Genomic DNA, 121,896 nt, shown 5'->3' with positions numbered 1-121,896 from the left:
TCAGAGTAGCTTTACAGAACATAAACATAGAACAAAAGGTTAATATAACACAAAAAAATCAAGATTATTATTAGAGATAAAAATATTAAATGTGTTTGTGTTTATCACCAGTGAGCAAGTCTGAGGTGACTTAGGCGAAGGAAGAAACCTTGAAGGGAACCAGACTCAAAGGGGAACCTCATCCTCATGTGGGTGACACTGGACTCGAGGGTGTGATTATAAATATACAGTCTGATAGATGTTGTATTGATGAGGAGGTTGTTGTCCTCAAAGACCACATGGAGTTAGCATATCCTCTTTAGTATAGCAGAGTCCAGCTGGAGCTGGAACATCTTTAGATGTCTCAGGATCCTCACACGTTCGCCCTCATCTCAGTGAAGGTCCAGAAATGTGTCGCATCGCTTGGTTCACCATGTCTTTACCGTGCGTCCGAGAACTCCTGCATCCAGCACTAGCGGCTTGTTAACGGAGCAAGACGCACACTGTGCACGAGAGCGACCGCGCGCGCTCCAGAAACGCTCGCCTACGCCTTTGTAATAAAATGGAGACAGCTTACAGAAGTGCAGCATTGTATGAACTCTGTAGTAACAAAAACTGCTAAATAAATATATTCGGCCAAAATATACACTCCGTGTATTTTAAAAACAGCGGTAGACAGATTTTTACGTCACGTCCATATTCCTCAGTGAGTTTGCTTCCGGGTTGTCACGTCAATACGTTACGTATTTACTATTATATCTGATTATTGAAATTATAGTCAAATAAACCGCCGGCCAGAGTAATAATTTTGGTTTGTTTGCTTTATGGCTTGTATTGTTTTGACACTGTATGTATCATAATATAATATTGATGTCCTGTTATATATATATATATATATATATATATATATATATATATATATATATATATATATATATATATATATATATATATACACATACACACATATATGTATATATATATATGTATATATATATACGTATATATATGTGTGTATACACACACACACACACACACACACACACACACACACACACACACAGATATATATATATATATATATATATACATATACACACACACACATATATATACATATATGTGTATATATGTGTGTGTGTGTATATATATATATATATATATATATATATATATATATATATATATATATATATAATATTCATGTGTGTGTGTGTGTGTGTGTGTACATAAACATCATTATTATATTATGAGCACAGCAAACAGGTAACTGGAGCTCAATAAATTGCTAGATAATGACAGAAATATCTAGTTCAACTTTAATATGAATTAGATTAAATTAATTTTAATTGAACAGTTTTTGTTTGTCAGTACAAAGTTCAAGCAAACTGAGCATTTCTGCAGTGCTACAGCTTGGTTTCTTGGACACAGTCTGCACCTTGTCTACACCAGAATGCATGGTATGTTTGTTTCGCTTTCTGAAGCTGGAATAATCTAGATTTGAATCCCTTTCTCTCTGTATTTGATGATGATCTGCACTTGATTTGACTCAGACAGACCACCTCACTCAGTCTGCACCTAAGTGCATCTGTCTTACCTGCTTAAATAATAAATTGCTGTGAAAATTCACCAGGATTCAATTTAAATAGACTACATTCTTAAATAAAACACCTATAGGAAATATTACCCATAGGTTTCCAAATGTCTGTTATCCCAGCACATGCAAGACATTGTAAAATAGTCAGCTCTAATTAAGGGTGTATTTGTGCACCATAATGTTTTCTGTTTTACTTGCACTAACATGCTATATCTAAGCATAAAATTGCAGACTGTATCCCATTTGTTCGACCCCATCCATCACTGGAAAGAAACCACCATAACATACCAACCCACATCCTAAGATGAAACTCACTTACAACAAACCACTTAAATCCAAAGAAATAGTGCCAAGTATACAATAGCCTACATGTAAGGCTATAAATACAAATACACTCTATGCAATTGTGTGTATCCAATTTCGTGGCAGAACTTTATGATTCTCCCACACAGTCAGGTGTCCACAAACTTCTGTATTTATCTTATGTCGCAGATTGAAACTCAAAATCCCTTCTAGCTAAGGCACATAGTTTAAAAATCACAGCAAGCTCCTCATTGTAGCACCAGACACACAGATGCTGTTTGTGATGTTGTTATGGATGATCTGGGTAGATGAAGGCTGGTGTATTTCATTTTGTAATTGTTAGTTATTAAGACCTGGGTATATCACTGTACTGACTAATGCAGCACCAGTACTTTATATACAACACCCCCCCACACCCCCGACCCTGTAAGCCCAGCCCACTTTCCTGGTGACACAAGCCAACGCGAGACTGTCCAATTTCCGCCGACCGAGAGCTTCTTGTTGGATGTACGGTTCTGTGCGGCTTCGGCATGGTACTCGTCAAAGAATAGTGAGTAACACTGATTCACCATTTTAGAGAAACGTACATTATAAACCTTTGATAAAGAGCAGGCGCTGTTTTCTCTTTTATTCCAAGTCTCTGGTTATATAAGAATGAATGCGAGTCGGTGATTGAGGGGGGTGGAGGGGTGGCGATTATTTGTCCTGTGCTAGCTTTAGCATTAGGGTGAGAAATTTAGCCTGTTGGCTAAACCTATCTAAAGCAACGTTAGCATGTATTTCCGTTATATATAACCGTTAGATCAAACCGCGACCACACAATGTCCGGTTTACAAACGATCCCATGTACATCGCGCTCCTATTAGAGTAACGGGAATAAATAACGTTAGCTAGCTTAACCAGCTAACGGGGCGGAAAAGCGGCTTCACACCGGGTACTGGAGCAAGGCGTTGGACTGGCCGGGAAATATTTCCCCCTGTACCCGTATTCCGGGAAATAGTACTAAGATTGGACAATAGTTTATACCCGCAGTCAATCAACACACAAAAACATTTTGTACATTTCGGATTGGCTGCGAGGATAAAATATGAACCAATCTCGATACAGGAGGCGGGATTAATCAGAATGCGGGTAGGAATACAAGCAGTAGTCCATTGTATTAGCTAGTTGACGTCTTAACGAGTGATCTGTTTATTTCTGTTCATCTCTATTTTAGTCAAGTGGTGTTGCCATGCTCGGTAGAAGAGGTAAGTTAAAATTCACAATCACTGCAACAATTTAGCCCATTTTGACTGCATTCATCTAGATAGATAGCTCCATGATGTCTAATGTTTGCATTGTTTACCCCCAGTATCTGATGTACTGTGTAACACCTCTGTCTCAACACATCTTCTCAATAACAACTTGATGAATTTAACATGGGTTTATGATTCATTACATTGTGTCAAGATTGTGAAACCTTGGTCTTTTGGCTCCTGAGAGGCCTCTTTTATGTGCATTCTTGTGCACTTCATATTTAAAGTAGATGTGTGATTCCTTTGCCATTAGTTGCTTGTGTAATCCCCACCAGTACCAGGTTGGCCAGCTGTACTCGGTTGCAGAGGCCAGTAAGAACAACACAGGAGGAGGCGAAGGGATTGAAGTCCTCAGAAATGAACCGTACGAGAAAGAAGGGGAGAAGGGCCAGTACACCCACAAAATCTACCACATACACAGGTACATACATCTTTCTTCAGTATTCCTGCCGAAATCTGGAAACTGTTGTAGTAGTAGAGGAGGCTTAATCTGAGTTCAGGAAAATAATTTCTCACGATAATGTTTACATATGCCTTATAGAATCTGTAAAATGTTTATCATTTAAAAAAAAAAGATCTTTTATATTTGCTTTTTTTTTTATTTAAGCACCGCTATGAGTTAGTTATTTCACATGATGTTCACATATAGATCATAGGACAAAATAATCAAAAGTTTACATGCGCTTTATTCTTCATAATATGTGCTGTTAGGAGGGAAGGGAACTGTTTTTGTGTTGAGTATTGTTCATGAATCACTTGTGTGTCCCGAGCATGTAAACTGCCTAGTGTTCTTCAGTCCTGCACGTTTCTTTGTTTTTCAGCATCTTCATTCTTTTGCATATTTGACTCCTTTCCAACAGAGGCTATATGATTTCAAAATCCATCTTTTTACACTGAGGATGATTGGGGAACTCGTACACAACTATTACGAACTGTGAAATCATTCACTGATGCTCAAGAAGGCAACAATTCAGGTTAAGGGCCAGTGGGGTGTAAATTTTTGAACCAGATGATTGGTGCAAACTATTATTTTGCCTTCTGGGAAACGTAAATATCTTATGTTACTTCTGAAGGGCAGTATTAGATCGAGAACAACTAGAAAAAAATAATAACAATTTACAACCTTTCTGTTCAAAAGACATCCCCTGACTATATATTAACTTGTTGCTTGCTTCGTTGACTTTTTTAGTGTGAAAAGATGGAGTGCAACATCATATAGCCGTTGTTGGGGAAAAAAAAGTCATTTTATTGGAGATGAAAGCAAAAAAATTGCAGGACCTGGAGGATTTTTCTGAAGAACAGTGGGCAGAATCAAGCGTATGTAAACTTTGGAACTGGTTTATTTGTGTGAATTCAGTTATTATTTTGTCTTTTGCACTAAAAGTAAATATGTTATCTGAAAGAGTACCAAATAAAAACAAGATATAAATTATACATTTTGCAGATTCTGCAAGGAATATGGAAACTTGTGTATGCTACAGGGTCTGGGTTCTTTCTTTCTTTCTATTCTTTCTATTCTTACTATTCTTTCTTTCTGTCTTTCTTTCTGTCTTTCTTTCTTTCTATACACTGTATAAATAAAAGTTGCTTTTTTCAGACCGAATAAAGAATGACTGCATTTCTGTGCTTCATTCCAAAAATATTATTTCTTTATTTTGATAATCCATTGCCCTAGCACGCTTACACACTTATCTACATAAAAAAGCAGATCATCATAGCTTCACTGTCCTGCCTTGTAGTTATATCTATGAGATAACTGAAAACTTTGTCCCGGCTGCAAGTATTGCTAACTTTAGCCATCAATATGGATATTGACTTGCCCTCAACATAATGACATTATTTTTTTTTTCTCCTATTGAGACACCATGGGATTATTTACATTGCAGGAAACAGAGAAGAGACTTTAGACTTTAGCTCTTTTTACTGTACTTGAGTGATTTAGGGCAGCAATTGTATAAGATTAAATCATACATCAGGAAAGCATAAAATGTTTTCTACAGGTTTAGGTGGAAAGTGCACAATACCGGGTACACAGACTCAAATTTAAAATGATTTTTTCCCTAAAAATTGACCTGAAGGTGTAAACGGTTCTTTCTTTGTTTTGCAGCAAGGTGCCCACCTTCATTCAGATGGTTGCCCCAGAAGGAGCGCTGGTGTTTCACGAGAAAGCCTGGAACGCCTATCCTTACTGTCGCACCAGTCAGTATTTTACAAACCATGCGTCTTGTTAAAAATATCATGATAGCTCGTTAGCAATTAATCCTATTTCTCCTTTTATTCCTTCTTGTCTCATCTGCTGGCTTACACTGATGCAGTTGTAACAGTGAGTCGTTTTTTATATTCCTGTTTGTTTTTTGTATTGCAACATTACTGTATGAATATTTTGTCGTATAAAGATCTTTTGTTACAGTTTAAGAAAATGAGTGTCTTTTTTTTTTTTTTTTTTGTCGTCTTCTTTTTTCTTCTTTTCCCAGAACGAGTACATGAAAGACGACTTTTTCATTAAGATCGAGACCTGGCACAAACCCGATTTGGGAACAACTGATAATGTAAGCTTAAGATTCAGTGAATGTGTATTGCTGATTACAGATAAAGTTCTTAAAACACATGAGAAATTCCCACTGTATAGTGGGAATAAAATGTTACTGATCCTCCTCTCTCGGTTTCCTCTGTAGCCTCATGGCCTTCCCTCTGAAGAGTGGGAGGAGACTGAAGTAGTGCCCATTGATATTGCCGATCGCTCTCAGGTGGACGATGCGGTAAGTCAGATCAGGAAATCTGAGCTATGAAAGCTTTTTTTTTGCCAGTCAGCGGGTACAAATAAGTAATCGCAGGTTTCGTCTTTATTTCAGTTTCCAGAGGACCTTTAACTAACTTCCTGTGCAGAATTTGTTTATTAAGGGTGCTGAGCATGGCTTTATGAGTGAAACCAGATGTAGTGCAGTCTACTGATTAGACAATAATCACTGATTTGTCAAATGATTTGCTACTCAATAACGATCGAAAAAAGAACACTAAATGACCAAAAACAGATTTTCCACCATTTTCCATTGCACAGAAGGCTTCAGGATTAATGCAGTGACCCTGCCAAAGTTTCTCCCTTCAAATGTCCTTTTAACATTGCTTTAGGAAGCAATATCACAATTTAATCATTCATATTCAATTCAATATCATACCACAGTGAAATGTTTCCCTTTTAATTCATTAACCCACATAAATTCCAAGCAAATCACCTACATTTTTTTGCCACTGAAATTTAAGATAATCACAGCAAGCAAGTCCGGCTGAATCTGTATGTGTTTTGTTTTAACACTGAAAGCTTTCTATTTTCAAAACAGTTTAACAATATGTCATCAAGGTAAAATGAATGCTGTTGAACACAATACTGTTTTTAATGGTATTGCCTGTCTAATTCATGTCCAAAGTTGCAGTCATGTAAGATTCACATTACCAGATATTTAGAAATCAAATCGTTCACCCAAAGCATGCTTTTACATGTGGCTTCACTTGGGTCTGTTGCCAACTTTACTGCAGGCCAAAAAGCTCACTCTTACTCTTGCCAAGTAGTTTGTCCTATGAGCTGGACAAGTGACAGCTCGTCACATATTGTAATGTAAAACAAGCCACATGCCAAGATCCTTTGGCAAATTTTAAATAGTACTTTACTAATTCAGTAGGTAAACGATTTGTAATCACTAGTGAATTAATCACATTCTCCTGAGAATTACGTCCTTGAATGTTAATAGAATGGAAACAGACACGGGGGTTATATCGGGATGTAGTTCTTGATTTGGTTTAGTAACTATATGAAGGAGGTATACAGGTTTTAGAGTACATGTTGAACTGTCTGAGAAATCAGTATTCAATTTCTTTTTATAATTATACTCGTTATGCCAAAGGAAGTCAAAAATAGCTTTTCCCTTCTCCTAATTATTATCTGATATCCAGTCATTAAAGCTAAGGGTTATCTGGATAATACATTTAAACAGATGGCACATTTCTAAGCCATACAATTCTGTTCTGGACTATGTGATGTTAAAATAAAAGTCTACCGCCTTTCTCTGTTCTCATCGCAAGGGAAAACCATCCAAGCTCCATAATTATACATGAAAAAATTTATTTATTGGTTCATTTAAATGTATTTTTCAGGATTACAAGCCAGATGAGGATCCTGCTCTCTTTCACTCTGAGAAGACTGGTAGGGGACCACTGGGACCAGGCTGGAAGGTAAACACACACACAGACACACACACAGACACACACACAGACACACACACAGACACACACACGCACACCCCTACGTCAACACGTACAACTTTTCCAAAGTAAATGCTTTTCTGCTTTAAATTGTTTTTCTGCAGAAAGAGCTTCATAACAGTAACTGTCCCTATATGACTGCATATAAGTTGGTGACTGTACATTTTCGCTGGTGGGGTCTGCAGGGCCGTGTGGAGAACTTCATTCACAAGGTAATAGGTTACGTTATCCATCTTTCAGTTTGGACTTTTGATTGCAAAAGTGTATGAGAAGCACAATGTAAAAACATACATACATAAAATCTACCCTGATTTTGCTCTACCTTGCTCTTTGTCTTCGAGCAGCAGGAAAAGAGGCTCTTTACTAATTTTCACCGGCAGCTGTTCTGCTGGCTGGACCGCTGGGTGGACTTGACCATGGATGACATCCGAAGGATGGAGGAAGAGACACAGAGGGAACTGGACCAGGTAAAACATGGCACCATGTCCCTTTTTATTCTCCTACAAACAGAGGAAATTCCATTTGTGTATGCAGTTTGTAAAGCATCCTAAGAATGATTTGATATATATCAAGAGTAAACCTCCTGGCATTAACAATAGCAAGATACAATTATGCTCCTTCATCTGGAGTCAAACCTTTGAACTCTTCTCTGAAATTGCCTTAAAACTCACCCTAATATTCACCCTAAAACTCTTTAAGGCAGCTTAGTGAGCCTAAACCTGGCACACTTATTGGTGTATACAAATCCCTTGGGTTATAACACAAGTCCAATCACTGGCCTAAATTGTCCAAAAATTGTGTATGAATATATAGCTGATCTATATACAATGTGTATGTCTTCTTTACAGATGCGTAACCAGGGATCGGTGAGAGGAATGAAAGCAGGAGATGACTAGAGTAAGAACAAGCAAGGAATGGATAGAAACCCAGGGCTACTTTTAATTTTACCTCCTTCAGTCCTCACATGGCCGATCACAATCTGCCACTTCACTAAGCCCTTTTGAACAGGAAACTGTCATCTTTTACCCAGGAAGTGTCCGTTACCTTGTGTGAGAGAGTGTGTGCGCGCGTGCGCATGTGCACGTGTTTGTAAAATGTGCGTGTGCATTTGTGCCGGTGCGGTTTGCCTTACATGACCTCATCATTTGCTGCCAAATTCTTTTGGATTTTACTTTAAATGTGTTAATGTCAGAATTTCTTTTTATAATTAAGTATTATAACTGTTCTACGGTTTTTGGCTTATTTTGCAACCATCAGCTTTGTACTGAGCGTGCCGGTGTGGTCCTAAGAGCCAATCAAGTTTTACAACAACAGTTTGGGGGGTGCACTTCACTAAACTTGTATTTCAAACCTGAATAAACAACTAAGTAATTTACTTCTTATTACAATTAAATTTGAGTCTGTCTGACATTTTCAATGAGAAATTAATGTACACTACAAGAAAAGGGCATGTGTAATAAACCCATGCACAAGTCATTGAAACAAAATGTATGCATAATGCTTGTTTTCCTCGTATGAAACTCACAGCACGATGGACAGAGCTTCTGTAAGGGTTTCTCCTTTTTTCTGTTGGATTCCTCTCTGCACTGAAGGCTTGATTCAGAGTGTCCTCGTTGCTGGGTGAGAGGAGCTGTTTGTAGATGAGACTCTTTTTAACCTCAAGAAGCTTTCCCACTTTTGACTGACATGTGGCATGCCGAGCCTCACCTCTTGGCTGAGGCAAATCCTATCTTTTGGAACTGATTTACAATAATGTAACAACAAAATAAAAACCAACGTCATTGACTGTCATTTATCTGCTCTCTGTCTTTGGACATCTCTCTGGTTTTATTTTGAAATGTACAAAAAAAGGTGACAAATTAAAGGAAAAATCGTGGTTTTGTAGAATGCTTTGATGACCATGGAAATGATGTAAATCGTACTTTGTGATTTCCCAGTGCCCAGAAAAAAAGAAAAGAAAAACACCTTTGTGAGATTTTCCCTCATCCTCAACAACTGTGTCACCTTTAATGTGTCACCTATAATCATGTGGTAAGAGAACATTTGCAGAAAAATCATACAAAAACGGTCAAGAGGTACAGTTAATGTCGCATATTGATGTTCCTGGGCTTTGACAGAGAATTGTGCAAAAAAAAAAGGCTTCAGGTCAAGTTCTCATTAAACATCAGTATAAAGCAATAATATGATCTCTGTGACTTTGATCATGGCATGGTTGTTTGTGCAAGATGGGCTGGTTAAGGTGGGCTGAGTATTGAATACTGAGCACTGAGGATCACAAACTGCTGAACTGGGATTTTCACATGCAGCATTGTCTAGAGTTTACACACAATGGTGTGAAAAACAAAAAAAAAACAGTTGAGTGGAAACATCTTGCTGATAGGAGAAGACAGTGTTACATGGCCAGACAGTCTATAGTAACTAAAAAAAAAAACCCTCATCATTGGTGAGCTGAAAAGCATTTCAGTTCAAGATTAGAAAAGGAAATTATCAGGTCTTTTTTTTTCCCAGTCTTCACTTGTCCAGTTTAGGTGAGTCTATATCCAGGATAATTTCAGATTCCTGTTCTTGGCTTAATGTTACACATCTACTTCAAGGTTTTATATTTTGTGTCTTCTGTAATACTTTTCTGCTCACCACGGTTATAAAGAGTGATCATGAGAGGTACTTTAACTTCCTGTCATGTCCGATAAGTCTGATCATTCATTATGATGTGTAAGATTGTTGTGTGACAATCCTACATCAGCAGTTTTTTTTAAATGCTTGAAGCAGCCCATCTGGCACCAACAAGCCACAGTTACAGAGATCACACTTTTTGATGTTTGATGTGATCAGGGCTTTTTATTGTATGTTATAGCATAATTGAACAACTTTCAAAACACCATATTACTGGAACTAGTAGGTTAATTATTAGACTAATACAGAGGAAAAGCAGTGAGCAAAATGTCACTAGATGCTGTTTTGATGCATTTTCCAAGATATTGTTAAATATGGTAACAGATTTAGTTTATTTCAGAATCAAGCAGAGGATAGGACATTAGAAATTATTAGAAATAATCACGTTTAACAATTTGCTTTAATCTGTAGATGATTCATTTCACAAGAACAAGCTCAAGACACATGCACACACTTGCCAGATTTGAGGAACAGATTTGGGGAAATTTCAACAGGGATTTGTGCTCATTATGTTGCCTGAATAAACAAGATTAAAGTTTGTCTTGTTTCATATGACATGCACAGAGCTGGTCTGTGGCAGATGTTTATAATCCAGCCCAATATTCTTGCATGTGTCTGTTGGGTCTCGTGTCCTCTGAGTTGTCCAGCTGTCTGTACTGCAGGGTGTGTTTATAGAGTCCAGTATGGGCTGTTAATCTCCAGATTAGTTTCTTTGAAGGTTACATTCAGTCCTATATGTAACGTTAAATTACAATACACAGACTTTCTAGAATGATATCATTAAGAGAAATTTTCTTATTCCTAGCTGCAGCTCTCCACTGTTAAGTGAGGAACAAAGCATGCATGTTATACAAAAATGGGATGGTGTTATGTTTATCACCTTGCAGATGATTTGATTATAACAGAATGTACCTAGGGCATTTAATATCTTATACCACAGACATAAGCAAAGTGAATTTTTATTATTTAAAGAAGGACATGTAATACTTTAGATCAGTTTATAGATGTTAAGTGTTGTGGAACGTCTATAAAACAAGTTAGTTATAGTTATGTTTAAGTTATAGCAGCTACAAACAGTCATTCCAATGAGCCACTTTTTTCTCAGTTTAATAATCTGGTCATTTTACATATCAACAAGAACTAAGAACTTACTTTATGACTCCTTCTATAAATCCATCCATCCATCCATCCATTTTCTACCGCTTAAAAAACATCTATGCAGTTAAAACTAGATAATTCATCAATGCCTTGCAGAATCAGATTGAGACCTGTTTTGATAAATGTGTCGTGGTGACTTAAGTGAGCTAAGATCTTAATATATTTTATACAATACATATACAACAAAATTTAGTTCGGCAACTTTCAGACAGCAACAAGTACATTCAAACATAATATTCCGGGAAGAAATGTAAATTATGAAGTTAAAAAAGAAGAATTAAACAGAGGACACTAAAATATGTACAAGATTGTGCATAGGTATAATGACATTAATATTGAAATATATATTGCATATAAACTTTTATAGGAACCTTTTATAATCTTCTGCTGTTGTAGATCATCCACCTCAAGGTTTGATGTGTTATAAGATATTATAAGATGCTTTTCTGTTCACTACGGTTGTAAAGAGTGCTTATTCCTGTAGTCTAACTGTCAGCTCTGAAATGTCTGATCTTTCTGCTCTGATCTCTCACACAACAAGGTGCTTCAGCCTGCAGAATCTCTGTACACATGATGTTTTTGTTTTTTTTGCATCATTCTGTGTAAAGTCTAGATCTGATGTGTGGGAAAATCCTACAAGATCAGAGAGTTTCTGAAAGTCACAGAAATCAGTGTGTATATATCACACATTGATTAAAACCATTAGAAACGTATTACACATTTTATAAAGTGACAAATTGAACTGATTGTGTTATACTGTATATTCACAATACTATAGAAACTGAACATAGGCAAAAAGAGCATTTAAATTTCCATTTTTTACAAATCCTCCTTTAGTAGACCATCGAAATCCCACACTACAGTATGTAAATTGTGACCAGGAACAGTTATGTCATCAAAGCTGCCAGTATACAGGATGCATCCTGCTTATATGCAGTCACCGTGGATTAAATCAACCACACATTAAATTACTGGGAATTAATATTGTATTTGGAAGAAGGAATCCTATACATCAATATCTATATTTTGGGGATTAAAGAAAGGAAGTCATGCATCATGGTGCATTATATTCATGATGTGCTTGTTTCTGTGTGATTCATTTCTTTGGGTTTTAATGTTGTTTGTATTTTTACTCTTGTTTTATTTCGGTTTTATTAAATCGCCAGACCTCCAGCTGCAATATAATTATGCAAACTGATTTATAAATTATTCTTTCCTGTATGCATGTTTATTTTTTGGCTTTCTTGCAGAAAAAGAACAAAAATCTTTGTTTATTGTATGCCAAACTTTATTTGCATTAGTTTCCTGTGATTTTAATACATTTTAAATTAGTGTCAGAATTATTTTTGTATGATTATGCTGTCTATTGGGATCATTTTGTTATTCTTACTGGGATTTGGCACGTTGACGTATGTGTAGTTGTTCGTGCAGTATTGCAGCATTTGCAGGAAGGTGTGTAATAAGCATTACCCATTACAGTAGCATTCTGTAAATTTTATTTACACAATCTCTATATGATCCTGTTTAAAATACAACCAGTTGATGTTATGTATTATTGTTACATACATAAATTTTCACACATTTTCAAGGGTGCTAGTAATTCTGGATCCGACCGTATAATTGGTGGTGACCCAATTCTCCAGCATTAGGCCTAAATGCATGTCCATGATGTATGCATGTGGCCTGTACATATGTTCATGTAAGTCAGTTAATCCACTCTGATCCATTCACCTATGCCATGTGCATCATTCATTCATTCATTTTCTACCGCTTTATCCAAACTTCTCGGGTCACGGGGAGCCTGTGCCTATCTCAGGCGTCATCGGGCATCAAGGCAGGATACACCCTGGACGGAGTGCCAACCCATCGCAGGGCACACACTCTCTCATTCACTCACACAATCACACACTACGGACAATTTTTCCAGAGATGCCAATCAACCTACCATGCATGTCTTTGGACCAGGGGAGGAAACCGGAGTACCCGGAGGAAACCCCCGAGGCACGGGGAGAACATGCAAACTCCGCACACACAAGGCGGATGCGGGAATCGAACCCCGACCCTGGCGGTGTGAGGCGAACGTGCTACCCACTAAGCCACCGTGCCCCCACGCCATGTGCATCATAATGAGTGTAAAATGTCACTGATAAACTGGATAATCTGTGTATATGAGTGAAAGTGACCTCAAATGCAGTGACAGATGTGATCATTAACAAAGCATCTTAACTACTTACTCGACTCACTGATGCAGCTGGAGCTGGTAGGAGAAAGGACACAGATATATGTGATTAATACTAAGAAGTCTAGGTATAATTCCGATGCTGGACCATTTTAATTTAAGCAACTGTATTTAGATTAGCACACTTTTCTCCAACGTTCATTAGGTTTCTGTCCCGAAATTAGTTATACTCATTAACTCCCAGCTAGCTGACACTTCATTATCACTCACAAACAAAGGGACGATCATTAATTATCTATGTATTTGGGTGACATGGAGCTGTGAATTTCAAAGACAAGCAACAAAGTAACAGCATTACAAAAGACATTTGAACTTGAATTGAGATTTCTCTTAATTCTTAAGTTTGGGATAGTGTTTCAGAATCAGAATCAGAATCAGTATGTTAACACACAAGGAATTTGGTTCCAGCTGTTTGTAACTCTCAAAAGTACAGACATATGAGTTTAGTAAAGCAATACACCCAAATGTGGCTTGACATTTCCTCATTGCACAATTTTTAGAGTGAGTATCATTTATCACCCCAGTCTGGGAGCGTGACAGCTAAAATTTGTTTCCTTTAAGACATCCATGGCATCTTTTTGAAACTTTTGCTTATTCAGTGCTACAAAGGGAAAGCTGAATGCTCTTGGAGGAGAGCACTAACTACACACTTTAGTACACAAGTTAACAGACACTCATACATTGCTAGTTACACTGTGTCACTTTGACTTAGCAAAGAAATGACATTCTTGCTCCAGCTTGTTATAGATGGTTGTACTGTTTGCATTCAGTCTTGATTTATTTTGTGTAAAGTTGTAAGGGTCAAGGATGCACAGTTACTCGACTTTGGAGAGGCTGTAAGCTGCATTTTTAAGCAGAAAGCATTTAAACAGTCTGATCTAGTAGGGTTACTTGATCTAGCTAGCTAAAGGACATGCATAAGTACATATGATTACACTCCTATATGCTTTTTGAACATACCATACCAGATATAGTCCCTTTGCTGTTATAAGAAGCTTCTCTCTCCTGGGAAGGCTTTCCAGATTTTGGCGTGTGGCTGTCAGGAGGTCAATTGTGCAGTCTGTGTTCTAGTTCCAGATGTTTAGTGGAATTGAGGTCAGGGCTCTGTGTAGTCCACTTGAGTTCTTCTACGTATCTTCCATCTTTGGCAAATTCTGTCTTTATGGAGCTTGCTTTGTGCTCTGCACTATTGTCATGCTGGAACAGATTTGGACCACTTTGTTCCAGTGAACAATTTGTAAGGTTACAGCAAATAAAGACATCCAATACAACTGTATTCTTCCAACTTTGTGGCAAGAGCCACATATGGGTTTGATGGTCAAGAGTAAATAAACAGTTTGGCCATATAGTGTAGCTAAAAAACTGGGAAACTTATATTCATAGTTTAATGTAGTCCAAGTTTACTCTATATAGATTACTATATTCATTCATTCATTCATTCATTCATTCATTCATTCATTCATTCATTCATTCATTCATTTTCTACCACTTATCCGAACTACGGGGGTCACGGGGAGCCTGTGCCTATCTCAGGTGTCTTCGGGCACCAAGGCAGGATACACCCTGGACGGAGTGCCAACCGATCGCAGGGCACACACACACTCTCATTCACTCACACACTTAGATTACTATATAATTTAAAAAAAAAAGCTTTTTAAATGCTTTATTTTTTTGCCTACACCCTGTCTGCTTAATGTCCTGAATAATGTAAATCTCTATCAAATTCTTAGTCTCACCACTGTCCTCAACTACTGTCCCTGTGACTTTACATGCTTTTTGAGACAGAACAGGATTTGTTCAAATTACAGGTTTATCCTAATTCATATAAATACTTCAAGGGTGCACAGCTGTCAGCTACCAATTTAGGTTTATCTACTACAGAAGTAATTCATTCAGTGGAAGGGAGAGGATGCTTAATCGCTCAGAATCGGGACCAATCCTCTAACTTAATATAGAATGTTCTGCTGTATTAGGAGACATTACATTGGAATAAATCTGTGTGAATATGAGGAATGAAAAACAGGCAGGGAGAGAGATGTTTAAAATCTTTAAAGAGTGAAAAGCAAAAGCCAAATACCTCTCGTTTTATAGAATGACTTAATAAACATACAAATTACTGAGTGCTTGGTTGTATTTGTCTTTATTTAAAACTCTACAGTTTAATCCATATAAGATACATGCATATAAAACATACATAATCTATGCAATTGTATATGATTTGATGTATATGACTCAAGGTTCATATAAGTCAACGTTCCTATGTGTAAACTATAACGTTTCTTGAATAATTTCTTGCAGAAACACACAAACGATTTATGAATTAATCCGTTCGGATCCAGCTCGATAAATGAGGCACAAGATGAGTAATGCTGCTTGTTTGTTGTTAGTGTTTGTAGTGTTTTTCTTTGTTTTGTTTAACCTCTTTAAATCCTCTTCACTTTCTTCTATTTTTAATCTCGTGACATCATTCTGACAAATTCTGAAAGGAGAGAGAATGACATGTCATTTAGACAACAGACATTTTTTATCGTATGTTAAATTCTATTTGAGGAAGCAGATTTCTGTCTTTGTGTATAAACGTGAAGTGTAGAAAGCATGTACTGTAGCTACTCTTTAAACCACACAAAACACACACACACACAAACACACACACGTACACACACACAGAATTGATTGGAGACTGTAGCATCTATATGGTCACTGACAATGTGTCTTTGACTATAACAACAAATCTTGAACATTTGTTTCTTTGGCTCGTCACATCTGCTCTTTTTGTATGAGTTCTTAAACATAAATATTTCTATCATCCAAACTTCCTTTCAACATAAAGCATTTAAATGATTAATAATTGAACTATAAACAAGTTTATGTGCGTGTGTTTGTGAGAGAGAGAAAGAGAGAGAGAGAAATTCTTACCTTCAAAGTCCACTGTTCCGTCTCCATTATTGTCGGCCTCTCTCACCACAGCCTCAATCTCTTTAATGTTAGAGTTTTCCCCAAGCAGCTTCTTCATAGCATGCCCCAGCTCATCGATTGTGATGGCACCATCACCGTCCATGTCAAACTACACACACACACACGCACACACACACACACACACACACACACACACACACACACACACACACACACACACACACACACACACACACACACACACACACACACACACACACACACACACACACACACACACACACACACACACACACAAACAATAAAATAGTAAGTGGCAAAGACACAGTGTTAGCATGCTTTCTCAAATGTTTTTTAAATTAAAGCATGAGAAAGTGCTGAATATTCAGGATAGATCTGGATGTAATGTCCTCACCTCTCTGAATGCTTCCTTTAACTCCTTCAGGCCAATCATTCCAGCTGTCTCTGCTAAGAGCTTAGGAGCCATGAGTTCCACAAAATCCTCAAAGTCTACTTGTCCCCCAACTAGCATCAGAGAAAGAGATTGAGATTTGTGTATAAACAAAAGTATTGCTAAATGATTGTCTAATATATAGCATACAGATTAGAATCAACAGAACGTCAGGTATACCTTAATTGATATAAGATAAACAGAGTTAAGGTATATGAAAGGAAATATGCATATAAAAATGAAACTCTGGACTGTTTCTTACGATTCATGTTGATGTTCTGACTGAGTTCAATCAGCTCCATTTCAGTGGGCATGTATCCCATAGTCCGCATCAGATTGCCCAAATCTTTACAGCTGATGAGCCCATCCCTATCCTTATCAAACTCGGTAAAGGCCTGTTGCAATTCTGAATCATACAATCACACACAATTACTTAGGCATTTTTTAAATTTAATCTCTGTCCATCAGGTCTATAGTTTATGTGGAATTATCATAAATAATTATTTGGACATTTTTCATCTGTACTGAGAAGAGAAAAGAAACTGATGAAATTGATTTACAAGTCTAATTGAAGTTTGGGAATTCCAGCAATAAAATTTAAGTGTACTTATGTGTAATGTGTATGTGTAATGTGTAGTAAATAATAATGTGTTATTAACAAAGATTTAACAATCAGCCAATCACGTAGCAACAGCAAATACAGGTCAAGAGCTTCATCCACATGTTCATCAACATGAACGCTGTTTCCTTTAACTATTTATTGCGGCAGCCAGATCAGATTTTACACCTGTCAGCCAATAAAATGCACATAAAGTGGACAGAGATTACAATAAACAATAAATGACTATGTTATTCTAATAAATGAAATGTACCTTCTATCTCTTCAGCTGCAAGTTTCCGTTCCTGTAAAGCAAATCACAGTCATCGTTCAATTTGCTGAGTTTCTATACATAAAACAGGTCAAAACACACACACACACACACACACACACACACACACACACACACACACACACACACACACACACACACACACACACACACACACACACACACACACACACATACACACAGAGAATGAACAGAAATATATCCTGCATATTACCCCCAACAATATCAGTAAACTAAATGAAAGAAAACCATGTAGCCTCAATTTCTAAATGACTTTGAGCCCTTTTGCAGCCACAGATGAAAGAGATATATATAAAAATAGTTTAGAAAATTGTAGAAAGGCAATTATGTTTGCTGGCTGCAGATGAATATTAAAAGAGCAAAATCCTGCAAAATAAAGTAGCTGAATAGAAGCCAGAGGGATATAACAGCAGAAGTTTGCTATAAACACCAGCGCTGGGTGTGATAATAGACAGTGACTTCCAATAGTACAGCTTTATGAACACAGACAGACAGACAGACACACACAAGTACTTTCACACAAATGTTTAGACTCTCAAATGTATACACACACAACCGGTTTGACACCACAAATCATTTAATTACAGAGTAAACAGAGAGATGTGAATATATTTAAACTTACAATGTTCCTCCCTCTGAGAAAGATACAAGCTGGTCCCAGATGTATGCTCTCAGACTCATCCCGGCCCCCACACAGCGAGTGTGTGAACATGTATGCCTGTGTTTCCATATGGATACTGTGGTAGTCTTCAGTAGGATTCTAAATAAAAACTGGTCAATAACCTTGTGCTCAAAGAAACAACAAAAAAATAGAAATGTAATAAAATGTAAAGGAAATCAGTTTGCAATTCATTTAAATGTAAACAATGTCACAAGGTGTTAATTATGAGTGCGTATTATTAGAGAGCTGTGCCAAGCCATGAATTCATGGCACCCAAAAAAATTAAATGTCAATTATTTCAAAAAGAAATGCTAGAAATTTGCATACATATTTACAGTATGAACATTTAGCGATATTAGCTATATTAATTTTTTTTCAAATTCTAAATATGTAAAAAAAAAAAAAACATCAGAATTTTGTTAGAATATTTTTTCTATAAACTTTGTCACTCACCTGAATCTTCACCACCTGCTTATTTCCAGTGAAGAATTCTCTCACTTATTGTCTTTGAAGAGCTTGGTCAAACAACTAAAGATTGCATGTTCATGTCTGTGTGTCCACAACCAGTGAATGATCAACAAGATAAAGAGAGAAAAAAAAGAGTGGAATGGATGAGACATGACAAAGGGAGAGAGCAAAAGAATGTGATTGGACAATAGAAGAGACAGATGGGGCAGGATTCTGTGACAGTGATGGATTTTGACTGATGTAGACCACACATGATACAGTGTGATAGTTCTTGTGGTTAAAAAAAAAATTCTTATGTGATGACACCATACCATAGTGTTTGAGAGGAACCCACACTGATATTCGCTAAGCATCAATTAAATCTCCTGAAACTGTGTATTGCCATCTGATGAGAACAAACAATAACGTACTGGCTATTCTCACCATCAGAAGGTGTGTTGGAAAAAAGTGAAAAACCCTCCATACACACTGCAAAATACAGAAGCACATCATTGGTGCTTTGTGCTATTGAAGCTTTATTTGTGACTGATGGCACTAGAAAGCATTAACCGACAATCTGGTCTCAGATATACAGAGATTTAGACCTTTATCTCATTGTCAAGAATTGAACCCTACAAAGCTACAGCCTGATGTCTTCATGCATAATTGTAAGCATGAACAAGTAAAGGAGATTGAAAATCATGCATAAAGGTTTGATCAGTTTGGTCTACAAAAGTTTATAAAGAACAGGAAGATGTCCAGTGCTAGTGGAAGCTTCACCGGAAATTGAGTGTGTGCACTAATTATTTTGAAACCAGAATAAAAATGGCTACTTTTATAGTTTCAAAAATATTAGTCAATAAATTGAAGCCCATTATATTTCATTTAAAAATTTTACACACAGCATGTAAAATGTTATCATTTTAATTTAATTTTTAATTTCCAAGAGCGGGTGAATAATTCTGGACCTGAATTTGAATACAGAGAAGAAAAAAAAGATTTTTACAGTATATATGCTCAGTATTCTGTAATAAGCCTACAGGCTTCAGAGTTCCCAGCAATCACTTAACGCTGGTCAAAATCAAACACAGGTGTGACATTGCACTTACTACATCCTGAACACATTACTGCAAAGTGCTCAGTTAGCCATCTGATAAATCTCACAGACCAAATGCAGAACAGATCCTCATAGAAACATTTTATTTCAAGCCTTATATTTTCAAAGAAAACAAACAGAAAGAGTGTTAAGGCAGAGAAATTTCACACCTAATTGTCAGTTGATTTAATGAAGACATCCAGTAATGATAATCTGAGAATCATCTAATGTATCAGTTAATCTAATGATCATATCCAACAGGATTTATGACTAAATCCATTTAAGTGGTGCCTGTGTGCTGCACTGACAAATTTTAAGTAGAGTTTGATCAGATCAAGTGGAGCCATGTCCAATAAAACTGAAAAGTTGAATAGAAAAAATGTATATATGCGTTTATAGATTCAAATAGTAGAATGTACAATATGAAAGCATTACAATAGATTTAATCTTTAGTAAGTAAAAGTGTATAAATAGGTCAGTACAAATGAGTCAGTGAATGCATTACTGTATGTAAAAAGAGGTAAACAGGGGAGAAGTACAAAGCACATCAATGAAGCAGTGTGTGTGTGTGTGTGTGTGTGTGTGTGTGTGTGTGTGTGTGTGTGTGTGTGTGTGTGTGTGTGTGTGTGTGTGTGTGTGTGTGTGTGTGATACCCTACAGACAGGTTAGGCCAAAGTCATACTGAGCCAGATTAGCTGGTTTGATTACAGTAAATAGAGAAGAGGATTAACTGATTCCCACACTGTAAATTGAATGATTTAATACTGTTTTAAAATTAATTAAGATTTGTAATCATTGTGTGACCTGATTCAAGTTTCACCCACAGTGAGTTAATACAGACTTATACAGTCTTAGAGCTAGATACATAGTATATCCCCCCTCTAAACTTTTTTCTGAGTAGCAGCTTTATGAAATATACTTTCAAGTGTGATAGACAGCATGCTAGCATTAAAAGCAAAGATTAGTCAGCTTAGCTCATTTTAGCCAACTTGCTATTATAGACTATGATCATTCATGAGTACTACATATAAATCCTCTCAGAAATCCTGTCAGGCTGGCAATTACAGTAAATATGAGCATTTGAACAATATGGCAATTACAGTAAATATGAGCATTCTGTTAGACATCCTGTCAGGTTAGCACATAACAGCCACCTAGCTAGCATTAACAACAAATGTTATGCACATTTTAAAGAAGTAGATAAGAAGGATATAATACAAGATAATGCCCATTATAACTAAGACATTTCAGCTTAGCTAAAGAAATGTTAAACATCTATCTGACACTTATTTACATACTCTAAAACATGGTGGAGTCATTTTATTTTAGCTATTCAGATCGTTAAGCAGTGAATATTACAAACATTTATGAATAAGGTGTAAAATCAGTTTATGCTAACTGGCTAACAAATTATGTGAAAACTGAGCACTTAACAATTGACAGGTACTCTAATTGCGCTAATTTCACATTCTGTGTTTTTAGTTGCCTTAGCATTCAAAAGGACTAGTTAAATAACAAATGTTATTTTGGGATTACATTTTTGGAGAAAACACAGAATGAGCAACAGCGATTGTTCAACTAACTTCAGATTCACTGACAGCCAGAAAAAGTCTTAATGTCACCAATGTCACATATATGAGCCCTATTACTCATGTGACAAAAAGATGAATTGTGTAATTAATTATGCTATATATGTTAACTAATAAGATATTATTTGTAGTATTGTAAACATCTTTTAGCTTTGACAAAAAAATCTTTAATTGAAGAATACACCTTTAGTGGATAACATGTTTGCTCTGCAAGGGTCCAATGTATCACACTGGCTGTACAGTCAAGCTTCACAACACATGCATGCAGTCAGATCAAATACTTTTTTTGCTGTGTGCTTCACAGAATGTGTCTGAAAATAAAACTCATCACGAAAATAAAACTCCATATGATAAAACAAGGTCTTCAGTACAGACATAATTATAATGTACATACAGTACTGACAGAATAGCTTGAATCACAGTATATATCAGAAAAAAGGTCACGATCAAGTTAACAAATCAGGCACAAAATGATACAACAGGAGATTCGAGTTATCAAGACAGGCACAAAGCAAAACAATATATGAAGATATTGAAAACTGGAGCTTGTCCCATGTTCACAGTTTTTGTGAGAGCATTAGATACAGAGCTCTAGAGAGAGGCGTAGTCAGAGAGACATGTGTGCTTGGTCTTAGTGGGAAGACAAACGTTTCTTTTTCAGTACATTTTAGAGAAAATACAATGCATTTACATACAGTCAATGTATTACATAATGGTAAGATACGTCAAATTTGTCTCCATATTTCTTTTTGGTAGATTAGAGAAGAGATCGGCTGAAACTGAATGAGATGCAGTTAGGTTCCATCTCTGCATATTTCAGTACAACTGGTAAACTCAGAGATATGTACTTGATTACTGTTCAGGACTGAAGATGTAGTCCAGAGCCTGTCTTTCTGCTGCGGCAACATTTGGGTGCCACAGGTCCACACTGAAAATCACCCTTGGACCATCTTCAGCACCACCTATATAACACAATAGAATGAAAAACTCCTGCAGTGAGTTGTCCAACAGATCTGATAATGTCTATGTCTATCCATTATAATGACTTACAGTGACATTTTACTGAGGACTAATTAATTCAGGACTTTAATGGGTTTCTTATTTGGTCATCATTTAAACTCTTACCATTATGTGAGATGGTGTGTAGGAAAGAATCGTCCACTAGGAGGCAGTGACCCTCAGACCAGCACTGCGGCTCACCCCCTACCACCAGTTCACATTGTGCAGGAGTCTGGAGACCTGTGGGATTTGTTCATAAATTAAAAATAAAGAATTAAGTAGATAAAATAAAAATAAAAAGATGATGTTACATTTTCTGTAAGGAGATGCCTATTTAAATAAATAATGTTCAATGTCAGTGATTTGTCAGGCAAGTTGTCAGAATAGAGGGCTTTGTTGTTTCTTGGTAACAAAACATGTTCCATATTTACCTTTTATGTTGCAGATGTAATTGTAAATTGATAATAATATTTGATTGATTATTACAGTAGGACAAACACTATAGTATATGAAGAATGAAACTCAGGGCATGCAAGTATATGAAGGTCCTCTGCTTTGTTGACATACTGTATAGTTTCGAAAAAAATAAGAAGCTTTATTTAGGTAACCATTACAGATTTAAGAGCTATGTCAAATATTTTTATATGATATTCTAAAAAGGATTGCCCTTTCATGATTAATACATTAAAAGTTGTGTACTGTAATTGGCCAGATTTAGCACTTACCCAGATGGCACCTGAGGCGTATGTTGGTGGGCCCATAGGTTCCCCCCGTTGAGGCCCCAGGGCCCAATATCCAGAATCCTGCTGAGCCAAGTGAGTTACTGCTGATGAAAGTTCTTAGGGAGTGGAGGGTACGGTACGTACATGGACATGCACGGCAATTACTTGCCACACACTCTCCAGCGTTATAGAGTGGGAACAGTGCCTGACCCTGAGAAGTCAAACATAAACATGATTAACAAATACATGAAAAAAGCAGTGTTTTCACTAACCAAGGGTGAAGCTTTTTTTGTTGTTGAATTTACATGTATGATGAAGCAGGAAAGGAAATATCTCAGTGGTGCAGTGCAGATATTGATTTGAGATAGTGAGTAAGTGAAAGCGAGTGAGTGAGAGCGAACAGGAGAGAGATTATGAGTGAGAAAGAGAGAGTGCTAGAGATGCTACTTAATTAAATATTTAATACATACTTAGTAGATCTCAGAGTGGCTACAAAATCACATTTTTACTAGCTTAGACCTGGAACTTCAGATCTCTGACAATCTCAAAATGAATTTGTTTAAAAACTTTGTGCTGAAGATGACAGTTTATTTTAATGATCACAATTGTTATTCAATTGGTTAAGTCTTTCTTATTTCATTGTTCGAATCCTCCAACCTGGCAACCAGAGTAAGACTTTTTTTTAACATTACATAATTACACTACGTTATACTTTATTCATTATTTTGTTACCTTAGGTCCTTGGTATATCCACCCCAGCTTTGTGTCAATGCCTCTCTGATAGACAGCCTGGAATTCTGCAAGGATTATGGGATAACTGGCCTCTAAGATCTCTATGTCATGGCGATGAGCATCCCGAGGGAAGAAAGGGATGCTTGGAACATCAGGGAGGTAGAAGAGGTGGGGTTTCTGAATGGAGGAGCGATCATTCATTCTAGTCTACAAAGAATAAGATTAAGGCATTTAGTCAAACTTAGAGAAAGAGAGAAAAAAGGGGCTAAGGTACTGTTTAGAAGGTGTTATATGTCAGAAGAAAGAAGAGCCCTGAATTTCTTTATTTGGTCTCCAGTTCTGGAGGAGCAAAGTTTGGGAAAGTTCTGCATTCTGCCTCCTGTACCTGATGTAACTGACATATTTATACACCTCTTATGTTTTACTATCCCTCTAAGTTACTGTTTTCAAAACAGTTTCACCTACTCAAATATTATACATATACAGTGCAGCTAGTATCTACAGATGAACTTTGGGTTCTTAGGTCTAAGTAGTGACTAATAAAAAACAGAGGGTTTTCAGTTCCAAAAACAATTCCAAGAAGAACCTCTTTATTAAGCTAGAGAAGTTACCCGTTCAAAGAACCTTTGCATGTATGTATTTAAAGGAAAAATAATTCCTACCATCAGTTACTCAAACTGCCTGTTTCTTCACCATAATAAATAACAGGTGGCATCAACATTACTTCTTAAACTTCAACTTTTAATTACGACTTGAAACAACATTTAAAACTTTTAAAGTCAAACTTTTATTTGGAACCTACAGTAATATTCTTTTATTAAACTCTGATTCTCCAAAATATTTAAGCCTGACCTCAAACCCAGATCTCACATGCCTGTTCTTCTAAATGTGTCTGACCTGGATGCGCAAGCCCTTGTGGATGCGGCCCATGCCGGCCCAACTGTAACGCTTGGCATACTCCTGCAGGGCTGTATACAACTTCCTGCTTCCTGCTGCTGCTTGAGCTGGAAATGGTGCATGGCTCAACACCGGCATCAGGTAACTCTTTGCTTCTTCTTCTTCCTCGCTCCCCACAGCAATTAAAGGAGAAGATTTGGGGATGGAATGGCCAGAGTCAACAGAAGAGCAGCTGGAGGAGCAAGATATAGCAGAGTGAGTCGAGCCAGATGAGCAGGATGGAGGGTCGGCACCAACACGGTAGCAATACCAGAGAAAGAGCACCAATAGAGTCCACAGAAGGCCACTCAGGGGAGGCCCACCCAGTTCCACACAGGGAGGCAGAGGGAGCAGGTCCAGGGACCACGACATCCTGCCAAGAGGCTGAGACACTAAAAGAAAAAGTGGTGAAGAAGAGATGAATAGAGTGAGATAAGGGCATACACAGAGCACAAGAGTCACACACACACATACACACACACACAGAGAGAGAGGGAGAGAGAGAGAGAGAGAGAGAGAGAGAGAGAGAGAGAGAGAGAGAGAGAGAGAGAGAGAGAGAGAGAGAGAGAGAGTGAGAGAGAGAGAATTAAGAGTGGAACTGGATGGCAAATGAAAACATGGAGGGTGATTTAAAGTGGATAAAGACAGGGTAAAAGAAAGGAGTAATTTGGATGGCAAATGAATCAGCCTTGATTTCTCAATGTGTCTATTATGGAAATTATCCAGTCATTGATTTCCATTACATACAAACATGCCACGGTTCCTTAGGGCTTTGCTCACCTAGTACAAATCATTGTTTGGATCAGGCATGGTAGGCTAGCAGTAAATCAACACTTGTGGAGTCATACATCTTTCTTAACAGATGTTAATCAGGCAAGAAAAAAACTGTACACGCAAGCTCACACTTCCGCATTTGTCTAATTAAAAAGCAGACATGACTTCGTCTTGTGCTTGATCTCCTTGTGCTGTTGCATAATCATGGTTCCTGCAAACGCCTGCGTGTTTGTGTTCACGTTCCTCACACGGGAGTGACTCCTCGACCAGCCAAAGCATCCCAGCTTTTAGTACGAAGCTACATCAAGCTCAATTACGTTCATTCCATCGACGAGCGCATCGAGCTCTACTTGTGTTTTGAATTGCTGCATGTGTTTGGCGCACGCCATGGTGGATCACGGCGTGTTGACTTACCGCGTCCCGGCTGCTGACTCGGTATGTCTTTGCCCCCTCGCTCTTTCCGCCTCCCCCCTTCCGTGTTTTCCCCGCCTGTGTGTGATGCTGCTGCAGCTGCAGCCGCCGAGCGTACAGCGGTACTGTGTTCCGCATTAAAATGACTCCGAAAATCTCCGACGTCGGTAGCCCCCCTCCTCCTTATACGGGAAAACCCGAAGGAGCCTTTTAACTCGAATGAACCGATGTTAACTCACGTCGTGTAATCAAATCCATGCAACGTTCCTGTGCACTTTTACGGAGTGCACTTCTGCGAGCTCAAGTCGCCTTCAAAAGCTGCGGGTGGATTTTCAAAACGATGAATTTCAGCACTTCATCCCTGGACAGGGGCTGGTGATGAACCGCAATATCGCTGTTCCACCACCGGGTGGCGCGATTTATTACAGAAGCAGTAGATTCACATCGACGCATCAAACAACACGGGACTCTTATGGCCGTTCCACCCACCTAAGCGCTGAGCCTTTGGACTTTGGACATTAAGCGTCGATAAAATCGGCAAGGCTAAAGAAAACGATATTTTAATTCGTTATTTGAGGTGTTGGCATCCCCGGGGAGCCTGAAGCCCGTTAAGGGCGCCGGGAGCAAGCAGATTACCTAAAACGCGCAGAGACTCTTCTGGTATTTTTTGGTGAGACGGAGGAGTGCAGACGAAATAGTCGCAGGACGAGATAAAATATAGGAATAATATTTCCCACAAAGACTTAAAAAAAAACAGCAGAGAAACGACGTGAAGGTGAGTAGTCTATGCTGTTTTCTGGTCGTCTTTGTTGACTGCCTTGACTGAATGAGAGTCTAGGTATTTGAGCTTGACAGCAACCCGCATAACGATGCATGATATTGCTTGAAGCAAGCACATAACACATTTTTATTTTAACAGTTGCATTGGCCTTATTTTACTTGAGCCAAGCGCACGTATTGGTGCTGATGCGTTCAGTGCGTCTCGCGTGGCAAAGGAGATGTTTGCAGATAACATGAAGGCCGGGAGGAGGAGGATGTGTTTTAAACGCAAGTGAGAGTGCAGATAAGGAGAAGCCTCATAAATGAAGACAGAGAGATGCGAGGTTTATGCCCGCAGCGTCAGCAACGTCTCTCTCTCTCTCTCTCTCTCTCTCTCTCTCTCTCTCTCTCTCTCTCTCTCTCTCTCTCTCTCTCATTCTACCACACTGAACTCGCGCGTCACACACCGTCAGGCATTTATTTATTTATTTATTTATTTATTTATTTATTTATTTATTTATTTAGGTGTTTCTAGTTCTCTTCTGATTCTTCGTTTTTATATAAGGCCCCGCATCATACCCTCATCCCTCACGGCAGATTGCAAGAAGCAGAGGGTCTTTACGACTGATAGCGAATCGCAGCAAGGAGGTGACATCATTGATGCCAGGATAAGGAAAGGTGGAGGCCGTATGTCATCTGTCCCATATGTCCTCGCCGAGACCCGCGCCGCGCAATGTGTTGCCAGATTGGGCTGCTTTTTTTAATCATTTTTAATGAACAGATCTCTATTTTCTTACTTACACATTTTTTTGCACTCTTTTAACTGGAAAGGAAATCTAATAGCCTGTACAATAATTGCTGCAAATTGAAATTGAAGGAATGCGTGTGTGTGTGTGCGTGTGTGTGTGTATACTTTTGTGTGTATATATATATATATATATATATATGTGTGTGTGTGTGTGTGTGTGTGTGTGTGTGTGTGTGTGTGTGTGTGTGTGTGTATAAAACGGACATAGTTTGATATGGTTTCTTGTATAACTGGCGTAATTTTTAATTTAATTTAAAATTTTTAGAATTTTTATTAATTATCTTAAAATTTTATTTAAGATAAACTCTTTGGACGTATAATACTTCAGTAATCTGGATGAGGGATTTATCAGATTATAAAAACAACTCAAATAATTAGTTTATTATACCGCAGTTAAAAAATACATAAGAGATAAGGCCATACAAAAGATACTGGCCCGCTGTTTGTTCAGTCTTTTGACTGTTTATGTGTAATAATTAAAAAGATTATATAGTATAATATACTATAATATATAATAACTATAATATTCAAGGGGATTGTGACTAGAAATGTGTTCAGTTGATATATGTGTTGCTTTTAGTTTAATTTTTATTGTGGGGCCTATGATTTGATTTAGTAATTTTAGATTTATCTACTTTATCTCTGGCTAATGGTTAATGGTCTGAGCCAGGATCTGATTGTAAACTGTGAGTGGTGGGTTTTTTTGTGAAAATCCTTGTTTGACATTGTACTGGGTGCTACAGTAATAATATATTTTCTATATTAAAATGTTAAACATATCCAGAAAGGGTAGCATATGGAATATATTTAATTGTAATGACATACATTTCCCAAAATGTGTGGTTTCATGGTTACCAAATTCTTAGTATTTTTTATTTTTTTATTTCTTTGCTCTTTACTGCAGCAAGAGAATAGACCTTTCTAACTAAGTCTAGATTCTTGATACATATTTTAGTACTCAGCCATTGCCTCATATTGGTCATCAGAGACTGGGCCATCTTTTTGGATAGTTTGGATAGACCAGACAATATTTACCAAAGGACAAATCCACCTGGGTTATGTTTTGTGATAAAATGTGGTGTTGCATTCTTTGGAGATATTTACCATTGTTTTCTGATATTTTCTTTTAGCTTTCGTTCTCTTGTACTTCATCATGGTGTCCACAGTTCTTGTTGTGACACTGTGTGTCACACTCATGTGCATTCATGTGACTACAGGTAAGATTATTTATATTTTGAATATCCATGTGTATATGTGTGTGCTCAAAAAGTTTAAATAAAAGTGTCTTAGATGTGTTTAGTGAAAATATTTTACATTCAGTCTGAAAAAAATAAAAGGCAATGTTGAATCAGTCACATGTTTTCCAGTGCAATTGTGCATTTTTTGCCCACTTAGGTGCAGCCTTTCTTACTCCTGATTCTGAGGCTCCTCCCACTATGACTTCTGATCCCCGCCCCCTGGGTGAGTTGCTCCATGCTGCGCTGATGAGTAAGAAGTATCTTGGCCAGTCCTCTGGCAACATAGGTGAGACTCCAGCTTATGAAGGGCTTGGAAATTGGCCCAAATAAGACAAACTAGGGTTGAACTACAACCTCATATATTAGTACTATTGAATGTTTTGCATAATGCTTTACAATGTACACATAACTTCCCCAAATGATTTTGAAAATGCTAAATATTCATCATATTATGGAGTATGACTTGAGCAAATAGGGACTATAACAGTAAATCTTTATTATATTATATAAGCAAATAACCCAATCACCTTACTATTTTTTCCCCAAAAAACAACATAGTACAGCTTATAAGTTACATTTGCATATTCAGTACAGCTAAAATTTACATTTGCATTTTAATGTATTCATTTGTCAAGTATGTTGCTCCAGTTTAATAACTGTCCAATCCAAGCAGAATCCAAACCTAGCATAGAACTGAGAAGTTGAAGGCATTTTGTTCAAATACCAAACAAGAGCATTTTGGTAGTTGTGGCACCTGGGCACACAGTCACTAAAGCAATCACTGAATAATGCTGGTCACCTTCCAAATATTGCTTTTTCTGAACATTCAGGCACAACCACTAACCCTACCCAGGCTGTTCCTTCTGTTGAACCTGCGTCTACAGTAATGTCACCAGGTGTTCTCACTACTGCCATGACCTCCTCAACTGCCCCAAAGTCTGGCCAATTAGGAGGGAAGGGTGGTGTAACATCACCACCATTAGAGGAGGAGACCACAACGACTCTGATCACCACCACAACAATAACAACAGTTCACACACCAGGTATTTGTTGTAAAGAATATGGAAATAACTATATATGCATCTGATTTATCTATCTATCTATCTATCTATCTATCTATCTATCTATCTATCTATCTATCTATCTATCTATCTATCTATCTATCTATCTATCTATCTATCGATTGTCATGGCATTAGTTAATTTGAGTGAATAAGTTTTCATTGATTGCTTTTGCACTGCAGATTAAAATGATGCAGCAGGTGTAGAAATGATTTGAGTTTTTTAAATTTAATATCTCTGCATTTTCTAGTGAACTGCAGGACTTGCTGATCAGTACAGTAAGATTCTGGGGCAACTGCCAAAAAGCAGGAAGGAAAAGCATAGTTGCCTTTAAAAATTTCGTCATTATAATTTGCTCCTACACATTTCAGACATAAAAGATCATATTTAGCTCATGCTGATTTCAGTCATTGTAGTGTTGTGGTTATGTTGATTAGGAGCTAAAGGGCAGCTGTGATTTTAGCATTATCATTCGGGCTGTATACTTGCACCAAAAAAATAAACTTTTTATATTTCAAATACACAACTGACACTGCTACAACCCCCCCCATCCCTCACTGCCTCCATCCCTCCCTCTCTTCCTTCCTTCCTTCCTTCCTTCCTTCCTTCCTTCCTTCCTTCCTTCCTTCCTTTCCTTTCTGTTTCTCTCTGTAGTGCAGTGTAATACTAGCCTGACAGGCATGGAGGGTATAGTGGAGTCTCCAGACCAGCTCTCCTCATCAATTCCGTTTTCTCCACTTGAATGCACATATAGCATCACTGTATACCCAGGATATGGGGTAGAAATACAGGTATAATCCTGTTACCTTATCTACCTCTGATTAGATTTGTTGCATGCCCACTGCTCTGATGGCTGATGACAATTCTTTGGCCTTTACAAAGGTGAAATCAGAATAATGCAAATTTAAAAACTTTCATAAGATGTTGGTTAATATTGTCTTCACTGGTGTCTCAGGTGAAGAAGGTGAACTTGTCTAAGGAGGAGTCTCTGACAATTCTGGGACTGGATGGCTCAGTACCTGAACTTTTAGCCAACGAGACAATGATCAGTGAAGGTCAGGTGATACGCAGTACAACAAATCAGGTGCAGATTCACTACCGAAGCCTGAAGCAGACCAACCATGGCATTTTCACCCTTCACTACCAAGGTAGCTTTTTTAAAAGTGGATTCAATTTCTCGTTATGTACTATATATTAATTATGACTAATATGACTGGTGATTGACTTTCTGTTTTGTTTATTTATTTACATTCAGCATTCCTCCTCTCCTGCCCATTCCCTCTGTCTCCTGAGGGGGGCATAGTCACTGTGACTGACATTCACCCTGGAGGTCAGGCTCACTTCCACTGTGACCCCAGCTTTCAGGTCAGGGGTCATGAAGTTGCCACCTGTCTGAACGCCACCCGACCCCACTGGAGCACTCCTGAGCCTCAGTGTATGGGTGAGGAGACAAATTTTTTATAAAATTTATAAATAACAATTTTTTTCTTTTCAATTGTTTTTAAAGATGCGGTTAGTGAGTTTAACACACATATCTACTGTGGCCTGTAAATTCAAAAGCACCCTCATGCACCAGCATTTAGGCTTCCATGTGTTTTGGAGGCATGCCTTTGAGCAGTGCACTTAACTCAGGGACTATATGTACAGTAAATATCCATGAATTTCAAAACCACTTGCTGAAGCTAACTTTTGCCAAAATCACTGGATATACCTTTAAATTTCTCCATTTTATGTTGTTTTCTTTTACTCTTAACCTAGCATATTTGTGTCTTTTTGTGTATTGTGTAAAGCCGTGTCTTGTGGCGGTTGGATCAGAAACGCTACAGTGGGACGGATCCTCTCTCCCACCGTTCCCTCCAGCAGTAACCTCAGCAGTAGCAACTTGAGCTGCCATTGGTTGCTTGAGGCCAAGGAGGGTCACCGACTACACCTTCATTTTGAAAGGATGGCTTTGGATGAAGACAATGATAAGTAAGTCATAAATATGCTCTACTGCAATATGGTAATGAGACTGTTTGAAAGGTACACTGTGAAGAGAAAAAAATATGCAAGTACATTTTGTTCCACAGGGTACAAACGCCTGCCCTTACCATTAAGCATGTCACTGTAAAATGAGAGGAATAAGGATAGACTACACTGACTTTACCAAGCAATAAAAAGCAAACAAAAATATCTTTGAGTTTACCATCCTAGCATAAATGGACAGTTACACCATAACAAGCAAACAATATAAAAACACTCAGAGAATAGAACAGATCAATAAATCAACAAATCCTATTTAGGGTATATTCCCAGATTCACCAGAATAAAGTGATTACTAAAGATGAATGAATGAAAATCTCAGAAATTAATTCCTAATCGTTTAAAAGGGTTAGTTTTATTATATATATTCTAGATATTTACAATAACATAAAATATATTCATACGAAGGCAGAATTCTGTTATTCTTATGTATTGTTTCCAGGTCTGAGCTTTTGTTCATGATGTTGGGTTTGACTTGCACAGGTACTGTATATAAAAATAGCTAGGATGGAATTTTCTTTATGTAGTGTAAAATGTACTTAATATTTTTGTATTATTAATATTAATGTTATTAGTATTTATCATAATACAAGTTACAATATAAGACAATGTTAGTAATTCGATAAAATAAATGGTTCAGGAAAAAACATAGTTTTACTAGGATTTCTGAAATGTATACATATATTACTTTATAAATACTACAGTATACCACATAGCAATGTTTAATGCCCTTGAAATTAAAAAAAAAGGATTGTGTGGGGAATATTCTTGTATGACATTTGGTTTTTTGCTGGTTTTGCCATGGAGACCTGGCAGCCGTGTTCTTATCAGAAATTCAACAATATTTGCAGATTCTGTTGGTTTAGAAAATGTATAATTATCCTGCTTATTAATCTTGATACACCTTGTGTATAAAACCTTGAAACACTTTCACAGTAACACCTTCCTGATCTGTACCTGTCGATGTACCTGTTTGTCTTTCAGATTGATTGTCCGCAGTGGGAATAATTCCAACACTCCACTTCTTTTTGACTCGGATCTAGATGATGTTCCGGAGCGTGGGATAGTGAGCGAAGGATCATCTTTGTATCTGGAGCTAACAGCTGACTCTTCCTCCATCCCTCTGCTGATGGCACTTCGCTATGAGGGTGAGAAATAGATACAAATAGAGAGGGAGGGAGAGAGAGACCATGTCATGACAAATTTATAAAAAGAACTGTCATTCTCACCTCTCATAAACACATTTCATGTTTCCCTAAAGCACCATGAACAGTTTTTTCTTAGGTTAATGGTCCTAAAGTCAGGTAGTCAAAGGCATTTATTTATGTGCATTCAAAGATTTTGTTTTCTCTGTTTAATCTTTCTATCTATTGCTCTTGGACCTCTGCAGCGTTTGATGGCGAACACTGTTATGAACCCTATGTTCCTCATGGGAATTTTAGCAGCAGTGACATCACCTTCCCTCTTGGAACTACTGTAACCTTCTCCTGCTCTCCTGGATTTGTCATGGAGCAAGGATCGGGGGTTATGGAGTGTGTCGACTCAAGTGACCCCCACTGGAATGAGAGTGAGCCTGTGTGCAAAGGTATAACCTCACAACTCATAAACAATTTATTTACATAATCACATCTCAAAGATAAATTGATGATTTGACAGAGCAGATAACATTTATTAAGGAAACATGGACATCTCATATATTATACATTTGAACAAAGATACCTGTTAAACTTCAACCTCACTGTGGACCAAATTTAAGAAAATACTTGCAAAGAACTAAAAGAATGTTTAAAAGAAAAAAAAGTAAAAAAAAAAAAGGTTTTTAATTCGATTTCTAGGGTGTTGCTGTGGTATTTTAGGTGGTTGTTAGGGTTTTGCCAAATGCTTGTTATTGTTCCAGGGGATTGTAGAGATAAATAGAAACAGTTTTACAATTTTATATTTTGTATTCTGTTTGTTTCTATACGTCTGAGACAATGTCCCTTGTTAAAAGCGCTTTACAAATAAATGGATTTTAATTTATTTGAATTGTTGGGGAATGGCTAATGTGTCGCTATGGTATTCCAGGTAGTTGCTACAGTATGTTAAAAAAATGAAATTTAAAAAAATGTGCTTTGAAAAAGTTGTGTAAATATGTAATATACACATTACATAATTACACACTTTTTTAAAGCACTTTTTTTTATTCCATTGCACATCCTGTTTCCTTTCTGATTTTCATACTTTCACATATCTCTGTATTCTATATTTAGCTCTATGTGGCGGGGAGCTAACAGATGCGACAGGAACCGTGCTGTCTCCCGATTGGCCACAGAGCTACTCAAAGGGGCAGGACTGTGTGTGGCAGATTCACGTCAGCGAGGACAAGAGGATTGAACTGGATGTACAAATGTGAGTGTTTGTACTGTATGTATATGTGTGTACATGAAATGCATGTAATCCACATTTATTTCAGTGAATCTACTAATCTAACTCAATTGATTGAAATCTCTTTGTCTTTTCCCCCCAAAAGTTTGAACATTCGTCATAATGATATTCTCACCATATTTGATGGCCATGATCTGATGTCCCATGTGATTGGTCAGTATTTGGGGTCACGGGAAAGGTTCCGTGTTGTGTCTGGTGGCTCAGAGGTTACTATTCAGTTTCAAAGTGACCCTGATGACTCCAGCTTCATCCTGAGCCAAGGCTTCCTGATTCACTATAGAGGTAAAATGACTTAATATCCACCATATCTTGATTTATTACTTTTTTTCCATTTGATTTTATGTCCAGTAATTGATTTGGGTGTTACTTTATTCAATCTTCTCTAGAGGTGGAACCTAATGACACATGCCCCACTTTGCCACCAATTGAATTTGGCTGGAGTAGCTCTTCCCATGTCTCACTTGTGAGGGGCAGTGTAATAACATATCAGTGCCAACCTGGCTATGACATTGTGGGTTCTGACATCATTACCTGTCAGTGGGATCTTTCCTGGAGCAACAGCCCACCTACCTGTGTGAAAAGTAAGTCAAACGACTCAAATGATTTATTTGTCTATACGGCATTGTTAAAAAAACCATTTACTGCTGCTGATAATATATATATATATATATATATATATATATATATATATATATATATATATATATATATATATATATATATATATATATGGCCCAGCCAAAGTTTAGTCCCTGCTCTAATTCTCATGCATTTGAATATTTAACTTAAATTTTACAATTACTTTCTTATAGAATACTTGCATATTATCTCATTAGCATGCATACATATTTACATTTTAGTATAAGTATATGAACATACTAGCTTTTTTGAATACTCTCATACTTAACATATCCAGTTTAGTTTTATTTGTATAGCACAAATTCAAATCAAATTCTATTTGTCACATACGCAGACAAGCAGTGAAATGCTTTAAGATTTTGCATATCACAGGTTGTTATGAGCCTGGGGTCAGAGCGCAGGGTCAGCCATATGGCGCCCCTGTAGCAGGTGAGGTTAAGGGCCCTACTCAAGGACCCAATGTTGATGTCTCAGTAGCTTCTGGGCTTGAACCCTGACCTTCTGATCAGTAACCCGAAGCCTGAACCGCTGAACCATCACGTCCTCACGTGATTGTCACAAAGCATCTCAACAAAACCCGTTACCCAATTATTTATTTATTTATTATTTATTAACATTAATACCAAATTCATACTAGCATGCTTTCTATTATTACGAGATAATGTATGTCAGTATATCATTATTATATATAAACACTATATGGGCAGAGGTTGTTGTATACCTGACCATCACTCCAATATGTGTTTTTTAACACTTTAATGCAGATTTAGTCCCCATTTTTCTGTTAAAAACTTCCACACTTTTGGGAAGGCTTCCTACTTGAATTTGGATCGTGGCTATGAGGACTTCAGCTGCAGGAGCATTAGTGAGGTCAGGCACTGATGTAAGGTGAAGAGGCTTGAGGTGCAGTCAGTGTTCAAGTTCATCCCAAAGGTGTTCTGTGGGTTTGAGGTCAGGGCTCTGTGCAGTACACTTGAGTACTTTGACTAGAACATTGGAAATCATTTCTTTATGAACCTTGGGCCAGTTAGTTTCAGAGAAGGAAAATAGTAAAGCTACAGCATACAGATATGTTCTATACAATGTATGCTTCTGACTTTGTGACAGCAGTTTGGGGAAAAACTGCACATAAGGTGGGTGTGATGATCAGCTGTCCACAAACTTTACAATTCTGAGATGGCAAGGGACTGAACAGCAAGATCTTGATGTAGGAATTCACCTTTAAGAAAATACAACAGTTCAATCTCTCTGGGATTTAGTCTTTGGTGATGAGCTACTATCCTTAACAAGATGCCTATCAGACATAGTGAGATCGAGGAAGATACACGAGTGTCTGAGGTAGGAAAGGAATGGATGAGTTGAGCTTCGGCAGCATGGAGTTTATAGGTAAAAGAGTGGGCATAGAGAAAAAATAGAAAAGGACAAAACACTGAACCTTGTGGCACACCAGTGGAGAGATTGCATGGAGTGGATATGCATAGTGTCTTTTGGGGCATCTTTTTAAATAACACATTTATTGGGTTGTTTGTTTTGATGTCTATATACCATAACTGTTGTTCCTCCTGGCTTTATTCCCTCTGTAGTCCAGCAATGTCCTGACCCAGGGGAGGTGGTGAATGGAGCACGCTCAGTGCACCCAGAATTAGGCTTTGCAGTGGGAACAGTGGTGCGCTTTACCTGTAATCAAGGTTACCAACTGGAGGGCCCTAGTCAGATCTCCTGCCATGGCAGAGACACTGGCATGCCAAAATGGAGTGACCGTAGCCCTAAATGTGTCTGTAAGTGTTTGGGTTCTATGTGTTTTGAAAGCTTTCTTTAATTTCATTTGTGTAATCCACAGTGTTCATGTGTATAAAAATCTTCTTTATATGACATGTTAGAGATCATTATAAGCATTTAACTTAAACATGTAAAAATTTGTCCTTCATATATTTCTCATCTCTTTCTCACACAAATACAGTAAAGTATGATCCATGCCCAAATCCTGGTGTGCCAGACAACGGTTACCAAACTCTGTATAAACATAGCTACCAAGCAGGGGAGACTCTGCGCTTTTTCTGTTATGAAGGCTATGAGCTGATTGGAGAGGTCATCATCAACTGCGTCCCAGGACACCCCTCTCAGTGGAACAGCCCACCCCCTTTCTGCAAAGGTATGAGAAAATGCACCAACACAAAAAAAGTGTTGTATTCTGATTAAATACACTATGATATGCTCAGTGTTTATTTTCTCTACAGTTGCCTATGAAGAGCTGTTGGAAGATCACAAACTGGAAGGTAATATGACTGCACCACATTTACTGTAACATTCACTATTAAATATATATTTGTGTGTAGCAGTTAATCCTGAGCCTTACTCATAACTGAACCATATTCTTTAAAATTCTGGGGGCTTGTCAACTTTTTGGATATAGATATGAATACATACTCTCAGTAAAATCATTAGGTGAAAAGTTAAAATAAAGATAAGTAAACTATACTTTATAATATTATTTTTATAGAATTTCACATATAGGTACAAGCATACTAGCACTTGCACACTTACAGATTACATATTTACATACTTGCATAATTGCATACTAGCATAGTAACATACTTGCATAATAATAATATATTCTAAAATGTATGGGATATTTCTTTCCCTAGGATAAAACAAAATAAATTCATTAATTGTGCAAAATTCCACACTACAACTTCCATTTCCACAATGCTGCTAAATCTAGAGCTACTCACATCGTATAAATAAAGTTAGATTTAAATCTACAAATAAAGATTTTCATAAGTAAACTCATATCTATGTACTGAAGCTAGTTGTAACTGTAGTTATGACTTCATATTTTTCACTGTCCATTCATGGTCCTCTTGATTCTGTTCAGTCTCTCAGTCATTAGAGGCCTCCCACCAAATGCTGAGTGAGAACATTGCATTGGCCATCATCCTGCCCATCATCCTGGTCATCCTTTTGATTGCTGGAATATATATGTATTACACTAAGTAAGTGGAAAATGTTATCTTTTGTAAATACTGACTAGTAATGCTTCCTTTCAAGAGGAATATTTTGGGAAAAATCCAACCATTGACACATCTGCTGTAAATATGTCTACATTTATAACAGTGATGCCATCATCTCTAGAGCAAGCTTTCATGGTTTGTTTTCAGATTACTCTGATCTTCCTGAATATAGCAATGTTCTTAAAGGTGGAAGTAATCTTTTTGCTAGCTTCCTGACTAGCCAAAGGAAATGAGATATTACTGTACAGGATATGAATATATAGACAATAATTTTGCTGAATTTCTTTAAATTGGCATTGAATTGTAAGATATTATTAGCAGTGTAACTGTGCAGAGTAACTAGAGTACATAATTCAATTCATGTATGTAAACAGAGACATTAAAAAGTGTATACCACAAAAAATATAGTTAGGTAGTTAAATACCTAGCTTACTTTATATTAGTTAATGTTTAAGAAAGTAAGAAATGTTTACAATATGAAATATGACTGGCTATGAAAAAATGCCTGTGTTAATCTACCATGTCAGACAAATTGTCTCTTTCTGTTAAAGTAGGTGTTTCTTTGCCACATTTATTGATTAAACGCAGCAAAGCTAGATGTGCCGGCTTGTAAGACTAACAGCTCTAGTTCTAGAGTTCAGATCTCTTGAGACTGGCATCAATTTTGTGCAGAGTGTAAATGAATTTACAAATATGTCTAAAACTATTTGTGTTTGATACTGTAATTATTGTGCAATAGAGATAGGGAGTACTTTATTAATCCCCAGCGGGAAATCAGGCCATTATCTCTCTTTTAGTCTCTCACTGCACACAATTAATTTCTCTCTCTCTCTCTCTCTCTCTCTCTCTCTCTCTCTCTCTCTCTCTCTCTCTCTCTCTCTCTCTCTCTCTCTCTCTCTCTCTCTCACTCTCTCACTCTCTCTCTCTTACACAAACAGTGTTTGTAGGTTGCAGTGGAAGCCACTATTTTGGAAGTCCCTGTCACACACCCACTCCTATAGTCCCATCACGGTGGAGTCTGACTTTAATAACCCACTGTATGAAGCAGGGGTAAGATACTTCAATCAAGTCTAATCCAAACTAGTCAATAAAAACACTGAACTCAATAAACATAATTGAGTGGACATTACGCAAATGATTATTGCAGATAATGAGATTACTTACTCAGTGTTATCTGACCAAAAAAAGCATTTAAGGTGCTTTCAGTGCTCAGGAACCAAATCCTGAGACAGAGATCAGTTGCATTTTAGATTAATTTTACTAAAACTAAAACACTTATTTTGTTTTAGTAAACTGTGTACCTCGTTGATATACAACAATGTTCCATTGATGTAATTATTGCCACATGCTAATCAATGAAATGCAGCTACAAATTGCTAACCATGCTACAATACAAACCATGCTAGAAAAATTGGATGGGAACCAAGTGGACATCTATAAGCAAGATGAATGAACCATTTTAGCCACTTTAGTAGATAGCTAGAGTTATATCTAGTGCACATCAACACATATTCAGCTGACTGGTCAATTAACACAGTTGAATTACAAGACTAATCTAGCTAGCTTATTCACAATTTTTTTATTTAGATACTTTTCTAAATTTACAGTAAATAAAAATGTAATTAGGTAGTGAAGCTTATCAATGGTGTCAAAATAAATTATACGGTCCTTTTTAAGGGTGTTTGTAAATGTAAATGTCTTTCTGACATATTGTGAGAAGCATCTTCTATTATTTAAAGGTGGTCAAACATCTCAGGACTTCTTATTATATTCAGAATCATATTTCTGCAGTGATGTATTTGTCTAAATTTGTTTATTTTTGTTTAATTAATTATTTGTTTATTAAATTTCTGTCTAATGTTATGGTTGTTCTATGTCTCTGTAGGACACACGGGAGTATGAGGTGTCCATCTGAAGCAGCAAACAAGAGAGAAATTAAGGATGGAAAGAATATGAATGGATGATATAATGTCTGTCTCTCACTTGCAGTCCTTTAACCAATATACCTTTTCTTTCTTTTTCACTCTACTTTCAGTATCTCTCTTGCTCGTTGCTGACTCATTTAACAGTGTGCGTGTGTCTGTGTTTGTGTGTGTGTGTGTGTGTGTGTGTGTGTGTGTGTGTGTGTGTGTGTGTGTGTGTGTGTATATGTGTGTGGAAAGAGAGAAGAGACCGTTAAAGAGTCAAAAAGGTTAAGGATGAGCTTAATGAGCTAATTCTCCACATCAGATATGTTTTCTATTATTTAGGTTGGTGCCTTAGGGACTTAACTGAGATCAAGGTAGTGACAGTCAGGATGAGGCTAAGGGTTAGTCAGCGACTTGGGGGGAGGGTGGAGAGAGAGAGAGAGAGAGAGAGAGAGAGAGAGAGAGAGAGAGAGAGAGAGAGATGGAGAGGGGGGGGCTTTTTCACACGGGGACTGAATCATAGAAAAGACAGGAGCACACACAAACACACATAACAACATGTAAACAAAAACATCTACTCATACTCCACTGCACACACATACACACATGCAAGAAACACAATATATTGAATGTAAATATTTTGATTGAATATTATGTATACAAAACTAATGTATACAAAACTGATCCAGTGCCAAAATAACGACATCCCATAATGTGACGTCAAAACCATGTTTCACAGGTTGCCATAGTATTTCCTACATTTATAATGTAATAATGACCAATAATGCCAGCGTTTCATAATGTTCTTTGCTGTTTCTTAAAATCTCTTTCTGCTTAATGTTGAATGACTACGGGATTAAAAGGGTGGAATGTCTTCATGCTTAGGGCACGCAACGATTGTATATTTTATTGCTTCAGCTTAGGATCCATTCAAACAGTTATCCTTACTATCATTGTTTATCAGAGTTGATGTTGCATATGCACTATGTTGACAAAAAAATATATGAAGAAAAAAGTCATCTGCTTGCTGTGATGCAGTATCAAACTGAACTGCTTTTTATAATGTTATTTTTCAATTGAATCATGGTTTGTTGTTAATATTAAGCAGTGAGTTTTTGTCTCTTCCACTGTGCCATACTTGGAGTCTATCTGTGGACTCTGTTGCATTGAAGTGTTACTAATATTCAATTGTTCATATTATTTATTAATCAACATAGTATATTGTCATGAAGGCATAATTTATTTGCTAAGATTTAAGAATAAATAAAGGTCTGTTGGATGGTGAAGGTTTGCTTTATTTTTTGTCATCAAAATGTCATGAATAGCCATGGTCATAAAAGTAAAGTAGTGAAGTGTGTGCTGAGGTGAATGAAAGCCTTATATAATAATTATTTACTCATATGGAACCAGGCAAAGCACTGTTTAATCTATAGTGCTGGGAGTACTGGAATTTGATCCTGTCCGTATAATCATATTTATTCTAGATGTTCTCCCTGTGTTTGGCAGTATATCTTCTGGGTTCTCTGAATTCCTCTCACATGTACAAACCATTAGTTGGATTGTCTCTAGGTGTGTGAATGCACTGCATGTGTGCATTATGCTGTGGTTGGATTTTCCCTGTCCCATCCAGTGTGTTTTCTCGCTTCATCCCGTGTTCCTGATAAAGGATTTGAATCTGACCAGAATAAAGCTGTTACTAAAAGTAAGCAACTGAGTAAGCATTTAAATATGCTTACTCACTTGATAGTACTTACTAGGACAGACAGACAGACAGACAGATAGACAGACAGACAGACAGATAGATAGATAGATAGATAGATAGATAGATAGATAGATAGATAGATAGATAGATAGATAGATAGATAGATAGATACTAAAAAGTATTTCATATAAGTACGCAGCCAAATGGTTTTATTAACTACTCATTTGGCCTACTATTTAGTATTGTAGTATGTTGTTTTGTGCCTACGTAGTGCGCATGACATATGGATAAAGGCGGGACTAGACAATGTGACAGACGTGTGTCTTGACCAATCAGAGACGGAGTTTTATGCACCACGGAAACTACTCAAGAGGAAGCGAGTAGTGGATAAACGCTGATGGAAAAAAAAACTGAAAACACGAATTTAAAATAACGATTTATATATTATTATTAATGTAAACTCTCTAGAGTTTGTGTTTGTACTTTAGGGCGCTTGTTGCTTCAGGACACACAGCTCGGTAAGCAATTAATTCTGTCTTGACATCCAACAAAATATCAGAGTGAAAGTTAGCTAAGATGCTAGCTATGCTTAAGGTACTGCGCTTTAGGCTAGCTGGCTCATTAATGTTGTTATTTCTCATGTTTATTAATGGTGTATTATTTTTCAGCACGGTTTTGTTATATTAATACAGCTAGCTGGACTCAGCAAACGGTCAAGTAACGTTATTCTGCTTCATGATGAGATTATCTAGCTAGCTAGTGAGCTCTGTCACTGTGTCGCCATCTGTAACGGCTGACCTGATTTCATTGTAGAGATGGAAGAGGGATTAATTGATCAAACATTATACGAAAGGACTGGGGTAAAGGTAGTTATAAGTTATGGGCCCAACCTTAAAGTGTTATAGCACGAACTGTTGGGGGTTTATATGTCTGTCTGCTTGCTAAGATTACCACCAGAATGAATCTTTATTGTGTTTTATCCTGGGCGTTGTCCTCTTTTGGGATTTCACTTCACTGTCTTAGGCTGAGGTGTTGCTTTAAACAAGGGTTTTCCTGATGCTTTTAATATTGTATAACCTGTAGGCAGTACATTACAAGGGTTGAGCTGCTTTTTCCTGATGTCTGCCGAAGCTTCTGGTGGGAATGTGGTACTGGAGCCCAGTTGTGCCCCTCCATCCCCCAGCCATGGCGTAGAGAAGAAGGCAGGACCAGGTCTGGCTGGAAGTAAGTACGTGAAGCTGAACGTTGGTGGATCCCTGCATTACACCACAGTTCAGACCCTCAGCAAAGAGGACAGCCTGCTCAGGAGGATATGCGATGGCAGTGTGGAGGTCACTATTGATTCAGAAGGTGAGACGGTGTGTGTTAATGTGTACGAGATGGTCATTGTGAAAGTTGGTTTAAAAAAACACACATTTTCTGGGCTGGGGTTTTGATTATTGCCTCCATCATGTGTGTGTGTGTGGAGATTGCGTGTTCTCCCATACCTCAGGGGTTTTCTTCAGGTAACTCAATTTACTCCCCCAGTCCAAAGACATGCATAGTAGGATGGTTGTCATCTTTAAATTTTCCATAGTGTGTGTACGATTCTGGACTGTGATATACGGGTGTACCCTGCCATGTGCCCCAGGTCTCCTGGGATAGTCTTCAGGTTCCCTGCCACCCTGTAGGATAAAAGGATGGATGGATGGATGGATGGATAGAAAATAGCACAGGTTTCAAAAACTGAGGTATCATGAATTACAAATAGGGTTGTGAGAGAAAGTCCCCTTTTGTTTCATTTATATATGTTACAAATGAACATCAGAGACAGATCTTGTGCCAGTGTTTGAACTGTTACACAGTGTCATATTGAGACAAGACATTTTAAATTAATACACTACATGTTAATTTAGTCTTTAATGTTATAAAATCTGTGGCACTGGCATCTTCAGCAATAAAACTAGAGAAATCTCTTATCATTCTTTATCTCATTCTTTTTGTGTAGGTTATTAAGTTTAATGTTTTTAAATATAACAACCTCTCATGTCAGTTTGAAGCCTAAAGAAAGGTTTGTTGGGTTAAAAAAAGGATTTTTGAGATTGGTAATTGATTTTGAATGTAAGATTGCGAATTGAGACTGTGGCAATAATCATAACAATAATGGTACGTTTTACATGAAATAGCTAAGCATTTTATACTTTGATTTGGAAACTTGTTTTAAAGGGATGTTTTCTTTCCAATATAACATAAAATCTAGATGTGCAAATCCATGTCTAGTTGCACTTGTTGAACCCACAAGGTAAAGGTTAATTTTCTCTAAAATTTCCAATGTGAGTTTAAACCAACCACAAAGAGATTTTTCCTGTAACAGTTTTTACTTATATTTTCCAAGGGTGTCAATAATGTCGGCAATAACACTAGCACTTTTTTGTGCTCACACAGTTTAAGGTATGTTGTGTCTGATTGAAGATCACTAGAAGTTTCTGAGGCTTATTCCTGGGCAACTAAAGAACATATCTATTTCACTGTGCAGCAGTTATTTAGCTCAGTGTCCTTTTTGTCTTCAGGCTGGGTGGTGTTGGACAGATGTGGACGCCATTTCTCACTGGTGCTGAACTTCCTACGGGATGGCACAGTGCCACTTCCCGAGAGCCAAAGGGAACTGGAGGAGCTACTTAAGGAGGCACAATTCTACAGACTTCAGGGTCTTATTCAGCACTGCCTTTCAACACTGCAGGTCAGTCTCCCCACACATCCATACACCAATGCCATAATCACATAGAGTACAGTAAATACTGGCTAGTTGATCCAAATTCAGCAAATTATGTATTGAATGCACCATATGATGTTATCAGAATGTGCAGTCTGAATTTAGGTGTACTCACTAAACTATTGGATTGTGTGACTGAAAGGTCTGGTCACTAGACTGCCTTTGATTGCTGTCGCATTGAAGTTTGCCTTCACTAGAACTAAGGTACCCAAACTTGTTTATAGCATGACAATGATGCACAGATCCCTTACCTCAACCCCCCGAATGCCCACAGCCATGCTTCAAGATCTAGTGGAAAGCATTTCCTGAACTATTGCGCTTATTATAGCAGCAACCATGTATTAATTTTCTTGGTTTTGGAATGGTCACATGTCAGATGTCCTCTTACTTACTTTTTATACATATTGTTTTATACATAATATAATTAGCTTACATTTTAATTACAGGAAATATTTCAGTGCAGAAATTAATCATTATTTTGCTTGGTGATTTGTCTTCTTCATGACCTCTGAGCCTGCTGTATTTTTTTTTAAATGCTCTGAAAGCCATTTCAACTTAACTGTTTGAATGTTGGTGTTTTCAGTCGGTGGGGAATGTGGCAGAATAATTTTCTAAAATTAAGATGTGGGAACGTGACGTGATAATTGTTTCTAAAACTACAATCAGCATTTCAGAAGAAATTTTAATTTCTTCGACATAATTTTCGCTTTTCTCACAGCAGTTCTCCTTTTGAACAGATATTAGGATGTGTCTCTCCTGGTGTGAAATTTTTTTTTATCCTGTAGAAACGCAGTGAGGTCTATGAGGGAGGCTGTCGTATCCCCATGATCACTTCTGCCAAAGAGGAACAGCGGATGATTGCCACCTGCAAGAAAGTGAGAGAAATTGTTTGGCATTCGTCACATACAGACACCCAGATAAATGTGCTCATGAAATAATGCAAATCTTATAAAATCATTTCTAAAATTGTTTTTAATTGTCTTTTTCAGCCTGTGGTAAAATTGCAGAATAACAGAGGGAACAATAAATATTCTTATACCAGGTACTGTCAGCATATATACACTTTTGCAGCTTTGCCATGCAATGCATAAATGTTAAATCCCCCCACATGTCTCTAAATGTTTTATGCTGCCCTGTGATGGAGAATAAGCAGCAAAGGCTGGCTCCTGGTGCATAACACAATTCCTCTATGTTTTTGGAGGAAATGTACGCTAGCCTAACTTGCACCTTGCAGTGTTCTTGTAAAACTCTTGAAGGGACATCAAAACACAAACAATAGTAAACTCATTAACCCAATGAACTCACTGACCTGTACAAGCAGGGGTTTACTACATTTTACGTAGCACCTTGGTAACAGTGTGTAATGTCTTCATGATTGAATATTGAGAGCAACAATATGAGACTTTAACATACACAGAATGACACTAAATTTTCTCATGCAGTATTTTGGTGCATAACATTTCTAAAAACCTTTTATTACTCCTTCAGTAACTCAGATGACAACTTGCTGAAGAACATTGAGCTGTTTGATAAACTGGGGCTGCGCTTTAATGGTAGAGTGCTTTTCATTAAAGACGTCCTTGGAGACGAAATCTGCTGCTGGTCCTTTTATGGAGATGGACGCAAGATCGCAGAGGTTTGCTGTACCTCCATCGTTTATGCCACTGAGAAGAAACAGACCAAAGTAAGCAAAGACCATGCATACATTGGTAAATGTTGTTTTGTTATTTTTTTGTTTTTGTGTTCTTTTATTTGCATGTTACTCACTTTTTTACTTTCTGTCATTTAATTTGTAATCATAGGTCGAGTTCCCAGAAGCTCGCATCTTTGAAGAAACCTTAAACATACTGATCTATGAGAGTGGCCGGGGCTCTGGTCATGGAGGCATGGGTTTATTGGACTCAGGTGGTGTCTCTTCTCCAGGAGTGGGTCAGTCAGAAGAAGAAGGGGCTGGTGTGGGGGGTGGAGACAGACGTGTGAGGAGGATCCATGTACGGAGACATATTATGCATGACGAGAGGGGGCATGGACAGCAGACTGTGTACAAAGACTGAAAGCAGGGATTGGTAGAAATTATAAATGAGTTGTACGACAAGCCTAATGGTTCTATAACAGGAAAATCGTGAATAATTCATATGCAGGGATTTGGATACAAGAATGGATGGAAGTATTTGAACAGCAATGGGTACAGTAACACTGCACTAAGAAATAATCTGAAGAGCCACAGTGTGGTTTCTTATTTTTATTTTATTTTGTGAGGATGAATGTACATCATTCAGATTTTGCTTCATTTGTATTTATTATCCTGTTAATTTATTGTCCATAATTTCCACCTTTTCTTCTTTTTTTAAGAATATATGTGAGATATTGTGTGTGCAAGGACTATGAATGGACAATGGTGAACTGTGATGTTTTCTATGCGGATGTACGTTTGTTTTGGGCAACGGCTGCAGAGAGGTATTTACAAGAAACTCATACTCGACTAATATATGATGCATGTTCCTGCTAGAACGGGTGCCCATCTGGACCCCTTAAGGTGTCCCAACGGAAATGTTCAGGTGACCTGTATATAAACACTCCAGTGTTGCTCATCCTTTTCATCAGCAACTGCATCTGTAGTTTGTGTGATTGTGACATACAGGAATTTTTAAAGTGTTTCCCTGTCTCGAGGAAAGGGTGGAACCCAGTACACTCAACACATTAGTAATATAATGAGAGTTATAAGGCAGTTGTGATGCCTGTCAGGAAGAAACAGTACATACACAAAAAAAAAACTACCACAATTACTTTCTAATGATGAAGAAAAGAAAGAGACTTTAAAAACAATTATCTTTTGTGGTTTTATCTTATTTTCTGTCACTTTTTAAGATGATTTGCAGTATGCATGCCCTGCAAGATCTACACAGTTATGCTGGTGACCCATAACCCTGGTGTAGTTCTAGGGAAGACTATACATGATGCTTTAGAACAAAATTGACTATGCTTGCATTATAACTGGGTTTATTGAAACACAATTCTTTTTTTTATTGTACAGGGAAACATGCCAAAAGGTTTTCTTTGTAATACTCACATATATGCTACAGATATGCTTGACAGTCTAGTTTAAAAACACTGGAGTATTTCTTTGAGGAGGTACATCTTGATTTAGAAATCTGCTATTTTTTTCATCAAGCACCCTAGCAATGTACAGTATATGTTACCTGTTTAAATCTTTCAAAAGCCGTATAACCCAGATGCTAAGCCATCCCAAAATATGTAGGAATATGGAAACACCTGACCATTTACTTGAAGACAGACTAGAACGTAATCCATGGCACATTTTTGCCCCAAACATACGAAACTGAAGAAATGTTGTGCTGATTTAGCTATAGCAGGTTTTCTATAACCAGAAAAACATCTAACAAACTGACAAACCTAGCAGAAAAAAAGTTTGTTGATCACTTTACAAAAATGCCAAACATTGTTGCATATCCACTGCAAAAAATAATCCAATGCAGTTTGTGACCCACTGAGGTCTATTTTTTATATCCAAATAAATACCTTCATTTTTTAATGTAACAATAATCAAAAAGTTCATTTTGTTTGTTAAATCAAAAAGAAAACCTGCCATGGAGTCATTAAAAAAATGAAGTGACACACTCTGTGTAAACAAGTTTATGCAGCCCAAGCTGCAGGTAACTTGCATTTCAATAATACAACCGTGACTCTTAATAACATGAGTATAATAATTCATTGCTAAGCTGTCAAGCTGCTGTTTATAGGATATGAAGAGCTGTTGCACTAGACCACTCATATCTCTTAACTGTCTCATGGGAATTGTTCTCACAACCAGTGAAACAACAATGTAATGCTTACACTCACTCTGTTTAAAAAATATACATAAATAAATACATATTAATATACACAGTATTATCAGAAATTTCTAATGCTTATGAGACCTTAAGTGTTGTTTGGTAGCCTGTTATTCTGGCCCTGATTAAAGATGGTGGTTATTTTATCAAATTGTCAATTAATAAAGGGTTTTAATACGTTAATCATTGTAAGATGAGAAATTAATAATTGACTAATGAGTAAATTGAAATGCTTTATAATGAAGTGGATATTAGAAGGTGAAAAAATGCAGGCTTAAAGGAAAAGCACTCTCAAGGACATGAAAATGTGGTTAGTGATACTTGTGCTACTTTGTTCATTTGTGCTGGATTTTTGTTCATTTTATTGAGAACTTAGTAGTTCTGAGCAATGATTACATCACACAGGCACATTGCTTTTAATAAAACAAAAAACTGCTTTTAATACTCACTCACTCACTCACTCATTTTCTACCGCTTATCCGAACTACCTCGGGTCACGGGGAGCCTGTGCCTATCTCAGGCGTCATCGGGCATCAAGGCAGGACTGCTTTTAATAAAACAAAACAAAAATCAAACCTTGGAAAACTGCGTTTTTTTTACTTTTAAAGGACGTAATTAATCAATAAGAAATCATAAATAGTATATTCCGATATTTAGTGAGCTAACCAGTTCCCAAACACTAGCAGAGTAGCTAAAAAGTTAACAGTAATTGGACCATATAAACAAATTTCTTACGTACATGTATAGATACAAACGTCATTACGCCACTAATAGACCACGCCCCCTGTACGATTTGAGACCCCCTCCGTGTCGGGGACGCGCATTTGATGATTCGAGACGGCTCATCAACGTGATATTTCAGGTACTACATTCGGATATTGTGTCTGGATGTTTTTTTGATGCATTTTTTTAACGTAGTCGCAAAAAGGTTGGGAGTATGGGACCGTATAAGCAGTATCTAAGGGATTCCAAAGCAGCAGAACGCGAGGACGTGATGACGCAACGCAGCGTGCGCGCCACCGCTAGAGAGCGCGCCAAACCTGGAAGTGCGCGACGTCTTCGGTTCGTTTCTGTAGAAAAAAAAGTGAGCTTTCAATTTAGTGATGGTTTCAGAGGCCGCGACAATCCGTAAGTTTATCACACGAGAGCTACAGAGGTGCTCAGACCTTAGGTAAGCGGATTTTCTTGTAACAATTTGTCGCTGTTTACATACAAAGTGTTTTCATGACGTAGGACGTGCTGTGGGGAGCTCGTGCGCACTTTGAAGTTTATACTAATGCATCTTACTTAGTGTTGTGTGTGTTGATGAATCCTGAACCCAAACTGGTTGTGTTTAGTACTTTGACACTTGGCATTCTACGAAAGAAGTATCTGGAGCATGTGGGCAGGGACTCACTTTCTGCAGAACACAGACAGATTCTCAAGCAAATCGTAGAAGAGGAACTTTTAAAAATGCAGGTATGGATTAGTTCTGTTTTTGAGTGTTTGTCCCTTTCTCAACTGTTTAAATCATTACCCTCCTGTACGTCTTGTGCATTTACAGGACAGCAGCAGTGATGATGAACCTTTAATAATGAGTGTGGTTCAACCTCAGAAGCAAAATAAACGGAAAAGGCCAAATGATGATGATGATGATGATGATGATGAAGAGGCACAAAACAATGATGTGTCTAGAAAGAAGAAATTGCGTTTAGCACCAGATTCCCCAGGTTACAATATCACACTGTTTATAGTTTTTTTATTTATTTATTTATTTATTTATTTATTTATTTATTTATTTATTTATATTTTTTTTGGAGCCTGACTACACCTAGTATTAACATGCATCTCAAATGATCAGAACGTTAGTTTAAGGTCAAGTGTTATCAGGATCATTTACAGCTAGGAGAGTAAACAGTAATTTGTTTATTCATGCAACATGCAGAAGGGATGTTAAAGCACCCAATGCATCCTGGGCAGTTGTCTACTAGAACTCACTATCCACCAGTGTTGCAATGTTTGTATAGAATTTAATTTGAGTTTCTTAAATTGAAAGCTTAAAACTTACATTCAAAAATATTTCCAGTCTAGAAAACCCAGGAAACTCAAAACAGACTTTTACCACCAAGGTTATAAAAGCTGTATGAGAGGATTTTTTGTATTAGAACCCTAACTGTCATAGAAAGTGATCAGTGGTTAGTGCAATTCTGTAGCTTGTGACGGTGCCGATTTGTTTAATGGACACAGGGACATGGACAAAAATGGTCTGTTTTTTATGCTACACTTGCATGTAATTATAGTAAAATTAACTGGAAGCTACAGCCGGGTTTTGATTGGATCTTTCGGAAGGACACTGAACCCAAAATATAGCTCATTCACCACAGAATACTTGTGAACTGTCCAACCAGTCCACAGGAAGTTGAGGTGAAAAGTTGTTACTGACCAATTGTTTTTCGATCATTTGAGAGGGATTTTAATGAGCTGTAAATGTAGCAGCTATCTGAGAATAGCTTGTTAAAAAGACAAACCTGCATTACAATTCAACTATTGATTTTTTTTGGTGTTTCTGTGTGTAACTTCTCCATCATCACTATTTGTTTCAGATTCCCCAGACTTTGGTATAGAGAAAGTGGCAAATGAGGAACAGTTTAAAGAAGAGGATGATGATGGAAGTGATAAGGTCATGGAAGAAGAGAGTGAGGAAGAACAGAATGCAAATGTTCAAAGAAACAATACAAAAGAAAAGAATAATGTGAATAGGAACAGGAAGGGAGGCATAAGTTCAGGAAGCGATGAAGAGGAGGAGAAGAAAAATAAGGCAAAAAAGAAGGGGAAGGTTTTAGATATTGAGGAAGCTAATCACATCACTTCCAGCAGTTCAGATGAAGACAAAGAAAATCAGCAAGTAAAAGCCATAGGTGGAAAGAAAAGGCAATGCATGAGTTCTGATAGCGTGGAGGAGGTGAGCGATGAAGACCAAGAAAATCAAAAGAAAGCAAAAGCTCGTGGTGGAATGAAAAAGCAAAGTGCGGGTTCGGACAGCTTAGAGGGGGTCAGCGGTAAAGAGATGAAAACCAGCAGTGAAAAAAAGATTGTTGGAAAAAAGACCAAAGCAGCTGCTCGGAAGGAGAGAAAAAGAACAGAAGACAAAAAAAGGCAAAAGTCAACAGAAAGTGATGCTGTGAGAAAAGTGCAGAAAGAAGTCTTTGGGAGTAGCTCTGAAAGCGAAGAAGAGGAGCCAAGGAAAACAGAAAGGAAAGGAACGAGTGAGAGCAGTGATGAGAGTGATGAAGAAACAGACAGAAAGAAAAATGTTGATAAGGTGCCCTCTGAAGAAGTGAAAGAAACAGGTAAAGGTGCTGCTGTTCTACTTTAAAGCTGTTCCTGGTATTATTTGTGATGTCTTCTCACATTTATCATCTTCTTCTTCCCCAGTGAAAGTAAATGATAAAGACAGGGTAGAAGCAGAGGATTCAGACACTTCCTCCTCTTCTTTGCCCTCTCTGGAGGAGGATGGAGAAGCAGGGGAGATGAAACCGGAACAGGAAGAAAAGACGAAAAAAAACAGTGTGCCAAAGAAGAGTAGTGAAATGAGTGAGAGCAAGGCCAAAGGAGGAAAGGTGAATAATGATGCTGCTGTTTTCACCACCAATTGTGTTTACTTCCTATTACTAGATTTTACATATCAGGTCTAAGGGTGTATGATCAGGTATGTATTCAACATGCTGACTTTTGTGTGGTTTGACATACAGGATGATGAGAACAAAGCGGTGTCCAGACTTAAACGCTACATCTCTCTCTGTGGCGTACGCCGTAATTATAAGAAGCTGCTCGAGGGCTGTCGCTCAGTGAAGGCCAAAGTTGCTGTGCTGAAGAAAGAACTGGAAGAGCTGGGGGTGGAAGGTCAGCGAAGATTAACTCATTATACTAGTTTATTTACCTTTATTCATGTGTGCATTGAGTGTAAAGACCACGTATAATATTCTCAGGTGTCTTTGATTGTCTCCTACAGGTCAGCCGTCCATAGAGAAGTGTAAAAAGGCCAGAATGAAGAGGGAGGAAGCTCAGGAGCTGGCAGAACTGGATGTCAGCAATATAATCACCACTCAGGGTACATCACTGGTGTACTGACTTTTTTTTTTCCAGGTCCAGACCAGGGCCAATTTCATGAAAACATACTAGAACTTTAACACCTGTTAGCACATAAGGCATGAAAATTAGCAAACAAATATTGGACACTTCAATTTAAACTTTTTATCTGCTTAACTTTAACTTTTCTGCTGATCTATGTAACTAAACTAATCTATAAAACTGTTATGATTTCTAGAATTTTTATACAGTATAGATGTCAAATTTACTACAAATTTCTATTCATTTCTTTTGCCAACTGTGTAAGTTTGTATTTCAGGTCGTTTTGTATTTACTTTGCATTTTAGGTCGTCCTAAACGGCGAACTGCAGCACACTGGACAGATCTTCAGAGCAGCTTACCTCCACCAGCAACCTACAAACGTGTGGTGAACTCTGACTCAGCCAGTGAAGAGGGCAATGGGGACACAGGGCGCAAGAAAGCAACAGACTGGAGCAGCCTGAGGGGGATCATCAGCGATGATGGAGACAGCAACTAACCAGTTTTTATTATAGTCAAAGTGTTCATAATACTCTCTGTTCAAGTGCTTCAGACTAAATTTCCATGTTTGTTATTGTGTTTTGATATGATAAATATTTATCAGTGCACTTATTTTATATATTAATGTTCCTTTATGCAATTTATTGAAATAAAGAATTGTCATTTGTACTTTAACTCCTTTTTACTTATTTGGGTATTGCATAAAAAATTCTTTCATTGGTTACGCTGATACAATGATATGAAAAATGTTGCTGATATTTTTGTGATTTCTCAAATTTTTTATTTTTTTTTAAGTTGTGGCACAATAGGAGACAGATGTGTCTTTTTTATTGTCTTCTGTAAATAAATGTGTAGATATTATATCTGGTTAAGATTCCAAGCAATATGCAACACAATAAAACTCATTCAGCATAAGAAAACTTTATGGGAATAAGGAAGTATACAGTGCTTTGCTATTCCAGTAATTCAGTGTACATAGTTCACATTATTTTATCATGTGATGCTATGTTATTGCTGCCAATGATTAAACCAATTATATATTTCCAGGTCAAACCTCAAATTAGTTTGGAGATGTCACCAACAGCTTAACGTAATTCAGGTTTATAACATTGAATGTACAATTCAGCAATCATTAGTTTTAAGCTCACTTGGTATCCCAGATATTAGCAGATGAATGGGTTAAAAGACAGAAAGTCATGTAACTGTGCTTTAAATTGGAATGGAGTAGAATTAGATCAAATCAATAAAACAGATGCAGTATGACAAAATCTTTGAAAATTATTACTAGAAGATAGACAGGGAGCAGAGGTAGGAAATGATGGAAAAACAAAGAACCAGACAAAGGAGGTTTGGGGAGCCACGATTGCCATTGGAGACTGCAATAAATCCAGGTTGTTTGGTTTTGATAATGCTGTTAATCCAGTCTTGGTACTGAGACACTCTGGTGTACACACCAGGGAAATTAGGTAAAGCGCAGCCATAGCCAAAGCTCACAATCCCAGCCTGAACCCAGGTTGTGTTATGCTTGAACACCATTGGACCTCCAGAATCACCCTGCAAGAACAACAAACTGTTAGCTACATGTCTGCTTTTCTACCATGTAATCCTGTACTGTGACCAGATATAATATGATAGTGTTGATTTCTTGCCTGGCATGAGTCCTTGCCCCCCTCACTGAGGCCAGCACACATCATATTGTATGTGATGATATCATTTCCATAAGATTTTGCACAGTCACTGTTACTGACAATTGGTACTTTCACCTCCTGCAGGGTTTGAGGGAATGGCAGTTCCACTGTATGGATCAGTGATAAACTAATCAACTTTACACATGAAAAAAAGAACATTTTAAACATGCGGGTCATAGGTTGTAGTGGAGCACTCACCATTAGACTTAATGTCACCCCATCCTGTGACCCAGACATTAGTTCTATGGGGAAAATCACTCGTGCTTGCTGCCAGACATGTTGGCCTGATGTAGTTTGTAAAAGTCACCGGAGAAGTGAGCTGGAGAAGTGCTATGTCATTGTCATTATTTATGGAGTTATACCTTGGGTGTATGGTCAATGCAGCAATGGCTCTTTGCTGCTTATTTGAGTTAGAACCCAGCAGATTTGACAATCCTAGATTGGCTGTGATACCCAGGAGTGAAAAACTGAAAATCAAAGTAGAGGTTTAGTTACACTGAATATCAATAATAACTTATTTAGCTGCTATACTATCTGCCATCTCATACCTTATCTTGCCAACGATCATACAAAATACTTCCAGTAAACTATGACAATTTAGATAAAATGTTACATGGGTAAATGTGAGTGGCCACATCACCACATGTTTGAGCACTTTTAGGTGGCATTACATTTAGACAACAGCAATGTGCATGAAGAGCTTTGGGTGATATAAGCCCGAGGCCTTAAATACCTGTTAAAAGCATATCCACAATATGGCCACCTGAATATTTTAGCAAGGGTCATTAATCTTAAATGTTTTGACACCAAAGGGATGTGGTAGCCTAGTGGGTAAGGTGCTGGACTACCATTCAGAAGGTTGTGAGTTTGATTCCTGCTGCCACTGCTGAGCCCCTCAATTGTAGAAAACTAGATTAAGGACATCTGCTAAATGCTGCAGACAATAGACAAGAAATGTAACTACTGGTGCACCTCAATAAATTAGAATGTCATGGAAATGTTCCTTTATTTCAGTAATTCAACTCAAATAGTGAAACTTGTGTATTATAGAAATTCAGTACACACAGACTGATGTAGTTTAAGACTTTTTTACTTTTAATTGTGATGATTTTTGCTCACATTTAACAAAAACACAAGGATTCAGAAATCTCAAAAAAAATAGAATATAGTGACATGCCAATCAGCGAATCAACTCAAAACACCTGCAAAGGTTTCCTGAGCCATCAAAATGGTCTCAAATGGAAGACTGTTGATCTGACAGTTGTCCAGAAGACAATCATTGACACCCTTCACAAGGAGGGTAAGCCACAAACATTCATTACCAAAGAAGCTGGCTGTTCACAGAGTGCTGTATTCAAGCATGTTAACAGAAAGTTGAGTGGAAGGAAAAAGTGTGGAAGAAAAAGATGCACAACCAGATCCAGTGTTAAGTTTCCACAGTCTGTGGTGATTTGGGGTGCAGTGTCATCTGATGGTGTTGGTCCACTGTGTTTTTTGAAAACCAGTTACTGCACTGGTTTATCAAGAAGTTTTAGAGCTCTTCATGCTTTCTTCTACTGACCAGCTTTTTAAAGATGCTGATTTCATTTTCCAGCAGGATTTGGCACCTGCCCACACTGCCAAAAGCACCAAAAGTTAGTTAAATGACCATGGTGTTGGTGTGCTTGACTGGCCAGCAAACTCACCAGACCTGAACCCCATATGGAGGAAAATGATAAACAAGAGACCAAAAAATGCAAATAAGCTGAAGTCCACTGTCAAAGAAACCTGGGCTTCCGTACCACCTCAGCAATGCCACAGACAGATCACCTCCATGCCATGCCAAATTGAGGCAGTAATTAAAGCAAAAGGAGCCTCTACCCTAAGTATTGAATACATATACAGTAAATGAACATACTTTCCAGATGGCCAACATAAAAATGTTTTTTTTATTGGCCTTATGAAGTATTCTTTTTTTTTTTTTTAGCTTAATAGGTTTTTGTTAAATGTGAGCAAAAATAAACACAATTAAAAGTACCAAAGACTTCAACTACTTCAGTCTGTGTGCACTGAATTTATATAAAACACGAGTTTCACTATTTGAGTTGAATTGCTGAAATAAATGAACTTTTTCACGACATTCTAATTTATTGAGATGCACCTGTATATGTGTAGTCTAAACAAACAGGGATATGGATATTTTAGAATTTTTGCCTCCACACCTCGGAAAACAGTGAGCTGCTGTTAAGACCCAGCGCTCATTGATCAGGCTGCCTCCACAAAAATGCGAGCCACTGTACTGAAGGCTGACCTGCCAAGGCCAAGCACCGGGAACAGCATTACTACCACCTACAATCTTGATGTTCAAGGGAGCCTGACCACACACTGATAGAAAACAGAAACAATAAATAAACAAATAAATAAAATATCCTTTTAAATGTGTATCACTGTGTCTGATATGGTGTCGGATACTTAACCCGACATCTGCCTGTAAATAAGCATATACACGGCTAAACACAATTATGGAAAATGTCTTGATTTCTAACACCATGTTAAACAATAATAAATAGCAAAAAATAATGACATCATTATTTCTCATGTAAACTAAGCATGTTTGTGTTATGTTAATCCAAACCTTACCATCTAGTTGGGAAAATGAGCCTAATGGGGAAGGAAGAGAGAGAACAGTTACATTGAATGCTCTGTCTAACGTTACAAAAGAGTTTAACTTTATAATTACTAGCGTTTGCATTCCCTTGGACAAGATACAGCAGAAGTAAAGTAATTTAGTGTGCTAGGTTTGTGACGTGACGTGACATACGGCTAATTACGGTGACCCATACTCAGAATTTGTTCTTTGCATTTGACCCATCCAAAGTGCACACACACAGCAATCAGAATCAGACTCTCTAACCATTAGGCCACGACTGCCCCACACTACTGTGTGTAGTGTTCTTGGGGGAAAAAATAGGAAAAATAGAATAGTGTATAAAAAATTTCAAAAAATAGAATAGTGTACTGTATCTTTGTCTGAATGCAGTAGCTTGTAAATTCGGTTTAATAACTTGATTTTTTTTTTCATATTAAATAGAATTAATTATGAGTATAATTAAATTTATGATCATATTAATGTTCATCATAACCAGTGTTTTCTTTGCACCTACCTGAAGCATTAAGAAGTAGAGCACATACAACAGCCACAAATTTCCACAAATAAATCTCCATGATCTTGTGTCTCTTCTGACTTCAGTTAGTCTTCCCACTCTTGAAGTCCTTTGCCTCTAACTTTCTAAGATGTTTCCTTCTTGTACTCTAAGCACGTAGTTTATTTCCCTCGCCTGTGTCACCTGCTTACACACCCTTATGAGAGATTTTCCATATGAATTTAGACCTAGTGGCCATTAGGAGAGCATTAGAATTTAATGTCATTGTACAAAGTACATGTACAAATAAAACCAGAATCTAACCAGAAACAACTGAGCAGTTGTGGGATAAAGGTCATGTCCATGGACCCAGTTTGGTATGTTATTATATTAATATCTTAACAACTTAACCACTAATAAGCATGTTTTTTTGAAAACTAGGAGAACATACAAAACCCCACACAGACACTAATTCATATCATCCCAGTGATGAATATTTAGGTCTGTAGATCACATAACATGACTCCTTGTATATTCTTTATATTTCTGAGTATTAAACAGTCTGACATTGGTGGCACACCCACTCCTGGTAAGATTAGCAGCTGTCTTGAAGGCTCTCCATTAGTATGCAGTCCTTTTCACTGTAGAATACTCAGTTTTAAAGTTCTGCCTTTACAGAGGTAGTACAACCTAATACACATTAGTACCATGTGGCTGCTTATTACTCGTACTGATTGTGGAAGTAGAAAGTGTGTGAATTTATTGGTAATGTCTTTAACTTTTTAACTGTAAAAAACAATTATATATTGAAATTTGATCTAAAGTTGTTTGTTCCTTTGTATAAGTTGGTAAGAATTAGACAATTGATATTTACTGTATATGCTGATAAACAAATACATACAACTGAAAAGGGTGTATTTTCTTTCCCCTAAGACTTTAACACTATAGCAGTGTAAATCATGAGGAATAGAAATGATAACAACCCTTATGTCAGATTAATGCATATGTACAAGGAACAGTATTGTAAAACCTGTGCTTGGCTCCACTGCCGCCCATATATGCTATAAAAGTAAAACATTAATCAGTATGAGGAAAAGGAGCTCTATATTCGGCTTGTTCAGTCAAGTGTTCAGTGTTTAGAGCTTTCTTTTTTTAAGAAGAAAAAACACTATAGAAATACTTTAACTTCTGCATTGAAAATGTATTGAACTTTGGCCTCACTCTAAAAAAGGATTAGCTATCATTGCCTTTCCCATCTAAAGCATTTTCTCAGGTATTACATCAGAAATTCTATCTAATATCATATCCTTGAATTCCTCATTGGAGGTTAGTATTTCTGATATTTCAGATAAGAATTTCCTAATACTAACTAGTGATAAGGAATACAACATGCAATACAAAAGTCTTGATTTGCTTTTATACAAAAAAATTCTTTTGTCTTCATCAGCATGGAGACATTTTCCCTTTAGCCAACTTCTCACTTCTTAAGTGGTAAATTCATGAGTAACTGATTATTAGTTCACTGTGTGTGAACGTAAAGCCCTGCAAAGGGTGGTCAAAATAGCCCAATGCATCATTGGCAGTCAACTACATGTCATTGAGCACCTTCAGCACAGCAGATGTCTGAGCAGAGCTCACATCATCATCAAGGACTCTTCACATCCCGGTCACAAACTGTTTAATCTGCTTCCATCAAGAAGGAGAAACAGGAACATACACACCAGAACCAGCAGGATCAGGGACAGCTTTTTTCCATCCACTATCACACTACTGAACTCTACACCACACCGTTAGAACACTGTAAAAATATTGTATATAACTTCTGTACAATAATACATACAATCCACATTTTAAATATTGTATTTTTTTATACTCCTCATTCTCTACACATATTGTGCTTTACATACAGTACATCTGCACTATTTTATTTATGTGTATCTTATAGCCTTTACATTTATTCACTGTACATATGTTTACATATATATCTATATATTACATGCTGTACATATGCTACATATTTATCTGCATGTAATATATAGATATATATGTTACCATATATATCTATAAATTACATGCTGTACATATGCTACATATTTATCTGCACTTGTCTATTGGTACAGTTGCTACTCTTTGCACTTCTGCTAGATGCCAAACTGTACTTCATTGCTGTGTACCTTTACTATGCAATGACAATAAAGATCTATCTATCTATCTATCTATCTATCTATCTATCTATCTATCTATCTATCTATCTATCTATCTATCTTGTTGTTGTTGGAAAACAAAACATGAAACATTTGTTTTTTCTTGTACTATTATTTTAAACTATAACCACAACACACCTATCTTGCTGACAATGTTTTAAAGGTGTAAAAATGTACAGAATTCAGAGAAAGGTTGCTAATGTACATGAATGAATATGAATGCTGAGATTAAAGGAGTACTCAAGTTTCCACATTGTGGAGGAGAGTACAGTTTCAGTCTCTTCTGTCATCATTCATATTCATTCATGTAATTACGTAATTACGACCTGAGGGGTCATTCATATTCCCCTATTGGGAAACGTATATTTATGATTATTCCGATAGCATGTGAGTGCCCATTAGCCACATCATACTTTACTTAAGTGTTAATTACATTAAATACCTCAGTAACATGTTTCATGCATGTGAAGACTTACTGTATATAAAATGAAGAATCTCAATAAAATTTTAATTCAGCTATTTCAACAGTGGACATTGTCACAAAGCAGATTTACAGTTATTTAATTTGCATTCACTTCCATAAGAAGCAAGTCAGAAGTGAATGGTGTTTATGTGGAAGAAATATATAGAGATAAAATACTCCGAATGGAGTTTATCTTATTCTAGGTCATATGAAAAAGTCTCACAACCTTCCAGCAGATGACGCCAATGGAAAAGAGTTTGAAGATACATGCTGCTGTCACTGTTATATATCAGGCAGAATAAAGCCATAAATAAATTCACCAAATTATTTAAAGCATCAAAAATACAAGCCTGTTTATGTATCTGTTTAAATGTTATTCATTTTATTTTGCACCATACCATCTGGTAATGAAAGAGGAGCAACCTAAATTCTGAAACTCAATTTCACACTTAAGGGGTTGCGATTAAATGTTGGAAAACTGATAAATAAAAACATTGAATTGATGGAGGGTGTACTTTTTTTTTCCATGACTGTATTTGAAACTGATTAAAACGTTCTCTGTAACAAATATGCCTAAATTTGTTTTTGAATATTTATGTAGACTTCAGTGTTCAGACACAAGCTTATAGGTTTTGTCTCTTTGTTTCACATGAAAATAACCGTACCTTAAAATGTAGCTTTGTAGAAAATAAAGTTACAAATTTAAAGGTAGGGTCTCCGATTTTTGAGAAATGCTTCAGGGGGGTATTCCAGAAAGCTTGGTTAACTTACCATTTGGTAAATCATAACCTCTGGGTTGATTTACCCCAAACAGGCATACCATGAGTATGTCGGTTCCAAAACACCTGAGAAGAGTTAGTTTAATCAACCTCCAACTGGTTACCCAGAGTTTATGCGCGTGCACGGTGCATATATAAAGACATTTGCAATGGATCGCCGATTTCACGAGTCACCATGGAAACTCAAAACGAAAAAGATAGCGGCGTATTTCACAGAGGCGGAGTTGGAGGTTTTAATGCACGCTTATGAGGAGTTTAAGCCAATAATATTAAAAAGAAGCAATACAGCTGCATCGGCTAAAGCAAGAGAGTTGGCTTAACAAAAAATAACGGACAGAGTAAATGCGTGAGTGTATTAAATTACAAATTTGGTATTGGCTCCCGTTTTATTATAATGCAAAATAATGAAGTATATGACTTATACATCCTTTTGAATATGTTATATCACTATGAAAGCATTTTCTTTTCCTGCAATTTATTTCTTTAGTTTAAAATAATAATGTATATTTTTTTATTTAATAAGGTGTAATCCTTCTGGAGCCAGAAGAACTTTAAGCCACGTCAAAATAAAACACAAAAACATTCTGCAAAAAGGTAATATTTGATTACACAATTACTGAACTATTATTATTATATCAGGATTTAGTATATTCATTCTGTCATGTAGCTAATAGAAAGAAAACCGAAGCCCGTCTAACTGGCGGGGGCCCACCACCACCTCCCCTCACCCCATCTGATCAGTGGTTGCTGGCATTCCAGGGGGCAGTTCCTCGCACACACCATGCACCACAAGTGATGGTGAAAAAATGGTGAAATGTAAGTTTACCTCTATGATTTGTTTTCATTTTTTGTCCTAATAAATTACTATCTCTGTCACGTAAAGGCTTTTTGAACAAGATTAATTTTTATGTAGGCTTATTTTATTTAACTGCATATGATGTATAGGCTACTGTGATGTTAGTCTGACATGTTACTCTTTTCATGTATTATTTTCTTTGATAATATTGAGAATTTAATGGGTTGTGTGTTCTTATAGATACTGATGGATGATTGTATTATTGGACCCTCCAGAAAGAACACAGTCTGTCACAGTTGTAAGTGATTTGTTGTCAGGTACCTTTAGTTGCTTTTAGGTTGTTGGTTTTTTTTTTTTGCCAGATAATGTATACTTGAATATTTCTCCTGTAGGATGAAGATGATGATGAAGAGACCACATCTGCGGTGACAGAAGTGGACAATGCTAGTAGATCCACTGAGGTATGATGCATACCATTTTATAATGTATAGCCCCTTTTGGCTTTAGAGTAACAAACTGTCATTGTCCTTTCACAGTACATACCTAGGGATTTGCCCACAGATGAGGGTCCTTCAACCTCAGCACACAATCTAAGCAGGGTAAGAATGTGTCCAGGTGTCCATATTTGAATTTTATTGTCTGACCAAACAATCTCATTCATTAAATTTTTCCACCTTCCTAGTTGCCAGCAAAGGAGCTGTAGAAGGTCCATCTTCAAAAACAAATAAGAAAAAGTGACATGTGACATGGAGATGGACCTTATACAGCTTCAAATGGAAGAGAAAAGGCTCCTCATTAAAAAAGCAGCACTTGAACTGTAGGTGTTCCTCTGGGCCATCTTCCTCAATGCAAGGAGGGTGGCTCTCTACTCTTATAGTGGCAATATTGTGAAGCACAACACAAGCCACTAAAATGTCGCATGCCCTCTCTGGACTAACCCGGAGCCCATGCAGACACTGAAACCGAGATTTGAGGATCCCTCCACCTTGGCCCGTGTTCGGTTGAGAGCCAGGTTAAACCGTGTCTGTGGTCCAGGCTCAGGTTCAGGGTAAGGTGTCATTAAATAGGGCAGACAAGGGTATCCTCTGTACCCCAGCAAGTAACCATTGTACTGTCCTGTAATGATTGAAGTGTACAACACAAATTGAATGTAAAAAGGAAAAAAAAACAATTGTATAAAGCAAAACATACCCTGCTGATATGTCTGGCATAATGATGACTTGCAGAAAATTCTGGCATCATTCATAGATCCTGGCCATTTTGCCTCGACATTGGTAATGATTTGGGTTGCCTCACATATTACCTAGTTAGTGGAAAAAATAATGACTTTAATGATTTTAAGAAGGGAAAAAATTAAGTTGTTACCTGCACATTGATACTATGAATAGATTTCCTATTAACATAGTCTCCCTCATTTATTGGTGGAGCTTTACTACAAAGAACAAACCTGCCACTCTGTGGAATTCATCTTTAATAACAAGCAGAGGTTTATGGCCAGGTTTATGCACAAACGTGGGTAAGAACTGTTTAAGTGCCAGACATACTGTACGAACGGCTCTACACACAGTTGCCTTTCCCACATGCTCTGAATCGCCCACACTGTACAAAAAATGGCCAGACGCAAAAAACCTAAGTGCTAAGCGCAGAACCGCGGTTTGTCATATTTGCGATATGCGTGTTAAATAAACTAACGAATCTTTTGAAAAACGATAACGCTCTTTCAAATATTTATTAGGGTATGCAAACACATCAATACGCGGTCTTATAAACCTCTCCCGAAGAAAAAAACCATGCTCACCAACCTTCTGCAACGAAGTTACACTGAAACATAACCTGCTCCCGAGCAGGTTATCTTCAGAGAGTCAGTTGCTATGGTTACATACATACCCAGAAAGTTAACTCTGTTTTTGGAACCGAAAGTTGAGGTTATCCACGAACTTACCCTTAAACATACCCAGGTATGTCACATAACCTGCTTTCTGGAATACCCCCCAGAAACTGAGTCAGGCCGAATAATAAACAAAAATCAAAACAAAAATCAAAACAAACGTGTAGCCAATGAGCAGAAAGGGGCGGGGCTTGTCAATATGCGGCGGAGAGAGTGTTCAGTGCGCATGTGTGACATTAGCAGAAAGCGGTTTTAGCATTGACATGGAGGATAAAAACAAAAGAAAGAAAGTGAAGAAAGGCTTATGATAAGGCAAGAAGTAAGACCCGTATTAATATAGGATCAGCTTTCCAGCGCTGGAGAGAACTGAAGGAGCAGGAAGTTGGCCGCATATTCACAGATTGGAGTTTCCCGAGTCTATAACTCCTGAGCTAAACGCTGTTACTACACAAATAACACCTATTTTCTATCGTAGTAATGTAGAGAGGCAGCTACAACCACGTTTTGTGTAGTAACAGCGTTTAGCTCAGGAGTTATTGACTCGGGAAAGTCAACTTTACTTAAGACGCCGAGGCGCTTTTTTTCTTCTCAATAGGTGAGTAACGTTGGTTTTGCTTTGTTTCACAGAACTAATATATGCCGTCCTTTGCATGATTGTGCTTGTGTGTCATTTTTGCTTGTTTGTTTATCTACAATCGTATTGTTCTTCCTTTCAGCTATGATAGACACACTTCTTTCCATTAATTGCCTGGGTTACGTATGCATGTGTGGGCGGAGCTATAAATACAGGGGTGGAACCCATTTGGGTTAGGGGCGTGTTTGTTTTGGTGTTTTCAAATGAATTCTGTGTTATGTTAGATTACTTTCTGTGCTTGGTGCTTGTGTCTTTAATTTGGCTAACATCACTAGTAGATGGATAAGGAAGGGAGAATGAAGGGGATGATGGTGAAAGAAAGGAACAGACAGAAGAGATTGAGGGAGATGTAACTGCCAAAGGAGAATGCAACAAATTCTGGTTGATTGTTGCCTGTGTTATTAATCCAGTCTTCGTACTGAGACACTCTGGTATACCCACTGGGTATAGATGGGGAAGCACATCCTCTTCCAGAGGTAAAGCTCACAATCCCACCCTGAATCCAGCTTCCATTAAAATTCACCATTAGTGGACCTCCAGAATCACCCTGCAGGGACAAAAAACTGTTATTTTAATATGTCCTCCTTTACCACACTTAATATGACAGGTTTTAGATTTCCTACCTGGCATATGTCCTGTCCACCCACAGGAGAGATAGCACACATCATACCGTCTGTGATAATAAATGGTGAATATTTTTGTGCACAGTCACTGTTACTGACAATCTGCAACTTCACCTCCTGCAGCTTTTGAGCGAGCTGCAAATCTGTGGAGACCCATTATGAATTTTTACCAACATGTCCATCATAATGAAAGGTGCTGAAAAATCCACACTGATCTGACCAGCTACCAACAATGAAAACACAGACAAAGCTAATCATACTGTAAGCCATCTTTGCCAGCCAATAGAATATTTTTTTTAGCCAACTTACTCTTACTCTTTCAGTGTATATTTTTAAAATTTATTTTTTTTAAATATTATTATCTATGATGTTTCATTAGTAAGATTTGTTTAGAACATTTGAATCCAACATCACACCAGATGGCAAATTTGGCCAATTGGTTTGATATGTGTGGTTTGTTTTTCAGCAACATCTCAATGCAAGGAATGATAGACTTCTTACTGATTTACTGTTTTGCTTTTTTTTTTTCATATAATTGAAATAAATTAAAGAAGAACTTGCTATTATTATTATTATTGAAGAACTTACTATTATTACTGATTCTACCCCATCCTGTGGCCCAGACATTGGTACCACTTGGAAAAGAGCTGTTGCTTGCAGCAAGACTCACTGGACGGAAATAATCATTAAACTGCACTGAAGAGGAGAGCTGGACTAGTGCAATGTCATTGACCAGAGTTTCATCGTTATAGCCTTTATGAATGATCAATTTAATAGCATTTATTGTCTTCATTACAATCCCATTTTCAAGTCGTCGTGAGACTGTGATTTGACGTGCAGTAAAGCTGAAAATGAAAGAAAGTGATACTGAGTGATGTGACTATCCATCCTTTATTTCCCCTTACATTCTATATTTCCAAAATATATTTATTTAAGTATGTTTAATAAAGTTTACATTTATAACACACATTGCACAAATTGAACATACAAATAATTATATTATTATTGCATAGATACAAATTTGACTTTTTTCTCAAGAAAAATTTCTCACGCTATTCCATTCACTTTCAAACAGTGAGCAGCTGTTAAGACCCAGTTCTGATTAATCAGACTGCCACCACAGAGGGTGTTTGCTGACTGAACAATAACCTGCCAAGGCCAGGAACCAAGAGCAGCATTTTGACCACCAACAATCTTGTTGTTCAGAGGAGCCTGACCACAAACTGGGAGAAAAGAAAGAGATCACAGAAACAAACATTACGAGCAACTATTAACAAAAAAAACACAAAAAAGGTGTGCGTGTGTGTGTGTGTGGTGTTTGATTAAGAGCTTACCTCTGAGCTGAGACAGTGAACCTAAAAAAAAGAGAGAGGGGGACACAGAACCCTGAGCTCTATTAAACAATAACGAAGAATAGCTGTGTGAATTTACTTGTAGCTGTTACAGATTACAATGAGAGAAACAAATCCTGCAAGATTTGTAATTACAGTAGATAGGTTTGGGCACTCTTAATAATGAGGATGTTTTTGCTTCAGAAGAAAAGTAAAAGGAAACGATTTTCTATTTTCGGTCTTGTGGAACAAGTTTGGGTTTCGATAAAGAGCTTATACAGTTGTGTGCTTCTAGGATGAGTGTTTGTCAGGACTCAGCCCGGACTTTTGGCCATGTGCTTCTGTTTATGTTCCGTGTCATGTGTCTCCCCGCCCTTTTTTAATGATTCGTCTCTACACACCTGTTCCTCGTGTGTTCATTGTTTTGTCTATATAACCGTGTTACATCCTTTACTCAAGAATTTTTTAAAAGTAGAATTAGTGGCTACACTCTTTTACTCAAGTTAAAGTAAAGAAGTATGAGCTCTGACATGTACTTAAGTAAAAAGTCGCCATTACTACTACCTGGTTAGTGTCATGGTAATTGGATGTCATGTTATATATACGCTTTGTTACGCAAAGGTAATTAGATCAGCAGAGAGAAAAGAGCGAAGATTCATGTTCCTGTACAGTCCATGTGCATATGTGTTTTCCAGTGAGCAGAGATTAAATTCTGTTTAATTTCATCTTAGTTCCCTTTGGTAAAGCAGAGCGAGGTATGTGATGTCGAAATATGTTACGTGTTATAGTTTATTGCAAAGTCCTACGAGCATGTTAGCATGTACATGTTAATCATTGAGTTCCTTTTGTTAATTAATCGTTTCATATTGTCTTCAACCACTTTATCATTTATATTTTATGTTTCTCTGCAAATATGAACTTTATTTATCAGATTTTTTTTGGAAATGAGTCGTATTTATTTGTTATGTTGCTTCTTTGTGTAGTTTCACGGTGCTACGCAAACAAGGGTTTAATGGCACTCTTTGCGAGCAAAATGAAGAAAGAAGCACCCGTCGGAAACTGTGTGTCTCTTTTATGGATACCAATGGGCAGCTACAATATGTATATGAATATTTAATTTTGGAGTGTGCTGATGAATATTTGTGTTCATCAGCCACAAGAGTGTTACAAAAGGCAGGTAGGGTGAGCCAGCGTTCACATTCATCCCAAAGGTGTTCACTAGGGATGAGATCAGAAAACAACCACATATAGCAGGAAAGGTCAGGTGACCCAATACTTTTGGAAATATAATGTATACCAAGTGTATCACCAAGGCCATATCCCAGACTGTAGGGAGATTCCAGCCCTGTCCTTTAAAAGAACTCAAAATTATTGTGATGTTTTACAAATGACAAAATTAATGTTAATTAAATTAAGCACTTCGTATTTTTGGGTTGACACCAGGGGCGGTTCTAGGATTTCATCTTTAGGGGGGTTTAGCCCTAAGTGAGAATTTAAAACAAGAAGAGTTCTATATTATATGACAACTCTGGTAATAAGAATAGTGAAATTTCACTGCTTTTGGTTGCCGTCTTTGCGTCTTTCCGCCGATTAACGTTATAGATAAACGCCTCCAGCTCTGACTGCGCGTGCACGCTGCGCGTACCTGTGCTTTTCTGTTCAAATAAAGCAGACAGCTGAAGACGCACTTTTGAAAGACTACAACACGCGTGTAAAAGCAAAGTAAAAAAAAAAAATTGTTCTTGGAACAAACTGATAAAATAATTTTCTTTCCCATCGACGACATGTTCTGCATTTTAACGTAATTTTTATTGTTTATTTATGAAAGTAAAAATTATACTTATAGTTTTAGGGTGCCTGAGATTACAGACTGAAGCCACCCTAAAAAAGGGCTAGAACCGCCCCTGGTTGACACAATTTGCAACGCATTCGCCAGGAATCCTTTTTGACGCCGATTATTACAAACATCTCCCTCATATATGGCCATGTGTGTTCAGGACTGTCCTCGTTGTTAGTTATTTTAACATCGGTGACTCCCTCTGAATTAACATTAGCCATTCCTTTTGTAGGAGTGCTGCTCATTGTTAGCTCCGCTATCCTTATCTATGTCTGATAGCCAGTAAATAATACAGTACACCAGTCACATGGTGAAAAAGCCGCACAATGATATGATGATAGGCTGGAAACAGCGCTCAATGAGAAGAAATAATGCTAAAAGTAACAAGTCCGTTTTCAAAAATGTAAGAAATAAAAAGTACAGATATTTGTGTAAAAATGTAATGAGTAAAAGTAAAAAGTCTGAAAAATAAATAGTGGAGAAAAGTACTGATACCAGAAAAATGTACTTAAGTACAGTAACGAAGTATTTTTACTCCGTTACTTCCCACCTCTGGTGTTTCCTCATCCATTTGTCCTGTTCCTGTTCTGTTTGTTATTTATTAAACAGTGTTCATTTGACACTATCCTGCGTATGGGTCTGTCTTCCTCCTCCCGGTGTGATAGTTAGAGGATCACATACGTATGCGCATATAGTGTACAGAGTGTTTGTGTAAAGAATATGTGGTCAATGTCTATGCTAAATAAAAAATAGCAAATAGCAATTCAATTGCATAGATATTGTTTAGTTAATCATTTGTAACACATCCTAAAGTCTTTGTCATGGAATAAATTAATGATATTATAGTGAATATGATGAATCACATTTTTCATTCAAATTGCATAGGAAATTAATTTATATAAAAAAACTTACCAATAACATATATACAGAGCAAAAACACTTCAGTTGGCCATGAGCAGGGTTAGTAATTATACGTTACACATTACAACAGCTCCAGGGCAACGATAGAAGAGTAAATAAGTGCTTGCATTTTGGTCTTAGTGTTTAAACAGCACTTTATAATCGTCATTGATAGTCACATTTCAAATTTTTCAGACAAATTCAATTGCTAACTATTTTATTAAGTAATAAACAATTTAACAGTGTAACAGCATTTTTCTCGAGAGTTTCTGCACAGTGAAGTACTGGATTTGATTAGTTTTATTAAGTATAAAAATGTAAATGTAATTTTAATTAGATAATTTCTCATTATAAATTGTATAAATTGTAATGTATATTCTTTGAAGAAAAAAAAACACTCACTCATTAATGTGTATTGTCTTGTTTTAAATATAATATGTACTTCCTTTTACACATACCTGTAGCATTAAAGAATAGAATGCATACAACACACACGACTTTCCACAAAATGATCTTCATGGTGTACCGTTTCCTCTGGATCCTGTTTTCTTGTGTCTCAATGTTTTAGATATTTTTTGTTATTCCAGGCACGTATGAAGCTATTTACTTCCTGTCTAACCGGCAATACATCCTCCCACAATGACACTGAACTATTCTTTTCTTTACGTCTTTAACTCTAAGCAAATCTGACTTGAGATCAGGAGGAAATATTCCAAACAAATAAAACAGATAACTTTATTGGAAAGAAGAGCTTCCTTAGAAGTGAATTCACTGATTTATGTTTGTAGTAAAATTTTATCTGATATATATAACTCTGAATTTCTAGATGTCACCAATTCGGGTTTAATCCCACAGAACTAAAATGTTTTTCTACGTTTGTCACTTACATATGCTGTTAGTTTTCTCTGAACAATCCACTAATGATAATTGGTTATAGAAAGTTCTATTTACATTTTTCCTGGAACAATTCATTAGAAATTTATTTGAGAATTCTTCAAATTTAGGAAATTCATTATATGCTTGACTAGAGTGATTGCAATAAAACTGTGTTCCTTTTTTGAAATAGATTGTACCACCAAAATATTTCTACATCTGGTTATTATCAAATTCATACTTAAGTGGCAAATTTCTCCATCAATACTATTTCATAGCTCCAGTGTGCACATACAGTATTTTCCGCACAATAAGGCGCACCTAAAAGCCTTAAACTTTCTTAAAAATTGGCCGTGCGCCTAATAAACCGGTGCGCCTTGTGTGTGCACTGAGTTCCAAAAAACTGTAAAAATGTTGTGCGACTTTGGTAAGCGCTCCACTTGATTGACTGTCCGAACATTTCCCGCTGACACAGGGACGTAATACATACACTACGTACGCTGGCGGCGATAAACCAATCAGAGGACATTACGTAATACGTACAGTATGTACGCTTACCTTCGCCACGCCTCCGGTAGGTATACTACCGGTATGTTGAAAAAAAATTTGTTTCTTCCTAAGTATTATGCGCTCCACACTCCAGTCCAGTAGCGGTAAATGCACCTTAAGTTGGTTTGCCATCTGCCAATAAAAATAAGATGCTTACAAGGCACAATTCAAACTACAGGCTATCAGTTACGTGGTTGTAAATGGGAATAGAGCAGCTGCAAAAGAATTCAACATCAATGAATCTATGGTTCGGAAGTGGAGGAAGCAAGAAAATGAACTGTGCCAAGTTAAGAAAACACAGTAGATAAGGACTTTGATGGATTTGTGGGAGAAGATTGGTTAAAAAATAATGTGTGTTGTTAAATAGTAGAATAAAGTTCAACTAAACTCACTGTTTTGCTTCCGTTACCTTTTTTGTAGACCGTATGTTTTAGCATGCGCCTTATAATACAGTGCGCCTTATGTATGGGTTAAGTACGGAAATAGACCCCGTAATTGAGACTGCGCCTTATAATCCGGTGCGCCTTATGGTGCGGAAAATACTGTAAATTAAACTAGCTACACATTCATGTATGGTACTATATACCACAGTCAGTCAGCCTTCTGTTCTTGAAATGTTCTCTCTGGGTTTTGTGCAGATTTCATGTCATTCTTGTGAATGAATAAAATCTTGGATCTTAGGAATGAGGACCACTCTGTATGTTTGCCATGTTGGTATGCTCTAAGTTTAGTTTACTGGTGTGTCTTAAGCACCAGTTTGTCACAGCTGATTTACAAACTTAGGAAATATAACTGAGCAGAAACCCCAGGTTGTGCAACAGTCACTCCAGAGTTGTCCAGGAGAGTTCGCCCAGGACTACATTTACAACCTGAGCACTAGCACATACACAATTTCCTACAGCAACCAAAAGATGGTCCCACAATCTCTTAGGGTACAATGATGTCAATGTCAATGATATCAAATCTATTCTCTATTCTGGCACCTTGATGTCGGAATGAAATTTCCCTAGATGTCTGGACAGCCAGACACTCAAACAACGTCTAAAACATCTAAAGACCTACCCCTTCTTGAAATTCTTAAATTAACACTTGTGTTGTCTGTGTGCTTTTCCTGATTTATTGTGTAACGGGGTCCTACTAATGTGTAAAACTATAAATTGTCACAGTATAAAAAACTTGTGAAATCACTGAGGATGCTTTTGGACCAGAATCAGAATATGAAGAGAGTCTCACTGTTGCAAAGGTAAGTAATAAGCATAATAGCATAATCTAGAAATAGTCAGTAATCAATAAATCATGGAATAAACTAAAATAAAGATAAAGAGAGATAGCCAATAGGGAAAAACTTGGGAAAAAGAAGGGTCAAAAACTCAAAGGGAAAAAAATAGTTTGATCCTAACAGTTTGGCAGATTTCTCACTCTTTTCTCTGTTTTCAGGTACGAGGTTTTGGGATGGCTCGGCAGTCCAAACTGGACGATGAATACTCGGCAAGGACACGATTTAGAAACAACAGTCTCCAGCAAAGGCACAAAAAAAAGAGCCAGCTTTGTTACAAATATCACTATATAAATACATTAAAGGAAAAGTATAACTCAAAACAAAATTGAAATAGTTTCTCTTCAGAAAAAAACGCTGATTTAATCTCTGCATCTGTCTCGTCCAAGTTCAGTCTCGTTCTGCCTGCTAATGCGCTAACTTTTCTCAGGGGGCGGAGCTAACCTTTCACCTCACTACTCAACTTTAGCGATTTCCTTTTTCTAAATTTATTATATATTAACTTCAATCTGCATTTTCATTTAAATAATAGATATATTAATAAAAATAAAATAAAAATCTTTATTTATTACTAGTGATCTTGTTAGTGACCTGGGTTACACACTCCTCTCTTGAATGCATGCAGGTCCCTCTGCATCAGAGGTTGAACAGTCACAATAGTTCCAGGTTCCCTTCCAGCGAATTAGTGAACGCTGTACTCAGGCTTGACAACAAAGACTGGATCACCATACTAAGAGGATTTCCCAACTGGGGATAGTGAAGTCTTTTCAGAGGTTCATGGGGTCTTTGGGTACGTCTTAGTTCTCCTACAGGTTCAGTTTCTTTATTCTGATCCATTTCAAGAATTCCAGAAATAACAGAAATTTTATCCCCTCCATATTTCCCATTTGAATTTTTAGCTGACTTATGATCACCAGCAAATTCCTCTTGATCACTTTCTCTTTCAACAGCTTGATAATTTTCTCTGTCAATTTCTCCTCCAGATTCATCTTCTAGATCCTTACCAACAACTACAACAGGTAAGTTTACAGGTTTTCCACTTCTGGTAGAAACAACAGGATTTGTATCTGACAAAATCCTACTTTCATTTTCCAGTGTTCTTTTAGGAACAGGGTACTCAGACAGATCCTCATCAGATTCTGAATACTTACTTTGGATTACAAATTCTTTAGGTTCTTGTGCAGAACTAGCCCTGGTTCTGGGTTTTCGAGGTACTTCTTTGGTGAGAATCTCTTCAGATCTGTCTGTCTGCAAGAATCCACATGGCAGAAACAAATCTCGGTGTAACGTTCAAAGGGGTCCCTCCTTTCCTTCAGGTTTGACCGTATAAACAGATAAGTTACCAGCCTTCTTAGTTACAATGTACACGGGTTCCCATTTATCTGCTAGCTTGTGCTTTTCCCTTATTCTGACATTTCTTACAAGTACACTGTCACCCAAATCCAAAACAGAGGCAACAATACGTTTATCGTTCCTTTTCTTGTTACATGCTGCTACTTTAGAAGCGTTTCCTATTGCCACTTTGTAACTCTCCTCCAGTCGGTTCTTGAGGTTTTGCACGTACTTTGAATCTGATTCAGGCTGACAGCTAGCCCAAAAGCCAAATCAACTGGTAGTCTGGGTTGTCTCCCCAACATCAGTTCGTAGGGCGAGAATCCAGTCACATCGTTCCTCGTGCAGTTGTATGCATGCACTAGATGTTTGATGAAATCCTTCCAGTGTTATTTCTCCTTAGTGCTCAAGGTTCCCAGCATCTGCAGAAGGGTCCGGTTGAACCTTTCCACCGGATTACCTCTTGGATGGTATGAGGTAGTCCTTATATTGGATATTCCTGACACTTTACACAGCTCTTTTATGGTGTGGGACTCAAAGTGGGGACCTTGGTCCCTATGGAGTTTTTCTGGAAACCCATAATGTACCAGGAACTTGGCCCACAGACTCTTGGCTACAGTCTGGGCTCTTGGATTTCTTGTTGGTACAGCTACAGCATACTTTGTGAAATGGTCTGTTATCACCAGTATGTCCTTGGTGTTACTTCGGTCTGGCTCAATTGATAGGAAATCCATGCAAACTAACTCCAACGGTCTGCTGGTTTTTATGGTCACTAATGGAGCAGCTTTTTCTGGTTGAGTTTTCTGTCTGACACATCGCTCACAGGTTTTTACTTTTTGTTCTACTGCCAAAGACATCGAACTAGATCAAGAGTTCGTTCAATGCCCAAGTGACCCATTTCGTTGTGCAGTTCCTTCATGACGAGATCACGGAGATCAGCAGGTAGTACTAATTGATATGACTCGCTTCCTTGCTCTTGCCTCTTCCTTAACAACACTCCATTTCTCAGCTCTAAGCGATTTCACTCCTTGAACCACAAACTTAATTCAAGAGGCAGGGTCTTAGAACAGGGCTTTTCATTGGATTCCAGCTGCTTGACAACTATTCCGATTTCTGGATCAGCTCTCTGCCTTTTCCTTAAGTCTTTTTCAGAGAAGTGGGAAAGTTCTCCAGCCCGGAAAATGTCTTTCTGCTAGAACGCTAGAGGTAGGGCATCCGCTCCAACTGCAAGAGATTCACTGGTTGGTACAAGGAAGTAGAGTTGTCACATTGCTGACAAACTTGATGGCGGTCCTAGATAGCTTTTATTGCTTCTGATGAAACATTTGCTTGTGGGGTTTCTGTCAAGTGATGGTAAGCAAATTTCCTGATTCTTTCCCTCTCTTTCCTCGTTTCCAGATCATCAGGAACTTCCTCTTGTGGACATCTCGACAACCCATCCGCATTCCTGATTTCTACTTCCAGCCCGGTATTGGAAAAGTCGACAGACTTGACAACCACCTGTAGCTGGTAGCATCCAGTTTTGCAGATGTTAAGATATATGTCAGCGAGTTACTATCAGTTACCACAGTGAAGTCAGCTCCATACAAGTAGTCATTGAATTTTGCAGTAACGGCCCACTTCAATGCCAAAAATTCTAACTTGTGGGCTGGGTACTTTGCTTCACTCCTGGTAAGTCCCCGGCTTGCAAAAGCAATGACTCTCATCTGTCCATCTTGCTCTTGATACAGTGCTGAACCAATGCCGCTGGTACTGGCATCAGTGTGCAACACATATGGCAGCTTAGGGTTAGCAAATCCTAAGACTGGAGCAGATGTAAGTTTTGCAATGACCGTTGACACTCTTTGGACCATCGTTCTCCAAAGTGTTCCTTTGGGTCATAGTACTGCTTGGACTTAACCATCTTTTTTCTGCGATCCTTTTGCAATGGAGGATATCCAACCGTAAGATCATTATGAGGTTTTATGATCTTAGAATAATCCTGTACGAACCTCCTATAATAACCTAAAAATCCAAGGAATGATCTCAACCCTCTGGGGTCTAAAGGCGCGCTGGCGCATCTTTGGCTCATTTTTTCCTCTTCAATGTGAAATCCACTTAAAATACTCCGTCATTCATAATCACACAGATACATGTAATACATCATTCGAAACTGTGAAGTGTCTACTTTTATTTGACTGCCTTCATAATAACAACAAAATGCTGTGCTTTTGGCAAATAAAGAAAATAACCAGGGTGTGCATTCAGACATCTCTGTCTCCTTGACCATCTTCCTGAAACATGTTACAAACATGAACTGATAACTCCGAAAATACTTATCACACGAACATGATATGTCTAATGAAAAGCCTGAAATGTCTACTTTTAAATGAGGTCATTAAAATCGAAAGCAAATATTGTCTTTTTGTGTAATCTGTATGTAAGTAAAGAGAGGTACAGTTTTTCTGGCCCGACCTCATTAGCGCTAATGTGATCCCACCTACTGTGTGCGCACCATTCATATGGAAATTACCTGACGCGGGCTATGCAAACAAGATCAATGCCCCCAAACAATGCTATAAGAAGCACCAACTTTTAACAGATTCCATTAAAGATTAAAAAAGATTCCATTAAAGATTTTAACAGAGCCATATTGTATTGGTCATATACAATATTGTTACTTGTATACATATGCTTACTTTATTATTTATTTTAAGCATCTGTCTTGTACTGTAGTAGTGTCTGTTTGCTCCGTCTCTTGTCTGGCACTGGTTGTACACATGCACTTTATGTGGATTTTAGGATTTTTTTAGTACTTATCTCTTGTCTGGCACTGTTTGCACTAGTTAAATATTCTAAATAAACTACAAACACAAAATATACACATTTATTTTGTCTTCACATTCTTTCTTGTAACTCCTCTCTCAGTCACACACTTACCTGAAAGGCTCATTATGCAGCTCATTATGCGGGCCTTTGTCTTCTCAGGTGTGAATTACATTAATATCTATGATACTTGATGCCTACTCGCATATGCCCTTTACAAACAAAAAGTGTCTTAGAAAATTTAAATCAATATATTGTTTTCTGTGAGCGAGTAAACAAGATGATTTTCACATAATTTTGAAGCAAAATCACTAGGATAGAAGATCCGGTTCTCAAAAGTCCTGTGAACCAATGTTCTGTATATGTTTTATGGCCTTATTCAAGTGATTTATAATGTTTCATTTTTCACTAACTATGCATAAACATTTGTGCTTTTTTCAATTGCTTATGAAGATATAAATGGCTAAAGTCTAATATCGCTGTAATCAGCGATATTAGACTTTAGCCATTTATATCTTCATAAGCAATTGAAAAAAGCACAAATGTCAGGGTATGACAAAACTTCTCCAGGCCCAAAAATACCCTTAGACTCCAGAGGGTTAACTCCTTTAGATTCTTAGGTCTTGGCCAGGTTTTGAGGGCTTCTACTTTTGAAGGGTCGGTTTCCACTCCATTTTGGTATACAATGTGGCCCAAATATCTCACAGATGTTTGACAGAACTTTTCTGGTGAAAGCTTCAATCCAAACTCTGAGTCTTTTACGGTGTTTTCACATATAGTTCGTTTTAAAAGAACCAAACCCAGTTCACTTAAAGTGAAGCAATATACAATATAGTGGACTCAAAAGAGAACCCAGTTCTCTTTTTGGTCCTCTTTAGTATTGAAGTGATCTCAGACCCTTCGTGTTCACACCTCAACTTCATAAGAACTCAGAACTCTGTGCAGAAATGGTTTTTGGGTATTTGGTCTATTTTTAATATCTTAACAATATAATAGTAAAATATAATATATGTTTATATATATGATAACAATAAGTATATATATATATTATATTATATAATATTATATAATAAATAATAAGGTGGCGGTTCAAGAATATGTTATACACAATAACATATATATAGTATTTGTTGAGAATATTGGTTATAGGAATGCCATCCTCTTTCCAAATTTCAATAAGTGCACAGCTGTCTTCATAAGACCACACGATTTACACGGTTTTCAGCAGTCACAGTGACGGAACACGGCTGCAGGTATGGCAAGCCTCCAAGGACCATTTGGAGAAACGAAACGCAAAGCGGACCGGGACCTCATTGCTTTCACATGTCACACACAAATCGAACCACAAATGAACCCACACATAATCCAAGATGGCGGCGCGGCAGTAGCACGCAGCGGCCTCTCCGGATTCAATACGGTGCTATTTACGTTTTTAAAGTTTTTAGCCCGACCATTGCTTCTACATGGATGCCAGAGACAGCGGTGTTCATGTATACAAACACTAGGACCTAATAAAGTACATAAATCGTGTAACAACCAACCTGCACGATGATGTACTGGTTAGGCTTCGTGATCTCGGCTTGCTGCGGAGACCAGGCCTCCAGTCCCCGGTGCGCCTGATACCAGAGACCAGGAGAGGGGACGCTGAAAGCGGTGTACGAGGAAGCGGAAGCGCGGTAAGCGAGCAGGCGTTCGTGCTAGGCTAAAAACAAACCCTAACCGGCAGGCTCTACCGTCCATTCTACTATCGAACGTTTGCTCCCTGGACAATAAACTGGACTACATCCGACTCGAACGCTCTACACTGAGAGAGGTTAGAAACTGCTGCGTTTTTGTTTTCATGGAGACGTGGCTCAGCGACAGAGTTCCGGACGCCACCATTCAGCTGGACGGGGTAACTTCATTTAGAGCCGACAAAAATGCAGCTCTTTGCGGTAAGACTCGCGGTGGTGGTGTGTGTGTGTTTATATCAACACGGAATGGTGCAAGAACTCTGTGCATGTTTCTACTTACTGCTCATTGTCAGTGGAGTTTATGACTGTTAGATGCAGACCATTTTATTTACCATGGGAATTTACTACTGTTTACATTGTCGGCGTTTACATTCCTCCTAGCGCTAATGCTAAAGAGGCGCTAAGTGAGCTATACGGAGCTATTAGCGACCTAAAGAATGTTCACCCCGACGGACTTTTTATCATCGCCGGAGATTTTAACCATGAAAATCTTAAGTCGGTGCTCCCTAAATTCCATCAGCATGTGGACTTTGCTACGAGAGGTGAAAACACGCTGGATCTTGTTTACACAAACATTCCCAGCGCGTACCGTGCGGAGCCCCGCCCCCACCTTGGCTACTCAGACCACATCACTGTTATGCTAATTCCAGCATACAGACCACTCGTCAGATGCTCAAAACCGGTTCTGAAGCAGGTGAAAACCTGGCCAGCAGGAGCCACCTCTGCTCTTCAGGACTGCTTTAAGTGCACTGACTGGAATATCTTCAGGGAGGCTGCAACCAACGGCGACTCCGTCGACTTGGAGGAGTAAACGTCAGCAGTGACCAGTTACATCGGCAAGTGCATTGATGACATGACCGTCTCCAAGACCATCACTACATGCCCCAACCAGAAGCCGTCGATGACTGCTAATGTGCGTGCTCTGTTGAGGTCTAGGGACCTAGCCTTCAGAACAGGGGACAGGGTGGCCCTAAGAACAGCAAGGGCCAAACTGTCCCGAGCCATCAGAGAGGCAAAGCGTGCACAGACAATCCACAGCCACTTCCAGGACAGCGTAGACACCCGGCGCATGTGGCAGGGCATACAGGCGATCACAAACTACAAGACAGCTTCACCTGCTTGTGATAGCGACGCCTCCCTCCCAGACACGTTGAACGAGTTCTACGCTCGGTTCGAGGTACAGAACAACGTTACGCCAAGGAAGACCATCCCTTGTCCCGACGACCAGGTACTCTGTCTATCCATGGCTGACGTGAGGAGATCTCTATGCAGAGTTAACCCACGGAAGGCTGCTGGACCAGATCATAGCAGGGTGCTCAGAGAATGTGCGGAACAGCTAGCGGATGTCTTTACGGATTTCCCTGAGCAGCGCCGTTGTTCCTACATGCCTCAAAACTACCACCATCGTTCCTGTCCCAAAGATGTCTACAAGCCTCAATGACTATCGTCCTGTTGCACTCACACCCATAGTTATGAAGTGAACTTTGAACAAATGTTTTAAACTCATGGTATCTTAAGTATGTAACCTAGTGAACCAGCATTAATGTATTCAAAAACATTAATGTTGTCTCATTTCACTATGTACTGCAACAGCTATATATGGTTGAAATGACAATAAAAGCTTCTTGACTTGACTTGACTTGAACAAAGAGCAGCAGTTTGACCACCAACAATCTTGTTGTTCAAAAGAACCTGACCACAAACTGGGAGAAAAGAAAGAGATCACAGAAACAAACATTACAAAAGTGAAGTGACATACAGCTAAGTACGGTGACCCATACTCAGAATTCATTCTCTGTATTTGACCCATCCAAAGTGCACACACACAGCAGTGAACACACACACACCGTGAACACACACCCGGAGCAGTGGGCAGCCATTTGTTATGCCGTGGTGCCCGGGGAGTAGTTGGGGGGTTCGTTGCCTTGCTCAATGGCACCTCAGTCGTGGCTGGCCCGAGACTCGAACCCACAACCATAGGATTACGAGTCGGACTCTCTAACCATTAGGCCACGACTTGCCCATTATGAGCAACTACTAACAAAAAAACACAAAAAAGGTGTGTGTGTGTGTGTGTTTGATTAAGAGCTTACCTCTGAGCTGAGACAGTGAACCTAAAAAAGAGAGACACAGAATTCTGAGCTCTATTAAAGAATAACGAAGAATAGACTTTTGGCCATGTGCGTTCGTATTTGTTTGTGTCATGTGATTGCCCCACCTTCGTCTACTCCTCCCGGTCATCACACCTGTTCCCCATTGTGTGTGATTGTCCTTTGGTGTATAAATGTGTGCTGCATTGCCAATGGCAGCGCGGATTCATTAAGATATATTTATTATGTACGTTAGTTCCCCGTGTCGTGTGGATTATGTTTTGTTTCCCTTATGTATTAAACCCCTTTGAAGCTATCCTGCGTAAGGGTCTGTCTCCAATCCTCCTCCGTCCGGGGTCTGACAGAATGAATCCGCCGCATTGACCTAGCAGACCTAGCAGGATAGCTTCCAGCTCGGACCGGCCTTTTTTTCCCCTTTTCCCCCTGGACTGTTCCACCAGTCCTTCTTGCCCTTTTTCCGTTGACATCGCTCCGCATTTCTCCGGTGAGGGACGCCGCTACGTTTCTGGGTCAACCAAGGAGGTCGCCTCACTACATTTTCACTATGTCACCATCCTAGTGGGGTCCTTTTTTATTTTTTTGTGGTACCCTGCGGCATCGCCCTGCCTTTCTTAGGTGAAGGACGCCGCTCCGTTTCCGGTTTCTCGGAGGAGGACGTCGCTTCACAACTTCCGCAGAGGGTGCTGCAGGCCCGAAGCGGGGGCTCTTTCCCGCCCTCCCGCCCTATTCCTCAGCTCGCCGAGGCACGGGTTTTGGCTGCGGTGCGTCAGGGGATGCTGCTCGGCTCTTCAGCTCGGCGGTGGACGTTGCTCGGCCCTTCAGCTCGGTTGTGGATTTCACTCAGCCCTTCAGCTCGGATGCGGAAGTCGCCTCGGCCCTTCAGCTCGGCTGTAGACGTCGCTCGACCCTTTCCGGCTGCGCCGCCGTGTGCCCTGCTCCCCCCACCTGCCTCGCTGTGTGCCTTGGCTCCCCTCGCCTACCTCGCCGTGGTCCTTGCTCCAGCGGGGATCAGCCAGGGATTCTGTCAGGGATCAGCGGGGATCTGTCAGGGAACCATGTGTGTTTGTGTTTGTTTGTGTTACGTGATTGCCCCGCCTTCGTCTACTCCTCCTGGTCATCACACCTGTTCCCCATTGTGTGTGATTGTCCTTTGGTGTATAAATGTGTGCCGTGTTGCCGATGGCAGCGCAGATTCATTAAGATATATTTATTATGTATGTTAGTTCCCCGTGTCGTGTGGATTATGTTTTGTTTCCCTTAAGTATTAAACCCCTTTCATTTGAAGCTATCCTGCGTATGGGTCTGTCTCCAATCCTCCTCCGTCCGGGGTCTGACAATGAGCAGGGTTAGTAATTATTCTTTACAGATTCAAAATGCACTTACTTATTGTTTAATAAACAATTTAACAGTGTAACAGCATTTTTCTATGCAAATAGAAAACTATTTACAAGTATACAAATGTAAATGCAAATTTAATTAGATGATTCCTCATTATAAATTGTATAAAACGTAATGTATATTCTTTGAAAAAAAAAGACTTATTATTCTGTATTGTCTTGCTTTAAATATAATATGTACTTCCTTTTACACATACCTGTAGCATTAAGGAATAGAATGCATACAACACACACGACTTTCCACAAAATGATCTTCATGGTGTACCGTTTCCTCTGGCTCCTGTTGTCCTGGGTGTCCTGTGTGTTTTAGATATTTTTTTCTTTATTCCCTTCCTTTACTTTTTTAATTCAAAATTACTAAGTGAAAGCAAAACTGACTTGAGATCAGGAGGAAATATACCAAACAAATAAAAAAACATTTATCTTTATTGGAAAGGAGAGCTTACTTAGAACTCGATTCACTGATTTATGTTTGTAGTAAAATTTTATCTGATATATATCTCTGAAATCCTAGATGTCACCAATTCGGATTTGACCCCACAGAACTAAAATGTTTTTCCACGTTTGTCATTTACATATGCTGTTAGTTTTCTCTGAAAAATCCACTAATAATAATTGGGTATAGAAAGTTCTAATAATTTTTTTCCCGGAACAATTCATTTGACATTCATTTGAGACAATTCATTCAAGAGTGAAGAAGCTTTTATTGTAATTTCAACCATATAGAACTGTTGCAGTACACAGTGAAACGTTTCTTCAGGATCATGGTGTTACATAAAACAAAAACAGAGCTAAGGACTTAGCAAGTAGTCCTAGCCACATAAAGTGCAACTGTGCAACCTGGTGCAAACAGTGCAGGACAAGACAAACAACACAGACAAGACAGTACAGGATAAAAAAACAGAGCAGACAAAATTACAAGACAATACAAAAAAATACAATAAAGACAATACACAAAATACAATAGACAGAAACAGTGCTGACCAGTGTAATTACTGTATGTTCAACAATATTGCGTGCAGTAATACTATAATGAACACAGTTTCATAGCAGCAGGTCCCTGAGATAATGTAAAGAGTTGTGCAAAATAGCCAGAGGTGGGAAGTAACGGAGTAAAAATACTTCGTTACTGTACTTAAGTACATTTTTCTGGTATCAGTACTTTACTCCACTATTTATTTATCGGACAACTTTTGACTTTTACTCATTACATTTTTACACAAATATCTGTACTTTTTACTTCTTACATTTTCAAAACGGACTCGTTACTTTTAGTATTATTCCTTCTCATTGAGCGCTGTTTCCAGCCTATCATCATATCATTGTGCGGCTTTTTCACCATGTGACTGGTGTACTGTATTATTTACTGGCTATCAGACATAGACTAAGGCAGGGGTCGGCAACCTTAAACACTCAAAGAGCCATTTGACCCGTTTCCCACAGAAAAAAATACCACAGGGAGCCACAAAACCCTTTTGACATCTAAAATGAAGATAACACATATCGTTTTTTAACCTTAAGAAAAAAGACGCTGGGTTGAAGGTTACTTTCAAATAAAATGTTTAATATATAATTGAGTCCTTAGTATTCATGACCTGGGCTCTCAAGTTTTGAAGACAGGCAAGCATGACATCTCCAATCCCTCGCTTTTTTTCATTGGATGTTGCGTTAAATCTTTCCCAGATAGTGCTATTTTCTGATTGGCTATTGTGTAGCCTCTTTTTTGATTGGCTGATTGTCAGGCTCGACTAAGAACTGAGTCGCGCTTGATTCCTTCCCGGTTCCACAGAAGAGACAGCGGTGCGGACTGATACATTTTGGGCGCTGCGGCTTATTAAATATATGATAGTCAAAAAGTTTTTCTGCGTGAGAATATGATGCTCGACGGAATATGATGCTCAATGCGTGACACAAAAAATTTTAACTTGCCAGCTGCAGCAAACCAAAACTGCGCCTGCTTCTGTGTGTCGGATTTCGCAAGTCGGCAGTTATGACGCATATTTTGAGCGACCAAAAAAAAAAAAAAATTAAACACAGTTTATTTTAATGTTACAAGAGCATCATGATCTTAGAATTTAGAATTACAATTTTTTTTTTAAACTAAATAACAAAAATATTAAAAAAATTTAAATTAAATATTTATTTTCCAAATCTACAGGGAGCAGTGCGTCTCCGGAGCCGCGGGTTGCCGACCACTGGACTAAGGATAGCGGAGCTAACAATGAGCAGCACTCCTACAAAAGGAATGGCTAATGTTAATTCATAGGGAGTCACCAATGTTAAAATAACTAACAACGAGGACAGTCCTGAACACACATGGCCATATCTGAGGGAGATGTTTGTAATAATCGGCGTCAAAAAGGATTCCTGGCGAATGCGTTGCGAATTGTGTCAACCAGGGGCGGTTCTAGCCCTTTTTTAGGGTGGCTTCAGCCCCCTGTCTGTAATCTCAGGCACCCTAAAACTATAAGTATATTTTTTACTTTCATAAATAAACAATAAAAATGACGTTAAAATGCAGGACATGTCGTCGATGGGAAAGACAATTATTTATCAGTTTGTTCCAAGAACGATTTTTTTTTACTTTGCTTTTACACGCGTGTGTTGTAGTCTTTCAAAAGTGCGTCTTCAGCTGTCTGCTTTATTTGAACAGAAAAGCACAGGTACGCGCAGCGTGCACGCGCAGTCAGAGCTGGAGGCGTTTATCTATAACGTTAATCGGCGGAAAGACGCAAAGACGGCAACCAAAAGCAGTGAAATTTCACTATTCTTATTACCAGAGTTGTCATATAATATATAATATAAAACTCTTCTTGTTTTAAATTCTCACTGAGGGCTAAACCCCCCTAAAGATGAAATCCTAAAACCGCCCTGGTTTCAACCCAAAAATACGAAGTGCTTAATTTAATTAACATTAATTTTGTCATTTTTAAAACATCACAATAATTTTGAGTTGTTTTCAAGGACAGAGCTGGAATCTCCCTACAGTTTGGGATATGGCCTTGATGATACACGGTATACATTATATTTCCAAAAGTATTGGGTCACCTGACCTTTCCTGCTATATGTGGTTGTTTTCTGATCTCATCCCTAGTGAACACCTTTAGGATGAATTTGAACGCTGACTCCACCCTACCTCACCTACATCAGTGCCTGCCTTTCGTAACACTCTTGTGGCTGATGGAAACAAATATCCATCAGCACACTCCAAAATTATACACACACACACACACACACACACACATATATGTATATATATATATATATATATATATATATATATATATATATATATATATATATATATATATATATATACATATATATATATACATATATATATATGTATATATATATTTATATATATATATATATATATATATATATATATATATATATATATATATATAACATGACGTCCAGTTACCAGCATGACACTAAACAGGTAGTAGTAACGGCGACTTTTAACTTAAGTACATGTCATAGCCCATACTTCTTTACTTTAACTTGAGTAAAAGAGTGTAGTCACTACTTCTACTTTTACTGGACTCTTTTAAAAACTGAGTATCTGTACTTCTACTTGAGTAAAGGATGTGTGTACTTTTGCCACCTCTGAAAATAGCAAACGACTGAAATGTTAGACTGTATGTGCAAAGAGCAAAAAAGTGTGCAAAAACAGCATGTACTGTAAATAGGTTGATGGATGTAAACATCATATAAACAGGTTGATGGATGTATATTGGAAGTGTGTGTATTTGGTGTAGGTCTGTGCAGTCCATACAGATGATGTGCCTGTGTATGTTGTGCTCAGAACAGTTCAGTTTCAGTTTCAGGTGCTGAGGGATGATTGTATTGAATGCTGAAATAAAGTCTATGAACAGCATTCGTTCATAAGTGTCTTTATTGTCCAGGTGGGTGAGGGCTAAATGAAGAGCTGTGGTAATGGCATTGTCCGTGGAGCGGTTTGGATGATATGCGAACTGTAGCAGGTCCAGTGAGGGTGGTAACTGGGTCTTGATGTGACACATGACGAGCTTCTCAAAGCACTTCATAACACTGTGTGTAAGTACAATGGGTGTGAATGCAACAGGACAATAGTCATTGAGGCAGGACACTGTAGACTTCTTTGGGACAGGGACAATGGTGGTTGTCTTGAGCCATGTAGGAGCAACAGCGCTGCTTAAGCAAATGTTGAAGGTGGCTGTTCTGTGCATTCCCTGTGCACCATGCCAGGAATGTTGTCTGGTCCAGCAGCCATCCTTGGATTAACCCCTGTCAGGTGCATATATGTTTAATTTGACAGACATCAGTAGAGTTTGCAGAGGAGGAAGATGAAGGCGAAAAAAGGATCAGACAGACAATGTTAGGGGAGCCACAATTGCTATTTGATGTAGCAAATCCAAGATTTCTTGCTGTTAATCCAGTCTTAGTACTGAGATACACTGGTGTACACACCAGGAAAATTCTGTAAAGCGCAGCCATAAGCAAAGCTCACAATCCCAGCCTGAACCCAGACTCAATTCTGCTTGACCACCACTGGGCCTCCAAAATCACCTTGCATGGACAACAAGCTGGTAGCTACATATCTATATTCTCCGTTTTCTATAACAGAACTGTGAGAGGAAATATTATGACACATGGTGAGTTTCCTATCTGGCATGAGTACTTATGAGCCCTGAGTCCTGGCATATGCCACATATTTATCTGCACTTGTCTATTTGCACAATTACTACGCTTTGGACTTCTGGTAGATGCCAAACTGCCTTTCATTGTTGAGTACCTGTACAATGAAAATAAAGATATATCTATCTGTCTATCTTGTAATTGTTGGAAAACAAAACATGAAACTTTTTTTCTATTATTTTAAACTATAACACAAACTACAAGACACCTGTGATTTTGGATAAAAACGCTGTTTTATAGGTTGTAAAAATGTTCATAATTCAGAGAAAGGTTGCTGAAGTACATGAATGAATATGAATGATGACAGAAGAGACTGAAACTGTACTCTCCTCCACAATGTGGAACTTGAGTACTCCTTTCATCTCAGAAACTAAACTTAACAAAATAATGTCTGAGATTCCTAGTCGTAATTACGACTTCATTCATATCCCCCCATTAGTGCCCATTAGTCACATTAGTCACATCATACTTTACTTAAGTGTTAATGACATTAAATACCTCAGTAACATGTTTCATATATAAAATGAAAAAATCAATAAAATTAAATCACATTGTGTTTATTCAGCTATTTCAACAATGGACAAAGCAGATTTACAGTTATTTAATTTCGATTCACTTCCATAAGAATCGAAATTAAATAACTGTAAATCTGCTTTGTCCATTGTGGAAAAGAGTTTGAAGATACATGCTGCTGTCACTGTTATATATCAGGCAGAATAAAGCCTGATATATAATTGTTAATTGTTTACAGTAAACTGTTGGACACCTTATAAGTTGCACAAATTGAACATACAAATAATTATATTATTATTTCATAGATACCTTTGACTTTTTTCTCAAGAAAAAAATTTCACTCTATTCCATTCCTTTTTAAACAGTGAGCAGCTGTTAAGACCCAGTTCTGATTTATCAGACTGCCACCATAGAGGGTGTTTGCTGACTGAACAATAACCTGCGAAGGCCAGGAACCAAGAGCAGCATCTCTCTTGGATCTTGTGAAGCCTGACAACAAACTGGGAGAAAAGAAAGATATCACAGAAACAAACATATTAACATATTAACATATACTATTAAAAAAAGGATTTAAAGCATCAAAAATACCACCAAGCCTGTTTATCTATCTGTTTAAATGTTATTCATTTGATTTTTGCACCATACCATCTGGTAATGAAAGAGGAGCAACCTAAATTCTGAAACTCAGTTTCACACGTAAGGAATTGCCATTAAATGTTGGAAAACTGATAAATAAAAACATTGAATTGATGGAGGGTGTACTTTTTTCCATGACTGTATATTAAACATGAATTTATCAGGAATTTATTTAAAACTAGAAATTCTCATGATTAAAATGTTCTTTGTAACAAATATGCCTGAATTTGCTTTTGAATTTATGTAGACTTTAGTTTTCAGACACAAGCGTATAGGTTTTGTCTCTTCGTTTCACATGAAAAATAACTACATTAAAATGTAGCTTTGTAGAAAATAAAGTTCAAAAAAAGTAAAGCTTAAGTAATTAAATTATGTGTTATGTTAGATTACTTTCTGTTCTTGGTGCTTGTGTCTTTAATTTGGCTAACGTCACTAATAGATGGATAAGGAAGGGAGAATGAAGGGGATGATGGTGAAAGAAAGGAACAGACAGAAGTGGTTGAGGGAGATGTAACTGCCAAGGGAGAATGCAACAAATTCTGGTTGATTGTTGCCTGTGTTGTTATTAATCCAGTCTTCGTACTGAGACACTCTGGTATACCCACTGGGTATAGATGGAAGAGCACATCCAGCTTCAGTGTTAAAGCTCACAATCCCACCTTGAATCCAGCTTCCATTAAATTTCACCTCCAGTGGACCTCCAGAATCACCCTGCAGGGATAAAAAGCTGTTATTTGAAAATATGCTTCTTTAACACAATTAATGTGACAGGTTTTAGATTTCCTACCTGGCATATGTCCTGTCCACCCACAGGAGAGATAGCACACATCATACCGTCTGTGATCATAATTGGTCTTAATTTTTGTGCACAGTCACTGTTATTGACAATCTGCAACTTCACCTCCTGCAGCTTTTGAGCGACGTCCGAATCTGTGGAGACCCATTATGAATTTTTACCAACATGTTCATCATAATGAAAGGTGCTGAAAAATCCACACTGATCTGACCAGCTACCAACAATGAAAACACAGACAAAGCTAATCATACTGTAAGCCATCTTTGCCAGCCAATAAAATAGTTTTCAGCCAACTTACTCTTACTCTTTCAGTGTATACTTTTAATATTTTAATATTTTCTTTTATTTAATATTGTTATCTATGATGTGTCATTAGTAGTATTTGTTTAGAACGTTTGAATCCAACATTACACCAGATGGCAAATTTGGCCTATTGGTTTGATATGTGTGGTTTGTTTTTCAGCAATATCTCAAGGCAAGGAATGGTAGACTTCTTACTCATTTACTGCTTATGCTGTTTAATTTTCCAAATAATTGAAATAAATTATGTGAAGAACTTACTAATATTATTGATTTTACCCCATCCTGTGGCCCAGACATTGGTACCACTTGGAAAAGAGCTGTTGCTTGCAGCAAGACACACCGGACGGAAATAATCATTAAACTGCACTGAAGAGGAGAGCTGGACTAGTGCAATGTCATTGACCAGAGTGGTATCGTTATAGCCTTCATGGATGATCAATTTAATAGCATTTATTGTCTCCATTACAGTCCCATTTTCAAGTCGTCGTGAGACTGTGATTTGAGGTGCAGTAAAACTGAAAATCAAAAAAAGTGATATTGAGTAATTTGTCACTATCCATCCTTTATTTCCTCTTATATTCTATATTTACAAAATATATTTATTTATGTATGTTTATAAAGTTTACATTTATAAATAGCTTTAACTTGTTTACAGTAAACTGTTGGACACCTTATAAGTTGCACAAATTGAACATACAAATAATTATATTATTATTGCATAGATACTTTTGACATTTTTCTCAAGAAAAAATTTCTCACGGTATTCCATTCATTTTCAAACAGTGAGCAGCTGTTAAGACCCAGTTCTGACTGATCAGACTGCCACCACAGAGGGTGTTTGCTGACTGAACAATAACCTGCCAAGGCCAGGAACCAAGACCAGCATTTTGACCACCAACAATCTTGTTGTTCAGAGGAGCCTGACCACAAACTGGGAGAAAAGAAAGAGATCACAGAAACAGACATACTCATTCTAACTTTGCAAGCAACTATTAACAAAAAAAGACAAAAAATGTGTGTGTGTGTTTGTGTTTGTACGTGTGTGGTGTGTGTGTGTGTGTGTGTGTGTGTGTGTGTGTGTGTGTGTGTGTGTGTGTGTGTGTGTGTGTGTGTGTGGTGTTGTTTGATTAAGAGCTTACCTCTGAGCTGAGACAGTGAACCTAAAAAAGAGAGAGAGAGAGAGAAAGAACTCTGAGCTCTATTGAACAATGACAAAGAATAGCTGTGGGATTTTACTTGTAGCTGTTGCAGATTACAATGAGATGAAAAAAATCCTGCAAAACTTGTATTTAGATAGTTTTGTGCATTCTTAAGAATCTTCTGTCTTGTGGAACAAGTTTGGGTTTCGATAAAGAGCATATACACTTCAAGGATGGGTGTGATCACATTTAGAGGATCACATACGTATGCCCATATAGTGAACAGAGTGTTTGTGTAAAGTGTTTGTGAGTGTTTGTGTAAAGAATATGTGCTCAATGTCTATGCTAAAAAAAAAAATAGCAATTCAATTACAAAGCTATTTTTAGTTAATCATTTGTAAGTCATCGTAATAAATAAAAAGTCTTTGTCATGGAATAAGTTAAAGATATTATTATAGTGAATATGATGAATCATATTTTTCATTCAAATTGCATAGGAAAATAGTTTACTGTATATTAAAAACTTACCAATAACATATATACAGAGCAAAAACACTTCAGTTGGCCATGAGCAGGGTTAGTAAATATACGTTACACATTACAACAGCTCGAGGGCAAAGATAGAAGAGTAATAATAAGTGCTTGGATTTTGGTCATAGTGTTTAAACAGCACTTTATATCAACCTTAAGGTTTTTACTTTCAAAATGACGATTATAGTCACATTTTCAATTTTTCAGACAAATTCCATTGATAACTATTTTATTAAGTAATAAACAATTTAACAGTGTAACAGCATTTTTTTCGAGAGTCTCTTCACAGTGAGGTACTGGATTTGTTTAGTTTTATTAAATATGCAAATGGAAATGCAAATTTAATTAAATGATTCCTCATTATAAATTGTATAAATTGTAATGTATATTCTTTGGAAAAAAAATTATTAATCTGTATTTTCTCGCTTTAAATATAATATGTACTTCCTTTTACACATACCTGTAGCATTAAGGAATAGAATGCATACAACACACACGACCTTCCCAAAAATTATCTTCATGGTGTACAGTTTCCTCTGGCCCCTGTTGTCCTGTGTCTCAATGTTTCAGATATGTTTTCTTTTATTCCAGGCACGTATATAGCTATTTACTTCCTGTCTAACTGGCAATACACCCTCCCACAATGACACTGAACTTAGAGCATACCAACATGGCAAACATGCAGAGTGGTCCTCATTCCTAAGCACCAGTTTGTCACAGCTGATTTACACACAGGAAATATGACTGAGCAGAAACCCCAGGTTGTGCAACAGTCACTCCAGTCACGTTAGGGTACAATGAAGGTACATATCAAATCTATTCTTTATTCTGACACCTTGGTGCCAGAATGAAATTGCCCTAGATGTCCGGACAGCCAGACTCTCAAACAACGTCTAAAACATCCAAAAACCTACCCCTTCTTGAAATTCTTAAATTATCACTTGTGTTGTCTGTGTGCTTTTCCTGATATATTGCCTCCCCAACTGAGTTTTTAGACTGTTGACATGTTTTGTCTGTGTCCTTATGAACCAGTATCATGATGTATTAATTTATAGAGACCTTACTTATATATGTTTCTTTGCTTATACATGTTTCCCAAATGCCAAAATATGTAAATGATCTGACAGATCTTACACAGGTATATAGCAATCATTTAAAATATGTCGTTTCTGCTTGGTGTTCACATTGCAGGTAAAGATTATAAGCTTTCTAATTTATAATAGTCTAGTAGATAAATATATAAATATAATTAGACATTAGACATACCCTTTTTCACTCATCTGATTTTTATCTTTATGCTATAATGAAACATTTCTATTTTGATGAGGCATGAGAGCCACTGTGGTTTAAATGGTTTATTTAGACTTAAATGTAAATTTAATAGACTTAAATAGGCTAGTTGGGGAAATATCTTTTGAACAGATCCCATTAATACAGGTGCAGAAAAATATAGAATCTTGGTAAGCCAAGCTACATTGAAGTTTCTCTCATGACTCATGGTAGATTTATATTGCTCTTAATTTGCCACCTGCATGTACACTCTATGACTAAAGGTTTCTGTACACCATCATACCCATATGTGTCTTCACCATCATACCCATATATGTGTCTTCTTCACTATCATACCCATATGTGTGTCTTCACCACAATACCCATATATGTGTCTTCTTCACTATCATACCCATATGTGTGTCTTCACCACAATACCCATATATGTGTCTTCTTCACTATCATACCCATATGTGTGTCTTCTTCACCATCATACCTATATGTGTGCCAACTTGTTGACACAAAATTGGAAGCACAAAATTGTGTACAATGTCTTTGTATAGTGTAGCAGTATAACTTCATTCTCTGGAATTAAAGTGCCCAAACATGTTCCAGTATGGAAAATGCACAAACAGCAATGTCTATTAAGACCGTTTGCCACGGTCAGATTGGTAGGTTTAGAATAGTCTGAACAAAGCCTTGACCTCAAGCCTACTGAACACTTTTGGGATAAACTGGAACAATGACTGCACCCCAGACCTCTTTGCTCTTGCTGCTGTATGAGCAAATCCCAACAGTTCCAAAGTTCTTGTGCAAAGAGTAACTAAAGTGAGACATTCAAAAACACAAGTCATGGTCAGATGTCCACAAAATTGTACACATATATCTTTTAATTAAAACACAATCTGCTAATGACAATTTATCCAATCATTTTATTGTTTTTTTGCATGTAAATTGTTTAGAATGTATATTTGATATTTTATTAAATTCACATAGAATTGAATACCTCACTATATACATACAAAATTTAATTACATTCTACAAGTTTTTTAAATAATTACATTTTTATTTTAGAGCAGAAGAGTGGAGAAAGAGACAGGGGATCCTCAGCAAGGATAAAGATGAGCTGAGTGGATTTTTCACTACAGACTATAGACAGATTGTTCTTTGTCAAAATTAAACATGTAGTACAGATACAATCTTTTAAATGTAGATTTGTAGAATCCTTTTCAGATTTTGTAGAAAATTCAGATTCAGTAGTAAAAGTTATAGATAAAATCATATGGCTATTCTGTAAGACACTGATGAAATACAGTAACAGGGCTCTCAAGTTTTGAAGACAGGCAAGAGTGACATATTTTAAATATGTCTAGCCCCCCAAGAAAATTTATTATATAAAACAGTCCAAAACATAATATTTTAGTTAAACAAAACATATTAAATTATACAATGTACAGTAGTTCTGGTGGTTAGTAGCCTTATTTTTCTGAGATTTAATTTATCATAAATTCAAAAACATGCTGTAAAACTGTAAAAAAAAGGTCCAGACACTCATGAAAAACTCATGCTGTTTATCTGGGAAACTTCTCTAACAGCAGTCAAAATGTCATTGTTTGTGTCAAACAAGTTGTGAATTTGTTGTAATAAAACAAGAGATCATGACTTACTCTGTGCTCAAAGTGATTCTCGCAGCTCAAGTGGTTTTCTCTGTGGGTGAACGAGGATGATGCTGAACAATTCCAGGATATGATTTTTTTTTCATTGGTCTATCTCATCATGATCTGTCATTCCTCGACGTGTGCTAGATCAAGCTTTGCGAGTCTTTTACAGGGCGCTTGCTTCCCCTACATGTTATCACTATAGTTTGGTGGATATACACAGGCTCGTTGTTACATTGCTGCCGCAGGGACGTATTATGCTTCCCCCTCTACGCCATCTGCTCAGCTCAGGGTGACGCATGCTTGTTGTATATGTATATACAACCCCGGATGTATCAGAGTCTTCTACAGGGTGCATGTTTCCCCTACCTGTCATCGCTAGCTTAGCGTTTACAGTATACAACATGCCGTCACCATATTACTGCTGCGGGGCGTATTCTGCTTCCCCCATCACGCTGCTCACTCGGCCTCAACTTCTATAGCAAAAGCTTGTCTCAAATATGCTGCCATCTGCTCAGCCCAGGGTGAAGCTTCCCCTGATTGATGATTAGTCCCCAACGTACTAGCTTTCAAAAATGTGTTCGCATACCAAGCTTCACGAGCAACCAGAGTCTTCTACAGGGCGCATGCTTCCCCTACCTGTTCCCACTATAGCATAGTGTACAGTATATACTACTGTACATGCTTGTCATTATCACTGCCACAGGGGCATATTATGCTTCCCCTTTTCAATTCACACTCGGCTCAACTTGGCTCAACAAGCAACATGCTCGCTGCAAATATGCCGCCATTCGCTCAGCCCAGGGTGACCTTCCCCTGATCGTAGATTAGCTGGAAGTACTAGCTTTCATACTGCAACGTCCTTTTCTTTCCTCTGGATGCTGAATTAAAGCTACATGAGAGAGCAGAGGACACATGCTCCCCTACCCATCCTACCCTTAATATTAGTGGATATCAACATGCTTTTTATATCGCTGCCATAGGGGTGCATCATGCTCCCCCTTGCCTCTCACTTCGCTTCAACTGACTACAGCAACGTGCTCGTAGCAAATATGCCGTCATTTGCTCAGCCCAGGATGACTCTCCTCCGATCTTGATCAGTTCCGGACTTACCAGCTTCTACTGCATTGGGGTTTTGTTTTGGGGGTCTATTCTATTTTCTAGTTGCTGCTCTCCCCGCTCGGTCCATGCATGTGCACGGACGGGCGCGTGGATTCCTGCCCAGAACAGAACCATACTGCCAACACTAACTGTATGCTATCATCTAATAAATTCTCATTTGACAAGTGGTCCTGAAAGAAATCAAGAATCGCGTTAGTTGGCAGGCTACGTCGTCAAGCGTGCATCAGCTGGTAATCAGCTGTCCACGACGCGCACCAATCCGGTTACGACAACCTATTACCCGACCATTTAAATTCCCATTCATCGAGCCGCTTTCTAGCACGCCGTTGCTGCTGCGACTTAAATTCCCTCCTCCAACCCCGACTCCACCATGCCGGAACCAGTGTTCATTGTACCAGTTACGTCTTAAATCTCCACATATTTTTCTCTTTCTCTAATTATTAAATTATTTCTTTATCCATTTATTCATTTATCTTCCAAAAAAAAACCTCTATGCATGATTAATGGTTCTGTTATAGGGGGGGGGGGGGGTATTCTATTTTCTAGTTGCTGCCCTCCCCGCTCGGTCCATGCATGCGCACAGACTGGCGCATGGATTCCTGCCCAGAACAGAACCATACTACCAACACTAACTGTATGCTATCATCTGAAAAATTCTCATTTGACAAGTGGTCCTGACAGAAATAACAGAAACTATTTGCTTTTTTACATTTTTATATTTACCTTTCCCTTTTACAGCAAGACCTTTCTTTTTGGTACCATGTCCTGACAGATCTTAATAACCTCATCTTTTATGATTGGGATGTCTTTTTCAATGGCCAGAAGCAGAAGATCAGAGAGTCGTTCTTGTCCACACGCATTACAAAGTTTAGTTTTCACCAGCTTCAACTTCGAGAATGAGCGTTCAGCAGTGGCTGTTGAGACCGGTAGTGTTGCAGAGATTTTCAGCAGCTTAAAAAGTGTTGGAAATACAACATGAGCATCAAAATCCTTAAATGTTTACAAAATTGCATGGGCACTCTTTTGTGAGCATGTGAATGAAGAGTGGAAAAGTTCAGTTCGCAGCTGTTCCTCCTCCTCTTGAAATCTGTAAAACTCACAGATAGTATGGGCAGCATTAAGTGCTTCAGCATCTGCAGTGTCTTTCCACTTTGATGTCTCAATCAAACAATGCAGTGACATCACAATTTTGTCAGTGTTCCCTTTCCCTTTAAATTGCCTGTGGAGTTCCTGAATCAAGGAATCCAAAAAAGTGAAGTTCATCCTTCCTCTGTAGTACTCCTTTAAAATCTGTGGCTGGTGGTCCTCTGTTCCTGATGTGGGGCAGTACTTGAACTTTGTTGGACTTTTCGCTGCCTTGCTTGTCCTGGAATCTCTTGAGGCACATTGATCCCTCCTGTCTCTGCTTGAATGGTAGCATTGTGAAATATTTCTTTGAATTTCTTTGAACCTGCTGGCCCACTCATGTTGGCTGCATGCAACCCTGAACATGGATGTCCTCAACTTTCAGCTGGTTCTTCTTCAGCGAGTTCATTATTAGGTTTTCAAGCTGTTCTCCTGTTGTTGACTAAACATTACAGAGCTGAGTGAAGCGCTCCTTTATGGTCATGTACATAAAGCACAACAAAGCACAGTGTTCAATGTGTAATAAATCAGTAGTCTCATTGACGCTTCCCTTACTTCCTTCAGTATTTATTTTTTCACATAAATAGCCATTGCTCTAATTAGGTCATTTTGTATTCAGTTTGAGGGGAGAGACACCTGAGGTTTTTGACATGATGCTTGTTTTTCTTTGATGTTGTCAAGATGAAGCTTAAGGACACTGTCATATTGGCCAACCAACTCTACAAGCTCTAAGAAATGTCCTTTGTTTGAACTTGAGAGGCTTTCATTGTCACCTCTGAATGCCATGCCTTGTTTTGCTAAGTACAATATAATGTCAATCATTCGGTAGATAATCTCCCTGTTTTTTTGCCTTTCTCTTTCTTTGGCTGCTTGCATCTCAAAGTCTGCCTTTTCCAATGCTGTATCCAATGCAAGACCTACATTTTACTCTGTTGAGTTGTGAAGCAGTTTCATCTTAATATAGAGAATGAATAACAAACCTATTACAATCATATTTTAAATACAATTGTTAGTGTTAGGATTTAACCGGGGGATAGGAGGCAAATGTCACAGTGCCTTAAAACTCATCTTACACTGTGATGGTTAGGCTTTAGTGCTAATTACATTTATGTTCTTGTAATATTACTCTTACATTCAAATAATTTAATGACTATATCAAACTGTAGCATATTCAGAAGCCTTTACTGTCAGCCAGTTTAAAAACACTTACCTGTACAGTAAGTGTCTGATTTGGCTGATGCTCAGTGGGCTCTCCCTCACTCTCTGAGTCTGCCTCTGCCTCATCTTCAATGGAGTAATAAGTAATAAACATTTCATTTTAATTTCATATTCGCATAAAGCATAAATATATATATATATATATATATATATATATATATATATATATATATATATATATATATATATATATATATATACAACTCATATAGAGCCTATGCTGATTATAGTGAAATATACTTACAAGAATTAAACTGACAAAGTGTCTGCTAACTGTTCTATATGATGATTTACCTGCTGGCTTGCTGGAGCTTTTAATCCATGTTTGCCGTGTTGAACTGCCTTTAGCTGCCTCCCTTCGCTCTTCTCTCTCTCTCTGTCTTATTTTTTGTGAAGGCATTTTTGTTAGTCTTTTTGAAGGCGGCGCGGGGGGGGGGGGTCTATAAAGTGTGCTAACAACAGAAAATGTAGTTGTTTGTATTAGATCTGATCGAGAGTGCAATAATTTGATTAGACAAACAGCTAACTCTAAGAACGTGAATATGTTGTAAACATAAATACACTGCCTTGCATAGCCTACCTGGTAATGCTCAGTCCTAGTTTCAAGAGAGCGCCGCAAACACTTACAGTGAGTGATGCTGCGCTTGCGGCGTGCGGAGCGAGATGGAAAACCTGGAGCGGATTAGCGGAATCAGCAGAATGCTTTGAGCGGAGCGGTGGAAGTGGGGAACAAGGACACCTCAGTCGATGAGGGCCACCCGGCCACCCCCCTGTCCAGGACCCTGGTTTACATATATATAATAATATATATAATAATTTACATATATATAAATTACATGCTGTACATATGCTACATATTTATCTGCACTTGTCTATTGGTACAGTTGCTACTCTTTGCACTTCTGGTAAATGCCAAACTGCATTTCATTGCTGTGTACCTTTACTATGCAATGACAATAAAGATCTATCTATCTATCTATCTATCTATCTATCTATCTATCTATCTATCTATCTATCTATCTATCTATCTATCTATCTATCTATCTATCTATCTATCTATCTATCTTTTCTTATACTATTATTTTAAACTATAACACAAACTACAAGACACCTATGTGATTTTGGATAAAAAGCTGTTTTAAATGTGTAAAAATGTTCAGAATTAAGAAAAGGTTTCTTATGTACATGAATGAATGATAACAGAAGAGACTGAAACTGTACTCTCCTCCACAATGTGGAACTTGAGTACTCCTTTCATCTCAGAAGCTAAACTTAACAAAATAATGTCTGAGATTCCGAGTCGTAATTACGACCTGAGGGGTCATTCATATTCCCCATATTGGGAAACGTATATTTATGATTATTCCGATAGCATGTGAGTGCCCATTAGTCACATTAGTCACATCATACTTTACTCAAGTGTTAATGACATTAAATACCTCAGTAACATGTTTCATGCATGTGAAGACTTACTGTATATAAAATGAAGAATCTCAATAAAATTTTATTCAGCTATTTCAACAATGGACATTGTCACAAAGCAGATTTACAGTTATTTAATTTCCATTCACTTCCATAAGAAGCAAGTCAAACGTGAATGTTGTTTATGTGGAAGAAATATAGAGAGATTAAATACTCCGAATGGAGTCTATCTTATTCTAGGTCATAAGAAAAAATCAAAAAGGGTCATCTTTCAGAAATTGCTTTTCCCACAAAGTCTCACAGCCTTCCAGCAGATGGAGTCAGTGGAAAAGAGTTTGAAGATACATGCTGCTGTCACTGTCATATATCAAGCAGAATAAAGCCATAAATAAATTCACCAAATTATTTAAAGCAAAATACCAAAAATATATCAATATATAATATCAAAAATACCACCAAGCCTGTTTATGTATCTGTTTAAATGTTATTCATTTAATTTTGCACCATACCATCTGGTAATGAAAGAGGAGCAACCTAAATTCTGAAACTCAATTTCACACGTAAGGAATTGCCATTAAATGTTGGAAAACTGACAAATAAAAACATTGAATTGATGGAAGGTGTACTTTTTTTTACACGACTTTATTAAACATGAATTTATCAGAAATTAATTTAGAAATTAGTTAATCTAGAAATTCTCATGATTAAACGTTCTTTGTAACAAATATGCCTGAATTTGCTTTTGAATATTTATGTAGACTTTAGTTTTCAGACACAAGCTCATAGAGCTTATTTGTCTCTTCATTTCACATGAAAATAACTACATTAAAATGTAGCTTTGTAGAAAATACAGTTCAGAATTTAAGTAAAGCTTAAGTAAAGACTGTGTTCTGTTAGATTAGTTTCTGTTCTTGGTGCTTGTGTCTTTAATTTGACTAACATCACTAGTAGATGGAGAAGGAAGGGAGAAGGAAAGGGATGATGGTGAAAGAAAGAAAAAGACAGAAGAGATTGAGGGAGATGTAACTGCCAAAGGAGAATGCAACAAATTCTGGTTGATTGTTGCCTGTGTTGTTATTAATCCAGTCTTCGTACTGAGACACTCTGGTATACCCACTGGGTATAGATGGGGAAGCACATCCTCTTCGAGAGGTAAAGCTCACAATCCCACCCTGAATCCAGCTTCCATTAAAATTCACCATCAGTGGACCTCCAGAATCACCCTGCAGGGACAAAAAAAAATGTTATTTTAATATGTCCTCCTTTACAACAATTAATATGACAGGTTTTAGATTTCCTACCTGGCATATGTCCTGTCCACCCACAGGAGAGATACCACACATCATACCGTCTGTGATAATAAATGGTGAATATGGCTGAATCCAGCTTCCATTAAAATTCACCATCAGTGGACCTCCAGAATCACCCTGCAGGGACAAAAAGGTATTATGTTGGCTTTGTAGAAGCCAACATTCTGATTTCCTATTTAAGCTTAGACAAACATTTATCAAGAGTAACTCCTAGGGCAGGGGTGTCAAACTCTGGCTCACGGGCCAAATTTGGCTGGTGGTGTAATTATATTTGGCCCGTGAGATCATATCAAATGTCCTTTACAGCTGGCTAGCGCATGCTCCGCTAATACTACAAATCCCAGAATGCCTTGCCACTGTATTGTCGCGTAGTCACGAACAGTAAGCGCCCCTCATTCTCTGTTGACAGTCGTTAACAACCAGGCTACAGTCACTTCGGGCAAGTTAATTCCACCCTCCACAAAAATGGCCAAACGAAAGATGGACAATAGGAGCTTTCAAGACAGAAGGGAGGCAGATTATCTGTTCACGAAAATAAAGGACAAACCTGTTAACGAAAGAATATAACATAAGAAGACACTATGAAACGAAACATTATAAAAAGTATAAGGACCTGGATGTAAAGCAGAAGCTCTGGCCAGAAGACGGAGGAGATGAAAAAAGTCTGGTTTCCCGGCAGACTATGTTCATGAAAGCAAATTAAAAAGTGAAGCTGCTGTAAAGGCTGTAAAGCGTTATTGTGGCAGCAGAGATCGCAAAATCTGCCCGGCCCTTTAATGAGGGAGAGTTTGTCAAAAAGTGGATGGTCAAAGTTTGCAAAATGAACACCACTGATGTGTCTTATATTTCAAATTAAATTTCTTATGTGTTTGTAATATCAAGCTCTGGTTGTTCCAAATCCTGTGTTTAAGCAAAACTGAAGTTTGTTTCCATATGAAAAAGGTTGAACATTATATATCAGTTGCAGTTTGGCCCATGACTTTATCTCAGTTTTATATTTTGGCCCACTGTGAATTTGATTTTGACATCCCTGTCCTAGGGCATTCGAGCCACGTGCACCAAATTTGGATATGTTGTAGACCCTGGTCTGAAGTTTGTTTCTCTTACTTTTCTAAGCGATCCGAGTACCGGTACTCAAAATGTCCTTTTTTCCCATAGACTCCCATTATAAAATTTGGAGGTTTATAACTCGGCAAGCTTTCAAACTATCTACACCAAACTCGGCCAGCTACTTTAGGGTGATACTTTGAACAAAGTTTTAAATTGGTGTACCGACTGGCCTTCCGGTTGTCCCGCAGCCCCGCCCCCAAAATATGCAAAATCCAAAAACATTTTACAACATGGACATGTGACATATCAAAACACTCAGAACAATGAGGGGAACTTCCTCACTGGTATGCTGATGATGTCACGTGATGTCAAGTGATGTCACGTGAAAATAAAAATTTGCACAACATGGACATGTGATATATCAAAATACTCAGCCGAATGTGGGGAACTTCCTCAAGAGTATTTGGATGACGTCACATGCTCGTCTCCACTTACCTCCAAATGTTTTGTCAACCTAGCTTTCTGTCTACTTGCTTCCAAAAGTAACACTGACCATTATGTCCACTTGCCTCCAAAAAGGCGAGTGGCCTTTGAGAATACTTGCATCGTTAAAGCCAAACTTCAAAGTTTGTTGCTACAAACTTTACAAATCTAGTTTAAATATATGCTCCTTTACCACAATTAATATGACAGGTTTTAGATTTCCTACCTGGCATGTGTCCTGTCCACCCACAGGAGAGATAGCACACATCATACCGACTGTGATAATAAATGGTGAATATATTTGTGCATATTCACTGTTATTGACAATCTGCAACTTCACCTCCTGCAGCTTTTGAGCAAGCTGCAAATCTGTGGAGACCCATTATGAATTTTTACCAACATGTTCATTATAATGAAAGGTGCTGAAAAATCCACTCTGATCTGACCAGCTACCAACAATGAAAACACAGACAAAGCTTTTCATACTGTAAGCCATCTTTGCCAGCCAATAGAATATTTTTCAGCCACCTTACTCTTTCAGTGTATATTTTAAATGTTTTAATATTTTCTTTTAATATTTTCTATGATGTTACATTAGTAGTATTTGTTTAGAACGTTTGAATCCAACATCACAACAGATGGCAAATTTGGCCTATTGGTTTGATATATGTGGCTTGTTTTCAGCAATATCTCAAGGCAAGGAAATGCTTATACTGTTTATTTTTCCAAATAATTGAAATAAAATATGTGAAGAACTTACTATTATTACTGGTTCTACCCCATCCTGTGGCCCAGACATTGGTACCACTTGGAAAAGAACTGTTGCTTGCAGCGAGACACCGGACGGAAATAATCATTAAACTGAACTGAGGAGGAGAACTGGATTAGTGCAATGTCATTGACCAGTGTGGTATCGTTATAGCCTTCATGGATGATCAATTTAATAGCATTTATTGTCTCCATTACAGTCCCATTCTCAAGTCATCGTGAGACTGTGATTTCACTGGTGTAGCGATTTTGGCTCGCGAAGCAATGTAAATATTTATAAGCAACTATAACATGTTATAGTGACTTCTAAATATTTTAACCTAAGTTGAAATTAACGGTACTGGAATTAAGGTTACGCTTATTTGGTATGTTCGTCCGGCGAACAGGCCGTGTACCTGTTATTAATTCTATGAAGGCGGTATCTTCCCGGCCAAGAAAGATTTGCTTTCCTTTTACTGTATACCATAATTGAAATTAAATTAACTCAATAGAGCATGTAGTTCAGACCAGATATTGCAGGTACCTATTGCAGACCAGATATTGCAGGTACCTATTGCAGGTTTGTCTCATTCATTTAATGAATGAGACAAACACAACATAAAACTAACTACACAAACAAACAAAAGAAATAGGGAAAACGAAAATGAAAATAAAATAAAACAAAAGAAATTAAAATTGGGGAAAGGGAGGAAGAGACTGGAAAGAAGAAACTAGAGAAAGGAAGGAAAGGAATGGCAAGCTTAAACTTATTAAATTAATCACACCCTAACTTGGAAATCGTCACAGAAACTTAAATTCACCTTAAGATTCAATGAAAGATTCCTACTTAAAATTACGCATCTAAATTGATTGGTAGAGGAAACAGTTACTTGCATTGGCTTACTGCACAAGAGTCTGGATGCAACAGAGAAATCTCTGAAAAGTCAGTTAGGGTGGGGTCAGACGTTCTTCCAAGTTCTCCTGAAGATCAGAGCAGTTGTCGTTCTTGGAAGTGAAGCTTGCTGGAACTTCTTTGAAGGAAGATGGAGTCGTCTTGAAGCTGTTCCGAAAGTCTGACCACGGATTAGTGGTGTTTGTGACAATTTAAAGGTCGTGAACTCCACCCATCTTTGGGGAGATGACCAATACTTCGGTCAAGGTTTTGGAGGGGAAAAAACTCCCTTTGTTTCAGGTGTCTGTGGACATGGTTTAGCTATCAAACTTTTAGATGACTTTAAAATTTGATCCAGGGTGTATTAAGACGGTTTGGCGGCTTTCGTGCTCAAATAAAATACACCAGTGCTTAAAAAATGAGTAACCGATAATTTTGTGGTCATTTGGATACTAAACATGAAGGGTAATGACGGTATGAAGGCAGCAGTACATTACATACATAGATCATTAATCAAAGTATAACTTATTTTAAAATACAATGTTGTTTTCTGACACATGAATAAAATACACCCTTGTCAGGAAATTAAGAAGCAAATAATTTTAAGTCAGGCAAACCTTAAAAGAAGAACACATTACAAAAAGGGTTATAAGAATGAGAACCTTAGAGTACCTTATCTTTGAGTTTTATTATTAAAAGGAATTTCTCATTTTGTGTGTGTGTGTGTGTGTGTGTGTGTGTGTGTGTGTGTGTGTGTGTGTGTTCTGGTTTAGGGCCCCTATGAGTCGTTTAGGGCCGCATGGAGTTATCTGGTCTTTGTGTAGGTTCCAGACATTCTGGAGCCAGGTGTGTGTAAAACTGGGTTGCTCATCGGTTAATTGAGGAGTAGATGTTGAAATTTAGGGTGCTACAGACGCTACACTGGTATTGGTATAACTGATCTTTTTTAATGTCAACACAGTACTGTATACAAACTATAGCTACACACAAATCTCTGTACATTCAGTTAGCAGAAACATGCAGTAATCATATGTGCATACCCCTGTCATATGTGCATATATGTTTAATTTGACAGACATCAGTAGACGTTGCAGAGGAGGAAGATGAAGGAGAAAAAAGGATCAGACAGAAGAGGTTAGGGGAGCCACAAGTGCTATTTGATAACAAATCCAAGATTGTTGCTGCCGATCCAGCTGTTAAACCAGTCTTGGTACTGAGACACTCTGGTGTACACATTGGGAAAATTGGGTAAAGCGCAGCCATAGCCAAAGCTCACAATCCCAGCCTGAAGCCAGACTCCATTCTCCTTGACCACCACTGGGCCTCCATAATCACCCTGCATGGACAACAAGCTGGTAGCTACATATCTATTTGCTCTATTTTCTATAACACAGAACTGTAAGCAGAAATATTATGAAACATGGTGAGTTTCCTACCTGCCATGAGTCTTTTCCTCCCTGAGCAAAGCCAGCACACATCATATTGTCTGCGACAGAACCAGATCCATATGCTGTTGCATAGACACTGTTACTGACAATTGAGTATTTATTCACTGTACATATGTTTACATATATATCTATACATTACATGCTGTACATATGCTACATATTTATCTGCACTTGTCTATTGGCACAGTTGCTACTCTTTGCACTTCTGGTAGATGCCAAACTGCAATTCATTGCTGTGTACCTTTACTATGCAATGACAATAAAGATCTATCTATCTATCTATCTATCTATCTATCTATCTATCTATCTATCTATCTATCTATCTATCTATCTATCTATCTATCTATCTATCTATCTATCTATCTTGTAGTTGTTGGAAAACAAAACATGAAAAAAAATTTTCTTGTACAATTTTAAACTATAACACAAACTACAAGACACCTGTGATTTTGGATAAAAACGCTGTTTTAAAGGTGTAAAAATGTACAGAATTCAGGGAAAGGTTGCTGATGTACACGAATGAATATGAATGATGACAGAAGAGACTGAAACTGTACTCTCCTCCACAATGTGGAAACTTGAGTACCTTTAATCTCAGAAACTAAACTTAACAAAATAATGTCTGAGATTCTTAGTCGTAATTACGACTTGAGGGGTCATTCGTATTCCCCTATTGGGAAACGTATATTTATGATTTATTCCGATAGCATGTGAGTGCCCATTAGTCACATAATACAATACTTAAGTGTTAATGACATTAAATACCTCAGTAATGAAGCATGTGAAGACTTACTGTATATAAAATGAAGAATCTCAATAAAATTTTACTCAGCTATTTCAACAGTGGACATTGTCACAAAGCAGATTTACAGTTATTTAATTTGCATTCACTTCCATAAGAAGCAAGTCAGAAGTGAATGGTGTTTATGTGGAAGAAATATAGAGAGATAAAATACTCCGAATGGAGTCTATCTTATTCTAGGTCATATGAAAAAAAAGGGGGCATCTTTCAGAAATTGCTTCTCCCACAAAGTCATAAAGCCATAAATAAATTCACCAAATTATTTAAAGCATCAAAAATACAAGCCTGTTTATGTATCTGTTTAAATGTTATTCATTTTATTTTGTACCATACCATCTGGTAATGAAAGAGGAGCAACCTAAATTCTGAAACTCAGTTTCACACTTAAGGGGTTGCAATTAAATGTTGGAAAACTGATAAACAAAAACATTGAATTGATGGAGGGTGTACTTTCTTTTTTCCATGACTGTATATTAAACATGAATTTATCAGAAATTTATTTAAAACTAGAAATTCTCATGATTAAAACGTTCTCTGTAACAAATATGCCTGAATTTGCTTTTGAATACTTATGTAGACTTTAGTGTTCAGACACAAGCTTATAGGTTTTGTCTCTTCATTTCACATGAAAATAACCGTACCTTAAAATGTAGCTTTGAAGAAAATAAAGTTACAAATTTAAGTAACGCTTAAGTAAAGTCTGTGTGTTATGTTAGATTACTTTCTGTGATTAGTGCCTGTGTCTATGTCGGCTAACATCACTAGTAGATGGATAAGGAAGGGAGAATGAAAGGGATGATGGTGAAAGAAAGAAAAAGACAGAAGTGGTTGAGGGAGATGTAACTGCCAAAGGAGAATGCAACAAATTCTGGTTGATTGTTGCCTGTGTTGTTATTAATCCAGTCTTCGTACTGAGACACTCTGGTATACCCACTGGGTATAGATGGGGAAGCACATCCTCTTACAGAGGTAAAGCTCACAATCCCACCCTGAATCCAGCTTCCATTAAATTTCACCTCCAGTGGACCTCCAGAATCACCCTGCAGGGACAAAAAGTTGTTATTATTTTGGCTTTGTAGAAGCCAACATTCTGTTTTCCTATTTAAGCTTAGACAAAAGTTTATCAAGAGTAACTCCTCCTAGGGCTTTTGAGCCACATACATTCTAAGTGATCCGAGTATCGGTACTTCTGGTACAAGGTCTCAAATTGGCCTTTTTTCTCATAGATAAATTTAAATAAAGATAAAATCCCATTATAAATTTTGAAGGTTTATCACTCGGCAAGCTTTCAAACTATCTACACCAAACTCGGCCAGCTCCTTTAGGGTGATATTCTGAACAAAGTTTTAAATTGGTGTATTGACTGGCCAAAATATGCACAATCAAAAAACTTTTTAGAACATGGACATGTGACATATCAAAACACTCAGAACAATGAGGGGAACTTCCACACAGGTATTCTGATGACGTCACATGAAAAAAAACAATTAGTACAACATGGACATGTGACATATCAAAACACTCAACCCAATGTGGGGAACTTCCTCAAGAGTATTCGGATGACCTCATATACTCGTCTCCACTTACCTCCAAATGTTCTGGCACCCTAGCTTACTGTCTACTTGCTTCCAAAAGTAGCACTGACCCTTATGTACACTCGCCTCCAAAAAGGAGAGTGACCTTTGCGAATACTTGCATCATCAAAACCAACATCAAAGTTTGTTCCGACAAACTTTACAAATCTAGTTTAAATACAGTATATGCTCCTTTACCACAATTAATATGACAGGTTTTAGATTTCCTACCTGGCATGTGTCCTGTCCACCCACAGGAGAGATAGCACACATCATACCATCTGTGATAATAAATGGTGAATATTTTTGTGCACAGTCACTGTTACTGACAATCTGCAACTTCACCTCCTGCAGCTTTTGAGCGACGTCCGAATCTGTGGAGACCCATTATGAATTTTTACCAACATGTCCATCATAATGAAAGGTGCTGAAAAATCCACACTGATCTGACCAGCTACCAACAATTAAAGCACAAACAAAGCTAATCATACTGTAAGCCATCTTTGCCAGCCACTAGAATATTTTTAAGCCACCTTACTCTTTCTCTTTCAGTGTATATTTTTAATATTTTAATATTTTCTTTTAATATTATCTATGATGTTTCATTAGTAGTATTTGTTTAGAATGTTTGAATCCAACATCACACCAGATGGCAAATTTGGCCTATTGGTTTGATATATGTGGTTTGTTTTTCAGCAATATCTCAAGGCAAGGAATGATAGACTTCTTACTGTTTTGCTGCTCATACGGTTTATTTTTTCAAATAATTGAAATAAATTATGTGAAGAACTTACTAATATTATTGATTCTACCCCATCCTGTGGCCCAGACATTAGTACCACTTGGAAAAGAGCTGTTGCTTGCAGCAAGACACACCGGACGGAAATAATCATTAAACTGCACTGAAGAGGAGAGCTGGACTAGTGCAATGTCATTGACCACAGTGGTATCGTTATAGCCTTCATGGATGATCAATTTAATAGCATTTATTGTCTCCATTACAGTCCCATTTTCAAGTCGTCGTGAGACTGTGATTTGAGATGCAGTAAAACTGAAAATGAAAGAAAGTGATATTGAGTAATTTTTCACTATCCATCCTTTATTTCCTCTTATATTCTATATTTACAAAATATATTTATTTATGTATGTTTATAAAGTTTACATTTATAAATAGCTTTAACTTGTTTACAGTAAACTGTTGGACACCTTATAAGTGGCACAAATTGAACATACAAATAATTATATTATTATTGCATAGATACTTTTGACTTTTTTCTCAAGAAAAAATTTCTCACGGTATTCCATTCATTTTCAAACAGTGAGCAGCTGTTAAGACCCAGTTCTGACTGATCAGACTGCCACCACAGAGGGTGGTTGCTGACTGAACAATAACCTGCCAAGGCCAGGAACCAAGAGCAGCATCTTGACCACCAACAATCTTGTTGTTCAGAGGAGCCTGACCACAAACTGGGAGAAAAGAAAGAGATCACAGAAACAAACATTACGAGCAACTATAAACAAAAAAAGACAAAAATGTGTGTGTGTGTGTGTGTGTGTGTGTGTGTGTGTGTGTGTGTGTGTGTGTGTGTGTGTGTGTGTGTGTGTGTGTGTGTGTGTGTGTGTGTGTGTGTGTGTGTGTGTGTTTGTTGTTGTTGTTGTTGTTGTTGTTTGATTAAGAGCTTACCTCTGAGCTGAGACAATGAACCTAAAAAAGAGAGAGAGACACAGAACTCTGAGCTCTATTAAACAATAACGATGAATAGCTGTGGGATTTTACTTGTAGCTGTTGCAGATTACAATGAGAGAGAAAAATCCTGCAAAACTTGTAATGGGCACTCTTAAGAATCTTCTGTCTTGTGTAACAAGTTTGTGTTTTGATAAAGAGCTTATACAGCTTTGTTCTTCTAGGATGGGTGTGATAGTTAGAGGATCACATATATCTACCCATATAGTGTACAGGGTGTTTGTGAAAGAATATGTGCTCAATGTCTATGCTAAATAAAAAATAGCAAATAGCAATTCAATTTCATAGATATTTTTTAGTTAATCATTTGTAACACATCCTAAAGTCTTTGTCATTGAATAAATTAATGATATTATTATAGTGAATATGATGAATCACATTTTTCATTAAAATTGCATAGGAAATTAGTTTATATAAAAATATACAGAGCAAAACACTTCAGTTGGCCATGAGCAGGGTTAGTAATTATACGTTACACATTACAACAGCTCCAGGGCAAAGATAGAGGAGTAAATAAGTGCTTGCATTTTGGTCTTAGTGTTTAAACAGCACTTTATATCAACCATAAAGTTTTTACAAACAAAATGGCAATTATAGTCACATTTAAATTTTTTCAGACAAATTCAATTGCTAACTATTTTATTAAGTGATAAACAGTTTAACAGTGTAACAGCATTTTTCTTGAGAGTCTCTTCACAGCAAAGTACTGGATTTGTTTAGTTTTATTAAGTATGCAAATGTAAATGTAAATTTAATTAGATGATTCCTCATTATAAATTGTATAAATTGTAATGTACATTCTTTGAAAAAAAAAAAGACTTATTAATCTGTATTGTCTTGCTTTAAATATAATATGTACTTCCTTTTACACATACCTGTAGCATTAAGGAATAGAATGCATACAACACACACGACTTTCCACAAAATGATCTTCATGGTGTACTGTTTCCTCTGGCTCCTGTTGTCCTGTGTCTCAAAATGTTTTAGATATGTTTTCTTTTATTCCAGGCACCGATATGGCTATTTACTTCCTGTCTAACCACCACTACACCCTCCCACAATGACACTGAACCTGTTTTCTTTCCTTTACGTCTTTAACTCAAAATTACCAAGTGAAAGCAAAACTGACTTGAGATCAGGAGGAAATATACCAAACAAATAACAAAATCTTTATTGGAAAGGGGAGCTTCCTTAGAACTGGATTAACTGATTTATGTTTGTAGTATAATTTTATCTTATATATATTTCTGAATTTCTAGATGTCACCATTTCGGGTTTGACCCCACAGAACTAAAATGTTTTTCCACATTTGTCACTTACATATGCTGTTAGTTTTCTCTGAAAAATCCACAAATAATAGTCGGGCATTTTTCCTGGAACAATTCATTTGAGAATTATTTGAGAATTCTTCAAATTTAGGAAATTCATTATATGCTTGACTTTAGTGATTGCAATAAAAACTGTGTTCCTTTTTTGAAATAGATTGTACCACCAAAATATTTCTACATCTGGTTATTATCAAATTCAGACTTAAGTGGCACATTTCTCCATCCATACTATTTCATAGCTCCAGTGTGCACATAAATTCCAAAATAGTTACACATTCATGTATGGTACTATATACCACAGTCAGTCAGCCTTCTGTTCTTGAAATGTTCTCTCTGTGTTTGTGCAGATTTTTTGTCATTCTTGTGAATGAATAATAATCTTGGATCTGAGGAATGAAGACCGCTCTGCATGTTTGCCATGTTGGTTTGCTCTAAGTTCAGTTTACTGGTGTGTCTTAATCACCAGTTTGTCACAGCTGATTTACAAACTTAGGAAATATGACTGAGCAGAAACCCCAGGTTGTGCAACAGTCACTCCAGAGTTGTCCAGGAGAGTTCGCCCAGGACTACATTTACAACCTGAGCACCAGCACATACATAATTTCCTACAGCAACCGACAGCTGGTTCCAACATCTCTTAGGGTACAATAAAGGTACATATCAAATCTATTCTCTATTTTGGCACCTTGGTGCTGGAATGAAATTGCCCTAGATGTCCGGACAGCCAGACTCTCAAACAACGTCTAAAACATCTGAAGACCTACCCCTACTTTAAATTCTTAAATTAACACTCTGTGTGCTTTTCCTGATATTTTGTCTCCCCAACTGGGTTTTTAGACTGATGGCATTCTTTGTCTATGTCCTTGTGAACCAGTATCATTCATTCATTCATTTTCTACCGCTTATCCGAACTTCTCGGGTCACGGGGAGCCTGTGCCTATCTTAGGCATCATCGGGCATCAAGGCAGGATACACCCTGGACGGAGTGCCACACCATCGCAGAGCACACACACACTCCCATTCACTCACACAATCACACACTATGGACAATTTTCCAGAGATGCCAATCAACCTACCATGTATGTCTTTGGACCGGGGGAGGAAACTGGAGTACCCGGAGGAAATCTCTGAGGCATGGGGAGAACATGCAAACTCCACACACACAAGACGGAGGCGGGAATCGAACCCCCAACCCTGGAGGTGTGAGGTAAATGTGCTAACCACTAAGCCACCGTGCCCCCCCCCAACCAGTATCATGATGTATTAAATTATAGAGACCTTACTTATATATGTATCTTTGCTTATGCATGTTTGCCAAATGCCACAAATGTAAATGAAAATGATCAGATTCAAAATCCCTGCTGTCAATGTTACACTCTGACAACACAAACTTTTTAAAGCTCCAGACTTCCCAAATAATTTAAAACAAGATATAGCAACGCAGCACATTGTATGTAGTATAGATACTATTACACTAGAGACTGCAGAAAACTAAAGTGCTTCTCTGAGTGCTGTTCATTACCATAACGTCACTGAGACAATTCTTTTTTGACAGATTTGATTTCTCTAAATTGTTAGAGGCAGAAATACCCTGCAGGAAGCAATTTTTACCTACAAACTACCAATAGCCAGTGTTGCATAAAGTACTAGAAAGCAATACTTGAGTAAAAGTACAAGTACCGTACTAGAAAAAGACTTTGGTAGAAGTGACAGTTACCTTTGAGAATATTACTCAAGTAAAAGTCTTAAAGTATCTGATATATAATGTACTTAAGTATCTAGAGTAATTTTATGATATTTACTTTACATAAGTATTTGAAGTAAAAGTAAAAAGTAAAATTTCAGTGATTTTCGGTTCTAGGATTTAATCTTTAGAAGTTTTAGCCCTCAATGAGAATTTAAAACAAGAAGAGTTTTATATTATATGACTACATAGTAAGCCAAAAGTTATGGTATTAGCAAAATGGCAAAAGTGGACACCAAAATTTTATGCATGATGTAATGATGCCAGTCTTGAATCAAATCAGTTCATGTATGTGTGCATTCTCTACAAACAGTGTGCAATGAATGCAGTCATTAATAAAAAAATATTCACAAGACAAATTCATTCATTCATTCATTCATTCATTCATTCATTCATTCATTCATTCATTTCCTACCGCTTTTTTTATCCGAACTACTCGGGTCACGTGGAGCCTGTGCCTATCTCAGGCGTCATCGTGCATCAAAACAGGATACACCCTGGACGGAGTGCCAACCCATCGCAGGGACAAAGACCAAATCAATAAATGTTATTTTTATTTAGTATTGCATGGATTGTTTGCATTAATATTTTGTTTGTATTACAACTTTTGTAATAGTGACATTTCACTGCTTTTGGTTGCCGTCTTTGCGGCTTTCCGCCGATTAACGTCATAGATAAACGCCTCCAGCTCTGACTGCGCGTGCCTGTGCTTCTCCGTAGAGCGCGCGGACGTGCGTAATGCAATCTAGGAGCAGTGATTTATGGGGTCAGAATTGTTTCGTTATTCTGAATAAATACACTATGATCCACAAATAAATATAAAGAGTTTCACAAATATTTTGACAAATTTCACAAAAAGAAATGAAATTCACAAATAAATAAAATGGGATTTGCAAATAAAAAAATATTTATAAATTGTATTTATTTGCGAATTGCTTCCTGCTCATTTGTGAATCGCGTTCTGTGCATTTGTGAATCACTGCACGCATTTGTGAATCACTGCACGCATTTGTGTATCACTGCACGCATTTGTTGATTGCGTTCTGTGCATTTGTGGATTTGAAACATTTCTAACGTCAAGACCTGCAAGAATCCACAAATAGGTGGACTCCGCCCACCGTCTACTCCAGCCAATCGGACAACGGTCTCGTGGCGCTGACCAATCGTGGCACGGTCTACTTCAAACCAATCACGTTCTGATTTACTCGCACTATCACAGTGTAATATGTACTGAAAAATACGATTAAAAAAAACAAATAAAAAACATTTGTCGCAGATTCGAGCCCAATCTGGTAACCCTGTATGGATTGTAGCCAGCACTAAGGGTTAGTTCAATTCTGCTTTCTTTGGAAACGATTTCAGCATCATCAATTGGTCCAGGGGTAGTGTGAAGAGCGAGTAAATCAGAACGTGATTGGCTGGAGTAGACGGTGGGCGGAGTCACCTATTTGTAGATTCTTGCACGTCTTGACGTTAGAAATGTTTCAAATCCACAAATGCACAGAACGCGATTCACAAATGCGTGCAGTGATTCACAAATGCGTGCAGTGATACACAAATGCGTGCAGTGATTCACAAATGCGTGCAGTGATTCACAAATGCGTGCAGTGATTCACAAATGCGTGCAGTGATTCACAAATGCGTGCAGTGATTCACAAATGCGTGCAGTGATACACAAATGCGTGCAGTGATTCACAAATGCGTGCAGTGATTCACAAATGCGTGCAGTGATTCACAAATGCGTGCAGTGATACACAAATGCGTGCAGTGATTCACAAATGCGTGCAGTGATACACAAATGCGTGCAGTGATTCACAAATGCGTGCAGTGATTCACAAATGCGTGCAGTGATTCACAAATGCGTGCAGTGATTCACAAATGCGTGCAGTGATTCACAAATGCACAGAACGCGATTCACAAATGAGCAGGAAGCAATTCGCAAATAAATACAATTTATAAATATTTTTTTATTTGCAAATCCCATTTTATTTAGTTGTGAATTTCATTTCTTTTTGTGAAATTTGTAAAAATATTTGTGAAACTCTTTATATTTATTTGTGGATCATAGTGTATTTATTCAGAATAACGAAACAATTCTGACCCCATAGTGATTCGCCAAACCTGCCTTATTACAGTCGCACACATTTCTTCTGAGTTTATTTTGTAGTAACGAGTAACGAAGGTGCTTAGTGGAAATATAACAGAGTAAAAGTAGGCTATAGATTTTATCTAGGAAATGTAGTGGAGTAAAAGTGAAAGTTGACACAAATTTAAATAGCGAAGTAAAGTACAGATACGTGACATTTCTACTTAAATACAGTAACGAAGTATTTGTACTCCGTTATATTACAACACTGCCAACAGCAGCTAGATTTTACTACAGCTTACTTAATGTCACACAATGTGTATTGTTCATTTATCCAATCCTCTTTAAATACACAATTATTACACAGTTATATAGCAGCAATCATTTAAAATATGTTGTTTCTGCTTGGTGTTCACATTGCAGATAAATATTATAAGCTTTCCAAATTATAATAGTCTAGTAGATAAATATATAAATATAATTAGACATTAGACATACCCTTTTTCACTCATCTGATTTTTATCTTTATGCTATGATGAAACATTTCTATTTTGAGTCATGAGGGCCACTGTGGTTTAAATGGTTTTTTAGACTTAAATGTAAATTTAATAGACTTAGATATTCCATAAGTTCTGTTCACAACTGGCAGGTCCTAACTTAGACAGCATTTCCCACTACCATCAAATGCTATTTGAGGAAAAATCTTTTGAACAGATCCCATTAATACAGGTGCTCTTAATTTGCCACCTGCATGTACACTCTATGACTAAAGGTTTCTGTACACCATAATACCCATATATGTGTGTCTTCACCATCATACCCATATGTGTGTCTTCACCATCATACCCATATGTGTGTCTTCACCATCATACCCATATATGTGTGTCTTCACCATCATACCCATATATGTGTCTTCTTCACCAACATACCCATATGTGTGCCAAATTGTTGACACAAAATTGGAAGCACAAAATTGTGTACAATGTCTTTATATAGTGTAGCAATATAACTCCACTTCTCTGGAATTAAAGTGCCCAAACATGTTCCAGTATGGAAAATGCACAAACAGAAATATCTATTAAGACCGTTTGCCACGCATGCCTCTGGGTTTTTTTCCGGGTACTCCGGTTTCCTCCCCCGTTCCAAAAACATGCATGGTAGGTTGATTGGCATCTCTGGAAAATTGTCTGTAGTGTGTGAGTGTGTGAGTGAATGAGAGTGTGTGTGCCCTGCTATGGGTTGGCACTCCGTCCAGGGTGTATCCTGCCTTGATGCCCGATGACGCCTGAGATAGGCACGGGCTCCCTATGACCCGAGGTAGTTCAGATAAGGGGTAGAAAATGAATGAATGAATGAATGAATGAATGAATGAATGAATGAATAATTATTTTATAAAATGTCATAAACCCGTGCCCCCTGACACCATCTCAGGACCCCCAGTTTGAGAACAACTGGCCTAGACTACTTGTTCTGAACAGGTGTTGTCAGTGACCAGGCTGTAAAACCGTTGGCTAAGTTACAGACACTCATGAAAAACTCATGCTGATTATCTGGGAAACTTCTCTAACAGCAGTCAAAATGTCATTGTTTGTGTCAAACAAGTTGTGAATTTGTTGTAAGATCATGACTTACTCTGTGTTCAAAGTGATTCTCGCAGCCCAAGTGGTTTTCTATGTGGGTGAACGAGAATGATGCTGAACAATTCCAGGATATACTTTTTTTTCATTGGTTGTTGCGTTAAATCCTACCCAGATACAATAGTGCTATTTTCTGATTGGTTATTGTGTAGCCTCTTTATTTGATTAGCTGATAAGTGTCAGGCTGAGATACATTTTGGGTTCTGTGGCATAGTAAATATATGATATATAGAAAGTTTTTCTGCGTGACAAATACAATGTGTAGCGGGAGAGCGTGACAAAAGAACGAAATGAGTGACTGTCACGCTCAGTGCGTGATACATGTGAGCCCTGCAGTAATATACATTAACCCCTGTCATATGTGCATATATGTTTAATTTGACTGACATCAGTAGACGTTACAGAGGAGGAAGATGAAGGAGAAAAAAGGATCAGACAGAAGAGGTTAGGGGAGCCACAAGTGCTATTTGATGTAACAAATCCAAGATTGTTGCTGCCGATCCAGCTGTTAAACCAGTCTTGCTACTGAGACACACTGGTGTACACACTGGGAAAATTGGGTAAAGCGCAGCCATAGCCAAAGCTCACAATCCCAGCCTGAAGCCAGACTCCATTCTCCTTGACCACCACTGGGCCTCCATAATCACCCTGCATGGACAACAAGCTGGTAGCTACATATCTATTTGCTCTATTTTCTATAACACAGAACTGTAAGCAGAAATATTATGAAACATGGTGAGTTTCCTACCTGCCATGAGTCTTTTCCTCCCTGAGCAAAGCCAGCACACATCATATTGTCTGTGACAGAACTAGATCCATATGCTGTTGCATAGACACTGACAATTGATTATTTATTCACTGTACATATGTTTGCATATATATCTATATATTACATGCTGTACATATGCTACATATTGCATGTACATATTGCACATATGCATACATCTTGTAGTTGTTGGAAAACAAAACATGAAACATTTTTTTCTTGTACTATTTTAAACTATAACACAAACTACAAGACACCTGTGATTTTGGATAAAAACGCTGTTTTAAAGGTGTAAAAATGTACAGAATTCAGAGAAAGGTTGCTGATGTACATGAATGAATATGAATGATGACAGAAGAGATTGAAACTGTACTCTCCTCCACAATGTGGAAACTTGAGTACCTTTAATCTCAGAAACTAAACTTAACAAAATAATGTCTGATATTCCTAGTCGTAATTACGACTTGAGGGGTCATTCATATTCCCCTATTAGGAAACGTATATTTATGATTATTCCGATAGCATGTGAGTGCCCATTAGTCACATAATACAATACTTAAGTGTTAATGACATTAAATACCTCAGTAACATGTTTCATGCATGTGAAGACTTACTGTATATAAAATGAAGAATCTCAATAAAATTTTATTCAGCTATTTCAACAGTGGACATTGTCACAAAGCAGATTTACAGTTATTTAATTTGCATTCACTTCCATAAGAAGCAAGTCAGAAGTGAATGGTGTTTATGTGGAAGAAATATAGAGAGATAAAATACTCCGAATGGAGACTATCTTATTCTAGGTCATATGAAAAAATAAAAAAAAGGGGCATCTTTCAGAAATTGCTTTTCCCACAAAGTCACACAACCTTCCAGCTGATGGCGCCAGTGGAAAAGAGTTTGAAGATGCATGATGCTGTCACTGTTATATATCAGGCAGAATAAAGCCATAAATAAATTCACCAAATTATTTAAAGCATCAAAAATGGTAATATCACACTTTAGGGTTGCCATTAAATGTTAGAAAACTGATAAATAAAAACATTGAATTGATGGAGGATGTCCTTTTTTGTTTTTTACATGACTGTATATTACACATGAATTCATCAGAAATTAATTTGAAACTATAGAAATTCTCATGATTAAAACATTCTTTGTAACAAATATGCCTGAATTTGCTTTTGAATATTTATGTAGACTTTAGTGTTCAGACACAAGCTTATAGGTTTTGTCTCTTCATTTCACATGAAAATAACCGTACCTTAAAATGTAGCTTTGAAGAAAATAAAGTTACAAATTTAAGTAAAGCTTAAGTAAAGTCTGTGTGTTATGTTAGATTACCTTCTGTGATTGGTGCCTGTGTCTTTAATTTGACTAACATCACTAGTAGATGGATAAGGAAGGGAGAATGAAGGGGATGATGGTGAAAGAAAGGAAAAGACAGAAGAGGTTGAGGGAGATGTAACTGCCAAAGGAGAATGCAACAAATTCTGGTTGATTGTTGCCTGTGTTGCTATTAATCCAGTCTTCGTACTGAGACACTCTGGTATACCCACTGGGTATAGATGGGGAAGCACATCCTCTTGCAGAGGTAAAGCTCACAATCCCACCCTGAATCCAGCTTCCATTAAATTTCACCTCCAGTGGACCTCCAGAATCACCCTGCATGGACAAAAAGCTGTTATTTAAATATATGCTCCTTTACCACACTTAATATGACAGGTTTTAGATTTCCTACCTGGCATGTGTCCTGTCCACTCACAGGAGAGATAGCACACATCATACCGTCTGTGATAATAAATTGTGAATATTTTTGTGCACAGTCACTGTTACTGACAATCTGCAACTTCACCTCCTGCAGCTTTTGAGCGAGCTGCGAATCTGTGGAGACCCATTATGAAATTTTACCAACATGTCCATCATAATGAAAGGTGCTGAAAAATCCACACTGATCTGACCAGCTACCAACAATGAAAAAACAGACAAAGCTAATCATACTGTAAGCCATCTTTGCCAGCCAATAGAATATTTTTTTAGCCACCTTACTCTTTCAGTGTATATTTTTAATATTTTAATATTTTCTTTTAATATTTTTATCTATGATGTTACATTAGTAGTATTTGTTTAGAACATTTGAATCCAACATCACACCAGATAGCAGATTTGGCCTATTGGTTTGATATATGTGGTTTGTTTTTCAGCAATATCTCAAGGCAAGGAATGGTAGACTTCTTACTCATTTACTGCTTATGCTGTTTAATTTTCCAAATAATTGAAATAAATTATGTGAAGAACTTACTAATATTACTGATTCTACCCCATCCTGTGGCCCAGACATTGGTACCAGTTGGAAAAGAACTGGTGCTTGCAGCAAGACACACTGGACGAAAATAATCATTAAACTGCACTGAAGAGGAGAGCTGGACTAGTGCAATGTCATTGACCAGAGTGTCATCATTATAGCCTTCATGGATGATCAATTTAATAGCATTTATTGTCTTCATTACAGTCCCATTTTCAAGTCGTCGTGAGACTGTGATTTGACGTGCAGTAAAACTGAAAATGAAAGGTGATATTGAGTAATTTGTTACTATCCATCCTTTATTTCCCCTTACAGTATATTCTATATTTACAAAATATGTTTATTTATGTATTTTTATAAAGTTTACATTTATAAATAGCTTTAACTTTAACTCTCAGTAAACTGTTGGACACCTTATAAGTTGCACAAATTGAACATACAAATAATTATAATATTATTGCATAGATACTTTTGACTTTTTTTCTCAAGAAAAATTTCTCACGGTATTCCATTCATTTTCAAACAGTGAGCAGCTGTTAAGACCCAGTTCTGACTGATCAGACTACCACCACAGAGGGTGTTTGCTGACTGAACAATAACCTGCCAAGGCCAGGAACCAAGAGCAGCATTTTGACCACCAACAATCTTGTTGTTCAGAGGAGCCTGACCACAAACTGGGAGAAAAGAAAGATCACAGAAACAAACATTTAACTTTACCAGCTTCTATTAACAAAAAAACACAAAAAGGTGTGTGTGTGTGTGTGTGTGTGTGTGTGTGTGTGTGTGTGTGTGTGTGTGTGTGTGTGTGTGTGTGTGTGTGTGTGTGTGTGTGTTGTTTGATTAAGATCTTACCTCTGAGCTGAGACAGTGAACCTAAAAAGAGAGAGAGAGACAGAACTCTGAGCTCTATTAAACAATAACGAAGAATAGCTGTGCGATTTTACTTGTAGCTGTTGCAGATTAAAATGAGAGAAAAAAAAATCCTGCAAGACTTGTAATTATATAGGTTTGGACACTCTTAATAATGAGGATGTTTTTGCTTCAGAAGAAAAGTAAAAGGACACAATTTTCTATCTTCTGTCTTGTGGAACAAGTTTGGGTTTCGATAAAGTATCAGGACTCAGCCCGGACTTTTGGCCATGTGCTTCTGTTTTTGTTCCGTGTCACGTGTCTTCCCCGCCCTTGTTTACTCCTCCCCGTCCCTACACACCTGTTCATCATGTGTTCATTGTCATATCTATATAACCATGAATCGTCGTCAGTGTTTCCTCATTCCTTTGTCCTGTTCCTGTTCTGTTTATTATTTATTAAACCCTGTTCATTTGACGCTATCCTGCATATGGGTCTGTTTTCCTCCTCCCGGTGTGATAGTTAGAGGATCACATACTGTATGTATGCCCATATAGTATACAGAGTGTTGTGGAAAGAATATGTGCTCAATGTCTGTGCTAAATAAAAAATAGCAAATAGCAATTCAATTTCAAAGATATTTTTAGTTAATCATTTGTAACACATTCTAAAGTCTTTGTCATGGAATAAATTAATGATATTATTATAGTGAATATGATGAATCACATTTTTCATTCAAATTGCATAGGAAATTAGTTTATATAAAAAACTTACCAATGACAAATATACAGAGCAAAAACACTTCAGTTGGCCATGAGCAGGGTTAGTAATTATACGTTACACATTACAACAACTCCAGGGCAACGATAGAGGAGTAAATAAGTGCTTGCATTTTGGCCTTAGTGTTTAAACAGCACTTTATATCAACCATAAAGTTTTTACAAACAAAATGGCAATTAAAGTCACATTAAATTTTTTCAGAAAAATTCAATTGCTAACTATTTTATTAAGTGATAAAGAATTTAACAGTGTAACAGCATTTTTCTTGAGAGTCTCTTCACAGCAAAGTACTGGATTTGTTTAGTTTTATTAAGTATGCAAATGTAAATGTAAATTTAATTAGATGATTCCTCATTATAAATTGTATAAATTGTAATGTATATTCTTTGAAAAAAAAGACTTATTAATCTGTATTGTCTTGCTTTAAATATAATATGTACTTCCTTTTACACATACCTCTAGCATTAAGGAATAGAATGCATACAACACACACGACTTTCCACAAAATGATCTTCATGGTGTACTGTTTCCTCTGGCTCCTGTTGTCCTGTGTCTCAAAATGTTTTAGATATGTTTTCTTTTATTCCAGGCACCGATATAGCTATTTACTTCCTGTCTAACCACCACTACACCCTCCCACAATGACAATGAACTTTTCTTTCCTTTACGTCTTTAACTCAAAATTATGTGAAAACAAAACTGACTTGAGATCAAGAGGAAATATACCAAACAAATAACAAAACAGTTATCTTTCTAGGAAATGAGAGCTTCCTTAGAACTGGATTCAATGATTTGAGATTCATTTGAGAATTCTTCAAATTTAGGAAATTCATTATATTCTTGACTAGAGTGATGGTAATAAAAACAAGTTTTTCTTTTTTGAAATAGATTGTACCTCCAAAATATTTCTACATCTGGTTATTATCAAATTCAGACTTAAGTGGCACATTTCTCCATTCATACTATTTCATAGCTCCAGTGTGCACATAAATTCCAAAATAGTTACACATTCATGTATGGTACTATATACCACAGTCAGTCAGCCTTCTGTTCTTGAAATGTTCTCTTTGGGTTTGTGCAGATTTCATGTCATTCTTGTGAATGAATAATAATCCTGGATCTGAGGAATGAAGACCGCTCTGCATGTTTGCCATGTTGGAATGCTCTAAGTTCAGTTTACTGGTGTGTCTTAAGCACCAGTTTGTCACAGCTGATTTACAAACTTAGGGAATATGACTGAGCAGAAACCCCAGGTTGTGCAACAGTCACTCCAGTCACGTTGTCAAGGAGAGCGTGCCCAGGACTACATTTACAACCTGAGCACCAGCACATACACAATTTCCTACAGCAACCGACAGATTCCCACCATCTCTTAGGGTACAATGAAGGTACATATCAAAATCTAGTTTCTTTTCTGGCACCATGGTGCCGGGATGAAGATGTCCGGACAGCCAGACTCTCAAACAACGTCTAAAACATCTAAAGACCTACCCCTTCTTGAAATTCTTAAATTAACACTTGTGTTGTCTGTGTGCTTTTCCTGATATATTGCCTTACCCAAATGAATTTTTAAACTGATAGCATTCTTTGTCTGTGTCCTTGTGAACCAGTATCATGATGTATTAATTTATAGAGACCTTACTTATATATGTATCTTTGCTTATGCATGTTTGCCAAATGCCACAAATGTAAATGAAAATTATCAGATTTGTAAATCCCTGTTGTCAAAGTTACACTCTGACAACACAAACTTTTTAAAGCTCCAGACTCCCCAAACAATTGAAAACAATACAGTATATAGCAACGCAGCACAGTGTATGTAGTATAGATACTATTACACTAGAGACTGCAAAAAAATAAAGTGCTTCTCTGAGTGCTGTTCATTACCATAACGTCACTGAGACAATTCTTTTTGACAGATTTGATTTCTCTAAATTGTTAGAAGCAGAAATACCCTTACTTAATGTCACACAATGTGTATTGTTCATTTATCCAATCCTCTTTAAATACACAATTATTACACAGTTATATAGCAGCAATCATTTAAAATATGTTGTTTCTGCTTAGTGTTCACATTGCAGGTAAATATTATAAGCTTTCCAATTTATAATAATCTAGTAGATAAATATATAAATATAATTAGACATTAGACATACCCTTTTTCACTCATCTGATTTTTATCTTTATGCTATGATGAAACATTTCTATTCTGATGAGGCATGAGGGCCACTGTGGTTTAAATGGTTTGGTTAGACTTAAATGTAAATTTAATAGACTTAAATAGACTTAGATATTCCATAAGGTCTGAAAAAAGAAACAAAATGAGAGTGAAATGTGAGAACAGCAATCAGGTAAACTTGTGTTCTCTTCAGATTTGATGTCAGCAAGTGCAAATAACAGTAAAGTTAAGTTGATGTGATTCTGTCTCTAGTCTCTATCTGACTAGCTAAATTAGCTGTGCAGTGCTGCCAGTGCATCTCTAGGCCTGTCTGTCTGTCACACAACAATTTATTGCGTGAACATTCGTGTGAATAAATGCCCAAGGGCAACGGTGTTTATAAACGGCAGTTCAATAACCGCACCGCGCGTGAACATGCGTTCATATGTGCATGCAATCGTGTACAAAATGACACGCGTGCTTTCCAGCAGCGACATCTGTGTGGGGACTTGTACAAAAAATAGCATGATAGAACTCCTAAATGACAATGTTTATAGTCTCTCATTGAGATTACAACAACGTTAATGCAATATGAAAACCAATGGATTTACATTGGAGTGGGCATAATGCCAGGTCAATATGAATGCATATCCCTCAGTAAATAATTACCATCAGGCTTCAAGTATTGCTCTCATGCATACTATAAAACACAGTGATACGGTATGGCAAGCAATTTTAGCTTTTATACATTCACATGATATTAATTTTTGATATCAAGAATTCAGTTTTCAATACTTAAAATGTAAATATTAAGTGTGATTTCTAGTAGTAACCATATTTTTGATATCAGGAATTACATTTTACACTAGTAAAAATAATTTCTGATATCGGCTATTGCATATTCACTAGTTGAATATTGCAAGAGCCAAGTCATATTATAAATAATATTTTATATTTGAAAATGGAAAAAGAGGAATCTGAGGGAGGCAGTTTAAGTGGGGCCTATTGCAGCT

The 121,896-nt window shown here is 37.5% G+C and overlaps 11 protein-coding genes and 2 long non-coding RNA genes across 18 annotated transcripts; 5 read left to right on the top strand and 8 right to left on the bottom strand.

Moving 5' to 3' along the window:
* Window positions 1–2,299: 2,299 nt before the first annotated feature.
* Window positions 2,300–9,222, top strand: pitpnbl (phosphatidylinositol transfer protein, beta, like). Its single transcript, XM_027139177.2, has 11 exons — window positions 2,300–2,429; window positions 3,096–3,126; window positions 3,450–3,595; window positions 5,282–5,373; window positions 5,490–5,497; window positions 5,649–5,723; window positions 5,850–5,933; window positions 7,324–7,401; window positions 7,536–7,643; window positions 7,776–7,898; window positions 8,280–9,222. Exons 1-11 carry the CDS (start codon window positions 2,410–2,412, stop codon window positions 8,325–8,327), a joined length of 813 nt encoding a protein of 270 aa, XP_026994978.1. The 5' UTR covers window positions 2,300–2,409; the 3' UTR covers window positions 8,328–9,222.
* Window positions 9,223–15,761: 6,539 nt separating this feature from the next.
* cabp5b (calcium binding protein 5b) lies at window positions 15,762–19,007 on the bottom strand. The gene is made up of 7 exons (XM_027139157.2): window positions 18,894–19,007; window positions 18,402–18,539; window positions 17,741–17,771; window positions 17,131–17,274; window positions 16,833–16,942; window positions 16,418–16,565; window positions 15,762–15,980 (listed from the first exon to the last, which is right to left on the bottom strand). The coding sequence occupies exons 2-7, from the start codon at window positions 18,507–18,509 to the stop codon at window positions 15,952–15,954; spliced, it is 570 nt and encodes a 189-aa protein (XP_026994958.1). The 5' UTR covers window positions 18,510–18,539; window positions 18,894–19,007; the 3' UTR covers window positions 15,762–15,951.
* Window positions 19,008–20,095: 1,088 nt separating this feature from the next.
* On the bottom strand, window positions 20,096–26,544 carry asphd1 (aspartate beta-hydroxylase domain containing 1). 3 transcript variants are annotated; one of them, XM_027138946.2, is made up of 6 exons: window positions 26,386–26,544; window positions 24,923–25,353; window positions 24,026–24,232; window positions 23,297–23,504; window positions 22,698–22,811; window positions 20,096–22,534 (listed from the first exon to the last, which is right to left on the bottom strand). In XM_027138946.2, the coding sequence occupies exons 1-6, from the start codon at window positions 26,402–26,404 to the stop codon at window positions 22,425–22,427; spliced, it is 1,089 nt and encodes a 362-aa protein (XP_026994747.1). In that variant the 5' UTR covers window positions 26,405–26,544; the 3' UTR covers window positions 20,096–22,424. The 3 variants fall into 3 exon arrangements, with proteins under 3 accessions (XP_026994747.1, XP_047656491.1, XP_026994748.1); XM_047800535.1 differs by lacking the exon at window positions 26,386–26,544 and adding an exon at window positions 25,742–26,156; XM_027138947.2 differs by having other exon boundaries at window positions 20,097–22,534; window positions 26,150–26,502.
* A 47-nt stretch (window positions 26,545–26,591) lies between these two features.
* Window positions 26,592–41,301, top strand: sez6l2 (seizure related 6 homolog (mouse)-like 2). Of its 2 annotated transcripts, none has more exons than XM_027138944.2 (19): window positions 26,592–26,921; window positions 28,844–28,930; window positions 29,109–29,174; window positions 29,782–29,994; window positions 30,667–30,803; window positions 30,968–31,160; window positions 31,268–31,453; window positions 31,803–31,983; window positions 33,019–33,182; window positions 33,425–33,619; window positions 34,284–34,422; window positions 34,544–34,740; window positions 34,845–35,039; window positions 36,681–36,875; window positions 37,058–37,249; window positions 37,335–37,373; window positions 37,973–38,090; window positions 39,047–39,158; window positions 39,994–41,301. In XM_027138944.2, exons 2-19 carry the CDS (start codon window positions 28,867–28,869, stop codon window positions 40,021–40,023), a joined length of 2,616 nt encoding a protein of 871 aa, XP_026994745.1. In that variant the 5' UTR covers window positions 26,592–26,921; window positions 28,844–28,866; the 3' UTR covers window positions 40,024–41,301. The 2 variants fall into 2 exon arrangements, with proteins under 2 accessions (XP_026994745.1, XP_026994743.1); XM_027138942.2 differs by having other exon boundaries at window positions 29,109–29,237.
* Window positions 41,302–42,043: 742 nt separating this feature from the next.
* Window positions 42,044–48,762, top strand: kctd13 (potassium channel tetramerization domain containing 13). Its single transcript, XM_027139034.2, has 7 exons — window positions 42,044–42,235; window positions 42,801–43,067; window positions 44,267–44,436; window positions 45,255–45,344; window positions 45,459–45,511; window positions 45,958–46,153; window positions 46,272–48,762. Exons 2-7 carry the CDS (start codon window positions 42,836–42,838, stop codon window positions 46,521–46,523), a joined length of 993 nt encoding a protein of 330 aa, XP_026994835.1. The 5' UTR covers window positions 42,044–42,235; window positions 42,801–42,835; the 3' UTR covers window positions 46,524–48,762.
* LOC125138620 lies at window positions 45,424–46,377 on the bottom strand. Its single transcript, XR_007137869.1, has 2 exons — window positions 46,237–46,377; window positions 45,424–46,133 (listed from the first exon to the last, which is right to left on the bottom strand). It is a non-coding gene; the product is annotated as an uncharacterized LOC125138620 (long non-coding RNA).
* Window positions 48,763–49,260: 498 nt separating the features above from the next.
* On the top strand, window positions 49,261–53,102 carry hirip3 (HIRA interacting protein 3). Its single transcript, XM_027139033.2, has 8 exons — window positions 49,261–49,491; window positions 49,658–49,778; window positions 49,864–50,029; window positions 50,903–51,649; window positions 51,735–51,919; window positions 52,052–52,202; window positions 52,312–52,410; window positions 52,736–53,102. Exons 1-8 carry the CDS (start codon window positions 49,424–49,426, stop codon window positions 52,924–52,926), a joined length of 1,728 nt encoding a protein of 575 aa, XP_026994834.2. The 5' UTR covers window positions 49,261–49,423; the 3' UTR covers window positions 52,927–53,102.
* A 230-nt stretch (window positions 53,103–53,332) lies between these two features.
* Window positions 53,333–57,467, bottom strand: LOC113638059 (tryptase-like). The gene is made up of 6 exons (XM_027139037.2): window positions 57,259–57,467; window positions 56,735–56,755; window positions 56,317–56,479; window positions 54,314–54,582; window positions 54,077–54,222; window positions 53,333–53,981 (listed from the first exon to the last, which is right to left on the bottom strand). The coding sequence occupies exons 1-6, from the start codon at window positions 57,317–57,319 to the stop codon at window positions 53,712–53,714; spliced, it is 930 nt and encodes a 309-aa protein (XP_026994838.1). The 5' UTR covers window positions 57,320–57,467; the 3' UTR covers window positions 53,333–53,711.
* Window positions 57,468–60,861: 3,394 nt separating this feature from the next.
* LOC113638061 lies at window positions 60,862–63,554 on the top strand. 2 transcript variants are annotated; one of them, XR_003439504.2, is made up of 7 exons: window positions 60,862–61,029; window positions 61,207–61,277; window positions 61,351–61,499; window positions 61,720–61,777; window positions 61,872–61,940; window positions 62,016–62,078; window positions 62,162–63,554. It is a non-coding gene; the product is annotated as an uncharacterized LOC113638061 (long non-coding RNA). The 2 variants fall into 2 exon arrangements; XR_007137868.1 differs by lacking the exons at window positions 61,720–61,777; window positions 62,016–62,078; window positions 62,162–63,554 and having other exon boundaries at window positions 61,842–61,879.
* A 528-nt stretch (window positions 63,555–64,082) lies between these two features.
* On the bottom strand, window positions 64,083–81,062 carry LOC113638058 (chymotrypsinogen B-like). 2 transcript variants are annotated; one of them, XM_027139036.2, is made up of 6 exons: window positions 80,966–81,062; window positions 79,354–79,374; window positions 65,676–65,847; window positions 65,213–65,469; window positions 64,625–64,767; window positions 64,083–64,548 (listed from the first exon to the last, which is right to left on the bottom strand). In XM_027139036.2, the coding sequence occupies exons 1-6, from the start codon at window positions 81,024–81,026 to the stop codon at window positions 64,273–64,275; spliced, it is 930 nt and encodes a 309-aa protein (XP_026994837.2). In that variant the 5' UTR covers window positions 81,027–81,062; the 3' UTR covers window positions 64,083–64,272. The 2 variants fall into 2 exon arrangements, with proteins under 2 accessions (XP_026994837.2, XP_026994836.2); XM_027139035.2 differs by lacking the exons at window positions 79,354–79,374; window positions 80,966–81,062 and adding exons at window positions 65,959–65,979; window positions 69,151–69,534.
* Window positions 81,063–85,665: 4,603 nt separating this feature from the next.
* Window positions 85,666–89,983, bottom strand: LOC113638147 (chymotrypsin-like protease CTRL-1). The gene is made up of 6 exons (XM_027139197.2): window positions 89,830–89,983; window positions 88,839–88,859; window positions 88,459–88,630; window positions 87,958–88,214; window positions 87,388–87,530; window positions 85,666–87,311 (listed from the first exon to the last, which is right to left on the bottom strand). The coding sequence occupies exons 1-6, from the start codon at window positions 89,888–89,890 to the stop codon at window positions 87,033–87,035; spliced, it is 933 nt and encodes a 310-aa protein (XP_026994998.1). The 5' UTR covers window positions 89,891–89,983; the 3' UTR covers window positions 85,666–87,032.
* Window positions 89,984–102,590: 12,607 nt separating this feature from the next.
* LOC113638148 (chymotrypsinogen A-like) lies at window positions 102,591–108,273 on the bottom strand. Its single transcript, XM_027139198.2, has 6 exons — window positions 108,109–108,273; window positions 107,174–107,194; window positions 106,785–106,956; window positions 106,284–106,540; window positions 105,721–105,863; window positions 102,591–104,955 (listed from the first exon to the last, which is right to left on the bottom strand). Exons 1-6 carry the CDS (start codon window positions 108,167–108,169, stop codon window positions 104,677–104,679), a joined length of 933 nt encoding a protein of 310 aa, XP_026994999.1. The 5' UTR covers window positions 108,170–108,273; the 3' UTR covers window positions 102,591–104,676.
* A 7,141-nt stretch (window positions 108,274–115,414) lies between these two features.
* LOC113638142 (chymotrypsinogen A-like) lies at window positions 115,415–119,322 on the bottom strand. Its single transcript, XM_027139186.2, has 6 exons — window positions 119,182–119,322; window positions 117,949–117,969; window positions 117,599–117,770; window positions 117,094–117,350; window positions 116,533–116,675; window positions 115,415–116,456 (listed from the first exon to the last, which is right to left on the bottom strand). The coding sequence occupies exons 1-6, from the start codon at window positions 119,240–119,242 to the stop codon at window positions 116,178–116,180; spliced, it is 933 nt and encodes a 310-aa protein (XP_026994987.2). The 5' UTR covers window positions 119,243–119,322; the 3' UTR covers window positions 115,415–116,177.
* Window positions 119,323–121,896: the final 2,574 nt, after the last annotated feature.

Source organism: Tachysurus fulvidraco, chromosome 15 (assembly GCF_022655615.1).
Source record: "Tachysurus fulvidraco isolate hzauxx_2018 chromosome 15, HZAU_PFXX_2.0, whole genome shotgun sequence".
Taxonomy (NCBI): domain Eukaryota; kingdom Metazoa; phylum Chordata; class Actinopteri; order Siluriformes; family Bagridae; genus Tachysurus; species Tachysurus fulvidraco.
Note: the sequence above shows the minus strand (reverse complement) of the source record. Positions and strands in the feature narration are given on the sequence as shown.

Coding starts and splice junctions, on each gene's coding strand:
- pitpnbl (XM_027139177.2), top strand. CDS start 2,410: ATGGTACTCGTCAAAGAATA. Junction 7,644..7,775: donor TGGAGAACTTCATTCACAAG/GTAATAGGTTAC, acceptor GTCTTCGAGCAG/CAGGAAAAGAGGCTCTTTAC. Junction 7,899..8,279: donor CACAGAGGGAACTGGACCAG/GTAAAACATGGC, acceptor TCTTCTTTACAG/ATGCGTAACCAGGGATCGGT.
- cabp5b (XM_027139157.2), bottom strand. CDS start 18,509: ATGGAAACACAGGCATACATGTTCACACACTCGCTGTGTGGGGGCCGG. Junction 16,943..17,130: donor TCAGAACATCAACATGAATC/GTAAGAAACAGT, acceptor CTCTGATGCTAG/TTGGGGGACAAGTAGACTTT. Junction 15,981..16,417: donor CGGAACAGTGGACTTTGAAG/GTAAGAATTTCT, acceptor CTCTCCTTTCAG/AATTTGTCAGAATGATGTCA.
- asphd1 (XM_027138946.2), bottom strand. Junction 24,233..24,922: donor ACAAGGGCTTGCGCATCCAG/GTCAGACACATT, acceptor TATTCTTTGTAG/ACTAGAATGAATGATCGCTC. Junction 23,505..24,025: donor GGATATACCAAGGACCTAAG/GTAACAAAATAA, acceptor TTGACTTCTCAG/GGTCAGGCACTGTTCCCACT.
- sez6l2 (XM_027138942.2), top strand. CDS start 28,867: ATGGTGTCCACAGTTCTTGTTGTGACACTGTGTGTCACACTCATGTGC. Junction 31,454..31,802: donor TCCTGAGCCTCAGTGTATGG/GTGAGGAGACAA, acceptor TATTGTGTAAAG/CCGTGTCTTGTGGCGGTTGG. Junction 31,984..33,018: donor TTGGATGAAGACAATGATAA/GTAAGTCATAAA, acceptor TTTGTCTTTCAG/ATTGATTGTCCGCAGTGGGA.
- kctd13 (XM_027139034.2), top strand. CDS start 42,836: ATGTCTGCCGAAGCTTCTGGTGGGAATGTGGTACTGGAGCCCAGTTGT. Junction 44,437..45,254: donor ACTGCCTTTCAACACTGCAG/GTCAGTCTCCCC, acceptor TTTATCCTGTAG/AAACGCAGTGAGGTCTATGA. Junction 45,512..45,957: donor AATAAATATTCTTATACCAG/GTACTGTCAGCA, acceptor TTACTCCTTCAG/TAACTCAGATGACAACTTGC.
- hirip3 (XM_027139033.2), top strand. CDS start 49,424: ATGGTTTCAGAGGCCGCGACAATCCGTAAGTTTATCACACGAGAGCTA. Junction 49,779..49,863: donor AGGAACTTTTAAAAATGCAG/GTATGGATTAGT, acceptor GTGCATTTACAG/GACAGCAGCAGTGATGATGA. Junction 52,203..52,311: donor GGAAGAGCTGGGGGTGGAAG/GTCAGCGAAGAT, acceptor TGTCTCCTACAG/GTCAGCCGTCCATAGAGAAG.
- LOC113638059 (XM_027139037.2), bottom strand. CDS start 57,319: ATGGAGATTTATTTGTGGAAATTTGTGGCTGTTGTATGTGCTCTACTT. Junction 56,756..57,258: donor TCTACTTCTTAATGCTTCAG/GTAGGTGCAAAG, acceptor CTTCCCCATTAG/GCTCATTTTCCCAACTAGAT. Junction 56,480..56,734: donor CTCATTTTCCCAACTAGATG/GTAAGGTTTGGA, acceptor GTTTTCTATCAG/TGTGTGGTCAGGCTCCCTTG.
- LOC113638058 (XM_027139036.2), bottom strand. CDS start 81,026: ATGAAGATCATTTTGTGGAAAGTCGTGTGTGTTGTATGCATTCTATTC. Junction 79,375..80,965: donor TCTATTCCTTAATGCTACAG/GTATGTGTAAAA, acceptor TCTCTTTTTTAG/GTTCACTGTCTCAGCTCAGA. Junction 64,768..65,212: donor GGGTAGAATCAGTAATAATA/GTAAGTTCTTCA, acceptor GGGTCTCCACAG/ATTTGCAGCTCGCTCAAAAG.
- LOC113638147 (XM_027139197.2), bottom strand. CDS start 89,890: ATGAAGATAATTTTTGGGAAGGTCGTGTGTGTTGTATGCATTCTATTC. Junction 87,531..87,957: donor GGGTAAAATCAATAATATTA/GTAAGTTCTTCA, acceptor GGGTCTCCACAG/ATTCGGACGTCGCTCAAAAG. Junction 87,312..87,387: donor GTGGACAGGACATATGCCAG/GTAGGAAATCTA, acceptor TTATCCCTGCAG/GGTGATTCTGGAGGTCCACT.
- LOC113638148 (XM_027139198.2), bottom strand. CDS start 108,169: ATGAAGATCATTTTGTGGAAAGTCGTGTGTGTTGTATGCATTCTATTC. Junction 106,541..106,784: donor TTGAAAATGAATGGAATACC/GTGAGAAATTTT, acceptor TTTCATTTTCAG/TTTTACTGCATCTCAAATCA. Junction 105,864..106,283: donor GGGTAGAATCAATAATATTA/GTAAGTTCTTCA, acceptor GGGTCTCCACAG/ATTCGGACGTCGCTCAAAAG.
- LOC113638142 (XM_027139186.2), bottom strand. CDS start 119,242: ATGAAGATCATTTTGTGGAAAGTCGTGTGTGTTGTATGCATTCTATTC. Junction 117,970..119,181: donor TCTATTCCTTAATGCTAGAG/GTATGTGTAAAA, acceptor CTCTCTTTTTAG/GTTCACTGTCTCAGCTCAGA. Junction 116,676..117,093: donor GGGTAGAATCAGTAATATTA/GTAAGTTCTTCA, acceptor GGGTCTCCACAG/ATTCGCAGCTCGCTCAAAAG.